This window comes from Phocoena sinus, chromosome 14 (assembly GCF_008692025.1).
Source record: "Phocoena sinus isolate mPhoSin1 chromosome 14, mPhoSin1.pri, whole genome shotgun sequence".
NCBI lineage: Eukaryota > Metazoa > Chordata > Mammalia > Artiodactyla > Phocoenidae > Phocoena > Phocoena sinus.
Genome location: NC_045776.1, coordinates 43,061,749 through 43,205,927, shown reverse-complemented (window position 1 = coordinate 43,205,927; position 144,179 = coordinate 43,061,749). Strand labels below are relative to the sequence as shown.

Genomic DNA, 144,179 nt, shown 5'->3' with positions numbered 1-144,179 from the left:
CAATCATACCTCAATTTTAAAAATAATTTCTTTTAAGTATGTGCCTTTGTTACAATTAACGGGTAAACAAGGTAGAAAAGACACACGGAGAATCTAAGAGCAGCTAAATTGTTCCACATGAGAAAGAGCTTGGAGATACCCATGGAGAAGAAATCTGGGAAACAGAGAGAGTAGGAAGAGCTTGATGAAGCTGGGACTGGGAGTCAAGAGGAGAAAACTAGTTTGGTGGCAAAGAGCAGAGTGTATGGGCCTCCCTGGCAGTGCAGTGGTTAAGAATCTGCCTGCCAATGCAGGGGACATGGATTCGATCCCTGGTCGGGGAAGATCCCACATGCCGCGGAGCAACTAAGCCCATGCGTCACAACTACTAAGCCTGCGCTCTAGAGCCCACAAGCTACAACTACTGAGCCCGCGTGCCACAACTACTGAAGCCCGCGTGCCTAGAGGCCGTGCTCTGCAACAAGAGAAGGCACCGCAATGAGAAGCCCACACACCGCAACTAAGAGTAGTCCCCGCTCGCCGCAACTAGGGAAAGCCTGTGCGCAGCAATGAAGACACAACACAGACAAGAAAGAAAGAAAGAAAGAAAGAAAGAAAGAAAGAAAGAAAGAAAGAAAGAAAGAAAGAAAGAAAGAAAGAAAGAAAGAAAGAAAGAAAGAAAGAAAGAAAGAAAGAAAGAAAGAAAGAAAGAAAGAAAGAAAGAAAGAAAGAAAGAAAGAAAGAAAGAAAGAAAGAAGAAAGAAAGAAAATAAATTAAAAAAAATAGAGCAGCATGTAGAATAGAAAGACAGGGGAGGGAGTAGATAGGAGAGCTACAGTAGAGAGTGGAAGAGTTATTTAAATACTAGTATTAGTATTTAAATTAAATACAATTATATTAAAATTAAATTCAATTATATGAAAATGCAATATAAATTCCAGTTTCCAGATTCTCAAGAAATGTTTGGGAAAGCCAAACACTGGAGCCCAGTTTGTGTTTCTTTTATATGTGTAACCATTCAGAAACTGGTCTCGTGAGGGATGGGACTTTTAGGTCCCACTGGCTGGGCTCCAATGTTCAGATGCTAGGAAATGTTTACATGGTGGTTGTCCTTTAAAAACAGTAACAACATGGATGAAACTGGAGGGCATTATGCTAAATGAAATAATCCAGGCAAAGACAAACGCTGCATGGTATCACTTATGTGTGGAATCTAAAAAAGCAAGGAAAAAAAGAAAATCAGACTTATAGAAACAGAGTAGAAAAGTGGTTGCCAGGAGCTGGGGGTCGGGCAAAGAGGGACAGCTTGGTAAAAGGGCACAAGCTTTCAGTATAAGGTGAATGAGGTCTGAGGATTTAATGTAAAACATGGTGACTAAAGTGGATAATACTGTATTACATAATTGAAATTTGCTAAAAGAATAGAACTTAAATGTTCTCACCAAAAAAACAAAAGTGGGGCTTCCCTGGTGGCACAGTGGTTGAGAGTCCGCCTGCCAATGCAGGGGACACGAGTTCGTGCCCCCGTCTGGGAAGATCCCACATGCTGCGGAGCGGCTGGGCCTGTGAGCCATGGCCGCTGAGCCTGCGCATCCAGAGCCTGTGCTCCGCAACGGAAGAGGCCACAACAGTGAGAGGCCCGTGTACCGCAAAAAAAAAAAAAAAAAAAAGCAAAATGATGGTGATGGATGTGCTCATTAACCTGATGTGAGGAATCCTTTCACAAGGTATATGTATATCATCACATTGTACACATTGGAAATATTTGAGAAAAACAATAATATTAAGTATGAGGGACAATTTTAAAAATTTAAAGCATTTATAAAAAAATATTTAAAAATTTTAAATACAAAATAAAAGCAGTAAAGATTGCAAGTCTAAGTCATCCTTCAATAAAAATATGTCAGGTTAGAAATATTTCAATTTTTTAAAAAAGCAGCACTCCCCCAAAAAAACCCTTGTAATAAAAATATTTCTAAGAAAAAAAAGAAAGAAAATGTCAGCTGGTAGACTCTAAATTCACCCTGAGAGGCTCTGACAGCAAATGGGATGAAATTTGGTGTCTAAAGATAGAAACTTTGATCATAGTTATCAGCATAACCAGTGAAGAAGAGAGACCTCACAGAGTAGAGGAAATAAAATGGACAGAATAAAGTAAGATTATTATATCCAGACAGTGAAGCCATTCGAGAAAAATCAAAATAACAGATCAAGACCAGCAAGGAAGAATTAGATATCTGAAAGGTAGACTCCGTTTCCAAACTAGAAAGGTATTGGGAGAAATACAAAAGGTGAGATAAAAAGAAAAGGAAATTATAACAATAGTTTCCTGACTTGAAACGCTGTCATTAGTAGATGCCATATTAGGTAACTTCTTCAGCATTTTATTTCATTAGTAACTCAGAACAACCACTTGCAGTAAATATTACACCATTTTTCAGATGAAAATCCCAAGGGTCACTTCCTTGATATCATATAGCTTTGTAGTAGTGGAGTTAGCACTTGAATACAGATGAGTCATTCTAAAGCTTGTGTTCCTTACGACTTATGGTCTGTACTGTTATTTTGGTGTGTTGTTATAGGAATACCTGGGTGAGGTTTATTGTCGTGAACCACAGATTCTGATGGGAAGAAAAAGGTTTTCCCGAGCTCACAAATACCAGGCGCCATTGTATCGACAGAAGGTAAGGTTTTCCCGAGCTCACAAATATCAGGCGCCATTGTACCGACAGAAGGTTAACTAAGCCTCGTGATGCTAGATGAACTCAGACCCGTCTCATCGAATCAAAACATAAAATTAGTCTGAACGAACTCCCACAAAATGACTGCCTAATACGTGAGAAGACTTCCTTTTAAACAAGCATAGCAATATCTTCTAAACAAGCCAGATAAAATTAAAACCAGAGTAATCCAAGGATAACTAAAAGCCAACAAATCCCTAGATCTTAAAAGGTATAGACACTACAAGTGTTTCTTACATCACTAACCTCCTCCACATGAAGATGTGCTCCCCGTTGTTTTCCTAATGAAATGTTACTGAAACTTCTTTTAAATTATCATTTTTTTCAAATTAGAATACACATACCAAGAAAAGAGGATTTTAGTGCAATCTTTCAGGAAAACAAAACAAACATTATATCCAGGAGCACAAAACCTGGGAGTTCATAGTCAGCCACTTAAGCCTTGGAATATTTTCTTTAAAAAAAAAAAATGATGGTAAGGAAAAGATGAGTAAAAGGTTAAAAGTTCTATATACTGCATATAATTCACTTGAGGAAAAAAGGGTCAGGATTTAAGAGGCATCAGTTAAATAACCTTGAAGCCCATTTTGCCCTAGAACTATCGGGATGTTTTCAGGGAGCGTCAGACGCTTATGTTTCCTGTGTGTGTATAAGAGATGAGCGGAAACAAAAATAACCTCCCTCCCAGGAACGGTGGAAGACATCAGCCGCAAAGTAGGTCATAGCCCCAGGCTACACCGCCCACTGATGTGCGCTACCCACCGTAAATGGAATCAAATGACAGGCTTTCTTGGGATCAAATGATGGCGTTTCACTGCCCATTCCACTAATACATTCCTATAGTGAACTGCTCCTGAATGAATCCTATAAACCCCTGAGTCCTCTTTAAGTTTTAGTGAAAAGAAATAAAACCTTTTCACAGAAGGAGAAAGGAGTTTCCAACACTCATACTAAGACTGATTTTGGTAGCAATGATTTTCATTCGAAATGTAATTGCTGTGTATTCAATAGTAGCACTGTTGGGGGCTGAAAGATATACTTGTTTTCTTTGGTTTGGTTTGCTTTTTCTCCGACATTGATAGTGATTTCTCACTTTTACTATAGCCCTTCTGTCGAGATGTTGGCGATCAGATTGCTGTGAGAAACAGAATTAAAGAGAGATGCTTACAGTCTCATGAGTGAGAGAACATTGCCTATTCTCCATCTATCCTCCACACGAGAGCCAAGGTGATCATCTTACTAACAAACCTAACCACATTTTCTCCCCGCTTAAATCTTTAAGTGATTTTCCATCTGAAAGATAAAGGTCCCTCATGATCTGATGTCTCCCTACCCTTGGGCCTACTGCCACATTTCAAAAGGCACCCTTTGCAACAGCCCCATAACAAACTACTCGTGGTCTCCAGAATTAAGGATAACTTGCTAGCTGACACTTCTTTGCCTTTATATCGTTATTCCCTCTGCCTAAAGTGTCCTTCCTTCTACCTCCTACTTAGCTTCTGGGAGCCTTTCCTAAATCCTCAATCTAAACGAGGACCCCTTCTCCCCACCACACTCTATACACACCACAGCATGGCCTGTGGCACACTTGACTGTATCCACAGTTCACTTTGTTTAGTTTTGTGAAGACACAGTTCACTTCTCATGTAACTATGTATCCCCAAGGTCTCAGCACTTGCTTAGGTCTTCATCTGCTGAAGAATGTTGATGGCTCCTGTATTACCCGTGGGTTGTGGTTGCGAAAGAAAAAATACAAGCTGATGCAAGCAAATCTCGGGGGGAAAGGAAAGGAAAGGAAAAGAAAGGAAGGAAAGGAAAGGAAAGGAAGAAAAGGAAAGGAAGGAAAGGAAAGGAAAGGAAAGGAAAGGAAGAAAAGGAAAGGAAAGGAAAGAAAGGAAAGGAAAGGAAGGAAAGGAAAGGAAAGGAAAAGAAAGGAAAGGAAGGAAAGGAAGGAAAGGAAAGGAAGGAAAGGAAAGGAAAGGAAAGGAAGAAAAGGAAAGGAAGGAAAGGAAAGGAAAGGAAAGGAAGGAAAGGAAAGGAAAGGAAAGGAAAAGAAAGGAAGGAAAGGAAAGGAAGGAAAGGAAAGGAAAGGAAGAAAAGGAAAGGAAGGAAAGGAAGGAAAGGAAAGGAAGAAAAGGAAAGGAAGGAAAGAAAGGAAAGAAAGGAAAGGAAAGGAAGGAAAGGAAAGGAAAGGAAAAGAAAGGAAGGAAAGGAAAGGAAAGGAAGAAAAGGAAAGGAAGGAAAGGAAAGGAAAGGAAAAGAAAGGAAGGAAAGGAAAGGAAAGGAAGAAAAGGAAAGGAAGAAAAGGAAAGGAAGGAAAGGAAAGGAAAGGAAAAGAAAGGAAGGAAAGGAAAGGAAAGGAAGAAAAGGAAAGAAAGAAAAGGAAAGGAAGGAAAGGAAAGGAAAAGAAAGGAAGGAAAGGAAAGGAAGAAAAGGAAAGGAAAGGAAAGGAAGGAAAGGAAAGGAAGGAAAGGAAAGGAAGGAAAGGAAAGGAAGGAAAGGAAAGGAAAGGAAAGGAAGGAAAGGAAAGGAAAGGAAGGAAAGGGAAGGAAGGAAAGGGAAGGAAGGAAAGGAAAGGAAGGAAATGAAATGAAAGGAGGGAGGAAGGAAGAGAGAAGAAAGGGAGGGAGGGAGGGAGAGAGAAAGGAAGGAAGGAAGAAAGGAAGGAAGGAAGGAAGAAGGGGAGGCAGGGAGGGAGAGAGGGAGGGAAGGAAGGAAGAGAGAAGAAAGGGAGGGAGGGAGAGAGAAAGAAAGGAAGGAAGGAAGGAAGGAAGGAAGGAAGGAAGAAAGGAAGAAGGGGAGGCAAGGAGGGAGAGAGGGAGGGAAGGAAGGAAGAGAGAAGAAAGGGACGGAGGGAGAGAAAAAGAAAGGAAGGAAGGAAGGAAAGAAAGGAGGGAGGGAGGGAGGAAGGAAGGAAGAAGGGGAGGCAGGGAGGGAGGGTAGGAAGGGAGAGAGAAGAAAGGGAGGGAGGGAGAGAGAAAGAAAGAAAGAAAGGAAGGAAGGAAGGAAGGAAGGAAAAGAAAGAAAAGGGTGTCAGGCTTGACTAGATGCAGACTCACACATGTCAGCAGGAGCTGTCTGTCTCCTTCCTCTGATTGCATAGTCCTGTGTTGACTCTCTCTCTGTGGTGGAATGATGGCCAACAGCAGCTTCAGGTGTACAACCTGCTGGTTTGGCTGTTTCATCTGACATAGATTCTCTTTCCTAATAGTTCCAGAAAAGCCTTGGGGTTGCGACTCCCTGGCCTACCTTGTGTCACATATCCCACCTGAACCAGTGACTCTGGCAGTGAGAATGGAATGCACTGCTTGTCCATGCCTGATTATCAGACCCACCCTGAAAAGTAGATGGGAGGTGAGAGAGAGCATCGGCCTCATCCAGACCTCGAGGAGAGGGCAGTGATGTGCAGAGGTCAACACCACAGGTGCTGGAGCTTGGCACCTGGGTTCAAATCCATACTGACCAGCTATGTGAACTTGGGCAAGTTACTTAATCTCAATTTTGTAAGTGGGGCTCATAGGAAATGTCAACACCTATAATAACCCAGCTCTGTCTTTCTTGCAATGCAAGATATCAACAGCACACTTTCTCTCCTTCTAGACCACAAGTCAGAAATCATTTTACCCAGAATGTTCTTAATCAGAAAAGCACAATTACTTTGGAGCATTCTTGATGTTATTGGCAAGAGAGGAAAAAGAGAGAAAATATATATATATACCAGCTGTGACAGAGTTCCAGCTCAGTATCTCCACTGTCCATGGACTTTTCCCCATGCAAGACAGCAACTGAAGAAAATCCAAGCATGATGCCCTTGGATGACATTGTTCAAAGATTTAAGGAAATCTCTTTGTACCACTTTATAAGGGAGGAGGACATTTCCCTGGAGCCCCCTAGAAGACTTTCTCTTATTTCTCCTTGGCCACATACCTACCCCCGGTCAGTCACTGACAAAGAAAATGGAATCCCCCCATTAGCTGAGACCAGCCTCAGCACATGACACTCAGAGCAAATTTTGTGGCCATAACCAAAATGTACATGAATGAGCTGTGGCTGTGTTCCAAGAAGACTTAATTTATTGACATCGAAATTTGAATTTCATACAATTTTATGTGTATGATATGTTATTCTTATTTTGATTTTTTTCCCATTTAAAAATGTAAAAACCATTCTTAGTTCACAAAGAATGCAGGCTACAAAACAGGGATCGGGCTGGATTTGGCCCATGGGTTGTGGTTTGCCGGCCCCTGGCGTACGTGTAACCAGACCCAAGTAGGACCAAAAGGCACAGCGAACTGTCCGAACACAGCCAGTGGCTCAGGCTCCCGTGGGGCCTGCTGCTTTCCCTTCTCTCCTTCAATCTTCTCTGTGATGAGTTAACTGAAGGGAAGAAGATGTGGGCGGAGCTGCAGGGTGTGGTAGCTCCAGGAAGACGTGGATGGCTGCTGCGTTGCAACCCCACTGCTTCGAATTTGTGGATCTGGAAAAGACTTGACACAGCTCTGCGGTCCAGTGCTTCTCAGACTTCAGCCTGTGTAATCATCTCCTGTGGTGCCTGTTTAAAATGCAGATTCCAGGCCCTGCCCCTGAGTTCTAATTCAGTAGATCTGGGTAGGACCTACGGATGTGCTTTTTTTTTTTTCTGTTGTTTAGTTTTTATTTCATAACCATGAACTTAACTTTGCAATTCAGCTTAACTTGGAGGGGGATAAGGAAAATATGGAACCCAAAGAAGTGCAATGAGAGCACAAAGATTATAGGATATTTTGAGCAGACAGGGATGAAGGGGTGCTCTCTGGTGGTTAAGATAGAACACAAGTCAAATTTATTGTTAGATTTGTCCACAGTCAGCAATGGTGATCTTCTTGTTGGTCTTGCCATTCCTGGACCCAAAGCGCTCCATGGCTTCCATAATATCCATGCCCTCTTTCGCCTTGCCAAAGACCACATGCTTGCCATCCAATCACTCAGTCTTGGCAGTGCAGATGAAAAACTGGGAACCATTTTGTGTTGGGGCCAGCATTTGCCATGGACAAGAAGCCAGGACCCGTATGCTTCAGGAGGAAATTCTCATCATCAAATTTCCCCCCATAGATGGACTTGCCACCAGTGCCATTATGGTGTGTGAAGTCACCACCCTGGCACATAAATCCCGGAATTATTCTGTGAAAGCAGGAACCAAAGCCTTTCTCCCCAGTGCTCAGAGCACGAAAGTTTTCTGCTGTCTTTGGAACTTTGTCTGCAAACAGCTCGAAGGAGACGTGGCCCAAGGGCTCGCCGTCGACGGCAATGTCAAAGAACACGGTAGGGTTGACCGTGGATGGGCAGCGCGGGAGGTTCTGGGGTGGCGGCGTCTGCAAAAAAGCCTGGATGTGCTTTTTTTTTTTTCCAGCTTTATTGAAGTATAACTGGCAATTAAATTGTAAGATATAATTTGATATATGTATGTACTGTAAAATGATACCCCTGTGAAGTTAAACATCCATCACCTCACATATTTACCTGTGTGTGTGTGTGTGTGTGTGTGTGTGTGTGGTGAAAATATTTAAGTTCTACTTTCATAGCAAATTTCAATTATACGACACAGTGTTACCTACTATAGTCACTGGATATGCATTTTTAATAAGCCTGTGACTCTGATGGGGACCCTATCAGTCAGAAAGTTAGTGGCAGAGCTGGGACTAGAATCCTGAGTGATCTTTCAATTAGCACACTGTCTGCTAATTGAAAAGGTTAAATGTGAATATAGGCAAAAGAGGCACTGATTTTGATTCTGAATGAAACTCCACGACTGAGCTCTACACGGGGCAAACCCAATGGTCAAATGCAGATACCACCTTCCCCGCCCTATAGGTTTTTGTATCTTACACAACAAAGCCCAATTTTAGTATGAATCATATGTGTTTCTAACATCTCTTCCTCTGATCAGCATATGAGTATCTTAAAAACAGGAACTGCGACTCATTCACCTTTGCAACTCCCAGTGGGAGGGCCTGTCACATAATAGGCTCCCAATAATATTTACTTGGCATAGATTTGCATCAAAGTTTCCTTTCTAAAATTATTTCAAAACAGAGAAAAATTTAGAGAGCTAACTTTGCATGGTATTTTTAATCAATATTGCATGACAGTGTAATTACAGAAAACAATGTAATAATATCTTGCCAAAACTGAGCAATGTGTATAATCAAAGCAACTAAACTATGCAAAATAGAGTAGGTAGAGTTAACCAGCATGGCCTCAGCTTGGTAATTATTTAATTAGAAACATGTTTTTAATGAATTCCAATGCTAAATAAAGTCACCAATGATGCAATGTTTTATTTGAAGCACTAACACTCTCTTTCAAGCCAGAATTCCGGATCCTCTTTCCTTACAATTTTCAATATTTACATTTTTAATGGAATCCCTATTTGGGAAACTGACAACATAGTGAACATGAAAGGGTAAACCTCTGAGATGCTACTCCAGAAGAATCGGTCAATGGCATTACAGGGACACACCCAGGACCTGTGTAAAGGGAAACTCTATTTATAAGGGAGACCCCGACAGAAGTGACTCTTCCCCACAAAGAATATAATTAGACTTGGAAACAGAACAAAGAGGTAGCACAGACATGAGGGGACTGTGACCTTGAGCAACCACTCCTTGAGCAGCTATAGAAGCAGATAACCAGAATTTTGAAAAGTATATTAGAGAGAAGCAAAGACTTCTTGGTAAAACTGAGATAAAGATTCAATTCCTAAAGTACTGATAAATGTTGATATTTGCAGATGTCAAGGCTTAAGAATTGTCTGCAAATACAAATCCACAATCTCTTCTTTGAAAACAGCTGTGTTTCAAGATTCAGAATGTTTCAGATTTTGAAAAGGCATACAGTGAAAACCCAACAAATGTAAAACGCTCCCAGCAGGAACTGTAGCAATGTCTCATAATCAAACACATTAAAACTTCTGCCACAGGGGTTCCCTGGTGGCTCAGCGGTTAAGAATCCGCCTGCCAATAAAGCAGATAGAATCCTGGTCCTGTTCATTAAGGCAGGATGGTAAACGGTACAGTGCTGGAGCTGGTTCATATTGGCCCACAAGGGCTCACTGTCAAATTTTCAGGCATTTTTTTTTTGGCCGTGCCACACAGCTTGTGGGATTTTAGTTCCCCGACCAGGGATTGAACCCAGGCTCTCTGCAGTGAGCGCTCGGAGCTCTAATCACTGGATCACCAGGGAATTCCCAAAATTTGCAGGAATTTGGACAACTGATGGTTGAAACTCAGCCAGCCATTATTTAAAAATTAAATTATGTAAACTTAAATTTATTTTATTAAAATCAAATATAATAAATACTCAAAACTCAAAAAAAAACTCCGCCTGCCAATGCAGGGGACACGGGTTGGAGCCCTGGTCCAGGAAGATCCCACGAGCTTATTTGCGCTCTAGAGCCCATGAGCCACAACTGCTCAAGCCCACGTGCCTAGAGCCCGTGCTCCGCAACAAGAGAAGCCACCACAATGAGAAGCCTGCACACCGCAAGGAAGAGTAGCCCTCACTCGCCACAACTAGAGAAAGCCTGCGCATAGCAACGAAGACCCAGTGCAGCCAAAAAAATAAAACTTCTGCCACAAAGTATATTGCTAACCACACTAAGTGCTAAGGAGCTTGCATAGCCTTCCATCTGTTCAATCATGGTTGTGCAGTCAAATTAGGTCAGGATAGGGCAGTTTTGCCACCAAATGGATTTCATTCTCAGAGTGTTTTGGACTTTGAGTATAAAAAATTAATAAACAGACACCTCAATTAATATAGAGTTGGGAGGTCAGAAGAGGGCGCTCTCTTGCCCTACAATGAAAGCAGAGCCCAACAGGAGAAGAAAGGCGTCCTCTTCTGGCCTGGCAAGAGCTCAGCTGTTAAGAGGTTGTCACAACTCAGACAACGAAAAGCCACTATACTTTGAAATCTCGATTCCTCCAATGGAATTTTTGTTTACGGTAGCCCTCCCAACTTCCTTTGCCCCTCTTTAAAAGAGTTGTCCTCTCCTTGATGTAGGGGACTTGCACATGGCTTGCCATGATTGCAGACCCCAAATTGCCATTCTTCATTGAGCCCAAATATATCCATTTTTGCTAGAGAAATAACTGGTAGTCTATTTGTTTTAGGTCAGCATTTTGGTGGCCTGTACAGGGACCAGAGAAGACCCCCAATGACTCCAAGACTGCTGAGCAGACAGGTGCAGTGCTCACATTGAACCTGTTTTTGCTCATTGCTTTTCTGGCCGACTCCGGGATTTGAGGGTAATTCTTTCTCCAGGATCCCAACTTTGGCCTTCTCTGCTTTTTGAAGCTCTCAGGTCTTAGTCAGGATCTATTTAAAGTTTCATCCTTTCTGGTTAAGGCCTTGTTCTGTATGCAAGTACTCGTTTGGCACTTTGGCATGATTGTGAAATGATACTGCATTGGAACTGGCTACACTTCAGCCCATACCATCAGGAACAGAGACTGTTTCATGTGAGCTGTGCCGGTTCTGTCTTCAACCCAATTCTATCAGAAATAGGGGCTGTTCTATTGGAATTGCCCTGTTAAGATTTTAGTCTGGCTCCTTGGGGACCAGATTGTCCCTTAGAACTGGCTGGTATTAGGCCGTTTGAGCTATTTGAACAGTAAGTCTATTTGAAAATTATTCCCTTACTCTAGAGAAAAACCTCTGAAAGGTGGGATCCCAGTTATCTAAATATTCACATTTTGAATTCTCTACAGGGACCTCGGCCAATTTTATGTTTGAAAACCACCGTCCTTCCTTATGTGCCTTTCTAACTAAATGGACCGACCTAACTAAAGACAATTTAGAATGTCAGTGGCCATTATGGGGAACTTTTGAAATCCCCAAACTTACTTAACTCTAAAATTTCCAAAACTGAATGCAGCACCTAATTCAATTGGATTTTGAGGCTTCTAAATGTTCTTAGGAACCTTTGCCTCTCTAAAAAATAAGATTTCAAGATCAACTGAGGCAAACAAAGAAAGATAAAATGGCTTCTCAAGCCTCAGGCTCTTCTTCCCCAGCTTTTGTGTCTCAGTCTCTGACTCTAGCACCATCTTCTTCCTTCCCTTCTATGCCACCTACACCTCTCCACCCCACCGTCCTCCCCAATATGAATTTTCATGTAAAATTTCCCGTTTCCACTGAAACTCTCCCCACTCCCTTTTCCTCTGAATTTATCAGAATCTGTTCCTTTAAAATTAAGCCTTCCGAGGATCCAGAGGCTAAACCATTACTTTCTTATATTCCCTGGACTAAAGCTGAACTGTGAGCCATAGTCAAAGATTTAGGCAAAGTACCCAAGGATTCTCCAGATTTGCTGAGGGATTTAATAGAGTCATTCAAACTTACCAGCCTCATTTCTCTGACTTATATCAGCTAGTTCATACGTTTGTCAGTGAAGGTCAGGCCCAACATTGGATGAAAACAGCTCACTGGGAAAATCCTGAATGTCTCTAGAATTACAACTGGGAGACCAGCCCACTAACTCATACATGATCAGGCTTGAGCACTCGCTAGACGACTTCACTGAGCAATTTCCAGGGCTTTTCCAAAGCCTGTTGATTGGAACAAAATTCAGGCTAGAACACAAAAATCTGATGAACCTGTTCATGACTTTACAATTGACTTCAGATTGTTTTTAAAGAAAATTCAGGTCTTCCTTCAAATGTTGATTCCACCTGGGTAGCTTTTAACTCTGTTTATTAACAGGCTGAACTGGGACCTTTCCCTTCACTGGGAATGAATCTCTTCCCATCCTAATTGACACCAGAGCCACACTCTTGGTCCTCAACCCCACTACTATAAGGCAACCCCTGTTCAAATCGTGGGGATCTCTAACGAACCTTGAGAGGTTCCTGTCTCTGAACGTACTCCCTTTTGTTTAGGACCTTTGAGAGATACACACCCCTTTCTCCTTAGTTCCTCTGCCCCGTTTGTTAGGGCAAGACTTCCTAGAGAAGGATTATGCTGGAATTGCTTTCTCCCAAAAGGGGGCATCATTCTAGAACTTGGAGATAAGTCATCAAAGCAGCCAACCTGACTCTGACATATTTTATTTGTTCCATCTCTAACAGTCCTAGAGTAGATCTGGAAACACCGATCATTTGTCCCTATTGAATCAGCTACCGCCCTCTTTATGGGCAAAATCTCCAAATGATATTGGAAAAATTCACAGCACAATTCCCATCAAGATTCAAATAGATCCCTCAAAACCTCTTCCCAGATCCCCTGCACTTTCGGTCCGATCCGCGGCCACCCGCTCAGTCTCCGGAGCGCCCTTCAACCGTCCCCTGACCTGCTTCCGAGGGCCAGTGCAGCTCGAGCCCAACGACCATGCCCGCGGGCGTGTCCTGGACGTCCTATCTGAAAATGTTCGCCGCCAGCCTCCTGGCCACGTGCGCCGGCGCGGAGGTGGTGCACCGGTACTACAGGCCGGACCTGACAATATCTGAAATTCCACCAAAGCCTGGAGAACTCAAAACAGAGCTTTTGGGACTGAAAGAGAGACAACATGAACCTCAAAATTCATCTCTGCCAAGAACTCTGTGAATAATATTATGAGAATTAAATATGTATTTTTAGAATTTACTGAGTCAAACTACTTGGGTTTAAGCACTAATACAATGCTAACCGCAAGAGGAAGTGTTCGGCAGATGTTAACTGATGCATTGAGATTTAGTTCTGGTTTGACTAATGTTTCTTGAGAACTGCCAAACTTTATATCGTCAGCTCCTCTAATGTGGTTTGATAGATACCTAGCCTTAAATATCATGTGAGAGAACATATTTGCAGTGTCTACTACCCTTATAATTCTGGTTTATTTCTGTGAATAGGTTTGACTATAACGGCAAATGGGAATTATAAATTAACTATAATAAAAGTGACATTGACATAAAAAAAAAAAAAAAAACCTCTTCCCAGAATTAATCAACATCCCGTAAGTAAAGAATCCCTTCAAGGCATAAAGCCCATAATAGAAGATTACAAGGCTTAAGGCCTCATTCTCCCTAGTATTAGTCCTTGTAACACTCCTGTTTTACTGGTGAGAAAACCTAAAGAATGAGGGTAGAGGTTTGTCTAGGACCTCCCAGCAATAAAAAACCTTGTTATCTCACCGACAACCTGCTGTTTCTAACCCTCATACATTGCTCACATCCATTCCCACCAGAAGCGAATTCTTTACTGTAATTGGTTTATGCAGTGCATTCTTTAGTATTTCAGTTGATGAAGCTAGCAATACGTTTTTGCCTTCACTTGGGAAGAAAAACAATTCATCTGGACGGTAATGCTTCAGGGTTTTACTGAAAATCCTTATTTTTTGCAAATCCTGAAGGCTAATCTGTTTGATATAAAGTTCCCTAGAGGTTCTACTTTGTTATAATAGGTGGATGATTTGCTTCTTTGCTCTTTTTCTCGGGCCTCATCACAGGAAGACAGCACCCACTTGCTAAAGCTTTTAGCCTTAATGAGATTTAGGATGGCCAAGGAAAATTGCAGCTTGCCCAGACCCAGGTTCAATATCCAGGGCATCTGCTATCTCAGGATAAGGACTACACCTCGATCTAGATAGGTTTCATGGTGTCCTGAGTTTCCCAAAACCCCAAACTAAGAACCAACTGCGAAGTTTTCTTGGGTTAGGTGGCTATTGCTGAAATTGGATTCCAAGTGTCTCTCTTGTAGTCAAACCTCTGTGTTTTACTCAATTATAACAACCCTGAACCCAAGTTCATGGGAAGAATCAGGCAACATAGCCATCAAGGCCTTAAAGGAGAGTTTGATGAATCCACCCTTGGGCATCCCAATTCTGAATTCCTTTCTTCCTTTTTGTACATGAAAAGGAAGGGACGGTCCTTGGGGTACTCACCCCCAAACACAGGACCACCACTAACCCATAGATTACTACAGCCAGCAGCTGGACCCTGTGGCATGGGGATAATAACCCCCTTACCTTAGAGTCATTACAGCCACTGCCCTTTTGGTGAAGGCCACCAAGAACATCACTGTGGGATCCCCTTTAATCACTTTTGTACCTCATACAGTAGAAGCCCTCCTGAATTCTCATCACACTCAATATTTCTCAGTCACATGCCTCACCTACTATGAAGTCTCTTGTTAACTGCTTCTTCCATGACTCTTTTACATTGTCATAACCTTAACCTGGGTACTCGTCTCCCCTCCATCACTGACAAAGTCCCTCATGACTCCTTAACACTGACAAGATCACCTGACTCCTTTCGAAGATCTGCAGGAAATTCCATTGGGTAATGCTGACTTCTTATGGTTTACTGATGGTTCTTATTTAAAAGGTGACAATGCAAATATTGTGCTGGGTATGTTATTGCTACTCCTTTTGATATCGTTGAATCATTCTAGAACTTAGAGATTAAGTTCTCCAACAGGCTGAATTATACGCTCTTACATGGGCTTGTACTTCGGCCAAGGGCAAAACTGCCAACATTTATAACTGATAGTAAATATGTTTTTGGAATAGCCCATGATTTTGGAATGTTGTAGAAGTAATGTGACTTCCTTACTCCCAGTGGAAATAGAATTTAAAATGGCCCCTATTTCAGGAATTCTTGGATGCAATACTTTTACCTGTATTTTAGCTTCATTATTAAGACTTCAGGGCATTCTAAACTTGACTCTCTGGTAGTTAAGGAGAATCATTTTGCTGACATTTCCTCAAAAAAAAAACACTGCCCTTAAAGAAACCAATGTCAGCCAAACCTCTGCCATTGTCCCGAGAGATATTTCCCTAAATGACAACTTAGGAAAACTGGTTAGAACAGTGTAACAACTGACCTCAGAGAAGGAGAAACAAGATGGGAAGTTCAACAATTGTTGGTTTGGTAAAAAGAGAAAGCTCTGGTTTGCACCAAGTAACAACCCAGTCCTACCGGAGACTCTCAAATTCTCATTCCTCACCATTGTACATGCCTTAAACCATTGGTCTACTGAAAAAATTATAGCATTCATGGACCAATATTGGTGGGGAAATAACAAGGCCGCAAAGAGTGCCCACCTCACTTGTCCCACTTGTCCAAATACAACCCAAGAAAGCCTGTTTATACAGCTCCTGGGCATTTTAAACTGCCGAATGGACCATTCGAGGTTTGGCAAATGGATTTCATACAACATCCTCCAACTCATGGATATAAATATGTTCAAGTCACGGTTTGTATGTTTTCACACTGGAACGAAGTCTTCCCGTGCAGGCAGGTAGCACAAGTCGAGATATACTTTGCAACTTTCAGCTCCACAGAACGGCCAGGCGAGGGCTTGGTCACTTCAAGTCTGGTCCCCTTTGTGGTCTCTATGCCAGTGTCAGATATGGCTCTCTGTCCTTCCAGACCTTCCAATGGGTAACTAGTAAATAGCTCTATTTCACACACACACACACACACACACACGTGCACACACACACACACACACTCATACGCTCACACACAACCAAAATAAGGCATTCATGCATATAACAGAATTTACTGACATTTGGAGTCGACAGAGGTATACAAGACAGCAATTCCAAATCCTAAAAATTAGATGAAACCGGTTCTTCAATTGTTTTTTTACTACCTCATCATGTAATTCAGCTGCCCTCATTCCTCCAACACCATTCTCTTTTCAGAAGTTCCCTTCCTCAGACAATCCACAGAAACTTAACTCCCCTCACTCTATTACCTACAACAATTATATTCTCCCATGCTCTCTAATAGTATCACGGGGGAAAGAATAGTCTCCAAACTGGGAAATGGAAGAATTTTGTATCTTGCATCTTTGCTTGGATCCTGAAAAGTGTCATTACAGGCAATGGCCTGTTTAAAATTCAGCTGCACTCCCAGGCCCTCCGCTTCTACTCTCTGCCTGATCCCATTTCACCCTTTCAGGTTGATTGGACAAATCGGCATCTCAGCTGGGGGATGAAATTTTGCTATTCCAGTGATCAGCACCATAGACATATCTGCCTCATTTGCTTGTAGTGGTTGTTCTTTCTTGTCTGGTAGACAGCATACCTGGCATCTGGGACCAGCCCTCGCAGACTTTTTTTTGTAACCACTGAAAGAGTCGTGATACGAAATGAAACTGCAAATATTTCTTACTTTGGAAAACATTAGCTACTTATGTAATCATCCTTTTTCCCAACTATTTAATACCTTTATTTTCACTGCCCTTCTCCCTCTCTTTCTCTCTCTCTCCTCTTCGACCTTTACTGATTCCCTTGCCCCCTAGAAAATTAATGAACTTAGGCAAAATCACAATCAAATTTGTCTAAGAAATTTTGTTTCACAATGAGCTCTTCTGAATTAATGACCCAAAGGTACCTGAAAAGATGTTCTACGTCATTATTCATGAGGGAGATCCAACTTAAATCCACTACGAGTTACTACTTCACACCTATCAGAATGACTAAATTTAAAAGACTGACCGTTCCAAGTGTTGGTGAGGATGCATAGGAACTGGACCCTCGTACACTGCTGGCGGCGTATAAAGTAGTACAGCCACTTTGGAAAACACTTCGGCAGTTTCTTAAATGGTTAAACATACACCTATTCTACGTTCCAGCCACTTCACTCCCAGGCACTTTACCAACAGAAATGAAAACATAGGTCCGTTGAAAGACTTGTACACAAATGTCCACAGCTATTAGCTAAAGTTCATTGTGATAGCCCAAATCTGGAAACGACCTAAATGTCCATCTACAGGAGAATGGATAAACTATAGTGTACCCAAAAATTGGAATATACTACTCAGCAAGAAGAAGTTAGCACTTGATACAGACAACAACATGGATCAATTTCAATGTAATTATGCTAAGTGAAAAAAGGCAGACAAAAAAGACTATGTACTTATGATTCCACTTATATAAAATCATAGGAGGGGTCTTCCCTGGTGGCGCAGTGGTTGAGAGTCCGCCTGCCGATGCAGGGGACGCGGGTTCGTGCCCTGGTCCGGGAAGATCCCGCATGCCGCGGGGCGGCTGGGCCCGTGAGCCATGGCCGCTGAGCCTGCGCGTCCGGAGCCTGTGCTCCACAACGGGAGAGGCCACAAGAGTGAGAGGCCCACGTACCACAGGAAAAAAAAAAAAAACATAGGAAATGCAAACTAATGTATAATGACAGAAAGCAGGTAAGTGGTTGCCTTGGGGATAGAGCAGTTGAGGAAGAACAGGAAGGAGAAATGACAAAGGGGCCTGGGGAAATCTTGGTGGAGGGGGTAAAGAATACATTCATTATCTTGATTCTGGTGATGGTTTCACAGGTGTATATACTTGCGTAAAACTTACCAAATTGTACACTCTAAATATGTACAGTTTATTATATGCCAGTTATACATTAATAAAGTTGTTAAACAAAGATTTTTAAAAGGCTCTCTTCTGTAATCATTCTCTAAATGACAATCAAAGAATGTTGTTTGAAAATAGAATTATCTATGTTTAAATCTTTGTTCTATTTTCTAAATATGTTTGGTCTTGTGATAAAACACCAATTGTGTGAGATGTTTATTGTGTTCAACTGAGTAGTTTTAAAAATGGTCTATGAACTGTTTTATTCTACATGTATATTATTTGTATGAGTAGGTGTTAAGCTCTGTAAGCGTTCTCAGGAAGTTTAGAAAATGACACTTGTCATTGACCATAAGGTTGAATTGCACCCCTCCCCCCCCAAAAAAAATTGATATGTTGAACTGCTAAACCCTAGTACCTCAGAATGTCACCTTATTTGGAGTCAGGGTCCTTACAAAGGTAATCAAGTTAAAAGGATGTCATTAGGTGGGGCCCTAATCCAATATGACTGGTGTCCTTATAAAAAGGGGAAATTTGGAGTCATCTACACATGCAAGCAGAATGCCATGTGAACATGAAGATGGCTATCTACAGGCCAAGGCGAAAGGCCTAGAACAGATTCTTCTCTCACAGCCTCTGAAGTAACCTACCTGCCAAAACCTTATTCCAGCCTCCAGAACTGTGAGACAATAAAATTTTGTTATTTGAGCAGCCATGTGTGATACTTCGTTATAGCTGCCCTAGCAAATCAATTTAATACTACTGTGTAGAAGGAAGACAATGTTCTCCTCTGGAATTTGTGACCAGTAATGGCATTTTTTTTTTTTTTTTTTTTTTTTTTTTTTTTTTGCTGTACGCGGGCCTCTCACTGTTGTGGCCTCTCCCGTTGCGGAGCACAGGCTCCGGACGCGCAGGCTCAGTGGCCATGGCTCACGGGCCCAGCCGCTCCGCGGCATGTGGGATCTTCCCGGACCGGGGCACGAACCTGTGTCTCCTGCATCGGCAGGCGGACTCTCAACCACTGCGTCACCAGGGAAGCACAGTCATGGCATTTTTGAAAGAATCTGTGAGGAAAATATCACTTGGACCCCTCAGGATAAGAAGCTAATTGTGCCAAAAGATATATATTTGACTTAAGGAGATTATTAACTCCTTAACTAAATTATAAGGAAAAGAATGTTGGTGAGCAATAGCTAATCACATTTGGTTCTTGTTAGAAGTTTCTTGAGGGGGTACCGGGGGAAGAGGCTCTGGAAAATAAGGAGAGAAGGGCACCAGCTGACAGAACTTTGACTTATGAAGAAACACACTGATGTTTTCAAGGAAGTTACTTTTCAACTATGAGAATGTAAATGTTAGATAACAGATACTACTATACAACAGGCTTATTGTGATTTGTTCCCCTATGTATTTCATATATCATTATATTATGTTATTTGTTTATAAGTACATTGTTTAACTTACAATATACTTACGTAAAAAAAATCATAATTAAAAACTACTGATTATCAAAAACCAGATTGCATTATATTTATACACAAGGAGAGTCAGGGACACAATGAAAATAAAATCCAAAGTTACAAATATGGCATTTACACCCATGATTTTATTAATTTTGCTCATTAATGTTTAAAATAGTTAACGTAGATAAAATAGTTAAAATAATAAAAACTCAACATAGATGGAGATAATAAAAACCTTGTAAATGGAGAACTTCATGACAGCTGATTCTGTGTTGTTGTTTTTTTATGAGTATAGCATTTAATGTAGCATCAAAAATATTAAATATCTGGGAATAATCTAACAAACGTGAATACCTCTAACAAAACTACAAAACATTATTTTAAAAGGCTAAAGAAGAACTGAGCAAACGGAGAAATATATCATGTCCATGGATTACAAAACAATAGTGTAAAGATATCGATTCTCACCAAATTTATTTATAAATTCAATTCAATCACTGTATGTGTGTGGAAATCGACAAGTGAATCCTAAAATTTGTGTGTAAATGCAAAAATGGCAGCTGATTCTTTAGAGAACTGTTCTATTCTGTTTTTACGCCACTTTCAGAGGTACCTGGGAGCTATGCGAATGCTAATCACGGCTCTTGTTGAAACAAGAAATTCAGCATCATGGCAGCTATAAGAGAAAAGCTATCAGGTAGTTCAAAACAGTAGCCATTAAATTTATGAGACACTTAATGTAACTGCTCTCCAATACATTTCTATGAATTTCATTTTCTCTGTATGGTAGTCAATGACTTTTGTTTGAAAAGTGCAGCAGAACATTTCAAAGTACTGTCTGCTTCTACCTCCCCCCAACCAGCTTGCTTCTGTTCTTGGAGTATTGCTCTGAACGGGAGAAAAATGAAACCAAGAAACATCCAGACCCTTCTCTCAATCAGGTGGCCACTTTAGTCACTCCCCATGCTCATAGGGATGTCGAAAAAAGGAAGGGAAGGGAAGGGAAGGGAAAAGAAAGTTCTAACTTGCATCTGCTCTGCTCGTTCCTAGAGGCTAGTATAGTTTGGGCCCAGCCTGGGTTTTCCAAGAAGTCTGAATGCAATAGGATTTGATGAATCCCAGGAAAGAATCATAACCCAAATTTCCTCTTACCTGGGTCTGCTATGATGAACGGATTTTCCACTCTGAAAGAAAAATTATTTTTGTTAAAATGTTGTTCTTTTTTAAAATGTAAAATATCCCAAGAAAACTAACACCAAGCCAAGATCCAGATTTAATACCTTAGTTGATCAATGATAACTGACAGAAGATACTGACTGGATGGAAAGATGCCCATTCATGCTTTATAACTGGCTAGAGTTGGGTTTCTCCACCTTACTACTACCGACATCTGGACCTGGATAATTATTTGGAGTCAGGTGCGGGGAGGGAGCTGTCCTTGAAGGACTAAGCATTCAGCAGCATCCTTGGCCTCTAACCACTATATGCCAGTAACAACCAACACAGGGTGACATCCAAAAATGTCTCCAGGGAATCCCCTGGTGGTCCAGTGGTTAGGGCTCGGCAGTCTTACTGCCAGGGCCTGGGTTCAATCCCTGGTCGGGGAACTAAGATCCCACAAGCCGCACGATGTGCCCCCCCACCAAAAAAAAAATGTCTCCGGACATTGTTAACTGTCTTCTGGGGGCAAAATTGCCCTTGATTGAGAACCACCAGACAAGAGTTTTAGACGAACTAAAGTTACTGATACATGCAACAACATGGATGAATCTCAAAAACATTACGAGTGAAAAAAGCCTTGCCCGAAAAGAGCATATATTGTGTAATTCCATTTATATGCTGTTCTAGTACAGGCAAAACTAATCTTTGGTGGTAAGAAGTAGAACAGTGGTTGCCTGTAGGTCACAGGGATTAATGGGATGAGACATGAGGTAAATTTCTGAGGTGAAAGTAACGTTCTATATCATGATCAGAATTTAGGTTATACAGGTGTATGCGTACTTAAGATTTGTGCATTTCATTTTACGTACAGGAAAAATAAAACTAAAAAAAAATAGAACTAATGCTATGTATGCTGAAGTATTTAGGGGAAACTATTCAAATGTCTTCAATTTACTTTCAAATGTATCCAAAAAAAGATGATTGATGGATGACTAGAAGATGGGCAGAGAGATGTGTGATAAAGCAAAATGTTGGTGGTAGAATCTAGGTGGTGGTATTGGTGTTCATTGTAAAATTATTTCAACTTTTGTAAATGTTAAAAAAAAAATGAGGTGGCCGGTTAGTGGTGTCAGATGGCCTAAACCAACAGCTTCATAAATATTCATGCTGATAAAGCCAGTCCTTTGCTCCCTCACTGCATTCAGGTCTCCACTCAAATTTCACCTTATCAGAGCTCTCTCTGACTCTTTCTGTAAAAATAATGCCACAACCCCCCTCAAGCCCCTAATGCTATCTTCTGCATTATTTTACTCTATAGTTCATATTATAACCTGACATACATTTATTTCCTAGTTGCTCATCTCCTTCTGCTAGAACATAAGCTCCATGCAATCAGATTCATTGTTTTATATGCTACTGACCCCCAAAATCTAGAACAATGTCTGACACATAGTAGCAGCTCAATAAATATGTGTTGGATGAAAAAAATGCTGAAAGAACCAAGATTTCTCATGTGCAGTTGCTGTGTGCAAGACGCTGGGCCAAACATAGCAAGTAAGACTGGCTATCATCCCTCTTCTCAACAGATCTTCAGCCTAGTTGGGTGTCACAGGATAGTAATAAATACAATAATAGCAAAACACAGTGGCAAATGCAAAGTGCCCAAGGAAAGCTAAACAACAAAACAAGAAAGGGCCTCTTGGAGATGAGATTTAAGCTTTGTCTCGAAGGAACAGTAATGACTTCTTGGTTTCCTTGGAAGGTACACCTGTCACTCTAAATTAATACATTGGGATGTCACTTTTCAGGATTGTTTGATATATCAGTTCTCGTGAATTCACTCAACTTCACAGATGTTGACATAATTGAGCTTTGGGGAATCACGAAGCTAGAAAAAGCCAATGAAAGAAAGAATTTGAAGACAGGAAATAACTGAGAGAACCGGGTCTCAGAAGAGGGAATATGATGGATATCTCAAGTGGAGGGATTTACCTGGGACAGGAAAAAGCATTTCTTGTTCTGAGCCTGGAGGGAAAGAAGTTGTTTATCAGTACAGAACTGAGTAGATGAAAGACAAGAAGGTAATGGTGCTTATGCTTTCATCATCTCTTTGTAAGAGTGGACCTTGGTCAGAGCCCAAATGTACAGGAAACAGAGGCAACATCACATAGTGATTAAGAGATTCTGCAGACAGGATGCCTACATTTAAATCTTAGTTCTGGTACTTAGTAGCTGTGTGACCTTGAGCAAGTTATATAACTTCTCTGTGCCTTAATTTCCTCATCTATAAAATGAGGTGAGAAGTAATAATAATAGTATCTACCTCCCAGGGTTGTTATGAGAATTAAATTTAAATGACTTAAAACATAAGAAGGGTTTGGAATAGTGACTGACACATATTAAGTGTATTATTATTTGCAGGCTTAAGGTTGCTAAGAGCTACTGTGAGAAACCAGAGCAAGAGGAAGGTAAAATGAAATTCCAGTGATGCTTAAATGAGGTTGCAGCTGATGGGTTGATTGTTGTATTAATCTAAAGATGTTTAGGGAGGGATAAATTGGGAGATTGGGATTGACATATACACACTACTATATGTAGATAACTAATGAGAACCCACTGGATAGCACAGGGAACTCTACTCAATGCTCTGTAATGACCTATATGGGAAGAGAATCTAAAAAAGAGTGGATATATGTGTATGTGTAACTGATTCACTTTGTTGTGTACCTGAAACTAACACAACATTGTAAATTAACTATACTCCAATAAAAATTAATTAAAAAAAATAAAGATGTTTCGATTTTATCAAGAAGAGCTAAGCTACCTAGTGCTGGAGAAGAGAAAGTGAGCTTTAAGACATATCCAAGGTCGAGGGCCTACAAAGTGAGTTGTATGGAGCCACAGTGGATCTACAAGCTGAGACTGGTAGCGAGGGAGTAGTTCAATGGGTCGACCTGGTTGTAAAGATGTGAGTCCTGGGGGAGAAGTGTTCCACTTGCTGAAGTCACCCACGGCGACAGCATGAGGAAGGGTGGGGTCAAGGCTGGACTCTGGGGTGAGCGTCACCATGTGTAGGGGAGCCTCCTCATGCTGAATCAGTGGAGACAAGGACTGTATGGGGAGTTGATGCGGTCATAGAGAAGGGTCATTAGGGAAGGGTTGTCTAGGGAGAGCAGTTGGTTTCTTTGGGCCTCACAGAGAGGTATTCCTGCGGTTGGGGGAGACAAGAAGGAGGGTATTGTGCCCCCCAAATTCATGTTGAAGCCCTATTACCCAATGTGATAGAACAGAATTTGTAGACAGAACCTTTAAAGAAGTAATTAAGGTCATTAAGGGTGGGGCCTTAATTCAGTATGATCGGTGTCCTTTATAAGAAGAGAAAGAGACACCAGGGGTGGGTGCACAGAGAAAAGGCCGAGTGAGTATACAGTAAGAACACAGCCACCTGCAAGCCAAAGAGAGAGGCCTCAGGAGAAACCAAACCTGCCAACACCTGATCTTGGATTCTCAGCCTCCAGAACTGTGAGAAAATAAAATTCTGCTGTCTGAGCCACCCAGCCTATGGTACTTCGCTCTGGCAGCCAGAGCAGACTAATATAAGAGGCTATGGACCCAGATCACACCCTCAACCCTGCAGAAACAAAAATCTGATTTGTTCGTGTGCACACCAGATAATCATTCAAGGACCGACTCACAGGTACCAAACTCATAAAAGGTTATTTTATGGACCAGAAGAGTAATATTGACTAACAAGCAAAATAAAGCCTGCAGGAGAACTGGAATACATATTACTACTACTACCAGTGTGTTCTCTCCCTGTTAGCAAATCCTGGGGAAGGTAAATCATTATTTAAAGGTCACTCGGTGAGCGTGAGCGTGGCTTTAGGAGAAAGGGAAGTGGAGGGTGTGAAAGACACTGCCGCAACTCCTGTTGCCAGTGACAAGGGCCTGTGACCTCAGAATGGGCTTACATCTTTGTTTATTCAACTCATTATGATTCAGACATCCACAGGCCTGCTTCCTCCAAAGTGCCGTCCTAGCTATTTGCTGGCGTTTCCAAGGTCCTGCCTCAGGGGAATTTTACCGCAGGTGCCCGGTTTCTTCTTAACCTGTAACCCTGATGAGCCTTGTGAAGCGGATGACCATGCCACTGCTTCCACTCGGTCCTCAGCTTGGGGATCCTGTTGCCACTAATGCCCAGAGAACAGCTGAGACCGGATGGCAGCTTTTATTAATTTTTAGTAAAGCGGGAATACAGAAAAGGATGCTGAGAACACTGTGTAACCGCTACAAACCTAACCTCGAGACTTGCTTAACCAACTTGCAACAGACCTCCTCGTGCCAGGAGCAGGCCTTGCTCCCCAGTGGGAATCCCAGGCATCTCTAAGCAACCCCACAAATTGACTCCAGACCCAACTCTACCCCAGATGGGGTCCTCCCTCCTCCCATCCTACCTCAGGATGATTAACAGTAGAAACATGTATTCTCTTCGGGGGAAACCTCACACACACACAACACACACACACACACAACACAACACACACACACAACACAACACACACACACAACACACAACACACACACAACACACACACACACAACATACACAACACACACACACACACACACACACAGAGCGTGGTGTGGGGTCCAAGGTTCAGCCAGTGCCACGGCAACAGTCAGCAGTCCCCCAAGTCCAAAATCCCTCCTTTCGTGACAATTCCACCTTCTGATAATGACACATATATGGATGGGACTGTGAAATCTCCCCCAATAAATTTTAAGAAAGAGATACCATATTAACCCCTGAGTGTTAAACCAGTGGATTATAACAGGTGTGATTCAATCTGCTCAAAGTTTCTCTTATAGGTTAGAGTTTCTCCCAGGCCATGAATGGGAAGAAAGGAGAAGAAAAGCAACTGATGCTTGACTGAACACAGAAGGAAACCAGCTTTATCACGGCCACAGGAGTATCTGAAGAGGGAACAGGTGAGCAGAGGAGGTCATCCGCAGGGAAGGTAATACATGGGTATTGAATGATGAGAAGGAATTCCTCAGGGTTCAGCCAGGAAGAAGAAACATTGAATCTGAGAAACTCCATCACCAGAAAGTACTTTTTTGGAGGCTGTGGTTTACGGAGAAAGAGGAATGCAGGCTAGAGAAACAAGAAGAGAGCAGAGGAAAGCTGCTTCCTCATTTCCCAGGGGGGGACCCACCTCAGCTCTTTGGCTCTTGTTAAATTAGACAAGGAGGCCATTAGACTGAGATGGCTCTGATACCCTGCCGTCCTCCATTAGCAAACAGTGTGATGTAAATGCCTCAAGGTTACAAATCAAAACACTAAGGCCACAAACAGCCACGCAGGCTTTAAGCTGTAGCCAATCAAACACAGTAAGTCCCCTACATACCAACCTTCAAGTTGTGAACTTTCAAAGATGCGAACATGCATTCACACGTCCAATCACGTAAGTCGGTTCACGTGTCTGGCGTACGTTGTCATGTGCATGCGTCCTCCACAAGAGGTTGTGCTATCGTGTACTTTACTGCACAGTATGGTATAGAGTACAGCAGTACAGTATCTTTATTTCAAGCCCAGCATGTCCGGAAGCAAGCGTAAAAGCGGTGGTGATGTAGCTGGTACTACTGTACTTTTCAAGGTACTGTATTGTAAGGTAAAAAATGTTTTATTTTTTGTGTCTGTTTTTTATGTATTATTTGTGTGAAAAGTATCATAAACCTATTACAGTGCAGTACTATATGGTTGATTGTTAGTTGGGTACATCGGCTAACTTTGTTGGACTTATGAACAAATTGGACTTACAAATGCACTCTCGGAACAGAACTCATTCATATGTAGGGGACTTACTGTAATTTCCCTTCTGTGAATTTTCTCTGACTGTCCCGCAGCTCCTTGTCCTTGGATGCCCCTAATCACTTCCAGTTTACCGCTGCCTGATTCTCATAGAGTTTTGCTCAGATAAACTCAACATTTATAATATGCCTCAGCTTAACACTCTTGAGAACTCCTATTTATTTGGATTCTGCTGTACAGTCCACAGAGGGTTTCATCTGCATCTCACTGACTGCAATCTCCATGAGGGGAGCAAAGAAGGTGGTGTCAGGCTCCCCTTGCTAAGAGGAAACAGGCAATACCATTGCTAGTATGCAGCAAACTGATCTAAAACCGACCTTCAGAGTCCAAGTCAAAGAAACTTCCCCTGTAGGATTGTTGACCCCAAAACAATGCTTGTCTCCCCAGATATGCCCTCTCTCGTCAAGCCTCTGTCATTTCTCTTTCCTGCTTGCTGCTCCATCCTTCCCCTTTACGTTCCTCCCAATTTGTGCCTCTTGGTGGCGCTGTGTCTAGACTGTTGTGAGGACCACGTAGAAACATCGCAACAGCGCCACTCTCTCCCCTCACTCTGTGATACCACCGCTCTGTGCCGTGGGATTTTTCATTTAGGTAATAACTGAACTGTAAATTACAAGCCCTATTCTGTCCTCTTTTAACAAGGAGTCCTAAAGGCAAGGCAACACTAACCTGGACGGGTTCTGGGAAGAGAAGATTGGGAGGAGAAAGAGGAAAAACAGCCATTTATCACAATCTGGATTGTTAAGTGGTGAAGCAAAACGGATACCCTTTGTCCCCGCAAATACTTGTTACAGCTCATGAGATGCAAAATAGGTGGGAAATGGACTACTACACTTTAAAAAGATTATGTTCCTTGCTTATTTTCTTGTGTGTCCTTGACCCTGAAACTTAGGGGAAAAAAACCTTCAAAGTTGAGGAGATACCAAAAGGTGACCTAACCAGAATGCGAGAACATCATTTAAGTCAGAAATCATCTGCTAGTCTTTACTGTTAAGCAAAATCTGTTAGCCTGGTTTAACGGGGATGGCTCGGTCTGAATGGGGTGAATTGCGCTGAAAGAAAACATTATGCATTTATCTTCCTTTCCTGTGGGTGTAAAGCTGGTTCTGACTGTTATCTATGCAGGGAAAGCTGACATTTAATGACCTTGCATTTGCATAATGACCAGCCTTTGTAGCTTTTGCTGTCCCAGCTAATTGCCTTAGAATACTTCTGCTACATCTGTTGGGTTTGACCAGTTTCTAATAGAATCAAAATCCTCAATCCGAGCCAAATCCACATCACTTATATACAAATTTTGAAACAGGCGGTTGTATGAAACATCAAGAATTCATGTGATTTGCCGGCTGACAAGATCATGCTCTATCAGAAAGAAGGTAACAACCCAGAAAGGACACACAAAGAAAAAAAAAAAAACAAAATCCTGTTTTCTATGTCCTCTGTACCTCACTGGAATAAGCTTTGAACAAAGCTTTGTTTCCTCTTATGATAGAGGTATCTTCCTATGAATAGAATCCAAGATTCTACACGCCAGGCGGTTCTCGGGAGCTCAGTGGGGTCTTTTTTATAAGATCACTAATTTCATTCGTGAAGGCTCCACCCTCATGACCTAATCACCTCCTAACACCATCACCCTGGGCATTAGGATTCACCATATGAATTGTACAGGGGTGCAAACATTCAGACCATACATAGCACTTGGTGTGAGGACGTTCTTCATTTTCTAATGAGGAAACTGTACTTGACGTCAAGGTCAATGACTGGTGGGATTGAGGCAGGACACAAGGGCACAGGTCTGGACGGGGTGCCCTCTCTCCTAAACCTGTCTGGGTGGGTGCTGCCAATGGCTGGTTCTTTGGGAACAAGTTTTATAGGTTTCAAATTGACCAAGCCACTTGTGTTTCTGCAGGCTTTCTCCAAAGAAGGCATCATATATAACTTGGTTTTCCCCTTACTAAATTATAATCACTTTCCAGTCCCTTGCTTTAGAATAATCTAGATTGAAGGATTAGATATCTGTAGACTTTTCAGACACATTATTTATCTAGAGTTTACTCCCAAATCTCCTGTCCGAAATCTTCTTCATGGAGATTGATATAGGTCAGTGAAATTAAAGATTCCAATCAAAAAACTCCCCTTGCTCTGACCCTACACTCTCCAAACCACATTTGGATGATAACCTGACTCCTTAGTAGCTTGTCCGCAAGAAGCCCAAGGGGAGATCTGACAACGTAAGCGCTCTGATTAATTTATCGGTGCTGTTGTTTTTGTAAGTTAATAAATGGGTGTACATGATACACTCCCCGCAGTTATAATGCATGTGTCAGGGCAGGGCTTGTGTGCCTACCTCAGTCTATACAAGTATTGAATCTTTTTCTCGGTTTTTGTCAAAGCCAGATTTCTGAGAGTTGGAGGCTTTGGAACATCCCTTCAAAGCCGTGAACTGGCTGAGGCGAATACCACCTGTGAATGCTCTTGGGAGTGGCAGCTGGTCTCTGCCGGCGACAGACACCCTCCTGCAACACCCGAGCATGTATCTTAACGTTCAAAATGGCAACAGTATAAGATCCTGTGCTTTAAGAACATTTAACAGGTGAAAATTTGAGCTTAATTTAAATCAACAAATTAGAGAACTTCCTTTGTATAAAACCTCATCAGTTCCAACCAAATAGGGACATTGCTTTGATTATTGCAAACAATTCTAATTTTCAGAATAATTATTTCTATGAAACAGTCTATGAATTAATAAATATACACATGTATGTATTTTAATATTACAAACAAGAAAATGTATATCACACACACACACTTTCTAATTCACAAATTGGAGCACATAGAATTTTGATTCCCAAAGCCACAATCACTTAAAAGTTGACATAAAGTTCAGAGCTTAGTTTGCTCAATTAGAGTCAGCTTGTCTTTCTTTCTCTTTAAAATTATATTTTTCCTATCATATTATTCCATCACATAAAAAATGAAAGAATTAAAAATACTACAAAATATGAGAGTTGTGATATTTCTGTCATAAATAAGGAAAAGGTAAAGCTACATTACTTGGCAAGAGTTAACAGTCCTCTATGATATCACCCCATCTCATATTGGGGAAGAGTTATGCTAAATATAGAACATTTGAATGCATGCAAAGCCAAACGGGTGAATAAGAAAAAGGAAATAACAAGCTGTGGACCAGGTGCCAGCCTCCCCAAATAGAAAAATTTGTGTGAGTATCAGGAACCCTGGAATTGCTTTATCAGTCATTTGAGGACAAACTGTAGAACAACTGTCTTCATCTGCAAAGAATTCCTGATTATGATCTGATTATTAAGGCAAGATACCAAGAAATAAATGTCTAGCACAGATTTTTGTTTATGATGGAACAGCAGAGGGTATAGATATCGTTTCTAAGGCTATCCATGTTCCTCGGTTCTTGGCTAGCAATCCCAACAATTTCTTGATAGAACCTGTTCCTTGTTCCTTTAAGATTACATGCTGAGGGGTAAAAGTGTTTTGCTAGTCTTAACATTACTCAGGAAACTTCTCAAATGTTCAAGTAGCCTCAAGAGACAAAATGCTGCTTTCTGTTGGGAGACAGCTCTCCACGGGGCTCCTGCATTTCTACTTGTCTCGTGAGCCGAAGCATCGCGTGGCCATTGGTTTCAGACTACCCTTTCCAGGATGTGTAGTGAACAGCCTTGTAAGCTTCGTGTCCAGGATAACCCTAGTTAATGACCCTCTCTGCAGTCAGGTTCAAGCAGGTTGGCTTATAGCCCATTATAAAAGGTATCTTACAAATGATGAAATAAAATTCATATTTTACGGCAAGACAAGAAAAATTTAAACATAAAAGTTTTCTCTGCCCGTTTAGGCCTCCTCCCTCCCGTCTAGCGTGGATCATGCGTCGGCATTAACCAGCCCTCCTAGGAGATAACCTTACTTCTTAATCTCGTAAGGGATCACGATGACCTACTACTTGCTTTGTACATGCAGATCTGGATTATGTAAACTGTGAGTGCGCTATTTGATGTATAATCCTTTGTTTCAAAAACTAAGCTTTGATCTCTGATGGGCAGAGCAGCCCTCAGAACTTTCTGAAAGACTCTCTCTTGGGTTGTAATCCTCAGGTTGGCTCGAATAAAATTTTCCATTTCTTTCTTAGATCAGCTATTGATTAATTTTTTGTTGGCATAAATATTCTATAAACAGCCTTTTGAACTTACGTTGTCCCACAAATCAGTCAGTGAAAGCCCTTTGAGAAAAATGGATTGATGAAGACTGGACTTTAAACTTCTGTTTAAATTAGGAAACTTGGCCATTTGGCAATTTCACTCCATTTGAAAACAGACCCTAGTTTGTGTTCTTGTTAACAGTAAGCCTTCAGTGAATTCTTGTTTCAGTGCTACAGCTTAGTAACAGCTGTCCTTTGAGGACTTAATCAAGGGCCCAGGTTGGCCACACTTGGGGCAAAGCAGCCTGGGAGAAGCTGCAGCTGAAGAGAAGCCTGTTACCTTCCCAATGGCCAGAGGTGGCCCAGAAGCCAGAGCAGCAGCTGTCCAGACAAGCATAACCAGGATGAACTTGAGGCAGGAGATAGATGGGCTCCAGGTTAGACATTTACAGCCAGCCTCCTGTTTATACTTCAAGATAGAAATAACAACAGGAACAGGGTAAACAGCTGGACTTTGTCTCCTGTGGACACTTTAAGAAAACAGTAATGGCAGAGACAGAGGGGGACTAACCACTGCCTGCATAAAAAATCAAGAGGTCACATATTTTTCATCCTTGGGGTCAGAGAGACCTCGACTGCACATGAGTAGAAAGGCTCCTCGGGGATCAAAAAGGGAGGGGACGCCAGACCATAATAAGTTTTGCTAACTTCCCAAAGGTCCTTGCACTGAAATCCATCTCGGCTAAAGGATGCATGCACACATAAGAGAGGGCCCTGAGTCAAAGAACAAAGCAAGACGATTGGCCAGAGGAAAACAAAGACCTGGAAGACTGGCCCCTTATAAATGATTTAAACTTCCCAAAGGCACGACTTTCTCTCCGAGCTCCCCCGTGCGTCTGTCTGCATGTACTCTGTTTTTCTAAAACAACGCCTTACTTTCCTTTCTACCTTCTGTGTCCTTGTCCATTTTTTTTCAAGGCATATGAGAACTGGGACCCAGACTCTAGCCACTGACCCGCGTGGTCTAGTGTTTAGGACTTAGCACTCTCACCACCAAGACCAAGGTTTGATCCCCAGTCAGGGAACTAAGATCTTGCTTCAAACTGCTGCTCACTGCAAGCTAGCACTCACTGCTGTCTCTCCAAAATCAGACTTACAGTAGGGTAAACTTCCTTGGGAATGGTGAGGGGAATCTGGTCAAAGACTAGACTTTAAAAGGATGAGTCTGGGAAATGGAGAATTAGGGGGAATGACTGGTTAACAATAGCAATGCTAACCTCAACCAAATTAACTGCTGTATTAAAAGTTGGGTTTAAATAATAAAATATGGGGGACTTCCCTGGTGGCGCAGTGGTTAAGAATCCGCCTGCCAATGCAGAGGACACAGGTTCCAGCCCTGGTGCAGGAAGATCCCACATACCGCAGAGCAACTAAGCCCGTGAGCCACAACTACTGAGCCCATGTGCTCTAAGGTCTGTGTGCCACAACTACTGAGCCCGCATGCCACAACTACTGAAGCCTGCACACCTAGAGCCCGTGCTCTACAACAAGAGAAGCCACCCAATGAGAAGCCCACGCACCGCAATGAAGAGTAGCCCCCGCTCACCGCAACTAGAGAAAGCCTGTGCGCAGCAATGAAGACCCAAAGCAGCCAAAAAAAAAGCAAAAATATATAAAGAAATAAAAATTTAAAAAGTAAAATATGGCACACCAAACCAGCCTGCCTCCATAAATCTATCAGAGTGATCCACTCATTGGACAAATAGTTCTGAGGATATAGTTGCCGGCCAGCACTATGCTAAGATGCAGAGGTGCAATGGCGATCATGATGCGTGCCCTCGAGGATCTTAACTGTTAAAGGTAACAACACATCTTACTGACAATGGCTACACAGTTTTATTATGTTTTATTTAGGGTTATGTTCAGTAAAAAGAGCAATGGCTTAAATAAAATTAAGGTTCATTTGTTTTTCACCAAAGTTCAGGTAGATAGGCTACTACGTAGACTCCACAATCACTAGGACCACGGGCTTCTACTAATTGGCTTCTCCATTCTCAACACATGGCTTCCACCTTGTGGCTGAGGATGGCTGTTCTAGCTTCAGTCATCCCAGCCTGTGTTTCCTGGCCTTTAGCAAGGATGAAAAGAGAGAAGGAAGTTATACCCCCTCCCTTTTGGGACACTCCCCAGAAGTCCCACATAATACTTCCAATTACATACCAGAGGCTGGAGTTTAGAAACGTAGCTACATCAACTCTACCGGAGAGTTCCTTATTCTGACCAGTCATGTGCCAGCTAAAGATGTGGGGCTCTAGTATGTGAAATGAGGGGAGATGACCAGCACCGCCATAGCTTGTATAACACAATGCGGTAGGCAGCCCACTGGGAGCTATGGGAACTACTTCTGGGATTTCGGGGACCTTTGGGGAAGAGATCTAACTGGAATCCTGAAGGACAGCTAGGCTTGTCCTGAAGGCATGAGTGGGAGGGTACATTCCAGGTAGAGGGAGGAGTTTATATAAAGACCTGGAAGTGAGAGAAAGCACAATGCATTAGAGAAGCTCAAAGTCCTTTTGAAAGCTGAGCACAGAGTGCAAGGTTGAGGTGGGTGGGAGATGCAGCTAAAATAAAACTCACAATGAAGAGCTTGCTGGGAGTTTAGATTTTCTTTTTGGAAAATGAAGGGGGTCCAACAGGGAAATAACTTGATCACCTTTGCACTTTAGAAAGAGACTCTGGCTGCAATGTGGAAACTGGACTGGAGGTGGGGTAGCACAAGGGTTAGACACATTAGGTCACTTTTGTAGTAAACCAGACTAGCCATCACAGCAGCCTGGAGTCTGGGGGTAGCAAGGGAAAAGGAGAAAGGAAGACAAATGCACCTGGTAGGAGATAGTATCAAGAGGACATGGCGGTTCATTGGATGTGGAGAATGGGGGCGAGGAAAAACTTAGGGACAAGTCTACGTGTCCTGGCTTTGATGTGGCTGATGGTGGTGCCACATCCAAGACAAGGAAGTTGGTAGGCGCATCAGGGTTTGGGAGGGTTGGGGAGCTCAGAACATGCTGAGGTCAAATGTCCAGGGCTACGGCTCAGAGAGAAATTTTGGCTAATAGAGATAGAAATTTGTGATCGATCAACATGTTCAAAATGGTGGATCTAAGCTTACATTTTAAATTAATTATAACTGACAAATGTGTGTTTGTGAAAAGTATCCAATTCCAAATTCCTATATGGTAGACCTAAATTTACATTTTAAAAGAATTATAATAGGCAGATGAATGTTTATATAAAGTAGCCCCTTCCAAGTTCCTGTATACAGGAATATAGGAATTACTACATTACATTAATTGTATTAGGTTATTACATTAGCAATAATCATTTATTTTTAAATCATACCTGAATTGCAGTTATCCACTTTCTGACTGATTCAACATGAAATATGCATCATAAAAAATTTAACTGCTAGGCAGATGGTCCCAATTTTTTAAATATTAAACTTAACAAGGAGTTTTTTTTGGGGGGGGGTTGTAAAATCAAATACAGTTTATTTTGCATTTTTAGATCCTTTTTAAAAATTAAGTTGATAACTTCCATAAATATTTTGTCTGCTGGTGGCTTGAGTCTGTTTATTTATTTAAAAATTCAGTTAGCTTTGGCTAAGTGAATAGTTGTACCTCAATTAAATGACAAGATTCATCAATTATAGGGACACGTGGCATGCATGTCATGGGTGATCTAGGATCCTTAACAAGGAGTTTTGAATCTCCCCAAACTGCAATTCATTTTAGACTAACAGACATTTCCTAGATTTTAATTAACTTTCCTTGAGTCTACAATTCTGTTTTTCATAACAAAATAATAACTTTCTAAAGCATAGCATTTATTATATAAGAATATTTTTTAAATTCATTTTATCTCATTTCTCTGGAGTGTTTTTCTATTATACAGCAATTTCTCTGTTGTGTTTCTTATTAATTCATCTAGTCCTTGAGCACTGTTGATTTTTAAATGCTTAATTACGCACCCTGAAAATTCAGGAGAAAGGTCACTTTCCCTATGATTTTCTATGCTTATTAACCCCAAATCCCAGGGAAGTGTGGACATAAAAAACAGGAGTAGAATCAAGCCCCCCCTTTTAATGGAAACCTCACTCTGTGCCCAAACCAGCTCACTCTTTAAGAAAATAATTAGGCCTGTGGAAGTGGTTGAAGAAAGGAAAACGAGCTTAAAAAGGACACACAAACGGAGCATCAGATTTGTCTGAGGAAAACCAGAAGGGTGTTCTAACATGAAAGTCAAGATGACAGTCTCTCCTGTCTGAGTAGGAATCTGAAGAAAAGCAGAGAAGGCAGGGCTGAACTAGAGATTACACTGACCAGCCATTTTCTAAGAAAAATCTTGCAGTGAGACAGAGTGCAACACTGCAACAACTTCTGCAGCTATTAATCCTAGCTGGCTAAAAAATAGCAAAGGCTAAAATTATCTATCTGTCTCTATCTATAGAAATATATATATAATAAAATTATCTATCTCTCTCTCTCTATATATATATAAAACCCTCAATCATAAGGAAACTACTGGGACACAACGATATCAAACATACACAACCCTCTCTCCATGGGCCTCTTGCAAATGGGAACAATAAGTCGTGGAACTCATTTCTTTTAAAGATAGGTTTAGAAATTGGACTAGAAAATATATAAAAAATACTACAAGGAAAAAGGAACGACAAGAAAAATTATCAGAATAATGTTGACACAGAGCAGACAGAATATGCAACCAAAGATACTGATATACCCATCAGATAAAAAAACAAACACAATGAACCAAACCCCTCTGGAACAAAAGCACAAGGCAGAGAAGATACAAGATCACAAAGACAAGACGTTGAGAATGAGTTTTAAACAGCTACCAAGACCAGAGTGCCCACAGGACATCAATGCCAGATTCCCACAGCACCAGGGAGGGAGGACAAATTCTGGGAGGTTCCGAGGCAGCCAGGTATACTGAGACAGAAGAGGCAGTGCCCACGATAGAAGAAGGGAGATTCGGCCACCCTCCTCCCTAATTTAAGGCTTCCCAGCAGAAAGCTAGAGCTTTAACATTATGACATTCAGAATGCTGGTTGTTAAAGTGCTTAGAAAATTTAATTATTGAAATCGAGGCTGTTCTTAAGACTTAAAGTGACAGGAGCACATTGACTGAAAGAGTTACCAACATTTCATTCAATGTGTCTGGGTGGGTTTGGGTGCATGTGTTGGGGGCAGGGGGAGGGAGGGAAAAGAATAGAATTGTTTTCTGCTGCATCCTATGAAGTCCTGCTCTTTCCAGGTAACAGCTACACAAGACAGGAAGACTGCATTTCAGGAGGCAGTGCAAAAGGGAGACAGGTTTGGGAGCCAGATGATGAGATGGAAACTGTGTGAAAGTAGGTCAGTGGGAAATGATGCCCAAGGATAAGGGTTGTCAAAGGACTTCTACCTAGATGTCTGGTTTTCAGTTTTCACTTGCTACAGGGCTGGCTTCAAGATAACAACCCGCCAATGCCACAAACCTTCGAGCTTCTGTTACACATAGAGTCTGGGTTATTGGTAATTCAGAGAGTGAAACAACTGAGCATTGTGTGAGGAAATGGGACATGTTTTGCCCATGAGTGATGTAAAGTACTTCTTGAGAATCTCTGTGAGAACATGCCACTCCCTCGTCAACAAGGGGAATTGATCCAAAAACATCAGTCAGAGGCAAAAAAACTAGATTATTATGAATCTAGTTAATGTGAAAACTACAGGCATTAACAGCAACAACTGGTAAATACTGATACTACGCATTCCTTCAGGAGATAATTCTAAATTCTATCATTACACTCATACCAATGACAAATTCCTGAGGAAACCTAAAAAGTTAACTTTTTTGGTGTTAAATATGTAAATTCATGATTCCCTACTCACAGCTGCTTAATTAAAAGTTGGAAATTAGCTTTCAAGTTATGTTTTTAGTTATTTCAGTTTTTAAAATAAAGATATTTGCCTAGTTTGAAATATAAATGGCGACAAAGAATACGGAGTGGAAAGCAAGTTTCCCTCCCACTCCTGTCCCACTATTATCAACTTTCCAGTCTAGAGGCAACCACCATGACTTGGTTCTTCTGTAACCTTCCATAAATATAATCTAAACATCACACAGTTTTCAAAATCTGTATTTAAATAGTAGCAACAACCAACTCCTGTGGGCTTAGAAGTCATAAATCATTCAAATTTTAGAAAGCATATTGTAACCTAGTTTTTTTTAATAGGTAGTAACACTCGTGACGCTTCGGGAAACCATATTTTTTTCTTGACAAAATAAAATTGTTGGATTTTTTTTACTTGTTTTAAGGTAAAATACTATATTTCAATGCAAGAAACCAAGAAACAAGAAAGCGCATCAAACTGAGGCTAAGAGTAAAGGCATGATGGCAGAATTAAGTCACATGCTCCTTGATATATTACAAGGTTTAAACCTCTAATGAAAACAATGATCTTCTTTATAAGCAAAAACATACAAAGAGAGTCCTCAAACATCAAAAGATGACAGGATTTATACAGCATAACTATTACAGTACAAACAGTAGGTACCCATCATATTAACAAAAAAATTTTTAAGTGATGACTATTAGAGAAATGTTAATTAAAACCACGAAGAAATGGTAATTAAAACCACTAACCCTGGCAGTCCAGTGGTTAAGACTCTGCACTTCCACTGCAGGGGGCACGGGTTTGATCCCTGGTCGGGGAACTAAGATCCCCGCAAGCCACACGACACAGCCAAAAAAAAAAAAAAGCTAAGAATTACCATACCTATTAGAATGGCTAAAATTTAAAAATAAATAAATAAACTGACAATATTAATTGCTGGCAAGAATGCAGAGCAACAAGAACCCTCGTTCATTGCTGGTGAGAATGCCAACTGGTAGAGCCACTTTAGAAAACAATTTGGGAGTTTCTTATCAAGTTAAACATACATTACCTGCACAGTATGTGACACAGTACTCCCACTCCTAGGAATTCACCAAAAAAAAAAAATCAAAACTACGTTCACGTAAAACCACGAATGTGACTGTTAATAGAAAGCTTATCTGTGACCTCCAAAAACTGGTATTAATTCAACAATGTGTATGAATCTCAAATGCAGTATACTAAGTGAGAGAAGCCAGAGACAAGAGTCTATGCTGTATAATGCTACTTATATGACTTTCTGAAAAAGGAACAATTATGGACCTGAAAACAGGTCAGTGGCTGCCAGGGATGATGGTCGGGGTAGTGGTTGGCTACTGTTATGAGTTGAATTGTGTCCCCCCCGCCCCCGCCGCCCAGTTCATATGAAGTCGTAACTCCCCAGTACCTCAAAAGGTGACCTGATTTGGAAATGGGGTCACTGCAGATGTAATTAGCTAAGATGAAGTCGTACTGGAGTAGGGTGGGCCCTTCATTTGAAATGACTGGTGTCCTTACAAAAACGAGAAATTGGGACATGGACATGCACACAGAGAGAACCCATATGAAGATGGAGGCAGAGACAGGATGATTCTACACAGCAAAGGATACCAAAGATTGCCAGCAAACTATCCGAAGGGAGGGGAGAGGCACGGAACAGATTCTCACAGCTCTCAGAAGGAACCAACTCTGCCAAAACCTTGATCTTGGACTTCTGGCCTCCAAAACAATATGAAAATTAATTTCTATTGTGTGATTCAGCCAATTTGTGGTTCTTTATTACAGCAGCCCTAGGAAACTAAACTAAAGGGGTGGCACAAGGGAATTTTAAGGGTGATGAACTCTTCTGTCTCTGAATCATGATGGTAGTCACATGATTACATGTGTTTGTCAAAACTCAGAAGTGTATACCGAAAGGAATGAATTTACAGTATGTAAATAAAGTGAACAAAAAATTTTAAGGTAGTAGCTTGAAAAATGTAATCAAAAGATTTCATTGCTTGGTCTAGTAAATTCACATAGCAAAACACTTTCCTGCAACTTTCAAATATGAAATTCTGATTCTTCACAAATGTACTATTCATATAGTTGTTGTCTGAAGGGTGCCACACTTAAGTTAAAAATACTTTTTTTTTTTTTTTTTTTTGGTCCCGCCGGGCAGCATGCAGGATCTTAGTTCCCCGACCAGGGTTTGAACCCGTGCTCCCTGCTGTGAAAGCGTGGCTCCCTAACCACTGGACTCCTGGGAATTCCCCCCCACCTCAAATTTGTATCTTTAAATTAACATTAGCTATTACTGCAGCCAATGGCCAGGATCGTCTTGCTAGCACCTAGAACAGTGCCAAGGCAAAACCCTATTAATAACTGTTGAACGAATGACCCATTAGAACTTCTATACTTGAAATCACTTTTAGTGAAAATGTTAGCAAAAAGGCACAATACAGAAGCAAACCCAATGTTTCCACTTCCCTAAAACCCTTAAACTTTTTGTCATGAATAAAAGACTCAGTTATTCTTGCTGTTTTCTTCCATTCTTTTAACAGGAAAATGAATTCATATGAATGCAAGTATGTAAATTCAGTTTTAAAAGCTCATTTTTATCAAACTAAATGCCAGGATTATGAATATTTCTCATTTATAAAGCATTACACATGTTATATTAAAGTCATTGAAGAGCTGTTGCCTGTTGGCACTGCGAATCACAAGATTCATTGCACTTGTAATAAACAAAAGGTAATTTAATCAATTCTTATATTCAACTCAACAAGAATTTCTAGCATGTGTCCCGCACCGTTCTAAGTATTAAGGGATGATATGAAGGGAGCAAATCTCATAGTTGATGTGCATGAGGCCTAAGCCTGCAATCAAAATAAAGCCTATAATCTTGAACAAAATTGGAAACTTAAAATAGTGTGGTGGCTGCTATAGATAGAATTATGGGTTTACGGTTCATACAGCCATTTGAAATGGCATCTATTAGAGGAGCTTACAAAGAGCATTCTTAAATGGGATTTAAGTAAATCATGTTTAAAAATGACAGATTATTGAGTGTTCACTACCAGTCAGTCACTGAACTAAGAAATTCATGGAATTTAGTCATTTGATCACCACAATGACCTAGTCATATGGGAACTATTGTTGTCACACTATACAGATGAGAAAACTAAGGTAGTTAAGTTACCTTTACTTTCCCAAGGTCTCGCATTTGGTAAGGAGCAAAGCTGTGGATTCAAATCCATGTAGGCTTAGGAGCCATTGGTATTAGATCTTCCAAGGCAGTCTTGTCTGCAGAGATTATGGTCCATTATCCACAAGTAAATTCATATGCCCCGAATCATAGCCCCTTACATTTTTGCTCAGAAAATATTACAACCTCCCTTTAAATATCTAAAATACTTAAGTATTACACTTGACATCTCTACCTTGATATTGATTTTGAAATCAATGTTTCAGTTTATAATATTGGAACTTCTGTTACAAAATTTGAAAGATCATGCAAGCCAACTTCTTCTTAACAGCCCCAGATTGTGACTTTTGGGTAACTGTGCGATACTTTAAAAACCTGCCCAAATGACTGAATTAAGCTGGTAAGTTTTCCCGTTTTCCACAATGTGTGGGCATTCTTCTGGTTTGAGTCATCTTGCCCTATAACGTCATATCCTGCTGGGAGGAATTCTCCAGGTACACTGGTAGCTCACCAACACATGATTTAGCCAGCATGCACTGGACACCAACCACGTTCTAGGAACTTTAAAACCCATTATCTCACCACATACCGTACAAGAATCCTGTGATATAAGGAAAGAAAAAGGTTAAGAGGTGTGTCCATAGCCACCAAGCAGGGATGGAAGAATTCTTACCCACATATTTTATCAGAATTTACATTGATTTAACAATGTTCCATTTTAGCCTCCATTTTAGATTGCACTATGACAAATTAAATGAATTTCTGATCAATAAAACTTTACAATGTCTGAAAAGATTAAGTTTCAGGAAAATCCATCTATCTTGATTCTCTGAATGAAGTAAAGACTACTGAAAAGTCAGCAACAGTTTTTGTTTTTTTTTTTAAATTAATTAATTTAATGTATTTTTGGCTGCATTGGGTCTTCGTTGCTGCATGCGGGCTTTTCTCTAGTTGTGGCGAGCGGGGGCTACTCTTTGTTGTGGTGCGCGGGCTTATTGCTGTGGCTTTTTTTTTTTTCCAATAAATGTATTTATTTTATTTATTTATTTTTGGTTGTGTTGGGTCTTTGTTGCTGGGCGCCGGCTTTCTCCAGTTGCGGAGAACGAGGTCTACTCTGTGTTGCGGTGCACGGGCTTCTCATTACGATGGCTTCTCTTGTGGCGGAGCACGGACTCTAGGCACGCGGGCTTCAGTAGTTGTGGCGCACGGGCTTAGTTGCCCTATGGCATGTGGGATCTTCCCGGACCAGGGCTCGAACCCGTGTCCCCTGCATTAGCAGGCGGATTCTTAACTACTGCGCCACCAAGGAAGCCCTGTGGCTTGTTGCAGAGCATGGGCTCTAGGCGCACGGGCTTCAGTAGTTGTGGCACGCAGGCTTAGTTACTCCACGGCATGTGGGATCTTCCTGGACCAGGTCTCGAACCTGTTTCCTGCATTGGAAGGCGGATTCTTTTTTTTTTTTTCTTTGACATCTTTATTGGAGTATAATTGTTTTACAATGATGTGTTAGTTTCTGCTGTATAACAAAGTGAATCAGCTATACATATACATATATCCCCATATCTCCTCCCTCTTGCGTCTCCCTCCCACCCTCCCTATCCCATCCCTCTAGGTGGTCACACAGCATCAAGCTGATCTCCCTGTGCCATGCAGCTGCTTCCCACTAGCTATTTTACATTTGGTAGTGTATATATGTCCATGCCATTCTCTCACTTCGTCCCAGCTTACCCTTCCCCCTCCCCGTGTCCTTAAGTCCATTCTCTACATCTGGCAGGCAGATTCTTTTTTTTTTTTTTTTTTGCGGTACGCGGGCCTCTCGCTGTTGTGGCCTCTCACGTTGCGGAGCACAGGCTCCGGACGCGCAAGCTCAGCGGCCATGGCTCACGGGCCCAGCCGCTTTGCGGCATGTGGGATCTTCCCGGACCAGGGCACGAACCCGTGCCCCCTGCATCGGCAGGCGGGCTCTCAACCACTGCACCACCAGGGAAGCCCTGGCAGGCAGATTCTTAACCACTGTGCCACCAGGGAAGCGCAGCAGCAACAGTTTTAATTATGAGGTATTTCCTGAGTTAATATCGTAACTTTAGGTTGGTAATTACCATTAACTTGTCTGATTCTAATTCTCTGTAGCAGAAGAAAAAAACGTCTAATGTGAAACCCAACCCCACTAAGTGTTACCTCATAAAATGCTAATTGCAACATTTTACATGTAAATAGGAAGGCACTGATGCAAAATTGCATTTCTGGTGCCCTCTAGTGGATACAGTTGGTTTCAAGAATCACTTGCTAGGTTTTAACAAGAAACCTGCCTTAGAAAGGAAGGAGGCATCCCTTCTCCCTACAATCGGTCCTCTCCTTTCTCCTCTATTGTCTAGTCTTATCCAGGTTTCCAAGATATGCTGACAATGTCATTCAGTGCTAAAGCTAATATAACTTTATTTACAGAAAAAGGTATTTACAAAAATAGCCACACCCACATATTTGGCGGCTTTTGCGCTAAAGCTGGAATAGTTAAGTAGCTTCAACAGAGACTGTATGACCTGTAAGGCCTAAACTACTATCTGCCACTTCGCAGAAAAAGTTTACCAAGCATGTCACCAGTTCTGAAAGCATGTCACCAGTTATGAAAAATGCTTTGTCTGGGAAGAACTGGCTGGTCCCTAACAATATGTTAGGGAAACCCCCCATGAATGCACATGAGCAATAAAGAAACCTCTTTAATTTCATTTAATTCCACATTTCCCTAATTTGTTTAGTCAGGGAACTCCTTTTTCACCTAATACCTATTAACCTCCTATTCAGTGAAAGGGAAATACTGTTTTATAATATTGTGCTTAAATTTAAAATTCAAGTCATTATTACTACACTTCTTCTTGATATAAGAGGAAATTCTGTCTTGAAACCTTGTACCTTAGGAATCAAATGTTACACTGAGTATAATTTACTTTAAAATATTTCACCAAGGGCTTCCCTGGTGGCGCAGTGGTTGAGAGTCCACCTGCCGATGCAGGGGACACGGGTTCGTGCCCCGGTCCGGGAAGATCCCACATGCCGTGGAGCGGCTGGACCCGTGAGCCATGGCCACTGAGCCTGCGCGTCCGGAGCCTGTGCTCCTTAACGGGAAGAGGCCACAGCAGTGAGAGGTCCGCGTGCCACAAAAAAAAAAAAAAAAAAAAAAAAATTTCACCAAAAACAGTGTGATATATATGTAAGGTAAGTTAGTTTTAACCACCTAGGAGTAGTTAAAAAACATTTCAAGTACCTAACCCAGGAGTGGTTATATAGCCTTTGAAAAACTCTGGTCAGTCCATAATCCAGAAGTGGCTACCAAAAGCCTTTCAAATATGAGCTATCTCAGCAAATATTAGCACTAACAAGTTTGCAAATCAACATAAAGGACATATAAGTGGTGTTCAAGATACGATACGTGTGTACTGGCTAAAAATATTGTACAAGCTCCTTCACACTTGAATGAAAAGGGTTTAGGAATCTAGTTAGGCGAGTAGCCTACACTCATTGCAGTGGCATTCTTAGCCCAGGGCTAAAATTCAGTCCTGGTTCCAGGCATTAGGTAACCAGAGGATTCTGCCACCGGATTCTAATCTGAAGGTTAGCTGAATCTTGCCACTCATCATCACATCTGAATTGAGTCAACATTTCTGCCCAAAAAACAGGGAACTAGGGCTCCCCCAAACATCTAAGGATAAGCCATACGACTTTCGTGAATATGCAGTATTTGGATGTGTAGCAGAATTCACTGTAACATACCAGCCAGCAGAGAGCCTAAGAGGAGAGCTGAGGCCAGTATGAACTCACACTCCAGCGTGTCTGGAACACACCCTAATTGTTAAAGTGCCCCCTTTCACTCTCAAAATGCCTCATTTTGGGTGAAAACTTCAGCAATTATCCTATCTACAGCTCTCATCTACCTGTACCTAGTAGAGACTACAAATATCTGTCCAAAAGAGCCTAACCATCGTGAATGGCAAAACGGACAATACCAAAAGCTAGTAAGTGGTAGCAGTTATGATCAATGGCCAAGAAATAAAACTGACAGGCAAGCTGGGATTGAGTGTCAATCCCAGCCTTTAGTGTGTTTAACTAATTGAGCAAATGAGTTATTGTAAACCCAATTTTTATTTCAACTGTCCTTAAGCAGAAAATTAATCTTTGAGCAATTTGCCATGTCTTAGGGGCATATATTTAAAACACTGGCCCAGCCACCCAGAACTTTTAAAGACTAGTAACGTTTCCATGATGTGCCTGAAAACTTGATAGAAACAAACAAACTTTATAAAAGTCTGCTGCTAGACACAGTGCTTCCAAGGCTCCCCAGGGCAACGTTCCCAAAGTGTGGTGTCCAGGTCTTCTCTTCAGAGTCAGGGCTTGTTAAAAACCCCACAATCTAAAAACAACAAACGAAACAAAACCCAACAACAAAAATAAGATTCCACACTCAAACCAGACCAACAAAAACTGATCGAGGCAGGTAGACCAAATTGCTGGGGAGGTAGCCTCTGGAATTGCATTTCTGGTAGCTACCCCAATGATCATGCCCATACATTTCGAGAACCACTGCTTTATGGGGTCCTAATGGCTGGAAGATTCAGCAAGACACCTTAGGTCTTGGCTAAGAGCAACGTGGATGTCAGGACACTAACTTTTTCATGGTCTATGCTCATACCCTGAGGTGTGCTGATAAATGTTTATCAAATCCTCTCCAGGAAAAAACCTTCTTTTTAACTGATATAGTCTTTGTAGCACATAATTTACAAACAAAAATAAAATATGCAATACTCAGGCTTCCCTGGTGGCGCAGTGGTTGAGAGTCCGCCTGCCGATGCAGGGGACACGAGTTCATGCCCCGGTCCGGGAAGATCCCACATGCCGTGGAGCGGCTGGGCCCGTGAGCCATGGCCGCTGAGCCTGCACGTCCGGAGCCTGTGCTCCACAACAGTGAGAGGCCCGCATACCGCAAAAAAAAAAAAAAAAAATCTATATATGCAATACTCTTTACTGCAAATTCCATATAGCCTAATGATTCTCACAAAGGACTTTTGTTGAGTTTTGCCGAGCTCTTGGATAACCAACCTGGGTTCCGATTCACAAATGAGAATAATTCCAGTATGATGCTGGCTGATATTTTTGTTTATGCTAAGGAGGAAGAGGAAAGTGAGACGGCACATCTGCTCCTGTTTACCAATGACATGAGCAACTTTGCTGACCTGGGTAACAGTTTTTGAACACCAGAGGAATATCTTCTCAATTATTTGTGCTATTCATAATGTGTTGCCTGCTACAGGCAGGCAACGCTTTAAAGTTTAACCTGCATTAACATTTTCTGCATGACTTTCTTAGTTTGAGAATAAACAGCAAAAATCAATACAGCAAGCCCAGATGTTCAGCATTTGATTTTCCAGAGGCCGAAGTTCCCACTTTGGCCAATTTCAAGCTCCCAGAGCCAGATAACATGGAGTTGGGAAGAGATGGGATTGAATGCATTGGGAGGAGATGTGCAGGGGCTCCCCATTAGGTAGTATTACTTGATTTTTCAGTAGTGTCTGTGTTTAACAGTCGGTTCACAGCTAAGTCCTGAACATTAATAACTGGCCCTCCTGTGTGTTGTGAACATGTTTCTGAGACAAGAGGGAAGGGGGCAGGGTACAATACATAGCCCTTGAGAAAAACTGGATAGACAAAAACCGGTTAGAACTATTAGGCCCAAGATGGTGGAAGAGTCAACCTCCACTGGACCTTGAGCCTCATTATGCGCTCACTGTAATACATTAGCATATGCTAAATGACACACTACAGGCGCCAGGGCAGTTCCCAGGCTGACCATAAAAGGCCAAAAAGTGCGCAGTGGCCGTATTCCTGGAAATCCCCTTCCCCTCCCTAAAATAGTTGGAATAATCCTGCCGCTTGTTAGCCTATGAAATTACCCAGCCCATAAAAACTATCCACCCCATATTCTGGGGTCGCTCTTGCCTTCTGAGAGGGGCCGCATTCTGCCTATGGAATGTGTATCTCTCAATAAGTTTACTTCTTACATATCACTCTGCTGCTTGCTGAATTCCTTCTGCGCTGAGACATAAAGAACCTGAGCTTCATTAAGTCCTCAGACAAGTTGTGTGGATTCAGTTGGAAGATGGTGGGTTCCAGTCCCATCTGAGGTGTATGGTGTCACCTCAGCAGTGACTACACCTCCCTCTCACTCTCAAATTTGCTCTCTTTGCTGAACATTTTTTGCAAACCATGGCCCTAAACTTCCAGGAAAGAAATACGTGCCCCCAAACGTGACCTTCCTCTCCACCTTGCCCTACACGCAGGGAAACGCAGGGCAGAAGGCGTGGAGCAGCAGAAGAGATGCCCACGTGAGACGTGGCAGGTGCAGACCAGCAACCCCTGCTCTCAACAAGAGTTGCTCTGCGCCCAGGCTTTGAATCGTCAGTCTTTTTGAACCTGGAAAACGGGGTTTATTGATCTTGCCTCACTTTCGTGCAGTTCCCCTGGAGGGTTGATGGGATGCAGACTGGAACAGACCTTGGAGTGGCACAGGGCTCGGGCTCCCGCAGCTACACCCTCGCCCACAGCCCTTCTCCTTCAAGGACAAGAGCCTCCCTTCCAAGCACTCTCCTCCCCTTCCTCTGCGCTTTGCATTAAAATTCCTTATTGTTCCCTCTTGCAGCCAAATGCCTCTTCTCTAGTGCAAAAAGTTATTTTTAGAGCAGACTTTCTAAGCAACAGATTATTAATAGTCTTCAAAAGATTTCACGTTGTTTTATATACTACATCCTGGTGGAATGTTAATTCAACTAACACATACCATTTGTTCACATGTGAAAAAGAACACTCATTTTTGCCTTTTCACAAACATCCTGTTACCAGACGCATCCTTTCCTGCCACCAAGTACAGCATACTCAAGTAGGTGAGAAACTGAAAACTGTTCCAAGTTTTAGGAAAGCTGACATCTATCATAGCTTAAAAATCAAAACAAAAACACAGGGAGTGGGACTTCCCTGGTGGCACAGCGGCTAAGAAGCTGCTGCCTATGCAGGGGACACGGGTTTGAGCCCTGGTCCGGGAAGATCCCACATGCCGCAGAGCAACTAAGCCCGTGCGCCACAACTACTGAGTCTGCACTCTAGAGCCCGTGCTCCCCAACAAGAGAAGCCACCGCAATGAGAAGCCCGCGCACCGCAACGAAGAGTAGCCCCCGCTCGCCGCAACTAGAGAAAGCCCGCGCGCAGCAACGAAGACCCAACACAGCCAAAAATAAATTAGAAAAAAAAAACAACACAGGGTGTAGGGACAAAAGGCACATGACATGCAAACTTTTCTCCCAAGGTGAAAACCTACAGCCCGATAATCCTGAGGAACAATGGAATACTACCAAATAGGGTTGACCCTAAGCAAGATTATGAAACAGGCCAAGTTTTCCTTCAGCAACCTATCCCTTCCTCCTTCCCCTCTCCCCATTTCCTGCTCCTCCCACCAGCTCCCCTCACCTCCCTTCTAGACACTGTTGTGTGTCCCATTCCAAGTCTTGCCTCACTCTTATAGGCGGCCTGACAAATCTTAACATTTTAAAGGACAATGAGAGTGAGTTATTAGGGTACCTACAGGCAGTTGCATTTTAATGGAGTCTTCTGGAACTCAGGCCTAAGGGTATGAAGCTTTAATGGAACAATTTCACTTGATTCGGGGTGCACAAACCTCAAAATACTCAACACTCTAAGTAGCCGACTTATAAGGTAATTCCTATTAGGATGTATTTCCTTAGCTGTGTGATAAATGGACCCCGTTCCTTTCTGCTCCTACAAGACCCCACTGCAAGGCCTCAAGTGCCTTGCCTGTCACCAGGGCTCTGATCTACCAGATGTCTTGTACTTTTACAGTCAGGATGACTTTCTTTGTTTAGAGTGATTTCAGCTCACCCTTAAGCCCTGTCCTCTTATTTCCTTTCCACAGAGTCTTTCCGGGTTCCGGTCTTCCCCACCTGCATCCACTCTGTACAAAGGCTTGACATAGATGCTTGACATAGCCAGCTGGAATTTAAGGCTAAATTTTCCATGTGCAGATAACTTGAAGTTAATATTGTCTAGTTACGCTAAACACACGAGCTAGGTGTGGTTTCACTTGCTCTTGTTGATCTGTATACTTATTTGCAGAATGAGTGGAAAGATTTAGATTTAGGCAGATTATCCTAGAGTCACCTGAAGTAAACTCTCTGGTTTTGTCTGAAAATGTCTTTGTTTCACTTTCATTCTGAAAGGTATCCTTGCCATTTAGAATTTGGGCTTAGCAGTTAATAGGGTATCTTCAAAGGGTTGAAAGAAACTATCTTCTGGCTTCCATTATTTTTGTTGAGAAGTCTGCCATCAGTTGAATTACTGCTACCACTCAAGTAAGTTTTGCCTTCTGTACTCAAGACTGTTTCTCCCTTTGTCTTTGATTTCTAGCAGTTCCACTATGATGCATCTGTATATAGGTTCCTTTACATTTATGTTGTTTGGAATTTACTGAACTACTTGAATCTGTAACTTGTTGTCCATCTTAGAAAATTCTCAGATTCTATACTGCTTCTGCCCTATCCTCTCCCCCTTTCTAGGACTCCAAATAAATACGTAAGACTTTCTCACTGAATCCAGGTTTCTTACCTTTTTTTGGCCTATTTTCCATCCTTTTCTTCTCTTTGCTTCAGTTTCAATTATTTCTCCTAACCTATACTTCTTGTCTCAAAATAAGTCAAACATCCGCTCTGCCTCTCAGCTGCTTCTTCCTAAGTGGGCAAACCTAAGGCAAAGTAGGCCCAAATATCATCTCTCTAGACTTTCTTCTACTGGATTTTGGTCCTCTAATAACAGACTATATTGATAACACTTTGTTTTTAGTAAAACATTTTCTTCTATTGTGTTCTGACTTTTTACTTTTCTCCAGCAGGAGGGCTAAATTACCTAGTCTGCCATAACCAGCATAAGAGTCTGCAATGTGGTTATTTACAGTAGGGTCAATAAGCATAGATCTTCCTTTCTCCCAGGATATAAAAAGGTTATCCAAAATTGTAACTGGGTATCAGACATGAAACATTTAAAGACAAAATTCATTTGTTCATGTATAACACGGCCACCAAGGACTATAGGAACAAAGATTGTCATTCACTTTTAGAAACAAAGATAACGCTTTCTCAGGAAATTGATCTGGCACCTGCTATAATAATATGGTTGGCATTCTTTTTTTTTTTAAATATCCACCTACCCATCTATTTATTCGACTGCACTGGGTCCTAGTTGTGACGTGCGGGATCCTTAGCTGCAGGGTGTGGGATCCCCAGCTGCGGCACGCGGGACCTTCTAGTTGCAGCATGCAGGAACTTTAGTTGCGGCAGGTGAACTCCTAGTTGTCGCACGTGAGATTCAGCTTCTGACCTGGAATCGAACCCAGGCCTCCTGTGCTGGGTGCACGGAGCCCCAGCCACTGGACCACCAGGGAAGTCTTGGCTGACATTCATTTTCAATAATATGTTAAGTTCTCAGAATTTTTTTAAAAAGGCATCTAATAAATCTATACAGTGAATAGCATGTCTTTATTCTATTTACAGTACATTTGTTATAAATATAATACATTTTTGAAAAGCTTATTTTTAATTAACTTGAGTAGATTTATATTTTAAACAGATCATCTCAATTGTTAAAGTTACATAATAAAGAATATGATAATTTAAATGACAAAAATCTCATATTGTGAAATAGTGCACTGTATGCTGAGATGAATGGGGGGGGGAGTCAAACTCTTTCCAAAACTATAATCAAAGCATCAGAAAAAAAAGTTCTTCTTTTTACAAAGTTATGTATAAGCCATAGGAACAACCAGATACTGAAGTATGAAGACCCTATAACCAACGTTCAAAACTGATTTTAGAGAACTGTGTGAAGCAAGACAGCAAAGTCTGTATTTAACACGCTATAGAACTTCACAGTAAAGCTGGAATTTATAGACTAATGGCTTAACAGGAATATTGCCAACAAGGCCTTTTCTTCCTCAAAATCATCTCCTAATGTTCATATACCATTGATAAGTTGTAACAGCAGACTTAGACACTGGTTTTAAGTGGGGCTTAATAAGGTGCATGGATATGCTGAAATTCTGTATTATGAGCATGTAAATTATTACCAGGGATTAAAGAAATACAAAAAAAGAATTTAAGTACTCTCAGTCCAACGTGCTTTGCATCATCAACAAATTGACAAATCAAAAGTATTTTACAGTGATCTAATACCAACCTCCCAAACAAGTTAGGTATTTCAAATACTGCTGTAAAAACCATTCAGTAAAATAAAACTGATTCCTGTGGATTTCAGTACAAATTTGTAAGTTATCACATGTTATTGATGATGATCAGGGCAGGCATGGAGCTCTGCTGACTTGTTTCAAACACTGTAACTTGGTCCGATAACTTGGCAAATACCCTAGGAGTTCCAAGGTTATAAACACCTGTATGGACAAAGCATGCTTTCAGCTGCAAACTGTGAAGCTCCTGGCTTTTAAGATGAAGTTTATATTGTGTTTGTCCAAGCCATGTAAATGATCCATGGATTTCCAATGCTTCTGGGCTAAGGGAGGAGGCAAGTAGTAAGTTGGAGAATTTTTTTCTTCATAAATTTTTTCCCAAAGTCCCAATAACACATCCCTTTCATCTAGCAATTCTATTTCTAGAAATTATTTTATGACACCAACTGTATTAATAACAATAATGGCAATAGCTAACATTACAATTTCTATAATAGCTAAAATTTATTAACACTTACTATGTTCCAGGCACAATGCTAAGAATGAATTATCTCACTTAACACTCGCAACAGCAGCTAGTAAATAATGGAACCTGATTTCAAACCTGAGCTTTTAACCACTTGGTTATCCATACATAAAAATAAATGTGCATATAAGAATGCTTATAATACTGAAATTGTTTATAATACTGAAAAATGGAAAGCAACCAAGGGTCTACCAATAAGGCATTAGCAAATTAATTTATGATACACATAATCATACACAAAATGTTTGGATTTCACACAGCTAACCCAGATCCTGTTTGGAGTGTTATACAATAATAATCAGCATACGCTTCACACTGCTTTTCTAAAAACCCCAAAATTTCTGAATTCTGAAAAGCATCTAGATCTTGGAGTGCCAGTATGGACCAGCATTTTTGTTGTCGTTGTTGTTAAGCATTATTTTATAAATCAGAAAACAAGACAAAAAAAACTTCTATCCTGAACTTGCTGATTTTCAATTTTAGAGTTCTTTATCACCAACAAACTTTTATAAAAATTGTTGTCTCTGGTCAAAATAATTTGCTGCTTTTGGAAATTGCTTTCCATTTGCCAATATTGAAATTCTAAGACAATCTTCGTTAAGTCTTCTCTAACACTTCTTAATACCAAACAAAAAAATAAAGGCATGCCTGAGTAAACTTTCTCTATGTTAGGTAATTATTTGCATAATTTCAAAATATTAAATTGCTTTCAAATCAATCTTTAACTGCAAAATAAACTTGCCCTGAATAAATCTTTACCTTGTTGTTTTATGCCTAAGATCAACTATTACATCGACGTCGGCCTTTGAACAATTGGAAAGTAAAAGAGTCACTGGTACTAAACAAAGGCTGTGGAAAAAAAATAAATAAAAAAGGTTAGCGGGATATTAAAAAACAACAACCAAAAAAACCCCACTTTCTTGAAAATAAAACTTAAGAGTACCTAATAGCATAAGCTCCTCAAAAACAATTAGATTCAAGTAAGGAAAAAAACTGAATTCTAAAATCACTCAAGCCAAATTATTTGCATAAACAAGAAGTAAAACATATTAATACAATGCCTGAATACTAGATACCAGAATATATACATCTACAAAACCATTTTATTTATATTTATTGAAGCTAATCTTAAAAAATAACCAAAATGTTTCTAGGTGGTTATTTCCCAAAATGCAAAACAGAATAATTGCAACTAAGAAAGATCAATGGAGATAAAAAATCATGAAAATGCCAACAACTAATCCTGTTCTCTATGCTTCGTGAAAATTACTTAATTTTGAGAACTGACATTTGCTCTTCTATCAAATTTGCATAAAAGCCATCAAGTTTGGGAGAATATGATAATTATTTCTGTACAGCAAGTTATAAGGAGAGCCCTTTCAAGTAGACACATTTGCTCAGTTAACCTAATTTCTGATCTCACTTTATAATTAGTAAATCACTAAAGCATAGGAGAAAGGACATGGAGTGATAGAAGAGGACCTAATGAACAGACTGGTGCAGATTTAAAATCAAGAACATAATAAATGAACATATCTATGCACAAATGGTTACATACTATTATTGAAAATAGTTTATTAACACAAAGAACAAAGGGATAGTAAAAAAGAAAAAAGTAATCCTATAAGCTCCCACAAAATTAACTTTAAAATTCTGCTCAGATAATATATTTTATGCTTTCAGAAATTTTATATCCTCTTACTTTCTGATCCATACTGCAAATAACAGATTTCCCTAAACAAAAACTAAAATAATTTCAAAGACTTATTCTTAGATTGTACCGGTGCTATGCCCTTACCTCCTCCACAAACTTCTAACAAGGAAAAGAGGACAGCAAAGACTACCGAATAGGTTTCCAGTCTAGAGCACCCCATTAAGTTAAATTCCAATTGCATAATTTGTAACCCAAAGCAAAACCTCAGAAACTTTGCTATTCTGTTACCATTTGGGCCTCAAATTCTCCATGCTTTATCTAAATGCTTCTAGTAAAAGAAGAAATCAGAACATCTGGATGTTTCTTAGCCCCAAAATCATTACCTTCACTCCTCTACTTCCTCCATTCACTGCTTCAGTGAATAGCACCCCCATCTCCCCAGCAAACCTTAGGCATCATACTAAGTGTTAATAAGTGGGAATGGGGGCTACTGCCTCACTAGCCCCCATTCCCAATTTTCTACTATTCTTCACAAATTCCTGTCAATTTATTTGATTCATATCTTTGTTATCTCTGGTCACCTGCTGTTTCTCATATTCTCATTCATCTGCTGCCCTGTGTTCCACTGCTATGACCAAACCTCTTCCCTGTCCCACCCCTCCCACATTTCTGTACCACATGAACAACACTCCTCTAGATCCTCAGTCTCCTCTCTTTATATGTCTACATCTTACTTTAACTGAAATTTGGCTGAGTACACAGCTTCCTCTGCAGTCCTCTCAATAACACATGCTGTTCTTCTTCCAACATCTTCCATATCTCTAGCCAGAATGTCTCATTAATATAGTTAATACCACTTCTTGAGTTCTTCCTCCTACCTCTCCTATAAAAACACCTCATTTTTTTGGTCATAAACTACTCCAAGGTTTTTATTCTTTTTTTCTGTCCCCATACTGACAAACTAATACCAGTGACAGTAACTCAGTATAGCAGAGATTCTTTGGGGGAGGGGGAGGGGGAGGGGATGAGCCTTTTGAAATATCTGCTTCACCCTCTTCCCCCCACCTGAAATTCATCTAGTATATCTGTCAAGCAGAGGCCTACCATCTAGAAAGGAAACATTGCTCAAGATTTTTCTTCCATATCATCTTATTGGCTTCATTTATTAAAAGCTTCTGGATGAGTTTGCTTTCTTCTTTTCAATCCTGAATTTTGTCATCTTTTTGGAGAACTTCACTGTCAAGGTAGACAACTCACTCAACTCCTTCTCAAACCCTTGATCTGTCACCTCCATGACCACCAATACTATTCAAAACTCAGCCATCTAACTTCCATGACCATACTGTGAATTTGTTTTAGTCACCTAAAATAACTGCCTCTGAAATACTACTGAGATTCTCCACTCTCTGACCACTATCTCCAGCTCTCTCACTCAATTACACTTCTGATCTTTAGTTTCACAAGGATGCCCAATCACTTGACCCTCGACTTCACTGATTCGCAATCCTGGTTACTGTGATAATGGTAATTATTGTTTAGCAGTTATTCATTCCCTTCACCTCCCACTGTGCAACGGTGGATCATCCTTGTTGATTGTGAAGGAAAGGCTATTTGGCAATGGAATATTAATGACTCTGATGCAAACAGAAGGCTTAAACGTGCTACTGCAATGTGGCTCATTTTTTGTACTCCAGAGATATGCCATGAGAAGAACATAACCCAGCTAGCTGCTGCCCATTTGGACTGACCCCAAATGTATATGGCACAAACATGAACCCAACCAACCCACAGCCTGAAGCAGAGCTTCAGCCAAATTGTCATTGGCCTGCAGACCCATGAGCGCGGGAATAAATGCCTTGTAAACTACTGAATTCTGGAGTGCGTTCTTACGAAGCATTATTTAGCAATAGAAACGGATACAGATTCACTCTGGTATCATCTGAGGATTTATTTAAAATATATAGACACATAGGTCCTACTCCCAGAGATTGTGATTTAACTGGCCTAAGTATCAGGATTTTCAAAAATTTTTCAGGTGATTCTAATGTGGAGCCAAAGTTGGAAGAAACTGCCATATCTTGTCCTTCTCAAATCTGCCTTGTTCTCACATACTTCCATGCACAGTTTTAATTCTATGATGCTTTATTTTAGCCCACTGCTCTCCTTTTAGTTTAATCAAAACTGTCCTGTTTCACATACTTCCCTGAACTGCCTAGAGTCTATGATGCTTTTTACCATAATAGAAGCACATGGAGAAGTCCTACATATCCCAGCCTCTAAGGCATAGCCAGGGTTTCAACCACTAAGCAGCACCATGGCATCTAAGATATTCAGGAAGTATGTGAAGCAGGACAGGTTTGATAAACAGGGACAAAGTAGAACGGTGGGTTAAAATGAAACATTATGGAATCAAAACTGTCTATGGAAGAGTGGGAAGACAGGTTCACTAGGGATAAAACAAGAAATTTTTTCTCAGCTTTGGCTGTACATTAGAATCACCTGGAGAACTTTAGGTAATCTAGATGTCCAGCCCCCAACCTTCAGCCAATCAGAATCTCTGGGAGTAGGACCAAAGCATCTGTATTTCTTAAATTTCCCCAGGTGACCCCAGTGTGCCTCTGTCAGTCAAAGGCATACAGAATGACTACTGAGCAATTAAGACCTAGACAAAGATTTAAGACCAAAAGTATTTAAAAATAACTTAAATGGCTAAAATCTTTAAAAGTGTGACAACAGAAAGTGTTGCTGAAGGTTATGAGCAGAGGGAACTCCCAAACACTACTAGTGCAATATACGAATTAGTAAAACTACTTTGAAAAAATTCCTAGATAAATGTGGAAAAAAAAGAGGGGAGCAAACACACATGCACCAGGAGATATATACAAGAATATTCAAGAGCAGAAAGTTGAAATATGAAAATAATCCAAAAGTTCATCAACAATAGAGTAGATAAACTAATTCTAATATGTTCAAACATATTCATTTGGCAATGAAAATTCCACAGCTTCGTCAAAGGCTGATGAATAACATAATATTAAGTGAAAGAAACTGGACGTAACAAGAATATACTCTGTATAATTCCATTCATAAATAAAGTTCAAAAAAACCCACAGGACTTCCCTGGTGGTGCAGTGGTTGAGAATCCACCTGCCAATGCGGGCGACACGGGTTCGAGCCCTGGTCCAGGAAGATCCCACATGCCACGGAGCAACTAAGCCCATGTGCCACAACTACCAAGCCTGCACTCTAGAGCCCGCGACCCACAACTACTGAAGCCCACAGGCCTAGAGCCCATGCTCCACAACAAGAGAAGCCACCACAATGAGAAGCCCGTGCACCGCAATGGAGAGTAGCCCTTGCTCGCCGCAACTAGAGAAAGCCCACGCAGAGCAACGAAGACCCAACGCAGCCAATAAATAAATAAATTAATTATATATTTTTTAAAAAACCATGACAATCAAAATATAGATATGTAACACTTGGTTGGAAAATTATAAAGAGGAGCAAAGAAATGACTGTTAATACTGGGGATGGACGGGGGAGTGACTGGAAGGGAGTACACAGGGGGCTTCTGAGGTTGCTAGCAATATTCTAATTTCTTCCCTAGATGTGATTATTTGGGTATCAGTTTTGTGAAAAATAATCACTATGGCCACAAGTTTTCATTTTTGAGCACTTTTCTGTGTGTTATATCTCACGATAAAAGGGTTTAAAAATGGTTAGCACCATTTAAGCTACTTTTTAAATATTTCCGATGCTAAGTCAACATCTTAATTTTGCCCAGCACTCCTTCTGTGTGTCCTTGGCCAGCTCCTCATTCCTCTCAGTAGCTGTTCTCAAATTTCACTTTTAAAAATTCTCTACCCTTTATTCTCTTATTTCCTAGATTACTTTGAGTACTTAACCGTGCTTCTATAAACTCCTGAAAAGTGGAGGCATTCCAATAATGTGTAACTTGTTAAAATTTCTCCCTACTTTCATCTTTCCCCGTTTCCATAGTAAGGAGGTCCGTTCTTCAGTCCAAAGCTAATCCTGCCACTCTTTGGTGTATCTTTCCATCTATTAAGGATTCTGTTGCCCTTCCTGTATCCCATCATTTCCTTCAAGACCATAAATACATCCATATCTTACCTAGTAAAACAATAATATTGCATGGCTATTCCCTGATCCCTGTTCATAGCCCAGCTTCTTGAAAGGGTGGTCTACATGAGTATCTTTACTTACTTCCTCCCATTTCTCCTCAACCTACTATATCATGCTACCACCCCCACTATATAATAACATTCTCAAAAGCATGAGCAATTTCTTTACTGTCAGAGCCAATGAACGACTTGTCTGCAGCATTTAAAACTGTTAACCGCTCTCCCTCCTTGAACTGTTCTCACTCCGCCACTGTGATGCCACTTTCTCCTCATTGGTCTTTTCTTCCTAATTGTTTGATTGCTACTTCCCAATCAGTCTTCTTCGTGGACTTTTTCCTTAGCTCATCTCTCAAACACCACTGCTCTATAGGTCACCATTCTCTTTTGTTCTATCCCACCCCATCCCTACCTCTATCCAAGGTGACTTCACCAAAATTTATACCTTCAGTTATAATTCACAGACTAGCTCTAACAGACTTCTCTCCATCTTCTTTTGTATCTGTAAACCAGCCACTTTTTGAAGTGTCATCTGACTTAGGACTTTTTATTTTAGAACCTTAAGTTTATATAATCAGGCTATTTACCAAAGTTATAAATACATCAGTCCCCCAGAAGTTTAACACTTAATAAATCTTAAGTAAATGATGCTGTCTAAATTTAAACTGTTTGATGAGTCTATACTATAGTCATGTCTTAGATTTAATTTCTGTACTTAAAACAAAAACAAAATGACGGTATTTTTTCCTTCTTCTTGACTTAATGATAAACCTGCTCATCAAAAGAAAACTGTTTTTGGCGGTATGCAGGCCTCTCACTGTTGTGGCCTCTCCTGTTGCGGAGCACAGGCTCCAGACGCACAGGCTCAGCGGCCATGGCTCACGGGCCCAGCCGCTCCACGGCATGTGGGATCTTCCCGGACCAGGGCACGAACCTGTGTCCCCTGTATCGGCAGGCGGACTCTCAACCACTGCGCCACCAGGGAAGCCCCAAAAGAAAACTTTTGACAACTAACTGGCTGAGGAAATACCCATCTTTTAATTACAGCAGCAACATACAGTAATCATAGTAAAGGGTAAATTACTTAAGGGCAATTTCTACAGACTCAATAGTATTCTAAATTGTTTCTTCAGTATCTGGGTTAATGCTATTAATAAATGTGTGTATGTCTGTGTGTGCATGCACACACAGGTGTGTATATTGTAGAAAAATGTTAACAAAAATACATCTCAAACCTTTTTTGATGAAAAGGATGACTAAATGATTCTGGATAGTGAAGACTCGTTCTAATGAGATTAGAAAGCTGCTCTACTGATGGTCTTGAGGAAACTATAGTGTTTTCTGGTCTGAAAAATTTTAATAGTTCCATTTCTGGTGGCTCCTGAGAAAAGAAAAAATATATGACAATAAAAACACTGCCTTGTTAAAATAAAGTATAGCACACACAAACTAAAGAAGTTAAAACCAATAGAGATAAAGTAAAGCATGAACAATACTTTTTCTGCTGTAAAAACTAACAGTTGAAATCATATGCAATACATACAACCTAGGATAAAAAAACTAGGATCTGTAATCATTTATTCATTCTCTATTTATTATGTGCTGGGGTTAGACTTGGAATCCAGCAACCTCACATATTAGCTCTGTGATCCTGGATAAGTTATTTAATACTTTAAGACAATTTCCTCATATGTAAAAAAGGGGTTTACAATAATAATAATTTCAAAAGTTGCTGTGGTTCTCATCTAATAAAATTGCTTAGTACTTAGGCTATAGATATTCAATTGTATAGCATCTGTTTTAATAGTTGAAAAACTAAAATTGCCTTAAAGAGTCATTTTTGAAAATAGCTTCCTGAGTTTTTACAGATTATAGTGCCTCAACTGTATTAACTGAAGGTTAACATACATGTAAAAGTCTCAACATAGCTAGTGTGAGGCACACTGTAAACATTTCAATAAATATTATCGTCTAAACGAAAATAGAGAATCATGTCCCACTTCTCTAGTATTATTATTTCTTTCTTGGTCATTTTTTTCTCCATTTTCCTTCACCGTCCAGAAAATTTTGATTTTTTAATTTCCTGCTAGCCTAGCTGGATTCTGATCTACACCAAGGACTGGCAAACTACAGCCCATGGGCCAAATTCAGCCTGCCTCCTCTTTATGTAAAGAAAGTTTTATGGAAACAGAGCCATATCTATTTGTTTACACACTGGTTATGGTTGCTTTTGGACTCCAAACAACACAGATGAGTAATTCTGACAAAGACTCTGAGCCAGCAAAGTCTAAAATATTTACCATCTGGCTTTCCTCAGAAAAAGTTTGCTGACCCTTGATTTATACAGCTGCAAAAGCAAGAATTAAAACTGCTTTTGACTTATGAGTGAGAGAAAAGTGACTAGAGGTTTACTCTGGAGGAGGGAAGACTTGTGCCTGGAAGCGAGCAGGAGCAAAACTTCTGGATGCAGGTCATGTTCTCTTTCTTGATCTGGGTCCTCCTTATACTGAAGTGTTCTTCAATTTGTGAAGAGTCAATGACCTAGTCACTATTCTGCATTTACGTTACACTTTAATAAAAAGTCTAAAAAATGTACTATTATTATAATCTAATCATCTAAGAAAAATAAGCTGTTATTTGAGACTTCTAAATTATACTAAATGAATCTCTACATACTACTTACCAGGAGGAACACACATGAACAACGGCCAGAAAAGGATACCAAAAACCTGAAGCTAATTTACTGAGGGAATATTTAGAAGAGCTTCCCTATCTTCTAGCTTAAAAGCAACAACAGGTATTTTTGCAATGAGTGCTGGACAATTTGTACAGTAGTTTTATAATAAGGGTTTGATTCAACCTTATGACAGACAGTCCCATCACAAGAGAGGCAAGGTATAAAGTGCTATTACCCCTGTTTTATATGTAAGCTAAAAGTTTATCAAATTATGCGAGTAACTTGCACTAGGCCATCAATCTGAAAGTCTCTGGGCTCCAAATATATTATTCTTAGTATGATGAACATGCTGCATCTCCCAACTCAGTTAATCATATAAAGAGAATATAAAGTATTTCAAAGGTGAAATACAGAGGAAAAAAAGGATATGCCCTACACAGTATTTTAGTAAAATGGGACTATAACTTGAGTGAATTTTATAGAAATCACTTTGTTTCATTTTCTAAGTGAAAAATCTTGCCTTGAGATGTTCGAAATTATCAAAATATGACAATTTGCAATTAAAACTTGGGACTTTTTTAACTAATCAAATCAGTTTGAGAAAAACAATTTTCTTAAAGTAAGAAACAGATTTGGGTTTAAATATTTACACATACTATGAGAACTTTTGGTAAGATTAAACAGTATTTTAGGAAAAGTAAGAAAATAAACAGTATTACCAGCTTCTGCACAACTCCAGAGGCCATCCTTTACACTGTATGAGAGGCCCCATAGAGTTCTGCAATGGTATGGGCCTGTTAAACAACAAACAAGATAATATAGAGAATATGGTTCCCTTCCTCTCAAGCCAACTGTGAGTTCTAGATTCAATAAAGAATATATCTTAGGAAACCCCAAGATCACAAATGCATCTCAATACTCTTATGAAGTGCTAGTGAATTTTAAAATCAATTTATGTTCACTTCTAATTTTAATCAGCTTTCTGCCACCAAGCCCCAACTCAAATTCTAATATAAAAGCTTGCACAAACCAGATACCTTCAAAAACACAAAAAGCAACCAAACAAAAAACCCCACAAGTTCACAGGAAGGCCCCAAAGCAAACTCTGTCATTACCTGTTTCTGAGGATATGAAAAAGCTTCTTTTCCTATAGTGCGAAGAACAACATGGTGCTGACCTTCCAAAATAAGCTGCTTACTGTCTTCCACTACGTATGCCTAAGAAGTACAAAGCACAAAAATGTTAGCCTGCTTGGCAGTAACCTCAAAAGTAACCAATGCAATATCTGATGGAAAGCAGAGGTATTATGGCTAATATCTATCAATTACCAACACTCATGGCTGTTTCAACATTTCTACTTTTGTTCATTCATTCAATCAATTAAGTATCTGTCAAAATCTGCTCTGCCTCAATATAAAACAGTTGGCCTGGATACGTGAGAGACACTTCTTGAAATCTTTTCCAATTTTCTCTGGAGCGCTTAAGAAACTAGTCCAAAAGAACAGTGCCATACCATAACACAAGTTATTTTCTTTACTGGACTGCCAATATACAGGCAAAAGGCTTTTTCTTTTTTTTCTTTTTTAAAAATATATTTATTTATTTTTGGCTGCGTTGGGTCTTCATTGCTATGTGCAGGCTTTCTCTAGTTGTGGCAAGTGGGGCCTACTCTTCGTTGCGGTGCATGGGCTTCTTATTGCAGTGGCTTCTCTTGCTGCGGAGCACAGGCTCTAGGTGCACAGGCTTCAATAGTTGTGGCTCACAGGCTTCAGTAGTTGTGGCGCGTGGGCTTAGTTGCTCCACGGCATGTGGGATCTTCCCAGACCAGGGCTCAAACCCATGTCCCCTGCATTGGCAGGCGGATTTTCAACCACTGAGCCACCAGGGAATTCCCAAGGCTTTTTCTTATCGTCTTGCTTCTGAAATGCACCAGGGTTTATCATATAATGCAGCAAAATCAGTGAGTACAATCATAAATCCTAGAAGTGGAAATGCCATATCCTTGGAGATCTTAAATTTAAGTATTGATACCTATGCTTAAAAGAGAAAAAAAAAATTTTTTTTCTTCCTATACAATGAACTGATCTCATCTAAATTAAAACACTTACTCCAGCACGTAACTTTTCTTCTTGAACTTCTTCTGTGTTGGAGAAAATAAAATCTGTACATGGCTCTGATATACTGGTACTGTCACACTATGCAAATACAGATGCTTAATTTTTTTTGATAAGCCCAATTTCTTTTACTATTAGATTCAACAGATTCAAAATTACTCAGTCAGAACGCTATAAACATTCCTAAATGTTTATTTTCAATTTCTATACTTATCATGAGTGACAATTTGCCATCCATGGATCATACTTGGAGAACTGCTGCACTAAGGCAGAGGCAGGCCCAGGACCTGCTCAGCACCCATCCATGCACAACCCAGAAATGCAGGAGGAGTTAAATACTTGATGGGGTGACCTTTAATCAAGAGAGGATGACAACTGATAGATAACATCCTGAGACAGGTCGCACATCTTTTCCAATGGTCTCAGGGGCCAAACAAAAGTCACCCATAGCCATGCATAACCCTATAATGCATTCTCTTTCCTGCACAAAGTCTTAGTTTTTCAAAACAAACCTTTATTTTTGGTTAAGATTGGTTATAAGTTATACTATACCTCCTTACCAACTAAATTTTTTTACAAAAATGTTGTCCAAGGTCTTAGTTTTCTCCTGAATCATAATTTTTTAGAGTACTATGTTCCCTATGCATCAACTCCACAACTTAAATGACTTGTCAAGTTTTCTTCCGTTCAAGGTGGTCCTTTGTGCACTATCTAGAGTCTTCACTAAAGAAAATCTACTAGTCACTTCCTCAAATGAGTTGAATAATAAACTTATCATAGCTACTAGCCCCTACCAAATTTAATATCCCATCCTGTAATCTATTCAAACTTCCATTTTCTAACTAAGGAGTATCATAATCTTGGGTAGTTTTCTTCTTCTTCAATGATAATCAGCAATACTAGTAATTGGCTTTTATTCAGGGTGATTTTTTGAAAGATAACCCTGGCCGCCCCGCCCCCACCAAGGTTACTGCGGGCTCAACGATGAGTACAGAATACAGCACACATAACTCAAAATCTTGTCTCACGAATATTACAAATTGTTACATGGCAGGAATCTGTGGAGTGACAGCTACAAATGCTAAAGGTCTACCATACATTTAATGGATGGGTGGTTTACATTAAGGGGCAATGCTACTGAGCCTGAAAACAGGATTCTCTTTTTTTTTTTTTGCAGTACGCGGGCCTCTCACTGCTGTGGCTCCCGTTGCAGAGCACAGGCTCCGGATGCGCAGGCTCAGCGGCCATGGCTCACGGGCCCAGCTGCTCCACGGCATGTGGGATCCTCCTGGACCAGAGCACGAACCCGTGTCCCCTGCATCAGCAGGCGGACTCTCAACCACTGCGCCACCAGGGAAGCCCAGGATTCTCTTGATTCTAAGCTCCAAGAACATTTGATTTCAAACTAATAACGTGTAACTTATCTTTTTAACATTAAACACCTTCACCTTCTATAGTCAACAAAAGTATCAATTTGCTTAAGCAGTTTTATTGGAATTCATGTAAAGCCAGCTTGGTTTCAAGAAAGTTTACTTAAAAGTGTGCAGTTTAGTAAAAAGAACACTTTAGAACATCTGAATCAACTTAAAATAACATGTTCTAATCATCTACTATGAGCATGTCTCCATGTTAGGCCTTATATCACAGTACAAAATCAAACCTCCTCACATAGTTCAGGTGAATATCCCTGGGCAAGATCCTAAATTTCACTGTAGAATCATTTCTACAGTGGAAAAAAAAAAAGATACATACTTAAGATACAAAAGGGTGTACTGTGAAAAATAAACCTCTTCTGCATTACAGTTAACTTTAGGGAAGACCAATGCCTAAACAACCTCATTCTGGTCTGCCATGTGTATGTGCAAATCTTAGTTGAGTCTGATTTTTTTTAATTAAAATATTTTCAAATAATCTGAAAAATTTCAACAGAGACCAACAATTAGATAATTGTAAAGAATTACTGTTAATTTGGGTGAGACAGTAATATGGTGGGGTTATATTAAACAAGAAAGTCCTCATCTGCTAGAAGTACACATAAAAGCAGATGAAATATGTCATTAAAAATATATACTGCAGCTAAAAAATAAAGGAAGGTAAAAATAAAACAAAGGAATAGGTGAAAATGAACAGCAGCAAATTAGTGGCTGTTGGAGCCTAAGTAATGGGTACTTAGAGATTCATAGTGCTATTTTTCCTTTTTCAGAGTTTGAAAATGCTCACAATAAAGAGTTTAATAACAGCATTTTTGCTTTCATGGAGCTTATCATGTCTACAACATTCTCAGTACCTCTTACAAGTAATAAGTAACACAGAATAAAGTCATCTAATTTGAATGAATTCTTCCCTTTAGGCAAAAAAAAAGTTATTTTGGAACTGTTGAAAAACTTATAAAACTACTTCAATATTCAAATTGGAAAATTTAAGCAGAGAAAATATAAAGAGCAGCTTACATTTACTCTTCAGCTTAAGAATCAAGTATAAGTGAGGCTTGCTGAAATAATTTAACAACACATACCTTCCACAATACAACAATATTCAAATCCACCTCATTGCACTTCTGAATTAATCTCATAGTGTCCTCTATTGACTGTTTTTCTGTATGCAGAGAAGACTGGGCTTGTGGTTTCTTCAATTCAGAGGATAAACTTCGATAAAAGAAGTCTGCACATGGGCTTGCTGAACTTACTATCTGTTAAAAGAAAATCGTTTGTCTGTATGTGTTTTCAATTAGATATACCCTGCCAAAATTTAAATTTCTACAACTTACATATACCCAAAAGGCTTGGTTGAATACAAGGAGGCCACCCTAAGACTTGAATACCTAAAATATTTGGCACAAATTACCCTGAATCTTAAAGTTTGAAGCTCAAATTCATAAATCTACACTTCCATGGCACTGGCTTTAACCTTCTAAGCATCCAGGGAGGGTAAATGGGTATCTCTAAGAAAATGAATAAAAAGTGAATTGTTGAGAATCTGACAAACAACATATATATGTATAACTGAATCATTTTACTGTACACTTGAAACCAATACAACATCGTAAAATAACTATACTTCAATTTTTTAAAAAGTGAATTGTTTAAAGGAAATTATGATTTTTTTAACTATTAAAAATAACAAATATTTCCCATTCAAATACTTGGAAGACTAAGTGATATCCAATGAAACAGAACGAATGAAGACACTGGCATTAACCTGGCTTTTATACTTGAAGGGAGAGAACAAGAGAAAAGATTTTTAAACAGACTCAGAACTACAGAATTTCCCTTAATTAATGACTACTGTGTTTCACAGTAAAATCTCTACACTTAACAATTTCTTGCATTATAAACTATATTATATAGCTGTTAAGCTTCAAGTTAATTATTAAATATTAATAAATACATATATTTTCCCCCTTAGACATGAACTTTTTCTGGTAAACCATTGTCCACATAGTTATCTCATCAACGTGTAGTGCCTGGTGAGTTCTATTTACTCAGATTCATCAAAAGGGAAAATGTCTTTGTTTATGCCATCTGCAGTGCTCCTACACAAAATTATTAACAATAAATATAATAAAAATTACAACCTTGATATAATTTAAGGGTCCTGATGATGTTTCTAGGGAATGTTTTTAAAAAGACACAAACAAAACAAACAACTTAAGTCCTAAAAGCTAAAATTCAACCATTCAGGAAGCAAGGAAGCACAGTGTCCAAAAGTCATACTCATTCTGGAATTATTGGACTTTTGGTGCTCTGGGATATTTCTAAATAGCTGCTTCCTCAAATGGCCAAAAGATAGTACAAAGAGTGGGTCAGATGAAGGCAAATGATAAGCACAATACAAAAGTCTAAGTATGTTTGGAATTATCAAGGAGAAGAACACAAAGAAATAATACTAGTAACAGCACAAAACGACAGGGAATTTGGTCCGTATTTTTCAAAGCAGGTCCCCAAATCACCTCTTCAGATTATCTGCAGAGCTGGATGAAAATGTGTATTCCCAAACTCTACCCAAAGTATGAGCCAGAGCTTTAGAGGTGGGACAGCAAAGCTTTCATTTTTATGAAAATTCTCTAGATAAAAAATTGTGTGCAGAGCTTCCCTGGTGGCGCAGTGGTTAAGAATCCACCTGCCAATGCAGGGGATATGGGTCGGAACCCTGGTCCAGGAAGATCCCACTTGCTGCGGAGCAACTAAGCCTACACGCCACAACTACTGGGCCTGCGCTCTAGAGCCCACGCACCTAGAGCCCGTTCCCCGCAACGAGAAGCCCCACGCACCACAACAAAGAGTAGCCCCCACTCGCCACAACTAGAGAAAGCCCGTGCGCAGCAACGAAGACCCAACACAGCCAAAAATAAAATAAATTTTTAAAAAATAGAGGGTGCAGACTGATAACCTCAAGATCACCTCAAAGCTTTAGCAATTCAGAGCCCCAGGTCTCATCCAGTCCCACTGACTGAGAATTTGCATTTTAACAAGATCCCCAGGTGACTTACATGCACATTATTTCAAAGTTTGAAAACCACTCTCAAGGTGGTTGTAACATATAATTATTGGGAGTATCAGTGCCCTAGTCAATAATACATTTAAAATTACAAAACAGCTTATTATTTGGGTCACAGAACCATATGATATTCCCAAATCCAGAGGGTTATCATCTGTTTGTTCCACTGTGACCACGTTCCCAAATAAACAGTTTCCTTCATATAATCCTGTTTCTTTAATCCCAAGGACTAAACTTATTTCATGAGTATCTTACACTCTAAAAGAAAGTTAAATTTAAATAACTAATTAAAATGCTATATTCCATATAGCATTTTTGTTTGCTTTGGGGCATGAAGACAAGTTGCAAAACCCAACAAAGCTGACATGTTCATCCACCAAAGAATTTGGGGATTACTAAAGCAATAGTTTTACCAAAATAGTCAAGATACTCCAGACTGTGACTTTTAAAATCAAACGTTATTGCGCTTATTCGCATACCTGTTCATTTCCAAAGATGATATCTGCAAAGGTATATTTTTCTGAGGACTGTGTAGCAACTAAAAAACAGGAGAGAACAAACTAATCATATCATTGGCATGAAATATAAAATAACCATTTAAGAAAGTGTGACAGTAAAATGAATTTACCTTCTTCCTCCTTACATCGTATTGCCTTGAAGCAAAACTTTCCCTTCTCCCTATTCGCAAGTTTGGCATCTAGGAAGAGAAAAGAGAAAATTTCAAGTATCTTTCTCAGTTTATAACATGGTAAAACCTAATTCATTACTCAGACTTCTTCAGTCACACTGGAAAATATTTCATAATTATAAATAGTGTTTAATGAAAAGCATCTTTGCTTTCCTCTCAATAAAGCAAATCTCATTCAGCTCCTTAAAAAGGTAAGATTAAATTTTCTTGAAATGCACGTTCATATGCACATATATATTCAGATATGTATGACATTATAGATAAACAGAAAATTTGAAAAATTAGAACTTGGCAGCCAGGGAGCCCACAATTCCACCACTCTATCACTTCTGCATGTCCTATCAATATTTTTTTCATATGGAGGATTTATACCAATATTACTATATGCACATATTTGCTATGATGCATTTCCCCACTATTGTGACATATTTTAAAAGCTTATATATTTTAATGACCACAAAATAATCTGAGTTGTAGCTTAATTCACATTAAAGCTCCATTTGATTTTTCTCTATTAAACATAATCTTACAATAAACTGCTCTGAATATATGGATCTTCTTATATTTTGAATTAATTCCTCTGTATAAATTCCAAAAATAAGAATTACTATGAGGCTAGATAAGGGTTTAAACATTTTTTTAAAATCTTTTAAAATACATTGTACAATTCTTTCCAGAAACAGTAAATATTTTGCCAGCTTCGATCTACTCCTACAAGCACTAAGCACTTTCATACTACTAGCAGGATGATAAAATGATGGAAATATTTTGGAAAACAATTTTACAGTATGTATCACAAGTGTGCATATTCTTTTGTTTAAAGTTATATGGGTACGCAAATACACAGAAAAGCCAGTCAACACACAAGTTTGATTACACACAGAAAAACCAGCTTTCCAATAGTAAAGGAAACAAAGAGAAACTTTCAATTCTAGTCTATATGTTTCTGTACTGCTCGAAATTTTGAGTGACCATGTATTCAGGCACTGATTTTACAACTGAATTTTTTAAAAAAGAAAAAATATATACAAATAGAAAAGATGTGGAATAAAAAGATGGGAAAGAATCGATTAACACAGTAATTTCACTTACAGTCATGTAAAGTAATGAAAGCACAATTTAATGCTTACAAAAGTTAATTATAAGAAAGTCATCAACCACCTAAACGAGCTCCAAAGATGGGCACAAGCTGTGGCTATCAGCACAGACCCCTGAGAGGGGCATGAAATGCTAAGGCTGCTGCTGTAGCCACCAAGAAGCCTGTGTGCAAGCACAGGTCACTATCCATACCACCCCGGCTAGGAGCCTGTGCAGCTCGCCACTGCCAGGGTCCCAAGATCCAGGGACAACTTCTCCAGGAGAACATGGTGCGCCTCAGGCTGTTGCAACGTCACGCTGTCCTCTGCCGCTGCAGGCTCGCCCCACATTCCATACCCCTCCCTCCCTCCCCCCGGCCTGAGTGAGCCAGAGTCCCCTAATCAGCTGCTACTTTAACCCCATCCTGTCTGGCAAACAGACGCCCTCAGGCGATGTACACACACAGGTGGAGCCAAATCCAAAGCTGAGACCCAGGAGCTGTGCGAACAAAGAAGAAAAAGGGAAATCTCTCCCAGCAGCCTCAGGAGCAGAGGATTAAATCCCCACAATCAACTCGATGTATCCTGCATCTGTGAAATACCTGAATAGACAACGAATCATCCGAAAATTGAGGCAATGGACTTTGGGAGCAACTGTGTTTGCTTTCTGTGTCTAATTTGTTTCTGGTTTTATGTTTATCGTAGTTTAGTTTTTAGAGCTTATTATCATTGGTAGATTTGTTTATTGTTTGGTTGCTCTCTTCCCTTTTTTATTTTACATATATATATATATATATATATGAGGTTTTTTTTTTCCTTTATCTCTTTTTGTGTGTGTATGTGTATGCTTCTTTGTGTGATTTTGTCTTTATAGCTTTGCTTTTGCCATTTGTCCAAGGGTTCTGATTGTCCTTTTTTTTTTTTTTTGGTATACTCTTTAGCACTTCTTATCAATGGGGGATTTGCTTTTTTGTTTGGTTGCTCTCTTCTTTCTTTCTCTCTCTCTTTTTAAATTACTTTCTTGTTTTTTTATTTTTAATAATTTTTTCTATTTTAATAACTATTTTATTTTATTTATTCATTTTTTTTCTTTCTTTCTTTTTTTTGCTTTCTCTCCCTTTTCCTCTGAGCTGTGCGGATGAAAGGCTCTTGGTGCTCCAGCCAGGCATCAGGGCTATGCCTCTGAGGAGGCAGAGCCAAGTTCAGGACACTGGTCTACCAGAGACCTCCCAGCTCCACGTAATATCAAACGGCGAAAGCTCTCACAGAGACCTCCATCTCAACGCTAAGACCCAGCTCCACTCAACGACCAGCAAGCTACAGTGCTAGACACTGTATGCCAAACAACTAGCAAGACAGGAACACAAATCCACCCATCAGCAGAGAGGCTGCCTAAAATCATAAGTTCACCGACACCCCAAAACACACCACCAGACATGATCCTGCCCACCAGAAAGACAACACCCAGCCTCATCCACAAGAACATAGGTACCAGTCCCCTCCACCAGGAAGCCTACACAACCCACTGAACGAACCTTACCCACTGGGAGCAGACACCAAAAACAACAGGAACTACGAACCTGCAGCCTGCAAAATGTATACCCCAAACACAGTAAGTTAGGCAAAATGAGAAGACAGAGAAATACACAGCAAATGAAGAAACAAGGTAACAACCCACAGACCAAACAAATGAAGAGGAAATAGGCAGTCTACCTGAAAAAGAATTTAGAGTAATGAGAGTAAATATGATCCAAAATCTTGGAAATAGAATGGGGAAAATACAAGAAACGTTTAACAAGGACCTAGAAGAACTAAAGAGCAAACAAACCAGGATGAACAACACAATAAATGAAATTAAAAATTCTCTAGAAAGAATCAACAGCAGAATAACTTAGGCAGAAGAACAGATAAGTGACCTAGAAAGTAAAATAGTGGCAATAACTACCACAGACCAGAATACAGAAAAAAGAATGAAAAGAACTGAGGACAATCTCAGAGACCTCTGGGACAACATTAAATGCACCAACATTCAAATTATAGGGGTCCCAGAAGAAGAGAATAAAAAAGGGACTGAGAAAATATTTGATGGGATTACAGTTGTAAACTTCCCTAATATGGGGAAGAAAATAGTCAATCAAGTCCAGGAAGCACAGAGAGTCCCACACAGGATAAATCTAAGGAGAAACACGCCAAGACACACATTAATCAAACTATCAAAAATTAAATACAAAGAAAAAATATTCAAAGCAGCAAGGGAAAAGCAACAATTAACATACAAGGGAATCCCCATAAGATTAACAGCTGATCTTCCAGCAGAAACTCTGCAAGCCAGAAAGGAGTAGCAGGACATATTTAAAGTGATGAAAGGGAAAAACTTACAACCAAGATTACTCTACCCAGCAAGGATCTCATTCAGATTCGATGGAGAAATTAAAACCTTTACAGATAAGTGAAAGCTAAGAGAATTCAGTATCACCAAACCAGCTCTACAACAAATGCTAAAGGAACTTCTCTAGGCAGGAAACAGGGAAGGAAAAGACAAACAAACGCAAAACAATTAAGAAAATGGGAATAGGAACATACATATTGATAACTACCCTATATGTAAATGGATTAAATGCTCCAACCAAAACACACAGACTGGCTGAATGGATAAAAAACAAAACCCATATATACAGTGTCTACAAGAGACCCACTACAGATCCAGTGACACATACAGACTCAAAGTGAGGGGATGGAAAAAGATGTTCCATGCAAATGGAAATCAAAAGAAAGCTGGAGTAGCAATTCTTGTATCAGACAAAACAGACTTTAAAATAAAGACTATTACAAGAGACAGAGAAGGACACTACATAATGATCAAGGGATCAATCCAAGAAGAAGATACAACAATTGTAAATATTTATGCACCCAACATATGAGCACCTCAATACATAAGGCAAATGCTAACAGCCATAAAAGGGGAAATTGACAGTAAAAGAATCATAGTAGGGGACTTTAACACCCCACTTTCACCAATGGACAGATCATCCAAAATGAAAATAAATAAGGAGGCAGAAGCTTTAAATGATACATTAAACAAGATGGACTTAATTGACATTTATAGGATATTCCATCCAAAAACAGCAGATTACACATTCTTCTCAAGTGCTCATGGAACATTCTCCAGGATAGATTATATCTTGGGTCACAAATCAAGCCTTGGTAAATTTAAGAAAACTAAAATTGTATCGAGTATCTTTGCCAGCCACAACACTATAAGACCAGATATCAATTACAGGAAAAAAATCTGGAAAAAATACAAACACATAGAGGGTAAACAATACACTACTAAACAACCAAGAGAACACTGAAGAAATCAAAGAGGAAATCAGAAAATACCTAGAAACAAATGACAATGAAAACACGACAACCCAAAACCTATGGCATGCAGCAAAAGCAGTTCTAAGAGGAAAGTTTATATCAATACAATCCTACCTCAAGAAACACCTCAAATAAATAACTTAACCTTATACCTAAAGCAATTACAGAAAGAAGAACAAAAAAACCCCAAAGTTAGCAGAAGGAAAGATATCATTAAGATCAGATCAGAAATAAATGAAAAAGAAATGAAGGAAACAATAGCAAAGATCAATAAAACTAAAAGCTGGTTCTTTGAGAAGATAAACAAAATTGATAAACCACTAGCCAGACTTATCAAGAAAAACAGGAAGAAGAATTAGAAATGAAAAAGGAGAAGTAACAACTGACACTGCAGAAATACAAAGGATAATGGGAGATTACTACAAGCAACTCTATGACAAAAAAATGGACAACCTGGAAGAAATGGACAACTTCTTAGAAAAGCACAACCATCCGAGACTGAACCAGGAAGAAATAAAAAATATAAACAGGCCAATCACAAGCACTGAAATTGAAACTGTGATTAAAAATCTTCCAACAAACAAAAGCCCAGGACCAGATGGCTTCACAGGCAAATTCTGTCAAACATTTAGAGAAGAGCTAAAACCTATCCTTTTCAAACTCTTCCAAACTATAGCAGAGGCAGGAACACTCCCAAACTCATTCTACGAGTCCACCATCACTCTGATACCAAAACCAGGCAAAAATGTCACAAAAAAAGAATACTACAGGCCAATATCACTGATGAATACAGATGCAAAAATCCTCAAGAAAATACTAGCAAACAGAATCCAACAGCACATTAAAAACATCATACACCATGATCAAGTGGGGTTTATCCCAGGAATGCAAGGATTCTTCAATATACACAAATCAATCAATGTGATAAACCATATTAACAAACTGAAGGAAGGAAAACATATGATCATTTCAACAGATGCAGAAAAAGCTTCTGACAAAATTTAACATCCATTTATGATAAAAACCGCCCAGAAGTAGGCATAGAGGGAATTACCTCAACATAATAAAGGCCATATATGACAAACTCACAGCCAACATTGTTCTCAATGGTGAAAAAGTGAAACTATTTCCACTAAGATCAGGAACAAGACAAGGTTGCCCACTCTCACCACTATTATTCAACATAGTTTTGGAAGTTTTAGCCATAGCAATCAGAGAAGAAAAAGAAATAAAAGGAATCTAAATTGGAAAAGAAGTAAAACTGTCACTGTTTGCAGATGACACAATACTATACATACAGGATCCCAAAGATACTACCAGAAAATACTTGAGCTAATCAATGAACCTGGTAAAGTAGCAGGATACAAAATTAATGCACAGAAATCTCTTGTATTCCTATACACTAATGATGAAACATCTGAAAGAGAAATTAGGAAACACTCCCATTTACCACTGCAACAAAAAGAATAAAATACCTTGGAATAAATCGACCTAAGGAGACAAAAGACCTGTATGCAGAAAACTGTAAGACACTGATGAAAGAAATTAAAGATGATACAAACAGATGGAGAGATATTCCATGTTTTTGGATTGGAAGAATCAACATTGTGAAAATGACTCTACTACCCAAAGCAATCTACAGAGTCAATGCAATCCCTATCAAACTGTCAATGGCATTTTAACAAAACTAGAACAAAAAATTTCACAATTTGTATGGAAACACAAAAGACCCCCAATAGTCAAAGCAATCTTGAGAAAGAAAAAGGGAGCAGGAGCAATCAGGCTCCTGGACTTCAGACTATACTACAAAGCTACAGTAATCAAGACAGTATGGTACTGGCACAAAAACAGAAATATAGATCAATGGAACAGGATAGAAAGCCCAGAGATAAACCCATGCACATATGGTCCCGTTATCTTTGATAAAGGAGGCAAGAATATACAATGGAGAAAAGACAGCCTCTTCAATAAGTGGTGCTGGGAACACTGGACAGCTACATGTAAAAGAATGAAATTAGAACACTCCCTAACACCATACACAAAATAAACTCAAAATGGATTAAAGACCTATATGTAAAGCCAGACACTATAAAAGTCTTAGAGAAAAACATAGGCAGAACACTCCATGACATAAATCACAGCAAGATCCTTTTTGACCAACCTCGTAGAGAAATGGAAATAAAAACAAAAATAAACAAATGGAACCTAATGAAACTTAAAAGCTTTTGCACAGCAAACAGAACCATAAACAAGATCAAAAGACAACCCTCAGAATGGGAGAAAATATTTGCAAATGAAGCCAACTGACAAACGATTAATCTCCAAAATATACAAGCAGCTCATGCAGCTCAATATCAAAACAACAAACAACCCACCCAATCCAAAAATGGGCAGAAGACCTAAATAGACATTTCTCCAAAGAAGATATACAGATTGCCAACAAACACATGAAAGGATGCTCAACATCACTAATCATTAGAGAAATGCAAATCAAAACTAAAATCAGATATCACCTCACACCAGTCAGCATGGCCATCATCAAAGTATCTACAAACAATAAATGCTGGAGAGGGCATGGAGAAAAGGGAACCCTCTTGCACTGTTGGTAGGAATGTAAATTGATACAGCCACTATGGAGAACAGTATGGAGGTTCCTTAAAAAACTAAAAATAGAACTACCAAACAACCCAGCAATCCCACTACTGGGCATATACCCTGAGAAAACCATAAAAAGCCAGGTACCACAATGTTCATTGCAGCTCTATTTACAATAGCCAGGACATGGAAGCAACCTAAGTGTCCATTGACAGATGAATGGATAAGGAAGGTGTGGCAATATATACAATGGAATATTACTCAGCCATAAAAAGAAACGAAATTGAGTTATTTGTAGTGAGGTGGATGGACCTAGAGACTCTTATACAGAGTGAAGTAAATCAGAAAGAGAAAAACAAATAACATATGTTAATACATATATATGGAATCTTAAAAAAACCAAATGAATGGTTGTGAAGAACCTAGGGGCAGGAAAGGATTAAAGATGCAGACATGGAGAATGGACTTGAGGACACGGAGATGGGGAAGGGTAAGCTGGGATGAAGTGAGAGAGTGGCATGGACATATATACACTACCAAAGGTAAAACAGATAGCTAGTGGGAAGCAGCCGCATAGCACAGGGAGATCAGCTCGGTGCTTTGTGACCACCTAGAGGGGTGGGATAAGGAGGGTGGGAGAGAGACGCAAGAGGGAGGAGATATGGCGATATATGTATATGTATAGCAGATTCACTTTGTTATACAGCAGAAACTAACACACCGTTGTAAAGCAATTATACTCCGATAAAGATGTTAAAAAAAGGACTTTGATATAATGTAATATATGATATAATTATAGCAAAGTATATACAGATATTTAAATGAGTTAAAAAAAAAGAAAGGCACCAATAATCTTATGACATTCTGGTACTGTTCTGAAAAAAATAAAATCAATGAAGGAAGATATCAGAATTTATTATGAAGAGGGAAAAAGGCACAAACCTTTGTTTTCAGAGAGATTTACAGATTTCTGTAACTTCCAGTGTTTGCTACTACTTGATACTTGTACTATATGGAATTCCTTAACACCTGCTTCACTCTATCAAAAGGAAATAAAAGAGTCATTCAAGATTTAGGAGCACTAACGTAGAATACTCTAATGAGAATGACACTGCTACCAAAGTCAGTATCAATTAACACAAGATGAAATTTTTATTTTGAAATAAATTAACAATACATTTCAGAAATGTAAATTATTTCAATCCCTCTATAAACATTCTTAAAACACATAAGTCATCATCTTATTCACAAAATAGATTTAATTATAATATACTCCCAGTGGCAAATTTTTAAATATTGAAAGGCATTCAGTTATTAGAATCTATTATAATGAGTTATTTAATATATCAAAAATTATTTGCTGCCAATTTTTAATCAAAACCATAGCACTTTTATTTCTTCTAATCTTTCTCTCACATTCCTGTTAAGGCAAAAAGCAACAAAGAACAGAATCCCAATATACAGTCAATGTACATAAAATTATTTAAATTGCATATATTTTTTATTCTCCTGAATAGGAGCTAATTTGAAATTATTCAAATGTTCTTACTCTTACAAATATTGATTTTTTTGGGAAGAACACCGAAATATCAGCACATTGACCTTGAATGTCCTAAAATGACCATACAAATTTATGAAGCTAAAAGACATGACAGAAATAATAAGTAACATTTCAAACAGGTATCTAAACTGAATCAATATGAAGCTAAGATTCTCCTTTAATAAGATCACATTTCCTTCTTCAAGAATATTCATTTTGATATTTAGAGTACATAAACAGGAAATATAAAATGTTTAAAATGCTTTATATAAAGGAAATGGTACTGCTGGAAATGTATAAGTAAGGGGTTATCAAGTTAATACTGAATGTGAAATCCTAACAGAACTTTGTAAATTTAAGCACATCAAAACACATCCTCGTCATTTTCCTCACATCCTCGTCATTTTCCTACATTGGGCTGGTAGGCTTCTGTTATCATACAGGTGACTTCCCTTCATCCCATGTTTTTAATACTTTTACACCTGGAGATCTTCACCTTTCTCTAAGCTCTTCTACCTAGATTCTTAAGCCTGGACTTTTCCTACCATCTATCTAGCTCTTTGGTTTTCTCCCTCTCCTTCGATTCAACAACATGAGTGTGGACCCAGCTTGTCCCCAAAGCCTGCGTGGCCCCAAAGCATCCAATTCTAGGGAATCTTCACCAATGCCTGAGATTTACGGGCCTGAAGAAAATTATGTGTCCTTGCAAATGTCATCTGCTGAGACCCACGACATGGAGACTGTCTCTCCTCTTCCTTCCTTCTCCATGGATCTGCTTATTCAGGACAGTCCTGATTCTCCCACAAGCCCCACAGTAAAACTAATAGCCACGGCTGCGGACAAGAGCACAGAGAAGAAGGAAGAGAAGGTCCTGGTCAAGAAGCAGAAGACCAGAACCGTGTTCTCTCAGACGCAGCAGTGTGTGCTCAATGACAGATTTCACAGGCAGAAATACCTCAGCCTCCAGCAAATGCAAGAACTTTCCAACATCCTGAACCTTAGCTACAAACAGGTTAAGACCTGGTTCCAGAACCAGAGAATGAAATGTAAGAGGTGGCAGAAAAACAACTGGCTGAGGAATAGCAACATTGTGACTCAGGGCCCAGCAACTACAGAATACCCGGGCTTCTATTCCTACCACCAAGGATGCCTGGTGAACTCTTCCGGAAACCTGCCCACGTGGGGTAACCAGACCTGGGATAACCCAACTTGGAGCAACCAGAGCTGGAATAGTCAGTCCTGGAGCAACCAGAGCTGGAACAGTCAGACCTGGTGCCCCCAAGCTTGGAATAACCAGACTTGGAACAATCAATTCAACAACTATGTTGAGGAATTCCTGCAGCCCCAGATCCAGTTCTAGCAAAATTCTCCTGTCAGTGATTTGGAGGCCACCTTGGAAACTGCCGGGGAAAGCTATAACATAATACAGTAAACTGCTAAGTATTTCAATTCCCAACAGCAAATCATGGATTTATTCCCAAATTACTCCCTGAACACACAGTCTGAAGATTTCTAACGATGGCTGTATTATTCAATCTCAATTTGAGCTGTGACTGTTATTACTTCCCTAGAATTTTTCTTTTACAATTACGTATCTCTCTGCCTTGATAAGCTGCTTTTCATTGCGCCTTTTGTGTCAATTTGGGGGTGTATGATTGGTGTCTACTCAAAGAGGTTTCACAAGCATTGGCTTCTACGGACATCATGATAAAAGATGACAGGCGGCTATAGATAACTAGGTTATAATACTATTTTTTTGGTATCTTTAGGATCTAGAACCTAACCTCAAGAATAGGGAGCAAAAGTACAAAGATGTGTAATGAAGGATTATTCATATTTTCTGGGATGGGGAGGCTTTACTTGTTAAGAACCTCAGTTGTTAAGGTGAAGGGTTAAGCTACAATGTGCTTCACTGATTTCCTCTACCCCTTTTTGCTATTTTACTACAACCCCTAATTTTTTCCACCAGTCTAGTATTTGTAGAAAGATGTTTTAATTTGTCCACATCATAATACTACCAGTTGGCTGGTTCGTTTATAAGTACCAATAAACAAAAAAATTACCCATTTAAAAAAAAAAAAACAACACATCCTCAATGGTGAGACTAGAAAGCACTTTATGAGATCTTTTTTTGGTTGAATTACTGGTATATGGCCATATACCATATGATTATGTATCATATTAATACCACTAATACCACTAGAGCCTTTTTTTTTTTTTTTTTTTTTTTGGTTACGCAGGCCTCTCACTGTTGTGGCCTCTCCTGTTGCGGAGCACAGGCTCCGGACGTGCAGGCTCAGCGGCCATGGCTCATGGGCCCAGCTGCTCCGCGGCATGTGGGATCCTCCCGGACCGGGGCACGAACCCATGTCCCCTGCATCAGCAGGGGGACTCTCAACCACTGCGCCACCAGGGAAGCCCAATACCACTAGATCCTTTAATTTGAAGTACTGAGGGATAAAATTACAAAGCAAATTGAGAATTAACATGTTTCTACATTCCATTCTATATGAACATCCCTAAATTCCTAGCTTATGCTGTCTTGTGAAGGAAAAAAAATCATTATGAAAAACAAAGGATACACTTAAAATATAATTAAAGACAAAATTTAGTTTTAAACCAGCTTACGGTATTGGTATTTTCCACATCCACAAAGACTAGCATATTGCCTCCTCTGCCCTCCTCATCTTCAAGAGAATTACTTCTGCAGACAGTGGCTCGCACATTCAAAGATCGACTGGTACAAATGACTGCCGTGTGTCTTAATATTCTGTGACTAAAGAAGTAAAAATTACAAATTTAATCTAAGACTCTCTCCCACTGTTATGATTCTCTAATTCCAAATAAAGCTTTTTTAAACCTATTCACCCTCAGGACAATTTATACTCTAAAAAAACCAAGACAGATACAATAAGGTAAAATTATCTAGTTAGCCTAACATTAGTTCAATTCTTTATTCTCAGTTTGGAAGAAAACTATAAGTCTCCTTTTTTCCCTGCTCATCAAACTCAGCCACCGTATAGTACATGAAAATAATCATCATATGGTCATGTCTTGATTATACCTCTTCTGATAGTAGTTCCAAAGTTAATGACTGAATGCCTACCAAGTAAATGCCAAACTTTCACCTGGCATTTAAGGCTCTCCACAATAGAGCTTTACAATTCCACCTTTATTCCCCCTTTATACATTTTATACTGTAGCCAAACTAACTACATGCAGTTCATATTTCCCAAGTTGGAAATTTTCATTCATATATACAGTTACTTCCGGGAATACCCACTACTCTCTTGCCTATCCCCTTTGATCCAAATTCTGAAATCTTTACCTTCTTTGGAAGTTCATTTTACCACTACTACATTCTACAAAGTCTTAATGGATTGCTTTGGCCAGAGAACTCTCTATCATCTTCTTAAGGGGAATTAACATTTACCGAGGACCTAAAATGTACCTGTCCTTACAAATATTATATCTTTTGGTTCTCATAGTAAGCCTTACAAGATATTTTATTAAATTTTAAAATGTAGCACAATTACTCCCGGTTAATTTTGTAAAAATGACAATGGCATTATCATAAAATACTCTATTGCACTACAGGCTACAGATCCTTGTATAAGCCAGCTAGGTTTGATTTCCTCAGTGATGCCCATAACACCACCTAAATCATGTGCTCTGCAAATACATACATTTTGGGAGGCAGGGGAGGGCACTAGGGAAAAGGAAAAGGAAAACAGAGTAATTTTCTTTAAAAAGGATGACTGTAGGCAAGTTGTCTTCATATACAAATGACACCCTGTTTTAATACATGATACCTGTGAATTTCATTATTATGTGATAACTTTGGCCATAGTACTTAGTTGTATCGAAGAATCATGAAGTTTATAGAAAGAAGCACGAAAAAGATTAATGTAGCTTAATTTTTTCCACTTTTGGCTGCTTAGAACTTACAATTAGATTAGGGACAACCTCAGATATAAACTTCATGCATAATTTGGAAGGGAGTAATTTCTTAGTAAACTATGACATATGTTAACAAATATCAAAATGTTTATTTGAATGGGTGTATATATATCTATATATATTAGATGCAGAGGTTAAACCTAAAAAGTTTTATAATACTCACCGTATTTTAGGCTGCTTTTTAACACTTTCATAGTAAAACAAAAAGTTAATTTCATGGACACCTTCTTCATCTGGCCCACGTAACCACATTGGTAGCTGAACTGAAGCTCCAGGTAGAAGAACAGTGTCAGGAAGGGGAACAGGAATCACCTCTGGCTGACTTCCTATGCCAATGCCAAAGTCTACAGAAGAAGCTGATGATATGAGTGCTGTACACACAGAGGTAGAATCTGTCACAACAGTCTTGTAAGCACTACAGTTCTCAGAAGCTGAGGGACTTAGTGGTGTTAGAACAGCTGTGTTACCACCAAAAGTAAAGAACTCTGGACGTTTAGAAACAACCTTCAATCCAGTAAGAGGACATTTGCTGACATTGACAAATTCTACATATGCTTTTCGGATTTCTCCACAGAGAAGCCCTGTAGGAAAATGTATAAAGAACACCTGCATTGGAGGGAAAAAATATTATTATATTGTCTGTTAAAAATTCTGAACCTCTAATTAATAACACTTTAAGATGCTGTATTTCTTTACTACAGGTTTACAAGTATTTTATTAATTCTCTTTGATATCTCCCTGGGTATGTGGTATTAAGAACTCCATTTTAAAAAAGAGAATGAGACAGAGACCAGTGTTACTCAGTAGCAGATTTCAGAGTTATGAATTAAAGGTACAGTGTCAATAACTACAGGGTCACCGGCAAAACTTTCACAACTGTGTAGATTATGGACAAGAGAAGCTATAAGTAATTTAGCATGGTCACATGAACAATTATCAGCTGAAAAACCCTTAACATTGTCAACTTAAAAAGTAGCTCAACTATCTATTTATACAGCATTAAAATGAAAAGAGGCACAATAGGTCTTAAAAGGGAAAAGCATATAGATGCATGATTCCATATGTATAATTTAAAAAGCCGGTATCTTCGAATCTCCTCAGGCTTTCAGTAAGCTGTGTGGAAGCAAAACCTGATCTGACAAATGGAGGCTCTTTATAGCCTTTTCCATTTAGTGTCATATTCATGTGGTTCACTCAAGCCACATTAATGTGCTTGATTACCAGGTGCTGCCACAAACCCAACAGGGGTCACATAACGCTTTAGATAAAAACACACATGTATATGCACAATTTCTAAAAATTAAAAAAAAAAATTGACTTCCAACACATGCCTGGCCTCAGGATTTCAGATAAGAGATGGAAATACGGACTAACAAAATCATCCAGTAAGTCATCTGCATTTAAAAGATCCAGAAGAATAAATGTCACAAGTACTCTGACAGCATCTAAGAAAGGAAGAATATAAAGGTAACAGTATGAGGAATAAAGTTACAGCTGGCTGTCCCAAAGGAGTTATGAAAGTCCGGTGGAGGCTTCCCTGGTGGTGCAGTGGTTGAGAGTCCGCCTGCCGATGTAGGGGACACGGGTTCGTGCCCCGGTCCGGGAAGATCCCACATGCCGCGGAGCGGCTGGGCCCATGAGCCATGGCTGCTGAGCCTGTGCGTCCGGAGCCTGTGCTCCGCAACGGGAGAGGCCACAACAGTGAGAGGCCCGTGTACCGCAAAAAAAAAAAAAAAAAAAAAAAAAAACAAAGTCCAGTGGAAATATCTGTCTTTTAGTCTTAGTTTGAATAGGACTTCATTATGGCCACATTCTTAAGGAATCAGATAAAATTTGGGGAAATCAGAAGCTTTAAAAATGGACATGAGAGGGCTTCCCTGGTGGCGCAGTGGTTGGGAGTCCGCCTGCCGATGCAGGGGACGCGGGTTCGTGCCCCGGTCTGGGAGGATCCCACGTGCCGCGGAGCGGCTGGGCCCGTGAGCCATGGCCGCTGAGCCTGCGCGTCCGGAGCCTGTCCTCCGCAACGGGAGAGGCCACGACAGTGAGAGGCCCGCGTAACGCATAAAAAAAAAAAAAAAAAAAAAAAAAAAAAAAAAATGGACATGAGAAAATAAGGGATTAAGGCAGAAATCCAAAACACAGATTAAGAAGATGGGAAAAAATAAACCAAGTATAGCATTATACTGAAGACACTGATGATGTACTAATTAGCTAGTATCAAATAAGCTTAGTCAAATAAGCTAAAATTTGTGAAGGAATATCAATTTTGAGTTGTTATATCAAAAACAACTACATGAGTAACAAGTGAAACAGAGTACTGTAAAGACACACTAAAACACACACCGATACCCAGATACCATCAATAAGGCTACAGCACTGGTAGAATGGGAAGGGTGATGGAATAAGACCAGTGATACACCACTTGTAGGATACTGTGTAATATACCTTCAGAATAAAGGTTTTACTAAATACACTATGTTGACTCTAAGGAGAACCAGTGTATCTAGCCTTTACTTCAAATGCACTGTTGCTGAAAGTCCTTTATTTTATTTATTTTTTGGGCGGGGGCAGCTACATTGGATCTTAATTGTGGCAGGCAGGATCTTTTCATTGCAGCATGTGGACTCTTGGCTGCGGCGCACAGGCTCAGTAGTTGGGGTGCGCGGGTTTAGCTGCCCCATGGCATGTGGGATCTTAGTTCCCCAACAAGGGATTGAACCCACGTCCCCTGCATTGCAAGGCAGATTCTTAACCACTGGACCACCAGGGAAGTCCCTAAAAGTCCTTTTAAACAGGTGGTGTTTTGGACAGCTTCAAATTTTAATGGAAAATAAGACCAAGAACCAGGAGTGTGACTTCTACTAATTTATCCCAAAGATATATGTGTGATATGCATATACATAATGTATAAAACTGATATGCATAAGGTTATTTACTGTGGTTTTATCTGTAACAGCAAGTGATTGGACACAAGTGACAGACAAGTCTGGTTGAATAAACTACATGTACACAACTTACTGCCTATGCAGTGAGAACCTGAAGGGGTCTGCTCTTCTTTCTGCTATTCTATGTTAAAATTTATCCTAACAAAATGTTAAAAATTAGTAAGTGAAGAAAAGTTTTGGAATGATACCATTTTTTCTCCAACAGAACTTAAATACAAAATATTTCTAAGTAGATACAGCTCATAGTTCACTGTTTGCTTTCAGTATGCTATACACATTAGAGTTAACACATGACACTTTAATTATATTTTCTCAATGAGTTTCTCTAATTTTCATCCTCAATCTTGTTTTGATAAACATATACAGTTAGAGACTATTTCATCAGATGCTGTAGATTGATTACTTCTTTCACTACTCCCTTAAACACTTCAAACTCTACAAAATATTTCTGACATAAGATACTAGGAATGGGAATATTCTATGATTTTTACTGATATTAATGTACACTACTGTTCATCCAAGTATAATATAAGGTCTCTTAACTGACCTCCATCATACCATGTCTGTTGGATTAACCAAATTCTCTAATATTTCAGTAGAAAATACTAAGTGATGTTTATGGAACTGAACATTAGTAGCTTTTGGTTTTCTACTAAACCCACCCTCTTTTATACCTTAAAGTACAACTTTTATCTGCAGATAAAATCTAGACATATACTGTACTTAGATTACTTGACAATTTCCTTTAGCTTCTCACTCTGAAGAAACCAAAACTGGACACTTAAAATGTCAACTTATGGATGTGGAAGAATGCATGAAAGATGAAATGAAACTCATATTAGGAAACCCATACCAACACAAAGAACTCATAGAAAAGGTCTCTAACCTAAACACACACCCCCAAAATAGTAAATAAATAGATATTCGTATGTTTTCAATTAAGGTAAAATGTTTAGGGTATGGATTTATTATGGTTTTTTTGGTTATTCACTTTACAAGCTTTTTTGTTTAATCAACCAAACACCAGTTGCTGTATTATGTAGAACAAGAGGTCCTCTGCTCTAAAACACCCTCTTCAGGGAGAACTGCATCTATAACAATAAAATTTTAAAAACAAAACAAAAACACTATGGTATGCAAGAGGCAAAGTTAAGTACAGAACCAGCAATATCGAAAACAAGATGAATGTAAATTTAAAGACTGTTGAGTTAAACAGAACTTAAAGTCAAACATCAACTGGTTCAACTTCCCTCATTTTATAAGTGAAGAAACTTTCCAAGATCATATAATTAGAGATGGGCTTAGACAGAAGCTGAAAAGCTAAGCTCTATCCTTAATGTGTACCTGAGAAGCACTGCACTTAAAAACCATTGGCACATTTAGCAGTCTTAATAATTGAAGAACATTTAACTAATATGGTATAATAAAAACCATAAGCTAGGAGAATCTATAAAAACTGAGTATTTTGGTATTCTCTATTGATTTATCTCAAAACTTAAACCAGAGAGGTCAGAATCTCCCCTTTTGCAAGTAAGCTGTAGCAAATTCTTACATATACAATCCTAAGCAAAATGTTTATTAGTAACTTCTAAACTACAATGGTATTGAATAGTCCTAAAATAACATTTGGATCCCAACTCATTTCATCTTCAGTCTCAAAACTCCTAGCTATAGCAATGCAATTGTAATAAAAATGCCAATTTTCATTATTGTATTATTGTGGGAACTTGACCAACTTGGACAGAAGTGGCACAAGTGTAAGAAAAAAATTATTATGAGCAGGCCTCGGCTTGCCAAATTAAAAAAAGATGATAAAGCAAGAGTATGGAAATGACACAAAAACAGAAGAAGAAATGTCAAGGAGAACAGGTATCATCTGCATAACATACTTTCAGGATATTAGTATATTAGGAAGATGCCATAATAAGTTGCCAATATTCAATTAATGGTAATTGGGACTAGAAACAAAGTTTGATCCCTACCCCCTGACATTCAGAGAGTATATTCCCTTGGATTTCAAAGCAAAGACACTAAACAATAAAACTATAAAAGTTTTGACTAGGGAAGTCTCTGTAAGTAAATATAAAACTTAGAAGCAACCAAGTAAAGGACTATCAGTTAAGAATGATTTAATATAAGTTAAAAATCTTTAAGTGATGAAAGACACCAAATCAAAGTTAAAGTATGTGCAAATATTTATCAACCAGAAACTGGCACTGCCATCAGTGTTTAATGAGTCTTTTATTTGCCCTACACAACTCTTTAAATGCAACATAATTAAGCAAGTGTAAAATCTGGGCAGAATACATGCAGCTCAACAATACCTTTCCCTTAACACACACACATCACCGTTTCCATGAGCATGTTACCTACCCCACCACTATAGGATTAGTACCCATAAAATCATCCAATGAGAAAAAGGAAGTAACCCAATTAAAGGGTATCATATGGACTTACAGAAGGAAAATATCATACGGACCAAAAAAATGAAGATTGACTAACCTATCAGTTATCAAAGAAATGCCATTTTGATTTGCAGAAGTTAAAAAAAAAAAAAACCTGATAGTATCCATTATGGCACAGACATGAAGCAATGGGCACTCTCATTCTGAAGGAAAAGTGTCAATTCCTACAGCCTTGCTGAAGGTAATTTTATAGTATATTGCATGATTGACCCAACAATTCCATTTCTAAAAGCCTAGTCTCAACTAGAACATGAACAAAATATGTATATAAATTATGTTTACTGCAGAACTGTCAGTAATGATGAAAAACTAGAACCATACCCATTAATACATAAATGATTAAAATACATTGTAATGTATCTGAATACATTACAGCTGTTAAAAAAGAATTTTACTGATTGTGAACAAAGACCAAGCTTTGTTGTTTAAGACAAAAAGCAAGTCACAGGATAAAATGTGCAGTATGATTATTAAAAATATATGTAAGTGTAAAACGAAAGGTCTGAAAAGAGAAACATCTGTTTGGAATCACTGGCGCTTTCTGAAGGTGAATGACTAAGCTTCTAACTCCCCTACTAGGGAAACATGAGGATGCAGGAGGAAGGCCCTCCTTCCAGTGTTCACACTTATACTTCATGGCTGTGCCACTGGCCTGCCTTTCAGGTAAACACCTGATTCAAGGTGGGCCACAGTTCTTTCCTAGATTTGTAATGAAGTGGCACAAAGACCAGAAGTTGTAAGACTGAAGTCATATCAAAAGTAATGCTTTCTAAAGGCTTTACGAATTCCCTGGAGCTGCTGAGTCCTTACTCTTCCTTGAGACCTACTGTTCTGTGATACTTTAGTTTCCATGAGATATTCCAAAATCCTTCAAACTAAATAATATTGGTGGGGGGAGGCGGGTTATGCTACCCAGCATCAGTTTCTATCTTTTGCAACTAAAAGATGGCATGAAAGTATGACAGGGTGGGATACAAAGAAAGTGAAGGGAATATTGGTTTTATTCATATAAAAATTATCTATATTGCTTAAATTTTTTACAAGAATTAACTCCTGTTATTTTTATATCCTACCCAGAAAGAGCCATTGATTTTAATAACAACCAAAGTGTTCTTTCAGAAGGTTTTTCTCAACTTCCATTAGTATTTTGAGGATTGTATCTTACAACCTGGCTGTGACTTAATGCTAATTTGCATGATTATCTTATCTTTGTAAATTACATCTGTTCCGCATCAGCTTTTTTTTGGCTGTACCACACAGCAACGGGATCCCAGCTCCCAGACCAGGGACCGAACCCACACCCCCCACAACCCCACAGTGGAAGCACAGAGTCTCAACCACTGGACCGCCAGGGAAGTCCCCAAGAATTTAAAAGTGCATTTCAATCTATCAATAATACCAAAGTCTAAAATTAACCTACCCAAAATATCCTCATCTTACAGATAAATTATTAAGTGTATGAAATTTTAAAAAGTGAAATACCTCCAACAGTGGCATTTCCTCAGTGATTATGGGATCTAAACGTCGATCAGGACCATATTTAATAGATGTTTTCTCTTCTTTTGTGTTGTTAAGTCGAGGACCTTGAATTTCTAAATCCTGTCTCCCTCGGACTGACATACTCAAGGAATGCTTTCCTGAAATAAAAAACAATCAATGCCCTAAAATAATTTGGTACGTTAACTGACATCAATTTAGCTTGAATATATGAATACTGTATGTTTCAGATTATTTCTAGAAAAATTCTAGACAATTACTAATTAGCATGGTTAATCAAAGAATTAAGCATATTTTATTTCCATGCTTAACAACACCTATTGTATGCTGCTTAATTTCTAATTTTATTAGGATTTACTTACTTTACAGAAGGACTACTAAATAGGAAGTTTCTGAAACCTACATTTAACCATAATGGCTATTAACCAAAAAGATCTATCTGACAGAACAGCTACTCATATTCAGTATATATATACTAATTTGAATTATTTCTGGATTATAAATAACTACATCTTCTTAATAGAATGCACAAAGAAAATTAAAGATAGTATAGGTAGCTTTCTCAAAATTAAACTCACTTAATAATCATGTGAGATTTTCCTCAAAAGCTTCCACACATTGCATGTAGGTGTGAAAAAAGCCAGGGTGTACAACTTTATTTCCTGCAGGAATACTTAGAGTCTTTAATGTGCTGAAGATCACTGTGATACTCCCAGACCAGACACACAATGTAGCATTTCCCATACCTCATCTGACCCAGATCCCTATTAGCATTTTACATAGTAAATAGAACTACACTAAAACTTCATAAAAATTCTGCTATAAGATGCAATTTAATAGTTAATTCAAGTTCTCCTCCCATTAATGTCATAAAATATTTATTAATGCATATATTCGGTACCTTAAATGAAGCAATTAGCTATAATTTATTGACAACCGTAACTTTGTAGTACTCGATTAAAATCCTAGGTAGGTACAGTGGGAAAGGAAAGAAGCTTCAAAAAGTTTTTAACACTCAGTTTACTTACTTAAAATATTCAAAAATTAGCAAGATTATTTATAAAAGAATCTTGTCTGGTGCTTTTCAACCAAGAATTACACATATAGTACTAAAATGCATAAACACCATACTCAACTTTAGTATCAATTTTTTCCTTATAATTTTTGAATTCTTATGGATTCATTCCACTTCTGTATACTTTTTAAAAAAATGTTTTATTGAATTATCCTAGATATGCAGGCAAGGAGAAATATCCAACTGAAGGTTAAAAGGACCAACAAATTTTCCAAGTGTTCCCAAAAGATTTCCCAATATAATCAGCTTTTGTAAATGCTAAATTCAAGTCTGCCAATGACCATAATTTGTTAAAAAAAATAATAAGGGGCTTCCCTGGTGGCGCAGTGGTTGGGAGTCCGCCTGCCGATGCAGGGGATGCGGGTTCGTGCCCCGGTCCGGGAGGATCCCACGTGCCGCGGAGCGGCTGGGCCCGTGGGCCATGGCCGCTGGGCCTGTGCGTCCGGAGCCTGTGCTCCACAGCGGGAGAGGCCACAGCAGTGAGAGGCCCACGTACCGCAAAAAAAAAAAAAAAAAAAAAGACTTAGCTACTAAAATTAAGAGATAGAAGTGATGGATTTTATAGTAAACTCTCTCTCTAGCATCTTGTCAACGTAAACTCAAATAACAATTACAAGGTAATATAAGAAGGGTTCCCTGAAAATTAAAGGGCAAAAAAAAGGCAAACCATGTTAAACATATATATCTAGTAGTTTTACTCTTCAAAACTTTGTAAAACTTATCATCTGGGACACCAAGAATATCAGCGTAACTCTAAATCCTACTCTTTTTACAAAACAGATGACAGAATTTAAGGTGTTTCACATCCAATGATATGAAAACACTGGTCTTTAGTTTTCATATTCAAAAAATAGAATATATTAATACAATTTTTGTACTGGCAGCAGATATCTCAACCAATAGTTAGAATATATTTAGTTAGAATTTACTAAATTTGGATCAATAACAAAAAAGAAAAATACATAGGGTAGAACCAAAGAATTATCAAAAATACGTCAGAAGGGAATAAAGTTGTTTTATTTTTGAAGCAATGGCAGAATTAAAAATAATCCAAATTATCCATTCTTTCATTTGATTAAATGCCTTATTAAATGTACATTAAACTTATTTTTAAAATACCTCATTTTTCATTTTATTCTATGGAGATTTAATTATTAGTTTCTATAGCTTTACCTGTGTGACATCCAGGAAGAGCACCAATGCCATCTACTGTCATGGAGCTGTGAATAGTGCCAAGATTATAAACAACTCCCAGAATATGCAGCTCCCCTATGTGATGGGGAAAGAGCTTCAGCCTTGCCTGTGGAGATATATAAGTCACTCTTATTATCTGTTTTCATAGTCTCTTAAATAGTGCAATACCTAAATTCTGTAATGTTGCAGAATTTATATTTAATATCAATATAATATCAATAATTTAATATCAATATAAACTCATGACCTAAACTTAACTATCAATTGATTTCTCTTACTAGAACGCATTTTCTTCAAAAGAAATTTTCTAAATTCAAAAGTTATAGGCCTGGATCCTCATCAATACTTTTAATAAAAGCCAAAATATTCTGGTCAACCAAATATCATATGAAATTACAATACTCATCCCAAAAAGAAAGCAAAAACTTTTTCCACCAGGCTTCTTAGGAAATTAACAAACTAAAGACCACTGCAAACCTACTTTCCCAATCAATCTCCCCCATGCAATTCCACTTTCCTAATATTCCAAATTTTAGTTTTTAAGAAAACTGGAATATAAAACAAACTGAATAAATGGATTTTTAAAATTTGTTTTCATCTTACTTTTAAAGACTTGACAGAAAAATAATGAAACAATTACCACTTTAGATTCTTCGCTATTAATTAAGAATTCTGAAACAACTTCAGTTCCAATCATTTCAGGTTCACCTTTTACCTGAAAAGTAAATTATGTAAAATATGCATTCTAATGAATAAAGTATCAGATTATTAACATTTCTATGTATCAATATTTAAGAACAATAACAACAGTTATAGTTAGCATTTATTAGCTTTTCACCATGTGCTAAGCAATATGCAAAGTGCTTTGATTTCACACCGGCAGTAAAGTCATGCAGTAGTAGGCACTTGATTTATTTTATTTTCATTTCATTCAGTCCAATTCAACTGCAGAAGATAAGTGATTACTCAAAGTCACAGCCACCAAGAAGATAAAACCTCAAGAGATACAAGTTCAGTTGCTCATCGTAAAAAAATGGCCAAAATGGCCATTTAATTTAATCTTGCAATAAGAGCAAATTTTTTATTTTACTCCGACCAGCCTCTTTCCAAATTGGCCAATTACACATGGAAAAAGTAATAACAGCTTAAGTAGGATACATAAGATTCGTGGACAATAAGGGCAGTGCGGAAGAGCAAAAAATTCCTGTCTCTTCCAAAAGCAGGGCTAAAGTTGACTCACACTGGGGTAAACTTAATCCTCATAAACCCTGTTTAACTTTTACCATGAAATTAGTTAATTGACACAAGAAATAAAAATTTCATTTCCCTAAATTCCAGTTCAGCATCTTAGTCCATCACCAGTAGCAGCTCATGAAGAAACCATGAGCCATGGCTGCTGAGCCTGCACGCCCGGAGCCTGTGCTCCGCAACAGGAGAGGCCACGACAGTGAGAGGCCCGCGTACCGCAAAAACAAAAAACAAAACAAACAAAAAAGAGTAACTTCAGCTCACTGAACAGAAGAAGTTGAAATGCTATTACAGCATCTGTTAAGACTGTTACTGAAACATGCTTATTACAAATACCTTTTAACAACTTACTAGTTCTTTAACTTCTTCATTTTCCTTTCCACTGACATCTTTAGGTTGAAACTTCCAGAGCAATGACAAATCAGTCAACAAAAGTGGAACTTTCAAAGGGTTTCTAAAAGCCACTTCCACTGTTATTGGCTCTATAAAAGAAAGGCCTAAATTAATAACTTGAATAAACCCCATACATCACCCTATGCTTCAATTCTCTGAACACACCTTGCTTTCACAGCCCTGCATTTCTGCCTATCACCTTGTAAATGTCCATTTATTCAGGATTCAGTTTAAATTACCTTCTCAAGAAGATTTCCCCAATTTCTCTGTACCAAAGAATGTCATTCTGTCTTCTATATTCCAAAAGCACATTGCATATTCCTGTATTTAAGCCCTCACTGCATGGTTTTATAAATGCAGCTCACTATATTATGAGTACTCAATTTACTTTTGCATCCCCAACTTCTAGTCATATTTGGCAAGCAGAACATTATCTTGAGGGCTTCCCTGGTGGTGCAGTGGTTAAGAATCCACCTGCCAATGCAGGGGACACAGGTTCGAGCCCTGGTCCAGGAAGATCCTACATGCCATGGAGCAACTAAGCCCGTGCGCCACAACTACTAAGCCTGCGCTCTAGAGCCCGCGACCCACAACTACTGAGCCCACGTACCACAGCTACTGAAGCCCGTGTGCCTAAAGCCCGTGCTCCGCAACAAGAGAAGCCACCACAATGAGAAGCTCACACACAGCAATGAAGAGTAGCTCCTGCTCGCCACAATTAGAGAAAGCCCACGCGTGGCAACAAAGACCCAACGCAGCCCAAATAAATAAATTAGTTAAATTAAAAGAACAAAAAACCCCACATTATCCTGAATACACTGTAAACAAAATAAAAGCTGATTCACGTTGTTGTACAGCAGAAACTAACACAACATTGTAAAGCATTTATACTCCAATAAAGATGTGGCGGGGGGGAACATGAATAGAAATTCAAGGGACTTCCCTGGTTGTCCAGTGGGTAAGACTCCACGCTCCCAATGCAGGGGGTCCAGGTTGGATCCCTGATTGGGGAACTAGATCCTGCATGCATGCCACAACTAAGAAGTCCGCATGCTACAACTAAGAAGATCCCGCATGCTGCAACTAAAGATCCTGTGTGTCACAACTAAGACCCAGCACAGCCAAAATAAATAAATAAATAATTAAATAAATGAATATTTTTAAAAAAGAAATTCAAGTATATCACCTTCTACAACTGTGAGCGGAAATCTTGAGTTATCTGAGTAACAGTTCAAACAGTACTCTGTGGGGTGGAAGTTGGATGGAAGTACTCCTCTGTTGACCACAGCCACAACGTGTTCCTCAAGTTCTCGCCACTGCTGAGAGGATTCAGAGTCATATTCTTGATCAAGACTTACATGAGTAGCTGCTTGCTTTTCACCTTAAAAAAAAAGAAAAAAGAAAAGTGTCACTATTAAATACGCATATTTATTAACACCTGCCCTCAAATGAAATATATTTAAAATAAAGGTCTAAAGTACCCAAATAAACACATATACCATTCTATTTCCAATTATCTGAGAGAAAAATAACCTCTTACTAATTCTAGCCTGACTGGAACTTAACTTATAATATTGATGCTTTTTTCCTTCTGACTCTGAAAGAATACACCTTCCTAGTTGTCTACAATTTTATATGAAATATTTCAAACATACGAACAAAGCATGGAGAATAATATAAATACTTGTATATCAAAATTTAACAAATGTTAACTTTGTTATATGATCCCAAATTTTATTTAAAAATAAAATAAATGTTACAGATAGAGTTGATGTCCTCTGTGTCACCCTCCCCAATCCTGTCACTCTCCTTCATCTCCTCCACTGGTACCACTTCTTCCCAGAGCTACTCTGAAGCATAACATTCACACTCATATTTTTTATTTTTTTTACCTTACCAAATGAGTGTATACATAAACAATTCATAGAGTTGGTTTATATTTTTGAAATTTATATACATGGAATTACATTTCAGCCATCATTCTGCAACTTTTTCCACTCAGCTTTATGCTGGGGGTATTATCCATGAAACCATTATATGAATGTACCAAAATTTATCAATTCATTCCCTGCTGTTTTACTTTTCTTGCTACTAAAAACAATGCTGCTATAAGCATCCTGATAAATATTTTTAAATAAATTATTAAATTAGCTCTTAAAAAGAAACATATTAAGCTCCAATTAAGAAAGCTTAAAATTACAAAGTTTACTTTAACATGCATGAAGACCCTTGATATATTTATACTTTTGGCCCAGGACTGCCATTCTATGGCTCAACGCTAAGGAAATAATCCTATGTTTTAAAAAAGTCTTACAATAACAACAGCATAATATTGGCAACTGTTCACTGCATCTGTATACATTTGAAATTTTCCATAATAAAATGTTAAGACAAGTTTTATCCACAAAAATGTTTATTACAACTTAGATTTTATATAAGCAAAAAGATGGAAACTATAAAACAAGCAAATGTTACAATACTTTATATGCACTGAATGGAATATTTTACAGCCATTAAAAATGTTTATCAAAATTATGTAATAACATGAGAATTCTTTATATTATATAAGAGAAGTCATTATAAGTACGGCTATTTTGTTGTTATTGTTTTTAGTTTTTAAAGCTGGAAGGAAAACCCCAAAGTAGTAGCTCAGGTAGCAGGATAATAGATGATATGGTATTGCTGTTTATTTTCAAATATTCTTTAACAACTACACATTATTTTTTAAATGGAAAAAGATGAAAAAACTTAAAAAAAAAAAGTCAAGAGGTAACAAAGCCAAATTAAACTTTACTAACCATCTGCTGGTCGTCTGTCGTGGCCAAAGAAAACCCGTGTTGCTGAACTGTTAATATATGGTAAAGGAAGCTGCGGTAAAGGACCATCTGGTGATAGCTGACTTACATTCTAGGAAAAATACCAAAGAAAAGAACAATTTTTGAGAAAACTTCGTTACCTTCAAAATGTGCTTCCTCATTTTTTAATACACAAGATATTACAAACAGGTTAAATAAGAATATTAATTACTAGTTTTACTTAATATTTTAGAGTCATAAAATTTTATAACTGGGAAGAACTTTAGATATCATTGATTGTAGTCCAGGAGAATCTCCCTAAGGTTACTCTGCTAGTTAGTTCTCTCTGGATGTTATACCTCCAAATAGTATTATTTTTATTTTTAATCACACCACCACCCCTCCCCCACCCCACCGCCTCCCCCCTTGGTGTCCATACATTTGTTCTCTACATCTGTGTCTCTATTTCTGCCCTGCAAACTGGTTCATCTGTACCATTTTTCTAGGTTCCACATATATGCATTAATATACAGTATTTGTTTTTCTCTTTCTGACTTAACTTCACTCTGTATGACACTCTCTAGATCCATCCACGTCTCTGCAAATGACCCAATTTCATTCCTTTTTATGGCTGAGTAATATTCCATTGTATATATGTAACACATCTTTATTTTTTTATGTTTTTTACCTGGACTCATTATAGCATCCTCTTTGCCAAAATTCTTACCCATATTATTTCAAATTAATAAAGTATAAAAGGGTAATTATATTTTGCAGGACAGATAAAATATTTACTATTCATGGACCCTGAGGAAAAAATTACAACTTTCCATTTCTCCACAAAACAATGCTTTAAAGTTACTATCCTCCTGTCTCAGTGAAATATTTTTTCTTCCTAATTATTAATTCTACTGCATTACATCAAATTAATCTATCTACCTCCCACATATCTGTATCTCCTTATCTTTCATAGGAAAAAGAGAGGAATGTACTTTCCAAATGGAGAGATAACCCAATATACTGTAAAACCAGTTATAATTCAAAAATACGTACTGAAGAAACAGGCCAGAAAGCTCATGGCATCTTTTTTTTTTTAAGATTCCAAGTACAGATACAAATGTTTACTGGAATATTAAAATTCTCTTTTATGAGAACTGTGGAAAGGCAGCACAACTCAGATCTATGACCAAAAAGCCTAGCCTGCTATATTAAGACAGATAATTGCATATATTCTAATAAACTTATAAGACTCCTACTAGCTAGTACTGAATGTGCTTTTTGCTGAAAATAATGACATATATAATTTTAATATACACTCTTGAAAATAAGTGTTCACCTTGTAAACATAAAGATATTCTCTGAGGAAGGCCCCTTGTTGAGCAGCAGATTGTTTACTTTCATTGATTAAAATATGCCTAAAAGCAGACACAGCATTGTCCAGTTGCCTAAGAGTATAGGACTGACGTCCAATGGTGAAGTTAATGTGATCCTCTGCAAGAGACCAGCCTTTTCCTTTGTAAACTTGCATGGCTTGACAATAGCAGCGTAAAGCATGTTTCTTCTGTAAGAAAATATACAAAACAAAGTATTATAATCCAAATTTCTCTTGGACTGGAAAAAATACACACACACACACACACACACACACACACACGAAATCAAGTAACTGGTAATTAGTTCTTCCTCTAACAGACACTGGGATGATGAGGAAAATGAAACTAACTTTTATGAAAACCCCTTTGTAATTACTGCTAAAAACCAAGTGGTCCTCAAGCAAACAAGTAACTGCTCTGTCCAAGGGCAAGAAGTCTAAGAAGTCAGGGCTAATAATGACTTCATGAAAAACCATCTGGGAGTTTCCAGAGCGGTAGCACATGGAGTCATGGATCAGTTAGAGACTTGCCGTTAGCTTGTAGCTGAGAGCTATCGTGTAAAGTCTAAATTTTGTTATGGTCAGCTCTCTATACCACCGCACTGGGCTGAACAGTAATGTGAATTCTAATACTGCATATATGAGTATATGGTATAAGTATGTACTTATATTTATTGGTCTTGTTTGTTTGGTAGTGATAGAGTTTGGCATCCTTTTCTTCTGCCCACCGCTGCATCCTGCCACACCCATGAGCAGATATTTGGCTTTAATTACATATCACTGCCACCCTCTGAACTCAGACAACCTCCATTCTAAAACTGGGATTTGGTACCAAGAAAAAGGCTTCTCTCCACCTAACCTTTTGCTTCAGACTAAATTCTTGTAACCACTCCCCTCTCCAGGGCAGATTTACAAATTCTGTACCACATTTAACCAGAATTGTTCATTTTTTTAGGAAATGTTTTCTTGAAAAGAGATAAAGAAAGCAAATCAAAATCATCTGCCACTTGATAGCATGCAATAAGAACAGTCTCTCTTTTGTGATATTCTTACAAAGATACCCGATTTGAATCTCAGGATGAGGAAACATCAGATAAGCCTAAACTGAGGGACATTCTACAAAATAACTGGCCTATAATCGTTAAAAGTGTCAATATCATAAATGTCAAAGTATCCTTCTGAACAGGATCCTTCACTACAAAGGACATTTGGGGGCAACTATCAAAACCTGAATGGCGTCTAAGGATTAGATAGTAGTACTGTATTAGTACTAAGTTCTTGATTTTCATTGTTTTATGGTAATACAGGAGAAAAAAATTTGTTTCTAAGAAACAGGAAATATGTCCTAAAGTACTGGGGGGTACTGGGGCACCAGGTACACAACTCTCAAATGGTCAAGTAAACAAAAGTTTCTGAACTGTGCTTGTAACTTTTTTATAAGTTTGAGATTATTTCAAAATAATTTTTAAGTGATGTTTCTTTAAAAAACAAAAAACCCAATCTCCGTACTGCATTTAGTAAAGGAACACAGTTACTGAATCTTACAAACTGAGAGATAAAGAGAAACAAAGGTGTCTAGAAGTGTCACGCTCAAGTGCATTTTTTAGGATCTCTTGAAAAAGCATCTAAAGAGATTTAAGAGGTAACAAGGATTTAAAGTCTGCCTTTTGAAGTAAAAAATAGAAAGACTGTCCAGGGTATTCTGGGCACAAACACCTTCTCCAGCACTTTCTTAATTTTTTTTTTTTTAACTGTAAAAGTCTCTTATAATGTCAGTTCTCTAACTTTAAATACCTTATACGTGTTCATATTCTTAATGAAAAAATTGAATTATAAAAAATTTCTGGGGACAAGTAATTCAACATGAACTCACAGAGAGGACTGAGAAATGACATTACTATATATATATAATATCCTCTATGCTCCTCACTCATCCTTCCCAATACACACACCTGTTTTTAATGGAAATGTTATAAAAAGTTGTTGCTTCTCAGAAACAACCTGGCCTCAGTCAGAATTACGTGCCCTAGGCGTGCCCTATCTTCCAAGGAAGATACTGTTCTTGACAAACTTCAAAGGGACATATATTTGCTTTTCCAATAGGTCTTCATTACCAGTTATATTTTCAAGTTTCTACTACTTGAGAAAGCAATTCCCTGGGTTCAAGGTATACAGAGTGGTCACAAAACAGTAACCTACTTTGGAATCATTAACTCCATGAGATAACTACAGTTAAAGATGATTATTAGGCCAGATAGCAAATGTATGTCAACCTACCACAATGTAGCCATTTTTAACTTGCTATGCATTTCCTAGAAACAATACGCCCTGTACTTTTATTTATTTTTTTTTTTTGCGGTACGCGGGCCTCTCACTGCTGTGGCCCCTCCCGCTGCGGAGCACAGGCTCCGGACGCGCAGGCCCGGCGGCCATGGCTCACGGGCCCAGCCGCTCCGCGGCACGTGGGATCCTCCCGGACCGGGGCACGAACCCATGTCCCCTGCATCGGCAGGCGGACTCTCAACCGCTGCGCCACCAGGGAAGCCCGCCCTGTACTTTTAGAAGGTAAATACAAGATCCAGTGACATCATAACCATAAATGAAACCATTCACAAAAGTGGAAAAAATGTGGAAAAAGGATAACTTATTTTTTTTTTTTTTTGCGGTACGCGGGCCTCTCACTGTTGTAGCCTCTCCCGCTGCAGAGCACAGCCTCCGGACGCGCAGGCTCAGTGGCCATGGCTCATGAGCCCAGCCGCTCCGCGGCATGTGGGATCTTCCCGGGCCAGGGCATGAACCCGTGTCCCCTGCATTGGCAGGCAGACTCTCAACCACTGCGCCACCAGGGAAGCCCAGGATAACTTATTTTTAATAAGAGACACAATCATTCCTAACGGGGCATATAATTATTCTTCTAAGGAAAGGAAACCACATGCTTAACACATTTTGTAGATTTCTGAATAACACTTTTTAAGCAAAGATAAACAATGGAATAGCATGTTTCAGATGCATTTTATACTCACTATGGAAAAAAGCTGTGAAAAATCAGAGGTTTTTACCCCTACTTCAGAGCCTGAGAAATTCTAATACATGAAGTACATCAAATTATTATAAAGACTTTTAATTTTATAAATATTTTTACAGTTTTGTATTTAATATAAAGCAAGGTCACATATTTTCTAACTTGCCAGTTTCCAAAAATAGAGGGAGGAACCCAAATCTTGAAAAGTTCATGGCATTCTTACATGAAATTGAGAATAATTTTAGAACATCTTTATTTCTTTGTATCTTTGAAATAACATATAATTTACAACACTGGCATGTTCTGGTTATCGCAGACTTTGAAAAATGTATGTTCATAAAAATTCTTATTAACTAAATTCAAAAAAATCCTCACACTCCCTGACTAGATTAAAAAATTCCTTAAGAGACAAGACATGTTAGTTTTACGGGTGTAAGCTCAGTTCCTAGCAAAGTCCCTGGAATACAGAGATGATTACTCAACCCACACTTCTATCTATATTTACAGTAAACCACCATATCTCAACTGCTGTTACCACTCTAGAAAGTGGTAACTGCCTCTAAAAAGGTCCCTCCAGCTAACGCTTAAAAGGACAACTGGGGCCAGAGAATCTCTCTAAATTAATAAAGATCTTTTCCAACCCAACTGCTCCCAGGGACAAGAGACAGAAGATTTCTACCCATCAAATATTTAGTAAATACCATTAAGAGACATTCTGAGAGAAAATAGAAGACCAGAGTTGAAATAGGGAGGGTTTAATCGCCTTTAAGAAGAAGTAAAATTACTTAAGTGCAGTATATCTGGCCTTCACATATATGATTTAGTTTAACCTCACAAAAATTGGGGCAAAATTCCAAATTTTATAAATTAAAAAGAAAACGGAGGCTCAAAGACATAACTTTAAAAAGTCAAGTTGTGAGTACATCAAGATTTAAACTCAGATTTGTCTAAATCCAAATCTCATGTCCTTATCAATATAACACATTACCTCAGAACAAAATTTAATTCCATCTTTAGAACTTTAAATCAAAAAATTGACAAATAACATACCTCTATAAACTAAACAAATTATAACAAATAAAAATTAAAATAAATAAATTATTTTCTTTTTAAAGCAAATGCACTCACCTGCCCTGCTTTACTAAACCGGTGACCTGCCAGTATCATATGAAACGCGTATTTTCTAACCATGGGACTCTTCATGTTTATAAAGCAATGTGCCGCCTGTTCCAAAAGAAGTGCACTTCGAAGATCAGAATCCTATTGAATGTTAAAGAAAAAGAAGGTTAACGTCACAAAATTAAAAGTAAAGAAGTAATTAGTGAAAAAACATTTACTATCTTAAAATAATATATAGCATACGCAATATTTAACTTAGGAGTATCAGAGGGCAGAGATCAAGAGACAATCCAGTCTTGATGATTCTTTCTTCCAATAAGCCAAATTTTAAAAAAGTCCAAAAAAGTCTCTATCACGAAATATTTTCTTTTGCTTTTCATAGAGCCAAATGTCTGGTTATGATATGCCCCATGTAATAAATCTGTGAAGAAATGCAATCTCTTTTCAAATGGCAAAAAAGAATATAAACTGGGAATTTAATACAGATATACTGATTTAAAGATGAACGAGAAAATGGAGTACAAAAAAAAATAGATTCACACTAATCTAATTTCTTCTGGAAACTGATCTGTGACATACAATAGTATACTTCCATCCATCCAAGAAAAAAGGAAAGATAGAATGTGTGTAGATCATGACATAATCTAATTTACTACTCTGTCCTCTATCAGGTTTTACTGTACTTAAAAGGAATTCTCAGTTTTTGCTCTAGTTCAAGAGGGTCAAAATGACTGATTTGCATTAAAAAGTCCAGAAGGCTTCCCCTTCAAAGATTATCACCTACTGTTAGCATATTAGTTAGTAAATGGTATAACTCAAATTAGTTTCCACTTCAACTGACTTACAACAGAGTCTACAAAGACCACATACTACATTTATAGCTTCACCCGTAAGGACAACCTTTCAAATGACAGAGCCATCGTCACTTTACAAATAACTGAGAAAGTACTGAAGGTTGCTGATCAAGCATCAACAACATTTTCACCAAACTTTCTCTAGTTTTTCAGCTGTTCTCAAGCTGAACTTACCATGCCCTTCCATGTGTTCTGCTGCCATTATTTTCCCCAGGGAAAGTTGAAAACAGAAAACATTGACTTTAAATGCAATAATTTCAACAAATTATAGTTACATCAAAAAGTGTTCATAGACCATTGATTACTGTAACTATCTCTGTAGCAATCATAAAATTATATTAGAGTGGAAAAAGATCTGAGGAGACACTCCAGAAAGCATTCAGTAAATGGTAGATATTATTAATCTATTTCATCTATTTAATCTATTTAATCTATTTCAACCCCCTATTTCAACCCCCAACAAAAACTAAATGATCAGATGATTTTCTTAGTTAACTAAATCCAAAAGCTAGTGAGTGGGAAAATTAGGAATATACAATTAACAAGCAGTTCTTAACCAAGGGTTTGCATTGGAATTACCTGGGGAAGCTAGGGAGCTTACTTCTTTATTTTTTTAGGAAAATGTTTTCTTCTCAAAAAATTATTAAATACAGCCTCTTTTTTTCCTTAAAGAATAAATGTTTGAAGAAAAAAAGTGAGTATCTTTCTTTCCCACCTCATTCCTCATCCAATTTGCCAGAGGTAACTACTATTACCAACATGGTGCTGGTTTGTGTCGTTTCTCTCTCTCCCTCCCTGTACTTATATGTTAAATACAACAGTTTTTTTAATACTCATACTTCCTTATACATAAATGGTATTATACAGAGTATTATCTTGCGTTTTAACTTAATATCATGGACTTCTTTCCAAAACATCTACATCTCTCATTTCTTTTAAAGCCACATTGTATTCCATTATATAAATGTAGCATAATTTATTAATACAGTCTCCAACTGATTGATTTAATACTGCCACATACTTTAATTACTACAAAAATGCTTCAATAAACATCTTTACAAAAAGATTTTTGGGTAACTATACAAATATTTTTATTAAACAAGTTTTTGGATGTAGAAGTGCTGAGTTAATGAAAGCTATGCATATACTTCAAATTCCAATTAATATAGCCAAACTGGTAAAAAAAAAAAAGGCATACCAGTAAAAATTCCCATAAGAGAATAAGAGTTCATTTTCCACTCAGCCAAAAATCATTTTTTTTTTAATTTTATCACTTTCATAAAAGAAAAATAACACTTTGTTTCTCAACATACATTTCTTTAATAGTAAGGCTGTTCATCTTCCATATGTTTATGTGTCTTTGTATTTTTTCTGTGAATTGCCTGTTTATGCCCATTTGTGAATGGGTTTTTGTGATTATCTGGTTTGTAAGAGCCCTTTGTACACTTAATTAATATTAGGCCTCTGTCATATATTTGCAAATAGTATTTCCCAGTTTTGACATGACAGAGTCTATTCTCTAGTAGTCAAACATACTATATCTTTGCTTCTATGGCTTCAAAATACTGTATCAAACTAAGAAAGAATGTTATCATTCCTAGATTTTAAAAAATGTTCTCCCATATATTCTTCCAGGTTGTTCATTTTTTCATATTATAACTTAATCAAGCTATAATTATCATGTAATGAATAAGACAGGAATCAGCTAGTTTGATGTCACAATACCATTCAGTGAATAACCTAACATTTCCCACTAATATGACAAAATGACAGCTAATTATATGTAGTATTTAAATTCTCATTCTATTCCATTACTCTGTCTATTCTTATTGTAAACAGTTTTAACTTCTAAAGCCTTATAATACATTTTAATATCTAGAACAGGTAGATTCCCTCTAATTCTTCTATTTTTGAATTTTATTTAGGTTTCTCAATAGAGTCAGTTTAAGTCCTATAAATTTCTGAAGTTTATTCTTAGCATGCACATGCACCCACCCACACACACATACATGCACACACACAGCATAAAAACATTTTTTTAATTGCCTACAAAGCTTCATTAACCTGCAAAACCCGGATGGGCTGCAGTCCTGGACATTCTGAATAAAGTAAGGAATATACCCTAGATATCTTTGATGGTGTGTAAATGATTCTAATGTACAATTCAATTGAGAACCAGCACAGTAAACCCTCAGCATTCTGAACTTCAATTTGACTGACCAATTCAAGAGAGACCTGGAAGTCCACAGCATATATTAATTTAACTGAAGCAAAATTTGCCTCCTGCATCCAGTGAAACTGTTTGCTGAGAAAGAACTGATTTGCAGAGCTAAACACCCTGCACTCATATCTCACTGCAGCCTTTGTTCTTCGTTTAGGTCCTGTCTTACAGTGACACCTAAAGTAGAAAAAAACCACTGCTTTGAAACCAAAAAATGGCCCTGAAAAGAATGGTAACTGCCATCTGTGTTGATGGAAGAAAAATGGAAGAATTTCACAAAGTGATAATTTTATCCAGAAAGCAGAGGCTTTCTTTGAATGAGCTGAAGAATAAAATTTTATTTTAGTGTTAGTTTACATCCACGCTATGACAAGTCTATCATATATGCTCTATAAGGAACTAAGGAAAAAACCCCATGATACCACTTCAACAAGAACTCCAGCCTGTGAACTTTGCCCACAGCCAAGATATAATTTTAACAAAAGCTGAAAAGGCAACACTAACTTAAAATATGAAGATAAATATAAGGGAAAAAAATCATTGGAGGTAGAGGTTTCCATAAACACTTCCATTAAAAAAAGGCACCCGCTGCACAAACTTAACTGAATCAAATCTCAAGGATGGCATGGCACTAAGATTTTTTTTCTTTGCATAATTGTGAAATTAACAGGAAAGGTGCTAGCAGCTGAACAACTTACCACAGGAACAGTTCCTCCCAAGTTGGAGAAACTTATAAAAAACTGGTGCTATTACTATATCCTTGATAAGGTGATTTATTGTATTTAAATGGAGTAACAGACAAAAAGGGTTATATGACCAGAATAAATGTTCAACACAGACACAAGGAAGGGGAAAGCACCATGTTTTAAGCACCAAATTTAAACACTACCTATGTGCTACTAAATGTGACATGTTTCATCATTAAACTGGGTTTGCTCTGCCATGCTGAAAATCCCAGGGCATAACACAACAATAAGACCTACTTGCCCATAAACTTACAGTGAAAAATAAAGTCAAAGCACAACTCTTTTCATCACAGCTATCTTTTGCTATAATGGGATTAACGAAAATCTAGGAAAAACAATTCATGAATGTCAAGACTATGTAACTCAGTTCCCTATCCTCAGGATGAGTACATTTTTCATTTTAAACAGCCTTTCTAGTTAACAAAATTACAATAAATACAAATTATTAGTTAAAATTTAATAACCTTAGACATATTATGCCTAACAGTCTTTACTTTCAAGTTATCTCAAAGAAATATCTGACAGGTATAGTAGAAAAGGCCAGTGAAAATCACAATTTCTGGGGAAATATATCATTCACCCCCATCTGTCACCCCAAAGCAGTAAATGACAATGATAAATTTCCTAGAATTTCATGACAAAATAAATCATCCAGGTTTGAAAAAGAAAGGTAAAAACAAAGAGTTGGAAAGAAAAAGAATAATGAAAGAAAATAATAACGCTACAATGCAGATGGAAGAATTTGCTCTAAAGAAATTTTACTCCAAGCTCCTAAACCATAAATTCCTTTTACGTTCACTGATAACCCCTAGGTTGAAAAACTCAGCAACATATTCAAACCCAAGTTAAGATTATTTATTATAATACAGAATATCAACACACTCAAGAACCTATATTCAGCTCTAACAAATAGTTTCTGACAACTGTTCATACTGGTCAGTGTCCATGCAGTATCAATTATTAAATATTTTTAAAATCATCCCTTAGCCTACTTAGTTATAACTGACAGAAACCTTTTTAGAATAATTAATGGTTCAGTTCAACAAACATCTGTAAATCATATACCATGTGTCAAGCCCAGTGTTAGGCACTAGGGATAAAAATGTAGAAAGCAACCCAGTTCCCTATCCTCAAGAAGTTAACAGCTTAAATATAATTTCCAATATAATATGACAAGTCAGGTCTCACAGCATATATGAAAGGACAGGACAGAGACACTTAGAACAACCTGGGTACTACATACAAATATCTGAAGGATATGACTGATAATCAGGACTACTAAATTAAGGTGAAGAAAGAGGAAAAGGGCCAAAGTCCAAGAGAAGGACATTAAGGACATGAACCAGGACAGTAATAGGAGGGATTTTAAAAAGAGAAAGAGAGATAAGTAAAATATGTGAAGATATAAAAACATGTTTAAGAAGTTTAAAAACAAAAAATCCCCTGGGACTTCCCTGGTGGTCCAGTGGTTAAGAATCCGCCTTCCAATGCAGGGGACATGGGTTCGATCCCTGGTCAGGGAACTAAGATCTCACATGCCATGGGGCAACTAAGCCCATGTGCCACAACTACTGAACCTGCGCACTCTAGAGCCCATACACCACAACTAGAGAGAAGCTTGCACACTGCAACAAAAGATCCACATGCCACAACGAAGATCCTGCATGTCACAACTAAGACCCGATGCAGCCTAATTAATTAATTGATTGATTAAAAATCCCCTAATTGTGTCACTGACAGTATAGAAGAATATAGGTACATCTCAAGTAGTTTTTGCCTTGAGCAAATAAGGAGCTGGCTGGTTATAATTTAAGATCAAGATCTATAAGGTAAGAAAGTAGAAGTTTAGTTATTGCTATGTTGACTCAAAGGTGCACTGGGAATACTCAAGTAGGTTAAGTCTAAAAGGCAGTTGGCCATTCAAATCTAAAGCTCAAGGAGACATCAGGGCTGAAGACAGATTTGAGAGTGAAAATCATAACTGTAAATAGATTACCTAAAACATGTATGAAGTAAAAAAGTACAATGGTCCAAGGATTAAAACCCTAGGGAACATTAATATAAACACAAAGGTGTTTGATTTTGTTTTTTCTGTTCTTGAGCATTCATCTAAAAAACATGTCTTTAACCATACTTACAAAGAATTACTGCCATTCTTTACAAGCCTATAGTCAATACAACTTAATGTCTGTTGGAAACCTTCAACAGCAACTATTTACGTGAATTTCTTTTTCTCCCTTTTGAAATATTCATAATATAGATTTTAAAAATGCGTAAGATGATTTTTTAACAAGTTCATAGGAATGAAAACAAAATTAAAAATTCCTGAATAATTACTTTTTAAAGTATCAATTTTATATTAGGAAAGATGTATATGCATGTTGCCTTAAATATTGTTATCCATAAGTCAAAACTTAATTCATAGAAAACATACAGTGCATGTTTGTGGTTAATAATCATGCAGGCTTAAAATGTGTAAATAAAATAAATTCAGTTTACAAAATACTGCATTTAAAATTAATTCAGCAAATTACTAAAGTAGCCAGGTTATAAATTCCCAAAGAGAGATAACCCTCTAATTTTGTTTTGCATACCCTCTCAAGAAAAAAGAAACACTTAAAAAAATATATGAAACAATACTAATTAGAACAAATACGACACAGTTTTAGTACCTCACTGGTCAACCGTATTAGGAGAGCTGCAGCCTCTGAATATTTGCTTTGGCTTTTTAAGATTTCAGCACTAAGCAATACACATCTTTCAGCCAATACCATATTCCTAGAGAAAAAAAGGCAAGAAAAATATAATTAGCACTACAATAATATTTTAGTACATCATAGTAACCATGTGTTCAACAAAAGTTTCCAATTCTAGTTTTTAAGTAAAAAGAAATCCATGTCTTTGTTCTCTACTTACCAAAAAAGGTTAAAAAAAAAAACTTCAAAGAATTCTCGTAACTCATCAAAACTTTTTAGCATTGTATAATTTTGTAGTAAGACTACAATACAAAGTCACATTTCCTGTATGAAAAAAGCTAGAACCCAACTCGTATCTCTGAATCAGCAGTTAGTTAACAAAACTTGCTTTCAGACATAAAGGAATACAAACATTTCACCCAGATTTCTTTTTCCTTCCTTATTGCAAACTCTGGTTATGTGTGTTTCATTTTACTGACTACTTTTAGGAATAATTAGGCATTTTCTCTCTGGTTAGTACTACTGAAATGTTTCACTTGGAGATAGCATGGAGCCAGTGTTGCCTGACTGTTACTGAGAAAAATCTTCTTTGTAAAAACACAAAATCAGTTGATTTTTCTTGTGGACAACTATCATCAAAAATCTAGAGTTAGATTTTTTATTCTTCAAAATAATAAAAATAAATGAAAATATTTTTTACTGTGAAATTACAAGATGGAATCCTTTTGTTGAGAAATACAGTTGACCACTGAACAGTGCAGTCAAAAATATGCAGCTGGCCCTCAGTTCCACATCCATAGATTCAACCAACCGTGGATTGTGTAGTACTGTAGTATATATTTCTTGAAAAAAATTCATGTGTAAGTGGACCCGCAGGACTTCCCTGGCGGTCCAGTGGTTACGACTCCACGTTTCCACTGCAGGGGGAACAGGTTCAATCCCTGGTTTGGGAACTAAGATCCCACATGCTGCACATCATGGCCAAAAAAAGAAATGGACCCACACAGTTCAAACCTATCCTGTTCAAGGGTCAACTGTAGCAGCAAAGTTTTTCTCATTTTACTTTCTAATTCTTATACAAAAATATACCACTTGACCTTAAAATTACAACCAAAGACTACTAACTTGAAGGTCATTCTGAACAGTGATATTTTAAAAATACATTTCACTACTTTCAAAATTACTGTAGTGATCTGCCATAAACTTTCTACAAATCATGATTTTTTTTAGAGGGTTGGTATTTATGAATATCTGAGAATGTTTTAATGAACACAAAAGACTAACTCCTCCTTGCCAGTACCTACTCACATACTACAATATGCTCAAATATGCTCAGTTCTTAAATCTTCTTAAGTAAACTTTACAAATCTTAACACAATTGTTTTATTTTTATCCTCAGCTATTTCCCCTTGTGATCAGCTATGAAGTCACAAGGCTACCAAGTTCAGGACTTTATATTAATTTGTTTATTAAAGCAAGATTTTAAAAAGTCATTTGTGTCAGGCAGTGGAATTACTAAAGATTCAAGTGTTTCTATGACACAATCCCTATCTAAATGCAGAAACTGACATAAAACAGATAATGAACAGGGTACCATTGATTTTTATTATGATTTGGGGAGATAAAGGAGGGAAGGGAAAGCTTCAAAAAAGAAATGTATAAATAGGATTGCATCAGTTAAAAAGTAGAGCCTGGCATTATAAGGGCATTGCAAAAGTAATATTGTATATCCTGTACTTAAGAAAATTTATTTACATTTTAATATTTCTGAGACCAGGGAGTTTCTTAAAATGGATATGTATAACTAATGTAGTATTTTCTAATTTATCCCAAAATATCTATTAAATTGTTGATAAACCTTACCAATTATGGTAACTTAGAAAAAAGATTATAAGTTAAATGCATGTCAGTTAAGTATGTATTTAGAAAAAGCATATAGTCTGCTATGAACAGGAGGACAAAACTGGATTGCCACGGCTTATTTGGCTATCTGGGTCAATTGGTATTTTCACTTTTCTTTTGCACCACTCCGCGTGCATCTCTCCAAAAGCTCTGTGCTTCATGAAGACAAGGAAAATCTTTTCAGAGAAAGGACTTTACTGCTCTGGCTTCCTTAATGCCTCATTCTCATAGTTCTTCTACCTTTTGAATCTCACTTTTTCGGAAACCTTCAAAGGTTCCTCGTTCACAGAAGGCTGTTTCTCCTGTCAGAAACTCCAAATATATTCTCAAACAGATTATACAAAGTATTCTATACAAAGGGCAGGATTTGATACTGGCTCCACCATTTATTAACTGCATACCCTTGGGCAAGTTAAACTCTTTAAGTTTCAATCTCCTTGTCTATCAAATGGTATCCACCATTTCACAGGCTTGTTGTAAAGATTAAATGAGCATGTAAATTACCTTGGCATAGTGGTAAATGCTGAGCACTAAATAAATGTTAATCATTATTACTAGTGTTGTGTTGTAAACACATTGCTATGACTACTACTTCTACTTCAACATTATAGGACACAAAACTGCCTTTGTGTTTCTGACTGTAACCCATCCATTCTACATAGAAAAGTCATATTAATCTTTCTGAAAAATAACTTTTATTATCAAGGCTCTACTCAAATATTCAGTAACTCCTCCATTTACTACTACACAAATCTTAACTACAGCTTAAAAATAATAATAAATGAGAGTTAATGCTCCCCCACGCTGATTTCTCTCAAAACACCTTTCCATATATACAAACCCTCTAACCTAGCCAGGGCTCTATTCCTTTTCAGCAGTAATGCTGTATCCAAAACATTGTTCCTGCCAATCACAATTACTAAAAATGTCTTTATGGCTATCAACTACCAACCAACCTTTCTTTCAAGGTCTATTCCTCAAACATACCGTGACACCTTCTCTGGACCAGCTCATAGCCTCCTTTACAGGTGGTGAGTTCTAACTCCCATAGAGTTTCAACAGAACTCACTATGTGTACAAAACATTTCTCATTTTCTTCCCTGGACCATTATTTAACTCTCTGTGTTTGCCTATTTAACAAGGAAAGTTCAAACTAGCTAACTCCTGGCTTAACAGTGGCTAAAGTTAGAGATGTCCCCAAAATATAAATCACCCTCAATAGAACAAATAACCTCAACATTACATATAACAAATTCCTAACCACATATCTAAACAAAATTGGAAAGGAAAGGAAAATGTAGTAAAACCCTAGTTTTAAAAGATCATCTCACCTTATCTATGTCTATATTAACTTGATTTGGGAGCTTATTTAAGTTTAAAGCATAAAAAACAAAGAACCATTTATATCTAATAACCATATAAATGTCAAATTTACCTCTAAATGGATAGAACATAAATATTCTAGTCACCTACTTGCAGATATCCCTGTATGTCTGGATTGCTGTATCCATATAATGTGCAGGGTATGGCCTGGGTGCTCCTGGCTGAAGGAACGCTGACACTGCTGCCATTTCCTAGAGGAAAAGACATTATTTATAGTATTTCAAAAGGAAAATATTATTGTAGTTTAGCATTCAGGAAGTCTAAAAACTGGAATGAAGTTTGCTGAGTTTTTTTATGTATCCACATATATAAATCTGAGAGCCTAATGCAGACTTGGAAAATATATGTATATGCTTTTAGTTTCAAAATTCTCTAGTCAAATTCCAAAGTCTGTCATTCAGTATTTAAATGAGTTTTTTCAAGAAGACCTAGTAAACAACTTCAGTCATGGTATATATATAACTATACTTTCAGGCATGGTATATATAACTACCAAGTGAGCCTAGCTTAAGATTTCTGCTACCATCTCCTCCTCATTATTCCCTATTCCTTAATGACTAAAGAACAGACCAATGACAGAACCATATAGAGAGAAACAAAATAAAGTGTGTCTCCTTCCAATGTACTGGCTTCAAAATTTGAAAACAGAGCTCATAACAGCTTGCACTATGCATCTTTTCAGCTACTTATACACCCTATAGTTTATATTCTATATCATACAGAAGGCACAGACACCATTTCTGAGACCTATACTACTGTCAATTTTCTAGGACTTCTTATTTCATTTTAAAAACCCATTCCATTGTTAATACTTCAAATAATATACAATAGTGCTGAAGAATTTTGAAATGAAGATGAGAATGAAGGTTTTGGCTTCTTAGTAAAATATTCTATTATGTCCACACTTGTGGTCTCATGTAGACCAAGTTTTTTTTTTTTTTTTTTTTTTTTTTATGCGTTACGCGGGCCTCTCACTGTTGTGGCCTCTCCCGTTGCGGAGGACAGGCTCCGGACGCGCAGGCTCAGCGGCCATGGCTCACGGGCCCAGCCGCTCCGCGGCATGTGGGATCCTCCCAGACCGGGGCACGAACCCGTGTCCCCTGCATCGGCAGGCGGACTCTCAACCACTGCGCCACCAGGGAAGCCCATAGACCAAGTTTTAATAATTTAATTAGAAATAAATGAAACTTTCATACACTGGGGAAAAACTTGTTAATGCCAATCCACTCTTAGGACGAATAAACATTTTTCTGCAACAGTTTTTAAAATAGAAAAAAAATACAGAAATAATTTAATTATCTAAAAAAATAGAATTATCTAAAAACTGAGATGATTAAAGCCTTTAACCTGACAGACTATGTAAGTTCCAAGACAGAATGAACCATATCTGTTTCAGAATACCTCTGTATCCTTAGTACCCAGCAGTGTGCTGCTTTATTGAAGAAACTGAATGAAAATATGTGATTTTCACGTGAAAAAATTTTCCACAGCTCTGAAACATCATGTTTTCTTAACTAGTTTATATTTTAACTAATATACATAATGATATACATAGAGATCTATATTATACCCAAAAATCTAATATATATTATATATGGTATATTATATAAAAATACATTATATTTGCTATATATGAACTATATATACTGCATATATATACATCAATAAGTATACTAAGAAAAACTCCTGTAAGAAAAATAGGCCCCAATTCTAAGTTATTTTCTAATTTCATTCTACAAGAAATTACAAATCAATATACACACAAACCGACAATTTCTAAGGATACAGTGAGAACATTCTGAATGATCACCCCAAGTTACTGCACGATCTTCAATAATCAACCATTAAACCATTTCTTATAGTCTACAGTAATGGATTAATACATTTCACAAAGACTTTCATCAAGAACTGGAGTGATCTACTTAACCTTCAGCTAGTTATGACAAATTTAACTACAGAAAAACCATATTTCTCCAAGAATTCCTATTATTGGTTTCACCATGATACATCTTTTAACTTTATAGTTAAATAACTAAGTATCTTCTTAATTATCATCGAAAAAGCCAGGCAATATAGTCTGTTATCAATTAGCTACTATGTGACTGGTAAATAGGAAAGAGATATTAGCTCAAATGAAATTTTTATTCATTCAAAAATAGTTTTTCTGGGGCTTCCCTGGTGGCGCAGTGGTTGAGAGTCCGCCTGCCGATGCAGGGGACACGGGTTCGTGCCCCGGTCTGGGAAGATCCCACATGCCGCGGAGCGGCTGGGCCCATGAGCCATGGCCGCTGAGCCTGCGCGTCCGGAGCCTGTCCTCCGCAACGGGAGAGGCCACAACAGTGAGAGGCCCGCGTAACGCATAAAAAAAAAAAAAAAAAAAAAAAAAAATAGTTTTTCTTAGGCAACAGGATCAAATATAGCAAATATAGAATTATAACCTTCAGCAGGAGAGGAAAAAGCTGAGCTTAGCTGTTGCTCAAGCAGGAGCTTTTTTAAATCTGTATTTTAAGAAAATATAAAACGAATGACTACACTTGGTATCTGTGTGTGGTTGGGGGGCTGGAAGGGGCCTCTCTAGAGACTTATGCTCCCAGCCTTGCACAGTTCTTGGTTTAAAGCAGGCTGCGCTTCCTTCCACGCTCACCTTCATGGCAATTACACTGGTTACAAGTTCCTCTTCCCCACCCCAGTGTTCACATATTGTTTTTGCATACTTTTTTTATTCCTTGAGATAAGCTCCTGCCATGCTAACCTGCCTCACACAAACATTTTATGCTCTGGTTACAAACATACATAGGTTTTATGAGACTCTCCCAGCCCTATTTTTCTCTAAGGCCTATTATTTTTAGGGCAGCTATTCTAGACTACAAAGATTTTTAGGTATGCATATATTATGCTACAGCAGCTATGCCTTTATTTTCCAGTGTTAAACTACCTTCTCTCATATAGCTGCTACTAATATGCCTCCATCTAAATGATTTAAATGCAGTATTTATCAGATGCAGATAGAAATGAAAAAGCTTAAGTACCATAAAATCATAGAAAGTTTTTGTCATACTTTCCTAAGATTTTACCAAACTTTCAATTTGCAGATGCATTGTGTACAATTTTGAAATTATAAACTTATAAATGATGAAATAAATTTAAGTGTTTGTGATTTTATATTAGCTCATACTAGATGACTATAAGACCAGAGACTGTCTAGCCAAGGACAATTCACATAATTTTTCAAACACTCTTATTCATAAAGGTAACATATTTTCAGTTCCTGAAGGTTTCTTAAAAGTTAGCTGACTTTTTAAAATTAAAAATACTAAGAAATAGGGCTTCCCTGGTGGCGCAGTGGTTGAGAATCTGCCTGCCAACGCAGGGAACACGGGTTCGAGCCCTGGTCTGGGAGGATCCCACATGCCGCAGAGCAACTAGGCCCATGCGCCACAACTACTAAGCCTGCGCGTCTGAAGCCTGTGCGTCTGGAGCCTGTGCTGCGCAACGAGAGAGGCCGTGACAGTGTGAGGCCCGCACACCGCGATTAAGAGTGGCCCCCGCTTGCCAAAACTAGAGATAGCCCTGGCACAGAAACGAAGACCCAACACAGCAAAAGTACATAAATAAATTAATAAACTCCTAGCCCCAACAACAACAAAATACTAAGAAATAAAAAATAGTAATGTAATTTTGCTATTTTAGTTTTACAGTTTAAAATCACCTATTTTATTTTTATAGACATAGTATTAAAATAAATGCAAAAGAGATGACAGTTATTAAACAAGTATCTACATGCTAATTATCAATGAAGTAGAGTTCTTGTGTATTTTTATTCTTTCCACTTTTGTTTATAGCTTGTCTTTAAAAAGATTACGTAGGGGGGCTTCCCTGGTGGCGCAGTGGTTGAGAGTCCACCTGCCGATGCAGGGGACACGGCTTCGTGCCCTGGTCCGGGAAGATCCCACATGCCGCGGAGCGGCTGGGCCCGTGAGCCATGGCCGCTGAGCCTGCGCGTCCAGAGCCTGTGCTCCGCAACGGGAGAGGCCACAACAGTGAGAGGCCCGCGTACGGCAAAAAAAAAAAAAAAAAAAAAAAAATTACGTAGGCACACAGCGTGTTGGGGAGGGAGCTCACGAGGGGCACGGGCCCTCTCCCTCCTCCAGGGCTGCCGCTCCGCCTTCTGCGCTGCTTGTGTGCCCATACAGGGCAGACCTCGTTTGTGAAAAGACAGCTGAGGAGACTCCAGCGCTCGCCATGGCCAACGAAAGCGGAAGAAAGGAGTCAAGACTAAGAACAACGATCATATAAATTTGAGGGTGGTGAGGCAGGATGGTTCTGAGGTGCAGTTTAAGAGGCATACACCGCTTAGTAAACTAATGAAAGCCTATTATGAACAACAGGGGTTGTCAATGAGGCAGATCAGATTCTGATTTGATGGGAAGCCGATCAATGAAACAGACACACCTGCACAGTTGGAAATGGAGGCTGAAGATACAATTGATGTGTTTCAGCAGCAGACAGGAGGTATCTACTAAAAAGGGAACCTGCTACTTTACTTCAGAATTCTGTTCCTCCAGACCAAGACTTTCTCAATTAGAAAACTGCAACTTGGTTCCACCACATCCTGACTACCACAATACAGTTTCTCTACTCTTTCATTTTCCCCTTCCCTATTCCTTTACTGTACATAAAGTAACTGGTGTATGTGCAAAAGCATATTGCATTTTTTTAAACTAAATGGCCAATGGTATGTTTTGATCGACATCAAATGGAGATGGGATAGCATACTCAGCAAGTTATTTTGTTCTCACTCTTTAACAACAACAAAAAAAACCCATAAAAATCCTTGCATACCTTGTTGCAAGGAGAATTTTAATATTTTTCATTTATCATTGTAAAACCAAGGACAATTTTATACCTTTTTTGTACATAGCTATTATATGTAGGGCAATCTGTCTTTAAATAGGGATAAATTAAAAGAAATGAATCCTATAGTTTTTCCTTCAACTTAAGCATCTTGTTTAAATAAACTTCTTGTTTAATTAAATAAATAACTGTAGAAAGTAACAGTGCTAGTTTACTCTTTTCTAAGCACAGAAAGCAGATTATAAATATATTTATGACAACTTTTCAATTACATTAAAAGGTTATAAGGCAACAAACATAGAAAATTCTTTCTGAAACACCCAGGTTTTATACTGATTACAAAAACTAACATAGCCAATGCTTACTGACACCTTATTATATATATGAGATAGTGTGCTAGGCACCTTACAAAACTTATACCTTATCTAACCCTATGCCATTAGGATTCCCATTTTACAGATGAGAAAACTAAGGCTTAGAGATGTTCAATAACTTGCCTAAGATGAATTTTATTTGCACTGATATCTCCTTCCTATTTACCAGTCACATAGTAGCTAATTGATAACAGACTTGCCTGGCTTTCTCGATGATAATTAAGAAGATACTTAGTTATTTTAACTATAAAATTAAAAGATATATCACGGTGAAACCAGTAATAGGAATTCTTGGAGAAATGTGGTTTTTCTGTAGTTAAATTTGTCATAACTAGCTGAAGGTTAAGTAGATCACTCCAGTTCTTGATGAAAGTCTTTGTGAAATGTATTAATCCATTACTGTAGACTATAAGAAATGATTTAATGGTTTATTACTGAAGACTGTGCAGTAACCTGGAGTGATAATTCAGAATGTTCTCACTGTATCCTTAGAAATTGTCGGTTTGTGTGTATACTGATTTGTAATTTCTTGTAGAATGAAATTAGAAAATAATTTAGAATTGGGGCCTATTTTTCTTACAGGAATTTTTCTTAGTACACTTTTATTGATGTATACATATGCAGTATATATAGTTCGTATATAGCAAATATAATGTATTTTTATATAATATTATACCATATATATAATATATATTAGAGTTTTTGGTATAATATAGACCCCTATGTATATCATTATGTATATTAGTTAAAATGTAAACTAGTTAAGAAAACATGATGTTTCAGAGCTGCAGAAAATTTTTTCACGTGAAAATCACGTATTTTCATTCAGTTTCTTCAATAAATTTTTGAGCAGACACTGCTGGGTACTGAGGATACAGAGGTATTCTGAAACAGATATGGTTCATACTGTCATGGAACTTATATAGTCTGTCAGGTTAAAGGCTTTAATCATATCTCAGTTTTTAGATAATTCTTTTTTTCTGGATAATTAAATTATTTCTGTATTTTATTTTCTATTTTAAAAACTGTTGCAGAAAAATGTTTATTCATCCTAAAAGTGGATTTTCCCCAATGTATGAAAGCCTGTCTCACACCAAAGTACATGTTCTTAACCAATATATAGTCTTAGATCAGAAAAAAACATTTCAAACAATTTTAAATCATTTTAAGAGATCAAAAAGCATCTTCTAAAAAAAAGTTTTTATACTGTGAATACAGTGAAAACTGTAATTCAAATTAAATAGAAAGTACTAATCAAATCTAAGAAACCAACCCTCACATATGACCATGTTTCAATGCACTAGTTTAAGAAAAATCCATCAAATTATCATAAATGAATTCAAAACCTATAAAGCATTGTATGCTATTTGAGTACAACTTATCCCCAGATAGTTTGCTTGCCATTTCATAAATAAAAATTTCTAAGTCATTTATGGTAGCAGAAGCAAGAAATTATAATACTACAGAATACCAACCAAGGCACCAGCTGCATAAAGCATTGCTTGATCATTAAGAAAATCTTTCTTTGCAGTATGATAGCAACTGTAAGCCAAATCATAATGCTGCACCAAAAAACATAAGTCAGCCATTTTCCTGATTTGAAGCTCTGGAGCTTCTGGCGGATACCTGTAAATACAAATTAAGTTAAGAAAGGAATTTACAATTTATGACCTTTAAACCATTAAATATTATAAAATGTCTAAAAAGATACCCAACTGTCCAAAACATGAGAAAAACTGATCCTGTATGATAAGAATTCTACCTCCAAGGAGAGAGTGTCATTTCTCAAAGATATCTGGAAACAGACAGTTACATCCTTATTTATATAATTTATATCCCTATACTGAGAACTTCTCAACAGGAGGCAAGCATTTTCTCTATTGTCAAATTATGAAGTAAATAAATGATCAATTCCATGTGACTCACCTTTATGTACAGCAGAAAAAAAAGAAAATCTAAAATGGACTTTATTTTCCCCTAAAACAGGATTTTATATTAAACAAAATTTCTAAATATATGCCATGTCTTAGAATTATTAGACCTCAATACTTTAATATAGTTATTAATGAATACTTAATCTAACTCCATCTTTTTCCAAATAGGAAAATAGACCTAAAATAAAGTGACCCTCCTTATTGTTTATTTTTAGATAACCAATTACTTATAGTTTTTTAATTTAATATAATTTACTTATGGTCACTATTCTTATCTACCCCAGCTTTGACCAATATGAAACTAAGAAACTAAAGACACAGTCATTTTTTGCAGAACATCATATAATCAAACACTAATCAGAGTTAAACACAGAAAAACTAAAAACAATAATATTTTACTCACAGCAATCCAGATGTATTTTTTAGCTCATTAATGCTCTTTTCTGGAACTTTACTGCCACTAAACCATTTTTTAGTTGCAGAAAATAAAGATCGACTCAAACCTTTTCTTGATATTAGCTAAGAGAAAAGATTAAACATATTGACAAATATAAGAATTTAATATTTTTCTTTTACATACAAAAGAAAAAACTCTAAATAACTAAAGTTTTAAGAGTGAGCAAATGTGCATTTTAACATTGATTTAAAGAAAACTGTCCAAAATGCTGACGAAATCCCTAGTGAAAATAAATAAGCCTCTTCTAGGATTTAACAGAATTTCATCACTGATAGTAATGTTAATAAACCCTAATATTGGTCTATTTTTCAAACAAAAACTTAAATTCTTTAAATAACTTATACTACTATATTCTCAACTTTACTATTTACTGAAATTTTTTAAAATACTAGTGCAAATAATTAAATCTTACCTGATCATTTAATTGCCGAATTGTTTTCTCTATATGTGGCAAGAGGCCCCGAAATGTGAACTCTTGTATAAACTGTCGAATTCTATCATGATCAGTAAGGGTTAAACATGCACCATGAATAATTCCAGCATTTGCTTTCTTTGTTTCATGTAATGATGAAGCAGATTTTACATGATCTGGGCCATCAATGCTGTTAGAAGAGTCACCAGATGGGTCCAATTGAAGCGGGTGAGTTCTAAAGTTGTTTGGTAAGCCATCTACTGAAAAACAGATCTTTCTTTTACTCTCAGAAAACAACAGAAAATTGTGATATTACTACTATATTACTAAAGAAAAGAAAGAATGTTGGAACTGTTTATCTTTCTGTATTTCTTAAGAAATCTAAAACAATAACATTAAAGTTTTCCCCCTAAAATTTTAGGACCTGGGTTAATACCTGTTACACGTAATAGAAATTTTTTAATTCATGTAAAGAAATGAAGAAAAATAATGTTAAAATATAAAGAATTATTTTTAAATAGCATAACTAACCAATAAGAAAAATTATAACAAAAATTTTTAAAGTTATCACTGTCTAAACTGTAATTTAAAATACAAAAATAAAGCTCTCAAAATCATGTGAATTGGGGGAATAATTAATGCTACACATAATATCTTCCCTTGCTTTCTACCCCAAAAATTTTTTATAAAGCCTGATATATTACTCTTAAAAAACAAATTTTTAAATGTCAAAAAACATCAAACTCAAATAACTCAATAAAATCTTCAGAGGAAAAGCTAACCTGTCCATTATCTTTTTTCATCATGAAAATTCCCCCATCTTTTACGTATAAAGATTTAACAACAGTGCATATTTTCAATCAAAAGAGAAACTTAGAGAAAGTATATCAAGACCTTTGACTTCGTTATCTAATCCATCCAATGAAAGCAAGTTACTATCAGAATTCTTATTTGAAGTTATAGTACAAGGGCCATCTTCATATGATTCCTATCAAAATAAAATTTAAACAGCATTAATGGTTGTATTTAATCATGTTTAAGATACCATCAAATTCAACAACAACTATGGTAAACCTCATTTTTTTTTGCTACAGCAACTCTTTTCTTCCAATACTCCAAATTCTTAACTTCTTCCATGTATCATATTCTATCACTTCAATCCACACCTACTATATTCTTAAATTCTGTTTCACATGCAACCTACTAACCTAATTCTTCTGAATTCGAGTTACTTCTATCTCAGTTTTTCTGTTTATATGTGATATGCACATGCTTATATGAAACCTGTATATATATCTATGTAAGGAATAATGGCAAGACAGATGGACTACTAGAGTCAAGCAGGGGTAAAAAAAGAAGGATGGAAAAAAAAAAAGAAGGATGGTATGGAATCTGCTGGATCACAGATGCAGCGTTAATAGGTTGGAGTGCATTCTGAATACACAGAAGTGTTTTGGAGAAATATCCAATGCAAAAAAAAAAGAAAAGAAAAGAAAAATATCCAATGCAACGTTTACTTGTAAAAGGGGCACTGATTTCAGCCAACAAAAAAAACTTTAAAAATACCCAGACTACTCCATAAGACTACTAATACTATGAGGTATTATTCTGAGTGCCAAATTTTGGGGAAAATATATAAACTAGAACTTAATAAGAGGAACGTGATCAGGACAAGAAACAGTCTAAAAACAACATTTAAGAAAGAGTTGAAGAAACAGTATATTTAGTCTAGAAAAATATTTTAAAAGACATGAGAGCTATCATGTATAATTTGAAAGTTGTCTTAATGGAAAACTGATATGGTCCCTATAGGATTGAGTACAAGCAAAGGGAGAAAAATTCTGGTTGATCCTCAAGCTGCTCAGACATGGAACAGGTCACCTGAGAAGACAATGAGTACTTTTACTAGATGAGGTCATTTATAGGTTTAAAGGAAATTAAAGCATTATAACAGGGGTTGGATTTGACAACCTTTAAACTATCCTTCAATCCTGGGCTTCTAGGATTCTAAGCTGTAGAATTTCTATAGCTCTGTCTTCTATTAAAAGTTCTCCAGCTGGACAATCTGACTTATTATGTTCCCTTTCCCAACCTAAGATGGCTGGATTCTAAATTGAATATTTCAATACTATTCCTATTCTGAGTGTGGCTCTGAAACATCATTTAAAGTTCCTTCACATCCAACTGGTTCTTTTCTCTCAGACACCTTTCCCCAGCATTATCTTAAAGAAGGTCAACAATTATCTCAATATTAAAGTGAATAAAACTGGATTAAAAATTCCATATATAAGAAAGAAAAGGCAAATAAACAGATTATTAAACAATATTTATATTAGAACATCAAAAACTACATGAACTTTCTAATTCATATTTCTTAAAATAATATCACATCAAGTACATAATGTAGTTTAACTGTACAAAATATAAATATATTTTCCATTTACTTAAGAAATCCTCTTTCTAAACAAAAAAAAGTCAACTCTTGATTATCTGAACTAAGCATAGGAACTTGGCATTTGGCCACTACCAAGTGGCATAAAGTTCTACCTTAGAAGTTGGACAGAATGTGAAACCTTACACCCACACGCATTAGCCAACAGACAACAATTAACATTAGTCTAGAACTCTATATTAGAAGAGTTGATTAGAAAGAAACAAAACTTCCTGGAAATTCAAAAGAAAAGAAAATCAGAGGAAAGTTAGGGAAAAAAGCCCACCCACCTAAAAAGTATGAGCTCCAAAAGGTGGCCATAAGAACAGCATGTTGAAAATGAAGGAAGGCAACCCCAGAGCATGTGGATAATAAAGAATTGACTGTAAGCATTCATAATGAATTAAATGTACAAGCCAAAAATTCTATTCTCTACATGTTTGTTTAGTCAATCTAATTCAATTCTTAATGTATAATTCACTTTTCATCATTTTTTTTTCTCTTTCTTTTTTTTTGGCTGGGCCCCGCGTCATGCAGGATGGGATCTTAGTTCCCAGAGCAGGGATCAAACCCATGCCCCCTGCAGTGGAAGCATGGAGTTTTAACCACTGGACTGCCAGAGAAGTCCCCATTTTTCATCTTTTAAGAAAACAATCAATTAACACTGATATTATATACCTGAAAGGTATACACATAAGGGATTACTGCAGTTGGTTAAAAACAGCTTCTGAACTACTGACTTAAGAGCTCACATACTGATGGATCAAAACTAGCCAGATTCCACAAAATAACTATTAGTAATTCTACAAATTCTACAGTGATACTATTAGCCATAAAACTGAAATACAGCTTTTGTAGTTTGCTTCATTGTTGTTTTTTACATATACCTGGTTTTGAATACTATTTTTCTGGAGATACTGACTCCAAGGATCTGGTATCTGTTCATCTGACGCTCGATTAGGTGTTCGAGAATTAATTTTAAGTAAATAGCAACCCTGAGTTCCATATTTCTGTTTCATTTCTTCATAAATTGATTCAGCTCTAAAATAAAAAATGGAAAAGTTTGTAGCCAATGGGGAGCAGACCTTAGGCAATAATAGATATTAAAATAATACAAAAACCATGAAAAAATAGTCCCCCCAAAAGAACAAAAAGTTAGAGGTAGAATAATTTAAAAAACTAAAAGTTCATGATCCTAACTGAAATTTAGCTAGCTTGGTTTGTCACCTTAAAGCACAATTACCAAAGTATGCGTCATGGAATAAAATTTTGCAGGATACTCTTATGTTAGTCAAACAGAAAGTTTTGGTGGTCAAGCTAGTTTGGGGAACTACAGTAAGCAAGCCAACCAGCTTCTTTTGCAGCAGACCACCTCAGAGCCTTCCATTTGCTAATATGTACTGTGAATTTCCAAAGAGTGGCTTCAAACTTATAGATCAGAAACTCTTTCAACTATGTGAACTAGTCTGCAGGAAATACAACTTTGCGAAATTCTGTCTTAGAGAACATTTATCAAAAAATGTAAGTGCTAACATAAAAAAGTATAGCACCCCCCAAAAATTCATCTTTCACTGCTAGAGTTTACCCTTCCCTTAGCTGTCTCCAAAGGGACACAGTTCAGAGGAAGAAAACCGAGAAAACGCAAGAAAAGCAGCCAAAATATTTATTATATAAAAATCCACCCTTTTTCTTGCAAAATTTTTAATAGCTGGATCCATGAGCTAATCTCAGATACAACAAAAAGCACTTGATTTCCTTACTTTTAGTTAACTAGACTTGCTAGTTAGTGGCAGACAAGACACTTCAAATGATAAGTCAGCCTAAGAATCAAACAGTACATTCTGATGGAAAATGAAATTTTGGTACATAGAGCTAACCTAATTTAAATAGCTTTTTTTTTTTTTTTTTAACCAAAAAGCACATGGATAATCCTATATCACATTCAAATGCAGAAGCTAATACTATACAAATAACAAGCCTAACAAATAATTAAATCATATTACACACTATAAAATGAAAGCTGGATAAATAAAATAGTTATAAATTTGTATAAACACAGATATAAGTATACGTGTATGTATATACACTCAAGTACAAAAAACTAAACATCTACTTGCTTTACCAATGACACTGCTAAGCATAAGAACCACTGATCTAATACTGCAATTATCACTTAAACATCCTAGTTATAACCATCCAATGTGGAAGATATATACCATATTCAAATGATAGAAACTAATTTTAATAGCCAGTTCAAATTATTTCTATTTATATAGTACACTTTATCCAATAGGCTACAGATTGTTTATGATGTCAAAAAAATTCTAAAGATTTGTAACCCTCAGAACAATTCTGTGGTCTTAGAGAGGAAAATTTATTTTAAAACGATGGATTGTGCTCATAACAAGGGCAAGAAATAATTATTTAATTGCATATCCTAAACAGCATTGAGATATCAGAGTAACAGTTTGAAACAACAGATTAATTTGATCCACATCTTGAACCAAAATTCAAAATAAACTGCAAAGCCACAAAAGTAAAATTGTTTTAATATTATCTTATTTTTCAAGAACTCATCTTTAAAGATATCTATTCTCTTATCCCAAAGATAAAAGGACTATGGCAAATCACTAATAATGAACATTAAAGGGAACATAAGAAAGAAATGCTTGGATGTTTCTCAGACTGTGAAAAACATCAAGGCTAAATATAAAGTGATGAGAAAGTGAAGAGTGGAAAAAGCAGTGCCTATAAGCCAGGAATTGAAAAGTCAGAGGAAAACTGGGAAAGAGAAAAGAGAAAAAATGAGAAATAATATTATACAACGTAAGAAATAAGTGAAGACCTATAGGTATAAAATGGCAAGCACTTGTGAACAAAGATTACAATAAGAGAGATATACATTGAAAGAAAATTTTGGGTAAGCATATGAAATCTAACATAAAATGATGTAGCTGTTGAATATAACTCCAAATAAGAGATATAGTTAAATGTTTTATTAATGAATTTTTACTTTCTTGGATGAAAAATATATCAAAAACTTAAGCCATGTCCAAATCAACATTAACTCATTTAACAGGAAATTATTTAAAATTTAAAAAATAAAAAAAGCTTACCTCTGTTCATCTCCTGCACTTACATCATGTAAAAGTACATAATATTTAAGTGTATTTGGTATAAACCACTTGGGGTAGGAATAATCATTGTTGTGCTGAATTCGATGCTGTTCTTGTGACAACTTTGAAAACTGTTCCATAGGTTCAGCTTCACTAGACGATGTCACCAACATACCTTGTAAATCATATTAAGGTAATTATCACTTAATAATAAATATTATCCTATTAATATAAACTTTAGGGAGATATTTTTTGAGCTAAAAAAACTGATTTTACAGGTTTTCCTACAAGCATAAAACATTGATAATTTCTTCAACATTTCTAAGTAATTCAAGGTTCTAAATAGTAAAGCTATTTTGTTGGTAGTTTTTTAGATCATTTATATATGTAATAAGGAAATCCATGAAAAAATGGACAATATGAAAATTGTGCAACCATCAACATAATGAAAAATTCTGCTGAATATTGCTTCTCTCCATTCCATCTCACTGTGATCTCATATTCTATCCCATCCCAACTTTTCACTGTAACTGCATTAAGGAAATGAAAGTCATAACTGTCAAAGTAGGTTAATAGCTATAAAACAGATTACTAAAAAAATGGATAACTGTTTTTAAATATGAGCTTTTGCATAAGCGATTAATTTTGAGGCAATCAGCAAAAGCAGTTAACACCGACAGTTTACATTTTTTCTTTCTAAAATAGCTTAAAAACATATTAAGCATGAAATTTTCAAGTTGGGTGATAAAGAAAAATAACCAAGCCCTTAGTATTCTTATTTTATAATCAAAAATTAGTTACACCAGTCTTATATCTAGGATGCCATTTAACAAAGAAAGCAATAAAACTTGTAGCATCATCAATAAAAAATAATTTCTCCATCTCTATATCCTCTCAACAATTTTGCCTTCATATAACTCTTTCTGAGATTAATAACTTCCAAAACATTTGATTTTAAGAGAACATAAAAGTCAAAGGATACATGCTAAATAGTGGTTCAGAAATTCATGATCTGATGCTGGCATCGACTGAAGAAAGGTCTCTCTGTAAGACTCAAACCATGGAGTGGTAGCTAAAATTAACAATAAATAAACCAGTTAAAAGTCCTCAGTAGAATCAGTTTACAACAGACAAAATTTCAAGTCCATTTTCCTAAAAGATATGAAACATCATTTCCAGCAATACACAAGCATTTTTCACTTTTGCTTTAAGACGCATATGTGATGTATGTGTATAAGCCATACACACAAATATATTCATACATGGCAGTATATATATTTGCAAAAATAAAACTGACCTATTCCTAAACCTACCCAATGATCCCACAGCTTACTTATTAATGCTTTCAATATTACCTACATGAATAATCAGATTTTAGAACTAAAGTTCTGTATCCCTGCCACTAGTCATGTTGTCATAAGTAGCTCCTATTCATAAATGGTATTATTTCCGAACAGTGGTTCTCAACCAAGAGTGATCGTGACCCCCAGGAAACATTTGGCAATGTCAGGAGATACTCTGAGCTGTCACAACTAGGGATAGGGAGGGGGTGCTACTGGCATCTGGGAAATAGGTCAGGAATGATGGAATGATGCAGTACAGCCTACAATGAGGAGAACAAGACAGCACCCCCCGACCCCAGCAAAGAATTATTTGTTCAGAATGTCAACAGTGGTGAGGCTGCCAAACCCTACTTTATAATTTGATTACTTGAGTATGATAGCAACTAAACCTCTTCAAATGGAATTTCAAAGCATACTTACCTTATAATCAAATACAAAGACGTGTGTTTTCACTTTTTGTATACATGTATATGATGTGATTCTTAAAATTCAAATCTCTCTTGCTCCATGCTAAGCATTTTACATTAAAACTATTCTAATGTTAAAAATTTGAATTTAGTTAAACTTAGTCATTTCATTAGGTTTAAGCAGATTATCTAAATCACAGTTTTACTAAAAGGATACTCCATTCCTATTTACTTATGCTGACTATAAAACCTTGTGTACTTTTTTGTCTTATTCTTAGAATCACTGAAAACACAGCAAGTATATTTTCTGTTTACATTATAATACTACATTAAACGACTGGGAAGGTTGAAGAAAAAAAGCTATTCATTTTGACCAAATAGCATATCCAACCTGGTGCCATATATACAAAAAAACTTTAATTGCAAAAATGCCTATGAGAATAACCCACATATTGTTTAGGAGGGCTATTACAAAAATCTCATGTTCATTGCTATAAAAGAGGGAAAACATTCCCAGAAACAGTACAATATATATGAAAAGTGGCAAAAATCGGAGAATGAATGACAAGGATTAGTCTGTTAAAACAGGAAAGCAATTTTCTTACCAACCAGTAAATATATCTTCCCCCCAAATGAATCAAAATTAGTCTCTAACTTGAAAATTAGTATTAACTTTCATTTAATCCAATGCCAAGAAAATATAAAGATTAGATAATGAAAATTTTGCTTAAAGAAGAAGGAATCTCCACAGATGGGGGAAATGACTTTATCAGCTTTGATTATGTTTCTGTTTGTTGCTTCAATGATGCAACATTAACAAATTATTAACAAATTAACAAATAACAGTAAGTTGTAGACATATGTAGACATATAAAATGTAGACATATGGAAAGGGGTTTGTTTCACGGTGGGCTGGGGACTTCTGAATAAACAAATTAGGTCTTCCAAAACAGCTATCCTTTGCAACACTATCTGGAATAAAAGACTAGAAAACCTACATGTCCGTCGGGGGGGACATTAAATGGAGGCACTATGCAGCTTTAAGAGAAAGGGGAAAATCTCTATATATTACTATGAAGTGCTCCCAGAATACATTAAGTGAAAAAAGACAACAGCAGAGAAGTATACATTTTTGTGAAAGGGAAGAAGATACAGAAAGCCACACATGTATTAGCTTATATTGTCAAAGAGAAATAACAGAAGGATAAATGCCACCAACAAATGCCATCATGTGTCAGAGAAAGAAGAACAGATAAGAAAGGGGAAGGGCCTGAACAGAAGCTAGACCTCTGCAAATGTACCTTGTTTCACAGTTTTGACTTTAGAACAATATAAATGTCTACATAACTAAAATTAAAAAGAAAAATAGCAAGTACACACATGCAGGAGTTCTTAAACGGAAATAATACTTTCTAAATACTGGTGCAAGAAAACACTCGGTACTCAACAAAGAATATAAGGAGCACAGGAAAATCTTCTAAATGTATATGGCAGAAGTGGGTTTTATCCTTCAGGTAGGTCACATTCAGGTTGATGAGGTAAGTTTTTCCCTCAGCCACATGTTTCCTTGAAGGGCTAGAAGTCTCCCTTTATTTTTCTTACATGTCAATAAGTCTAGGGCATCCTTCTTTTTTGCTTTTTCTAGTGACATTTTTGAAGAAAGTAGAAAAAAAATAGTTTATTAATTTTTTTAATATTAACAAAAGACTAACATTTAGTGACAATTCTCTTCCCTTAAAAATTCTCTTGTACTAAAAAAAAAAAAAAAAAAAAAAAAAAATTATCTTGTACTTATTTTGGGATGAAATCGGTATTTTGTTCATACTCCTTTCCATCTCTACATGTTCTTTGGTTGGAATTGAAACAGCAACCATGTTATCCTACCAGTTCAAGTTTCTCTATGCAGAATGTACTTTTCCCTTGGTAAGAAGGGTAAGGAAGGCAGCTAAGAGCTGAAAAACAACATAATGCTCTATACCCTCCACTCACACTCATAAAATGCAGCCCTCTCTCTCTCCCCATTTCTTCTTTGTTCCCTTCTTAGTGCCAGTAGCTTCAGACACAGAGTTACTAGTGTTCCAATACATACCTAACAAGGGCTGCCGGCAGTGAGCTAGACCTAGAGCTAGACCTAGAGCAACTCTGGTCCTCTTTCTACTGAAACCAAATACTATCACTAGAAATCCCAAACCTGCCAGTGAAAAAGACTGACTACCCTAAACATAAATGTCACCTGTAAATCACATATTTTCCCTTTCTAATCATTCACAAAAGTTGAAAGTACCAGAAAACCACCATTCAGACTAAACAAAATAGCACTAAGAAATATTACAAATTCCACACAATGTTGTCACTTAAGATTATAACTTTAAATAAACAGTAGTACCAAAACTTAGTATATTTCAGAATGAAAATATTCAAGTAAGGAAAAGAAATCAGATAATTAGATGCTGTATAATTATTTAATTCTTTAAAATACAGTTTCAAGGTCAAAAATACTTGACAACACAGTGATTATCAGAATATATGGTTTAATTCAGAGTATCTTAGACTACAAAAGCACCAACAAACTAAAACCAGAACTCATATAAAATTTATGAGCATTTTGCAAATCAAATAATCTTAAATAATATGAAGAGCTAAGAAATACTAACCTTGTATTTTAACAACAACCTTGAGAACTATCCTTGAAGAGAATATTTCTAATCAAGTGTTTTCAGAAAAATCAGCAAAAATCAAAGTATTCTAAAGAGATGAGAGTCATGATTACTTATGCCCAATTATTAAATTTCTCACACACCACAGGAGAAGACTTTTTAAAACAGGTTGTCCTTTATTGAAACTATATTCCTTGTAACCCTCAGTATATCAGGAAAAATAGTCACTGCATTTACTATCTGGATCTAACTGACCCTTGATATTTTATTGTATTTTTAATTCATTTTACAAATAATTTACAGAATTAAGAGTACAACCATAACAAACTTTTTAATAAATTTTAGTAAAGCAAACTCAAATTGTATTCCATATATTCCCCATTTTAAAGATACATGCCTCAGTTAGGCAACGTTTTTTGAATGCAACTAACTGTTCATCAACTATCATGCGCAAACCTAGAACACATCCATCATGTAAATACCAATTCCAGATTCAAACACATCTCTAACAACTTCTAGTTTATCATTACTTCTGTTTCTTCTTGCACTTGCATAGTCAAGGTGCAATATTTTGGAAAAATGTGATGGCTCATATTTGCTGAAAAGAAAAAGGTCATTCTATTTGCTCCATCACTGCAAAACGTTTTCATTCTTTAGACTTCTAAACAGCAAACAGAACGATCAAGCTAATAAATTTTTTACTTCTACATCATCTAATTCTTTCAGATTACCTTCATACACATACCTGCTTTCAGCATTTGTCCACTTACAAACTGTATCAAGTAAATTTTGTTACACAAACTTATGATCATAAAAGATGAAAGAATATGGTCACGTCCTTTAACAAAATGGGATGGTCTAGGTTATCATCTCAAAATATTGTGTGAAGTCTTTTCTGCTAAATTAGTGATTAGCTGGATGAAAATACTGTATTTTCTTTTTGTTCTTAGAAATACATTGTTCACTCATCAGTTCTTGAGCTTGAGGAAAATTGTCCCGGATATTGTCATCTGAAGACTCATAGACTGGGATTTCTGTATATGATCAATTTCACCATTGTCATCAGAGTCCAATAAAGTAGGTAGCCACTAGCCACATGTGGCTAGCGGGCACCTGAAATGTAGCTTGTCTGACTGAGGTGTGCTGTAGGTGTAAAATACACATAAGATTTCTAAGACAATATAAAAAAAAGAATAAAATTTTCCACTTATTACATTTGAAATGATAATATTTTTTCGTGTGTATATATATATAAACTGGAATTAAATTAAATATATTATTAAAATTAGTTTCACCAGTTTCTTTTTATATTTTTTTTTTCGGCCACAATGCGCAGCTTGTGGGATCTAGTTTGCCTACCAGGGATTGAACCTGGGTGCTCGGCAGTGAAAGCACAGAGTCCTAACCACTGGACCACCAGGGAATGCCCCCTTTTTACATTCTTTATTGCAGCTACAGAACACTGAAAATAATGTAAATGGCTTACATATTTCTATTAGACAGTGTTAGTCTAAAATGCTATATGTCCGGCTTCCCTGATGGCGCAGTGGTTAAGAATCCACCTGACAATGCAGGGGACACGGGTTCGAGCCCTGGTCTGGGAAGATCCCACATGCCGCGGAGCAACTAAGCCCGTGCGCCACAACTACTAAGCCTGCGCTCTAGAGCCTGTGAACCACAACTACTGAGCCAGCGCACCACAACTACTGAAGCCCACGCACCTAGAGCCCGTGCTCCACAACAAGAGAAGCCACCGCAATAAGAAGCCCACACACTGCAACAAAGAGTAACCCCCGCTCGCCGCAACTAGAGAAAGCCCGAACGCAGCAACAAAGACTCAACACAGCCAAATATAAATAAATAAATTTATATCTAAAAATAAAAGAGTAAACACAATAGGGACTTCCCTGGTGGTCCAGTGGATAAGAATCCGCCTTCCAATGCAGGGGATGCAGGTTCCATCCCTGGTTGCGGAACTAAGATACCACATGTCGTGGGGCAACTAAGCCCACGCAGCGCAACTACTGAGCCTGCACACCACAACAAAAGATCCTGCATGCTGCAACGAAGATCCCATGTGCTGCAACTAAGACCCAACGCAGCCAAATAATAAAATTTTTTTAAAAATTTTTAATTGCTTTAAAAAAAAAGTAAACACAATAGACAGTAGATGATAGGATAGATAAAAGTTATCTCCATTTTAGAAAAATGAGAAATGCTAATAATAGCAGTAGCTGAATGGAAAAAAAGATAATAGGCAAGGAGTGGAGTGTAAACAATCTGAAACAGACCACCACAGGAAATAACTGTATATAAGGAAGATTTCTTTCAATTCCATCATTGTGTCTTTCCAATTACTGTACTAAGGAACACTAGCTTTAATTGACCAATCTGATGAAGAAAACGTGGCACTGTTAAGCCAAGCTTATGAGGTAAATATCTAACATGTATTTCACAAATAGAATGCATGAAAAGTATGATGACTCACATTAATGGTAAAAACTAGAAGCGTATTTCTAGACAAACAGAGAATTAATCTTATTTACAATGGATAAAACCACTCTCATATCTCCAAAGAGAAGTATTCTGTTATAACAGAATCTTATTAAAATGAATTCAGTCCTTCATATCACATTCCCAGTCTTCAAGATCAACATAAAAATAAAGCTAAAGGGAGGTGCCTTAAGTAGCAGGGAAAGAACTTGAACAAACTGTTTTCTTCTGTAGTTTGTCCTAACCACTTGGAATTCTTTTTTAAAATCTGCCTAAGGAGTTCAGCTATAGTAATGCCTCCACCCACTTTTAAAAGCAAATGGCACTGAATCTTTCCTTATGTGGAGATGTTGGCAGGGACCTGAGAATGTAAGTAATATAATTAGATAAAATTTCTCACAACTAAATCATGACCACATTGTTCCTATAAACTATCTATACCAAACAACTTTAATAAACTATAAAAAAATAAATATGCCAATCCCTAACATACAGGCAACCAGACACTGGATTTGAGAATCTTTCTCTAAAGATAATTAAATGACCCCAAATAATTCATAGTGAGAAGGGACTTCCTTGGTGGTCCAGTGGTTAAGACTTCGAGCTTCCAATGCAGGGGGAGCGGGTTCACTCCCTGGTCACAGAACTGAGATCCCGCACTCTGCGCAGTGCGGCCAAAAAAAAAAAAGAACTGTGAGTAATAAAAACTGGGCAACTCTCAAGCCTATTCACAGCCTTACCACCCAATAAAGAAGTCCACAAGATGACAAACCTTTTTATGCCCAATCAGGGTTATAATACCTCAATTTGAAATAGAAAATAATGCCAAAGGCTCACCAGACATTTAAGGAAAGTTTCCAACATGAAAAAGAGAACAAAACAAACTGAAAAATAATACAAATGAAAGAAAAAGCATAGGATAGAAGAAAACTTAAAGACTTAAAAGAAGCCAACAACAATTTACTAATATCCTTTTCAGACATTCATTCCTCAAAAATTTTACCTTCCACACAACTTTTCTCAGGAAACCGCTGGAGATCCTTCACCAAATCAACAAAATACACCAAAAAAGATATGAATGAGAGGCTACAGAAAAGGGAAAGAAATCTCCAGAAAGGCAGCAGTGGAGCAGGCCTTGGAAAGCAACCAGACCACGACTGAGTAGAACAGTGTTTTGAAACTTTTATTTCATTATCTCCCCCCATGAGCCTTTTTAGACATTTTTCTAATTGATCATTCTCCCCAAAGAATACTTAAAAATATTCTTAGATACTTAGATACACTGTGTATCCATTTACAGACTGTGGTACTTTGGAGAGCCACAAACCATTATAATATCTAATATTTTTGCTCCCCAAGTACCAAATTTTCACCCCATTGAGGGATGGTATCATTCCCCATTGAGAATGCCTGGAATAGAAAGAGAGAAGACTTCAGGAAGGAGATCTTAATAAATGGATTATCTCATAAATTAATCTGTCAAGGGGAAAATCTTACTGAGTGAGAGGCTATTAGAAGTCTGAGGGACTAGTAAAAAATACAAAGAACTCTGGGCAAGTTGTTTTTAAAAAAGCAATTACTAAATACTGAAAAAAAAAAAAAGAGCTGTATAAGAATGAACTGAAAGCCCAACATTCGTCTCAGCAGTGAAGAAGTGAATACTCAATCACAGTACTGTAAATAGTGAGTATTAATCAAAAATTATAAAAACTGCATTAGGGAGATGGAGGAAGGGGAGTAATTAAGCTAAATCTTCATCAATTATAATGAGAAATCAATAAATAAAATTTTAATTAAGCCATAAATAGCCATATAAAAATATTACTTAGAAACACGAAATGAATACCAGAGAAAAGAGTTGGTGGGGCAGGGGTGCAGAGAGCAGATCAACTGTTGCTTGTTCCTCTCAAGTCTTTTTAGCATTATGTCTCTGTGTATATATCATTCTGATAAATTAAATTTTTTTTATGTTAAAGGTATATAAGCTTTGGAGATTAGGAAAATATTTTCAGTATAGAAAAAGATAATTTTTTTAAAATACGATAGTTAATCCTTCTCTGTGTGCCCCTCAGCACTTTGGCATATTGGATATGCCATATCTCTATCACAACATATTGTCATCTTAAGATACTATAAATTCGAATGTATTATAATCATTGACCAGATATATGACTAATATATGAAGTTATATATAGCATCTCATTCATCTCTGATCTCAATGCAAAGCATACAGTAGGAAATCAATAAATATTTGTTACATGTATAATAAAAATGTTAAAGTCCCTATAAAATAGAATCACAGGATTAAAGGTCTAGAAGAGGCCTTAAGACATAATCTAGCCAATTCCTCTTGTTTTCAAAGAATAAAACTGATTCTGAATAAGTGACTTATTCAAGTTATCCAATTAATTACTGGATAACTGGCCCTTGATTCATTGCCCTTCACATCTCAACATCAATTTTCCATTGATGACAGAAACAGTTCAAATTCCACTGCTTTCTCCCAGAAATCTGCAAATTTTGCCTCATGTTGAAAACATGTTATGCCAGGAACTGCTTAAAATATGTATCCTGAAAATGGATTCTTTTGATTTACAAAGATAACCATAATCTTCTAAACTTAGTCTTATTAAGTTAACTTGCCTTGCTGGAATTAAAATTAGAGAGAAAGAAGAAAAATTATAAACATTTAAACAAAATAAATCTACAAATACTTCTAACCATACAAGTGCAACCAACTAACTTCAGGACTTAAAACACGCCACTTAATTTCTCTTTGTATGTTTGGAAAAATCTTTAAATATGCAATTAGGAGGTATTAAAGTAATAGATTATGAGTTATACTGATCTAAGATTATTTTATTAGGCTGCTAAAATATCCTAATTAGATGATGTACTTCTTTTTTTTTTTTTGGCCGCACTATGCAGCCTGCAGGATCTTGGATTGAACCTGTGCTCCCCTGCAGTGGAAGCGCACTGCCCTAACCACTGGACTGCCAGGGAACTCCCAGATGATGTACTTTTAATCTTTCCCCTCTAAAAATCTATCCCATGTCTCCCCATTAAGTCTTTTTCATACTGGAAAAGAGTCACACCAACCACTGCTAACTCACTTTACAGAGTATTACATAATTTTACCTACCAAGCCTATTATGAAAACATTTATCATTCAAATCAGATTAAGATCAAATATTTATTTATATATTATAAACATTTCCTCCACTTAGCGCTAAGCAAGATAAAAAATATAATAAACTTAATGCTTTTTATGTAATCACAGTATTACTTAATGTCACAAGAGAATAGTTTTTTATCTGTTAGTTCTTTCATTCAAGAAATATTTATTATGCTTATGATTTAGGTATTACTTTAGATACTAGGAATAAAATAAAGAGCCAAAGTTCCTGCCCTCAAGGAGCTTGTATTAACTTTACAATTAGAACTACAAAAAAAATTTTTCATTATGAAAAAGTAAAGTGAAATCACATAATTCATAGTTATTTGAATGGCTGCCTGCTTACTTGACTGTAACCTCCTTAAAAGCAAGGACTTTTTTTTTCAACATTGTATTTCCAGGCTCTAGCACTCAGCAAGCACTTAAGTGTTGAATGATTTCCAAGTTATAGAATTACCTTTTCTAATAAAAAGAAAACGTCATTTTAAAAACAATGATAAACCTTATTACATACCACTGATGTTGAGGTCGTAATCTCCTGCCGTAATCACATTTGCTACTAATCCTTCTGCAGGCTGACTGCCAGAAACAACATCATTCAAAAGCTTCCGAATGGCTCCAGGCTGAGGTGGTTGGGTGATAATGTTGCTTACTGCTATCTTCAAGTTTTTGATTATGTGAAGCTGATTATTGGGATCTCTCATATGAACTTAAAAAGAAAAAAGAAAAAACCTTGAAATTATTTCTATACAAAACATAACAGGCCAACTATTACAACAATAATAAACTGGGTTAATGGTTTATAGAGGATGCTCAATTTGGAAACCAGAAATTCCAAGTGGAACAGTCTTCGAGAATACAACTGACTTACAACATTCCATTATACACCAAAAGGGCTAGCTAAACAGTCTAACCTTCCTCTCCCACAATGCTACTGCTCACAACTACTCTACTCTAGGTCCTCTCCTTCCTCTTATGTTAGAGTTGCCAGGGACCAACTACCATCCATACCAAATGTCTAATTCTCACCTCACCCTAAGGCTGGTCCACGGCAGTGTGAGGTCTATGGTATCAGCACTGAAAATAGGAAAAGGGCAGAAAGGGAATTAAATGCTGCATGCAGGCTTCCTCTGCTTCTCCGATAGCAATGCCTCCATTCTCAGCCCCTATTCTAGTATCATAAAAATCAATGCTGCTCTGGTGCCGGATGTTGACAGTGAGGGGAGGCTGTGCGTGTGCTGGAACAGGAGGTACATGAGAACTCTCTGTATTTTCTGTTCAGTCTTGCTGTGAACCTAAAACTGCTCTAACAAATAAAGTCTATGAAAAAGAAAGAAAGGAAAAAAAAAAAACAATGCCCGGATCCCTTCTTCTAACCCAATACCTCCTGCCTCCTCTCTGCCTTGGCTCAGTCTATGGGATTTATAACCAGTGGTTCAGGGCTTCAAGGCCAAGGAACAGGTTCTCAGGCGACTGTAGCAAGACAGTGTCCACGGTGCACAGAAGGAAATGTGAGCGTATTTTTTCTCATAAATATAATAAGACAAGATGATTAGTTGCCATGGTACTATAAGAAGCAGTCCACTGTATTGATTAAGGGCCCAACTTTTGGAGTCAGACTTTATTTGAAATTCCAACCCACCACTTATTAACTGGGTTACCCTAAACAACTTTTAAACTTTCCCATGCTCAATTTCTTCATCTATAATATATAAAGAAAGTAATGTACTTTACAAGGTTATTTGAAGGATTTAGGTGAGATACTCTTAGAAGACACAGTAAGTGTAAAGCACTCAGCACAAGCCTGACACATGACTGTATAGTTAAGATGGAGGCAGCATGTACAACATACTCTATTTCAAGTACATCATGGATCATATACAAATACGAGGCACTTTTTGGAAAACTGACTTTGGGTACCTACCCATTAAAAACTGACGTTATTTTCACCAATGGAAAACACTTTATAACAAACTTTTAAGCTCAAGCCCGCCTACATTTTAAATAAAGCTACATCTGTTGAAAACTGTCTTCCTAAAAAAAAAAAAAACAAAAAACTGTCTTCCTAAATTTCCTGTGTGTTCTGTTGACTTCTAAATCTTTAATTAAAAGACATTAAACAAAAATCTTTTAAAAATACTATGTGGCATGAATATGTGTACTTGTATTGCAAAACTAAATATATGTACAGAAAGTATACACGCAAATTCCATTATAATGATTACCTATGATGAAAGAAGGAAAAAAATGGGACTGAGGAAGGGTAAAAAGGTGAATTCAGCTCTATCTATAATGTTTCTTTTTAAAGGAAAGGAAAAGATACAAAGCAAATATGACAAGATTTCATTGGCTCTAGGTAATGAGGACCTGGATGTTTCTTGTATTCTCTGCATCCATCTGTAATTGTTTTCTAAATTATTTAAATAAACATATGCAGGCCTCTCTCCCTAATGAAACTTCTCAGCTGGTCTAACTATGAAACAGAGAGACCAAAAATCACAAAAATACTATGGTACATTTCTGATATTTTTAGAGTGTACTTTACAAGTACTTTCCTTGAAGGGTTGATCCATAATTGTCAAATAACATAAGTAGCCATGTATGTATTAAACCTCTTTCAAAATTTTAAATGGACTCTAGTATCCAGAAGTGTTAACACGAAAAGGTTATTCTAGTTGTGCCCTATATTCAGAACGGGTTAACCAGTTATTACGTTATTAGTTATTGGGTAATCTTACTAATAATCCAGAAATTAGTTATTATGTGTGGCAGCCAGACTCTGAAATGGCACCCAATGATCCCAGTTATTTCCTGGTATATACTCTGGTGGAGTCCCCTCCCACATCCCAGGACTGGTATGTGTGACCAATGGAACACAGCAAAAACAATGGTATACTACTTCTGAGATAAGGTTGTCAGAGTTCAGGGCTCCCCTGGTGGCACAGTGGTTAAGAATCCGTCTGCCAGTGCAGGGGACACGGGTTCGAGCCCTGGTCCGGGAAGATCCCTTATGCTGCGGAGCAACTAAGCCCATGCACCACAACTACAGAGCCCGCGCTCTAGAGCCTGTAAGCCACAACTACTGAGCCCATGTACCACAACTACTGAGCCCACATGCCACAACTACTGAAGCCCACGTGCCTAGAGCCCGTGCTCCACAACAAGAGAAGCCACCGCAATGAGAAGCCCGTGCACCGCAACGAAGAGTAGCCCCCACTCGACCCAACTAAAGAAAGCCCGCGTGCAGCAACGAAGACCCAACGCAGCCATAAATAAATAAATAAATATATTTATATTTTTAAAAAAAGGGTTCAGCCTCCATCTTGGGTTCTGATCACTCCCTCTGGGATAAGCTAACTGCTATGTCATGGGGACATTCAGGGAACCTATGGAGAAGCCCACACGGCAGAGAATTGAGGTCTCAGGCCAGCATCCAGTGAGGAAGTGAGACTTGCCAACCATATGAGTGAGCTTGGAAGCGGATCCTCCAGCCCTAGATGACCACAGTCCCTGCTAACAGCTCCACTGTAACCTCAAGAGAGAACTGTCCAGCTAAGCCACTCCCAGATTCCTGAGAAACTGAGAGATAATAAATGCTTTTGTTTTAAGGTGCTAAGTTTGGGGGTAATTTGTTACACAACAATAGATAAGTAATATACTGGAGTAGCACAAAACCAACTTAGTAAAGAGAAAGGCAAAAGCTAAGAATGACTGAGAAATGCTCTTAAATCACACACAAAAAATCCAAAGGTTCAGAATTAAATAATTATATTAAGGCTTCATTAAGATTATAATGTCACAAAAGGTGATGTTATGCATCATATAACATCTCAATTTCAGGGTGAAATTCAGCTCTACCATTACCTTACTTTTATAGACTACCATATAAATATAGTTTCTTGAATACTGTACTATGAAGCAACATTCCCCACTGTGCTGCCCATGGATTACTGGTTGCTCAAGATAGCTGTCTGAAAAATCAACTCCATGTTCAAATAAATTTGGGAAATACTGGATTAAGTTTTTAAAAGGTCTCTTTACAGCAGGTGTTCCCAGAACCCTCCATATGCTGAATGACACTAATTCTCCCAAACACATGCTATATTAAGCAAACTTATTTGACCACAAAATTTTTCCAGGAAACATACAACTGGTGTACTACAGAACATATTTTGAAAAATAAAATAATGGTATCTTTTGTTTTTACGTAGCACACAAAACTTTACTGTACTAAAAAAAAATTTTTTTTTAACTCAATTGCTTATAAACCACACCAACTCCCCCAAAACTCCACACCCTTGCTTAAGAAATCTGTGAGTGCCACATATTTACCATTAGATATGAAATCAAAAATTCCTTTCCTAGAATTCAAGATCCTTCCTTATCTAGGTATTTTCCCTTACTATCCTGTACTCAATAGAGACTTCCCCCACTGTTCCCCCCAACCAATGAATCATAATTTATACCTTTGCCCATACCATTCTAACCTCATCCCTGTCTTCGACAGGGAATGCCCACCCTCTTCTTTTCCACCAACCGTCGACCTATTAAAGTCCAACTCACTATACTCCTTCCTTAAATCTTTTGCAGTCTACACAAGGAAAGCAGAGTACTGATTTCTGCCTCTATTCACTGCACTGTCCAATACAGGAGGCACCAGCCACATGTGTCTACTGAGTACTTGAAACATATCTAGTCCAAACTGAGATGTAATGTAAGTGTAAGATGCACACCAAGTTTCAAAGACTTAGCAATAAAAAAAATGCAAAATAGCTCATTAAGATTGTTGTATATTTACTACATGTTGAAATGGCAACATTTTGGAAATATTGGGTTAAATAAGATATTACTTAAACTGCTTTCACCCATTTCTTTTCGCCTTTTTAAATGTGACTACTAAATAAAAGTTACACATGTGATTCACATTATTTTACTACTGGACAGCACTGCTCCGTTGTGTGAATAGGTGACTCTAAATATTACCAGCAGATAAGACGACTTGATTAAGAACACCTTGTCTTGAATCAAATTGCCTGTTTTTAAATCTTTCCCACCTGCAAGACTGGACAAGTTAACATCTCTGGGCCTCAACGTCCTCAAATTTAAAATGGTATTAACGGTATCTACCTCATAGCATTCAAGGAGGACTCAAAGACAAATGCTACGTAAGTAGGTATAGGTGTTTGCATTATTATTATTAACAAAGCAGAAAAGAGCACACAGCTCAAAATCAAACGCACTGTTTTGTCTTTTAAGAATTTAAGAATGTAGCGCGCTTTATTGTTTTTGACTTAGGACAATACTGGAGGAGGTGAGATGGATGGCTAAAGTACATGCTGAAGAAAATCCAAGAGTTCCCAATCTTTGCTTTATTGGATAGCTCTCTCTCTCTCTCCTTTAAATACAAAAGTGAGGGCTTCCCTGGTGGCGCAGTGGTTAAGAATCTGCCTGCCAATGCAAGGGACACGGGTTCAAGCCCTGGCTCAGGAAGATCCCACATGCCGCGGAGCAACTAAGTCCGTCCGCCACAACCACTCAGCCTGCTCTCTAGAGCCCGTGAGCCACAACTACTGAACCCACGAGCCACAACTACTGAAGCCCGCAAACCTAGAGCCTGTGCTCTACAAGAGAAGCCACCGCAATGAGAAGCCGGCGCACCGCAACAAAGAGTAGGCCCTGCTCGCCGCAACTAGAGAAAGCCTGTGCACAGCAACGAAGACCCGATACAGCCAAAAATAAATAAATTTATTTTAAAAAAATAATAAATTCAAAAGCAAACTTATTAATGGAGATATTCTCCCAAAGAATACACACGTGTGGCATGTAAATAAATGAATTTATGGCACAGCATTTTTTTGTGTGAAGTCATAACCAAAAAACCATGGTCGTTGGCTTGACACAGCTTTATTATAGAACCTTTTTATTTTAAAGTTCTTAACACAGAACTTTCCCTATACTTTACTATGTTCTGTTTGCAAAGTACAGGTAAAGATATTGGTTAAACCTCACTTGACTATTATTACACTTACTTTTCCCTAATAAAGAATCTAAAGCTGGAGAAAACAGGCAGCTCTTCTATAAAAGATATTTTTCCCGTTGATTAAACTTTTAACTGAAAAAAAAATTCAGGACTTTTCCATCTCTATAAATCATAACTCCAACTATCTCGATTAAATTAACTACAACTTGTCCTTATTTCCTCGTCCATTAGGCAAAAAAAGGCTGCTGCAAGTTTCGTTAATTTTATAATTCTTTTTATTTTCTTGAGAGATTAAGTAAAATACTGGATACCTAAGGAAATGTTTGAATTCTCAAAAGAAAAAAGTAAAATAACTGAACAGAACGCTTGAAGGGGATGCACCTCACTGCTAAAGAATATAATACTCAAGACAACTTTGAAAGCCCGGTTTAACTCCCAGGGGAAAATGATTCGTCGTCTTCCCCCTAAGACCTAATCGGTCTAACAGGGAGCATCTTTTTACCCTGCCCTGCCTTGCAACTTCCTAATTCCCTCCCTGTGGCGGCTGAGAACAGTCTCAATGCCCTTCTCTGGGATTCACATTTTTAATTACCTAACAGTGTGGCTGGTCGGGGAAGTGCCTAGAAAAACTGGAGATTACGACCAAGATGTCTTGACCACCTCACGGCCCCTCCTCCTGCGGCCACCGGAGACACCGCGGGGGCCCAGCCCAACGCCACTCTACCGGCTCCGGGATGTAAACACCGCCCTTCTCTTCCCTGCCCGCCCCCAACTTCCCTCTCCCGGCCCCAGCTTTGCGGGAGCTCAGTGAAAAGGGGAGACCACATACCCTCAGAAGTGAGGCGAGAGAAGGGCTTAAGCAACTCCGCGAAGCTAAGGTGATTGAGACGAGTGAGCCGCTCGGCTTCGTCGCTACACAGCGCGGCGACACAGGGGACGAAGGAGTCCGGGATGAGCTCCTGCACTGATTGTACACACTGGGCCATTACCGCGGCAGAGGCAGCAGCGGCGCCCGCCCTCCGGCCCACTCTCAGAGGCTGATCCTGCGGCTGCAGCAGCTACTGCCGCCGCCCGCCGGCCTGGCCCGGCCCGGCTCGGCCGGGCGGGGCCCGACACTGAAGCCTTGAGACCAACAAAACAGACGCCGCCGCCTCGGCTCCCGGGGCACCCGCCACCGACCCCTCTCCGTCACCGCCGCTCCTCAGCGCTCGCCCCGGCGTCCTTGCATTCCACCCTGATAGGTGGAGACGCCAACAATCGCCAGTTAATCCTCCCGACGGCAAAGCGTTGGTCTCCTCCCGACAGGAACCGCCATGTTGGGGCCGAACCCTGACCCACCGGCGTACTTATCCCAGCAGCCCCCGCGCTCGCCCCTCACGTGACAGTGTTAAAGAAGCTGGGGGCGGGGGAAGAAAGCCAGGGAGAGGGAAGCAAAAAGCGACCGAGGCCGGTCTGGAGGCTGGCGCCGGAAGTGCGACCGGTGGGCCCCCCCGTACTGGGCAGGGTTGGGGCGGGGCTACGAGCGCGGTGGGCGGAGCCAGGCTCGGAGACACGCGGGGGTTGGCCTGGTTCTCGCGCACGTCCTTGGCAAAGCCCAGCGAAGTGTGACGTAAGGGTCGGTAGGCCGAAGCTCGTGGTCTGTGCTGTTACAGTGGTGCAGGCACCCGTTCGTCTTCCACGCCCACTCGACCCTCCTGGGAAACGGTAGGTAAACCATGTGGTGTTCGAGCTTTCTGCCCGCCCGCCCTGCCCTTCCCACGCTCCTGGTGGAGCGACTGGGGGCACCCGCTCAGCGGAGAGAGCGTGCTGCCCGCCGGGTGTTTGGATGTTTCGCTGGAGCCGGCCTAAACAGGCCACTTATCATTTAAACACAACCATGCTTTCAGAAAGCTTTTAGAAAGGACTGCCATGCATGTGAACTCAACCAGTGAGCAGAAATGTGTGCCGTTGTGGGCGCTGCAGTTAGCCCGAGTGTAAGAGAAACTACTGCGTTTTTGTTGGTCTCACGGAAAGGATGTGCCCAACCTCCGACCCGTTCATCCGCTGCCGCCTTTTTATAGTCTGCTAGAGTATTTACTTTATAGTGAGGGAGGTGTGGGAATCCAGTAATTATGTGCCGAATAGAGACCTGAACTTCTATTCCTAACTTTAATTTTTATAGATTTTTCCTCTAAATATGTAGAAGTGAATGAAAGGAATTTTACTATAATATTATTCAGCTCCTTCTGAATTAAATGACAAAAATGTAAGACAAGGGAAAAAAAATGCAACACCCATAAAGCCAACATCATGGCTTTATGGTCCTTGATTTAAAGGAGGCTTCCCCAAACAAGAGTATCTCAAATTGTCTGATTGGCACCCTGAAGTTTCTACCCTGGTAAGAATTTATTACAGGTGAGTATGCCTTTCTCCTATAAATTGAAAAATGGGAGGTAGGAAAGGACAATAGGACATAATGACATGACAACTTAGCCACAGATCAATCTAGAAAAGATAACACGTGGGAGTTGAGGATCTGGAAATTCATTTCCTTAAAATTGGCTGTGCCTGAGGACCTCTTGGAAAGCCTTCTTTTATCCCCAGGGGTATACATATTACCTTTTGAATACCTCTAATATATCCCTTACCCTTTATAATGTAAGAATCTCACACAACAGAGCGTGACTCAAGTTATAACATATATTTTTTGGTAACAGGGCTCCTTAATGCAAGCATACTACTTTAGTACTCAACTCAAAGTTAAAAAGGCAATTTATTTTTTACATTGAAGGTAAAACTAGCTGTATTAGGCTCTGTGAGAAGGACTTTCAAGGGTAATTTAGCCTAAATGGATTTTTGGAGGTATAATTCACATACCATAAAATTCACTCCTTTAAAGTGTACAGTTCAGTGGGTTTTACTGTATTCAGAAAGTTGCACAATCATTACTGCTAATTCCAGAACATTTTCATCACCCCAAAAAGAAGCCTGGTGCCCCCTAGCAGTCAGTCTGCACCGCAACACCCCCTCTAGCCCCTGGCAATCACTAATCTACTTTCTGTCTCTATGGATTTACTTATTCTGGACATTTCATGTAAATGGAATCATACAATATATGGCCTTCTGTGTCTGATTTATTTCACTTAGCATAACTTTCAAGTTTCATCCATATCGTAGCATGAATCAGTACGTCCTTCCTTTTTATGACTATGCCTAAATGGATTTTCGTCTTATGCATTGCCTTTACAATCTAACACCACATGCATGCACTGTTTCCAGTAAGTGACAGCACTGTAAAACACTATTTCTCTTCTAGTTTATCCTAAACTATCTAACATATTCAACTTCTAAGGTATTGTCTTCCCCTAAAGATTAAAGCTGAGTCACTGCCACATTTGCTTTTCAGCCTACATGAATGGGGAAAAGAGAATGGAAACGTACATGACTGATGGTTTCAGATCAAATTGTAGAAATGGCATTCAGCAATTTCACTGACATCCCACTGGCCCCAGTGTGTCCAAAGGAGACTGGAAAATGTAGGCTTGAGGGTTCTGTTGCTAGATGAAGAGGAGAATGAATATGGGATGACAGTCAACGGTCTCCACTCCACTTCATTAGGAATGAGGTACCTTGCAGGATGTATCGATATTTGCCTGAGGTCTAAGATATCACATGTCTTTCATTTCTCTGACTCCTCTGGACAATGACCCTTTTTGAATCACTTGTCCTCTGAACCATTTACTCTGTCCAGGAAACATGAAGTGTTATGGTTGGCCAGGCCTTGGCCATGTGCCCACCCTCAAGGCCAAGCAGACAGGGTCTATCACTTAAAGAGAGGAAGCTTGCTGGACAAAATAGTAATAACACAAGCAACTAAGGATCTCTTTTCCAAGTATTGAAGATAAGGCCCAGCTTACTACTCTCCCCAGAATCAAAGAATCCCATAAAACATATGCTATGCCAATTTTGAAATACTGTGTTATCAAACATTCATGGATTGTTTTATTTTGCACGTGTGATACTGCTAGTCTCTTCTGATGTCTGGTGTGGTCAAGAATATAGACACTGAAGTCAAAGAAGTCTGAATTCAAAACCACTCCACCACTTGTGAATAAAAATAATACCACCATTATTGTTCACCATATATCAAGCATGGCACTTCACATATATGTCTACTACATATATATTCTGCTTCTCACACAAACCCTGAGAAGCACATGTGTTGCCAGTTTTCAGATGTAGCACCTGAAGCACAGAGCAATTAATTAACTTGGCCAAAGATAACACTGGAGCAGAACCAGCTCGGTTCTTAATCCTAGAGACTTGATCACTAGGATAAATTGTTTTTCCATATGTTTCCTCGCTTTGAAAGCATCTACAGAAATTTTAGCTTGCAATAGCTTGTAATACAGTTTTAGCAAGAAATCTGTGACTTTTAACAAGTTACTTGTCTTGTGAACCTCACATTCTTTATCTGTAAGCTTATGAAGTTGGGACTAGAAGATTTCTTGTATTCATTCCAGTATGAAGATACGAGAATCTGTTATTCTTTCTACTATTATTAAATTTCACTGTGTTAACAGTAGATGGTGCTATTGAGTATTAGCTTCAAAAGCCAATAAAAAACCGGTTCTGATTCCTGAGTACATGGATCTCACATAGGAGATACCTACCTGTACATCAGAGCATTGGAGGTCAGGGGATGCTGAGAAAATTTGTACATTAAAAGTTTCTTAAGCTTCTGTGGAATCTAAAAAATGTGAATGTATATACAAAACAGAAAAAGACTCACAGACATAGGAAACAAACTTATGGCTATCAGAGAGAGGGCGGGACAAATTAGGGTATGGGACTAACAGGTACAAACTACTATGCGTAAAACAGATAAGCAACAAGGATTTACTGTATCGCATAGGGAGGTATACCCAATATCTTGTAACAACCTATAATGGAATATAATCTGCAAAAATCCTGAATGGGTATGCTGTACACCTGAAACTAATACACTATTATAAATAAACTATACTTCACTTTTTAAAGTTTTGTAAGCTCAAAGATTTTTATGCTATGCTACTTTAAAACACTAAAAAAAGAAAGGTTTAAATATATAATACACATATTGGCCCACACTTTTTATTCTATTTACTGTACTGGATTTTTTTGTTGTTGTTTGCGTTGGGTCTTCATTGCTGCTGCAGACGGGCTTTCTCTAGTTGCAGTGAGCGGGAGCTACTCTTCCTTGTGCGCGGGCTTCTCATTGCAGTGGCTTCTCTTGTTGCAGAGCACGGGCTCTAGGCGCTCAGGCTTCAGTAGTTGTGGCACGTGGGCTCAGTAGTTATGGCTCGTGGGCTCAGTAATTGTGGCTCGCAGGCTCAGTAGTTGTGGCGCATTGGCTTAGTTGCTCCGTGGCATATGGGATCTTCCCGGACCAGGGCTCAAACCCATGTCCCCTACAGTGGCAGGAGGATTCTTAACCACTAGGCCACCAGGGAAGCCCCTGTACTGGATGTTTTAAGTATACTTATTAAAATTCTGACTAAAACAGATGGCATCCATTTCCTGGTTATTTTAAGGATGAATCATAGCCACAATTTTGCTCATAATTCTATTTTATACTTATTATAGGTATTTAAACCCCATATAAATCCTCCTCTAATTTAATCTGCAGCAAGTAAAAATCTTTTATACATATTTTCTCCTTTATGCTTCTAAGATAGGGAATAATATTAGTGCTTGGTTTAAAATCATATGTAAATACTTCCAAAAACAACTGGATTTGGATAAGAAAAATGTAGATGGGGTAACGGTGGGTGAGAATGTTGAAGATCTAAACTCTAAACAATTCTATAAACATTAATCCTCAAGATTTAGGCTAAAAATAAGTACACATTTGCATGCCATATTTAGATTGGCTGCATAAACCCATGACTTTCCGTTTAGGAAAAATTATAATATCGTTTTAACTGTGAGGAACAGTCCTAGAGAGATAAAGTAATTTCCCCAAGGTTATATGCCTAGTTAGGTGCAGAGCTAGAAAACGCTTCCGTTTCCTGACTTTTAGTTTCAAGCACTTTTCATTATACTTCCTCGGTTTATATATTAACTGAAATGTTTTTACTTACTTGTCCCTCCTATTTCAGAAATTATTTAATGCAATGGATATTGTTTTAATACATACTTCTTTATAAATGCTTTTAATGTCAACACATTAATAATGATTTTTATCTCTATAAAAATAAAAGGAAGAGTTACAGCTGCTAAGCAGTTCCCAAAAATCATGTACTTTTTTAGCTAACTTGCTATGCAACTTAAAAAGATATTTGCAGTTTGAAAGAAATTAAAGACCTGAACACATGAAACGACATCTCATGTTCATGGATCAGAAGACTTAATAAGATGTCAACACTCCCCGAATTGTTCTACAGATTGATATCAAATTACCAACTGGCTTCTTTGTAGAAATTGGCAAGCTGATAGTAAAGTATATGTCAAAATTCAAGGGATCCAGAATAGCCAAAACAATCTTTAAAAAACAAAAAAACACAAAAAACAAAGTTGGAGGACTCAAACCAGCTAATTACAAACTTATTACAAAGCTACAGTAACCAAGAGAGTGTGATACAGGCAGAATAAAGCCTCGCATTTAAGGGCAATTGAATT

The 144,179-nt window shown here is 37.9% G+C and overlaps 1 protein-coding gene and 3 pseudogenes across 5 annotated transcripts; 2 read left to right on the top strand and 2 right to left on the bottom strand.

The window, feature by feature from the left end:
• Positions 1 to 7,549: 7,549 nt before the first annotated feature.
• On the bottom strand, positions 7,550 to 13,085 carry LOC116764999 (annotated as a pseudogene).
• A 36,343-nt stretch (positions 13,086 to 49,428) lies between these two features.
• TRAPPC8 (trafficking protein particle complex 8) lies at positions 49,429 to 138,893 on the bottom strand. 5 transcript variants are annotated; one of them, XM_032602426.1, is made up of 29 exons: positions 138,370 to 138,893; positions 132,075 to 132,269; positions 122,468 to 122,557; positions 121,486 to 121,660; positions 119,257 to 119,410; positions 116,833 to 116,926; positions 115,939 to 116,195; positions 115,473 to 115,588; positions 114,611 to 114,761; positions 107,998 to 108,098; positions 104,599 to 104,704; positions 98,115 to 98,246; positions 93,929 to 94,153; positions 92,596 to 92,704; positions 90,984 to 91,178; positions 89,756 to 89,886; positions 88,797 to 88,871; positions 88,136 to 88,262; positions 85,873 to 86,027; positions 79,144 to 79,586; positions 77,649 to 77,796; positions 74,423 to 74,519; positions 66,387 to 66,455; positions 66,238 to 66,296; positions 63,777 to 63,950; positions 60,263 to 60,364; positions 57,706 to 57,851; positions 51,437 to 51,526; positions 49,429 to 50,474 (listed from the first exon to the last, which is right to left on the bottom strand). In XM_032602426.1, the coding sequence occupies exons 1-29, from the start codon at positions 138,524 to 138,526 to the stop codon at positions 50,240 to 50,242; spliced, it is 4,308 nt and encodes a 1,435-aa protein (XP_032458317.1). In that variant the 5' UTR covers positions 138,527 to 138,893; the 3' UTR covers positions 49,429 to 50,239. The 5 variants fall into 5 exon arrangements, with proteins under 5 accessions (XP_032458317.1, XP_032458316.1, XP_032458321.1 ...); XM_032602425.1 differs by having other exon boundaries at positions 115,939 to 116,198; positions 138,370 to 138,877; XM_032602430.1 differs by having other exon boundaries at positions 119,292 to 119,410; positions 138,370 to 138,877.
• Positions 74,553 to 77,230, top strand: LOC116738745 (annotated as a pseudogene).
• LOC116738746 lies at positions 112,131 to 112,515 on the top strand (annotated as a pseudogene).
• Positions 138,894 to 144,179: the final 5,286 nt, after the last annotated feature.

What these genes read in the sequence shown, in the direction of transcription:
- TRAPPC8 (XM_032602425.1), bottom strand. Translation starts at nt 138,526, where the DNA reads ATGGCCCAGTGTGTACAATCAGTGCAGGAGCTCATCCCGGACTCCTTC. An exon ending in GGTTTAGTAAAGCAGGGCAG is followed by an intron (nt 94,154 to 98,114) that starts GTGAGTGCATTT and finishes ATTTTCTTACAG; the next exon opens with AAGAAACATGCTTTACGCTG. An exon ending in AATATCTTTATGTTTACAAG is followed by an intron (nt 92,705 to 93,928) that starts GTGAACACTTAT and finishes TATTTTTCCTAG; the next exon opens with AATGTAAGTCAGCTATCACC.